The sequence below is a fragment of the Quercus lobata genome, chromosome 10 (assembly GCF_001633185.2).
Source record: "Quercus lobata isolate SW786 chromosome 10, ValleyOak3.0 Primary Assembly, whole genome shotgun sequence".
Lineage (NCBI taxonomy): Eukaryota > Viridiplantae > Streptophyta > Magnoliopsida > Fagales > Fagaceae > Quercus > Quercus lobata.
Window position 1 is genome coordinate 63732932 of NC_044913.1, and position 110976 is coordinate 63843907.

Here is a 110976-nt window from a genome sequence, read left to right on the forward strand (position 1 = left end):
GTAAGATTCCTTCCACATTAATACATGGGAGCCAAAGATTTGGGGTTTGTTCCATCAAAAGTCACCAACTTGAGCATCCTTTTATCTGGAAATTAGACTTCTCTACCTACTTGGCCAGTGTCAAGTAACTGAAGGGGTATTTCTGCCTTTGCCCAAGAGTCACATGAGAACAGTGCAAATTATAAAATAGTAGGTTCCTTATTTTTTGGGTGAATTATATACTAAGTATTCATTTGAAGGTGCGGTTGGGGTTAAATTAAGCGATTTTTTCAGTTTATTTAACTTATGTATGATTTTTTATTCTTCTAAAAAAAAATGTATGATTTTTTAAACTTTACTTTTAATAAACCTAGATTTTATTTTTTTTAATCTTAATAAAATAATAAAAAATAATTAACCTCTTCCATTTATTATTTTTTTTTGAGAAGAAGGTAAGTAAAACTCTCCCAAATAAATTCAAATATCAACCAGCATGAAGTTGCATTTTCCCAGGCCTAGTTGGGCATAGGATAGTTTGGGTTTCAACCCTGCAGCCCAAATCAACGAGCTTTTGAATGTGTGCGGAATCGTTAAAACCCAGTTCACCTAATTATATCTGAAATTAAAGAATGATTTCCAAATAAGTGGGCCTCACAAAATAGCCCAATTTAATGAGCCAATGGAGACTTTTGGCTATATGACGAAAGGGTTTGTCGGTGTGCTTAATTAAGTAATATGAGGCCCAGCTTGGGCCTAGTGCACCTTATTTTTATTTTTTATTATTATTAAATGTTTTCAAGTTTCTTAAGGCCTAAAGGCACAACAAGGTGTTTGGGGGGGAGGGGGGTTGGGAGAGGCTAAAATTTGACTGACAATTACATATTCTCAGCTGTCAAAGAGTAATGTATGGGTTAACTGACAATTTAAAACAACAGGTATGCTATTGATACAATGCAATCTGTCTGCCTTAAGGAAGCTGGGGTAAAGGCATTGGGCTCTTTGGAAGAAGAAACCACTTTAATGGGCCTTACATTTGGAGGCTACCTCCGTTTGAAGGTATTGTATTGTCTTTATGAGAACTAATGCTATTCAAAATGCTAGTTGTCCAACCAATGCACTGTATTTCTGTCTTTTAATTGGAGCATTTTTAACTGTTTTAAATCCATTCTAATTGGCAACCTGTGATAACATTTCTTCTGGGATGTCAGTAAATTTCATCATTTAATTATAGTTCTAACTATTTTCTCCATTCCCAAATCATATGGTAGGCTGATGAGGAGTCTATCTACCAAGCTTTGAGCACAACCGTGGGAGTTTTGGACAGCATTGAAGCAACAATTGCCAAATTCTTTTCAAAGGTTCAATTTTCACTTGTGATTGTAACTACCAAAATATATTAAATACTCTCATTTTCTTCATCTTTTGGGGCTATATGTTCTTGAATAAATTTAACAGCTGAATTCACTGGAATTCAATTTGGTATCTTATCCAAATTGAAAACCTCAATAGTATAAGTTTAATATTGGACAGGTCAACTAATATAAATTTCGGTTATATTTCAGCAGATTGAGACAGTCCTTTTTATTCTTACAGAGCTCAGAAGCATGTTTGAACTAGAAGATGAGTTTCTGGAGGAACTGGAGTTGGCTATAGCCTTGGTTTCTACATTATTGGTAAGCCTAGAATCTTTCACCTTCAATACTTTTTTTTTCTTTTTTCTTTTAAAAGTGTCTTTCTCTATGTGCATTTAAATATGAGTAGTTACATACGAAATGCATTACTTTTGTTATTACAATTTTTTTAATATAGATGCAATTAGATTTGAAATCTATGGTTTTTACTTCAGGATAATTGCTCTTTATTGTCCACAACATTAAAGTCATCAATGAGTGTTCTTTTTGTTTTGTATATATAAAATGACCCAACCATATAGAAATGCTAGACAAACCACCAAACATATCCTAGTAAGAAATGAATAAGAGCTTGGATTAGGCTTTGATATCAAATTTGAGGTTCTGGCCAGTTAAAATCCTCGACAATTGAGGCCCAAATGAGGAAAACAACGTTGCTATAGTGCTAAAATCAGTTCTGTATTGATTTTAATATTTTAAAAGGGCAGGCCCAATTGAAATATTTATAAGCATACAAATGAGGATTAAGGCTCAAATGAGGAAATAATGCACAGCTAGAGTGGCTACAATCCTACAACCACCCTCTGCTTTTGGCATTTGAAATGTGTAACCTAAGGCCATAATCACCAAAAGATAAAGTAATTATAAAAACGTGTGGATTTTAATTCAAATTTTCTACGGAAACAATTTTTTATTTTCTTTTATTTTTTTTCAGTCGGGTTAAGGCTGCGTTTGGTTCAATGTAAATGATTTCAAAGTGTAAAATATTTTCAAGTGAAAATATTTTTCAGAAATGAAAATGATTTAATGTGTTTGGTCACATCACAAAAAATATTTTGGAAAATATTTTAAGGTGTTTGGTTGTGTTTCTGAAAATCCTCTAGAAAACACATTTTCTTTGCTTCCAAACAAATATTATAATAGGAAATCTGAATATATAAACCAAATCAACAATAAAACATAACAAAAAAAATTTCAGTCTTTCTCAAATAAAAGCACCGATCGTGAGAGAGGGAGAGGGAGAGGGAGAGGGAGAGGGAGAGATAGATTGAGAGAAAGAGAAAGGTAAAGGACCACAGATCGGTGAGTGGGTTTGAAGGAGGCGAGATGGGCGGGCGGCTCTGACAGCGGCAAGATTAGCAGGTGGGTCTGATAGCGGTGAGATCGGAGGAAGAAAGATTGACAGATTGAGGGAAAGAGAGATAGATCGGGAAAGAGAGAGATCAGAGTGGATGGAGGACGGCGGCGGCCAAATTGATAGGTTTGGGGGTGGAGTGGAGTGGGTTGGTAATCGTTGGTGGCCAGATCAGCTAGTGCGTTGGAGAGCCTGGTGGAGCACGGCCTACGATCGGTTGTCAAGATTGGAGCTTAACTTGTACTCGTCGGTGCATGGTTGGCGATCGGAGAGGTGGGTCTTAGGTGTTTCTAGATTGGTGATGAGGGAGGGGTGGGCTGAGATCTTCAAGTCTGTGATGTCTGTGAGTGCGTGTGAGGATTGTGTGAGAAGTGTAAAACATTTGAAGGTAAAATAAGAATGAAAATGGTTTTATGGGTGAGAAGGGGTTTTTTACGGTCAAAGTGTAAACGAATTTTAGGTTGACCATATTTTCCTTTGGTACTAAACACACACAAGGGTGTAAAATAATTTCCCGAAATGGTTTTCACTCGAAACAAACGCAGCATAAGTGACAATTTGTAAGCAGTAGACATTACTGACAATATTTTTATTTTCCCAACACTCACAACCTGTTATTTTATTAAGTTAAGAAAAAATTTATGAAATAAGTTATCTAGATTTTTTCTTTTTCTTTTTGGGGGTGAAAAGAAACATGCAGGATTCCACAGTTTAAACTTTAAAGTAAGTCTCTTAGAGTAAACAAATACTTTAAAGTTCAAGCCCCAGCCCTTATTATTCAAGTTATACATATTTTTTGATATTTTAGAATGATGGTAAAGAATATATAACATTAAAAAAGAGACTATAAATTCAAATTTTGTTGTAGTATAATAATATTTTATATAATAATCTAAAAGCAAAAGTGTAGTATTTGTTATTCCTAAACTTCTATTGAGTCGCATCATAATAGCATTTTAGACCATTTTGGTCAATTTCAGTCTACTTCAAACTATCTTCTTTCGTCCAACACCAAAAAAAAAAAAAAAAGTCTACTTCAAAAAAGAATAATGTCAATCAAAAACACCAAAAATAATAAAATGATGTATTTGTAAAAATAGAAAGATAGTAAATACTTTTATAATTTGTTTATTTTTTGGGAAAAACAGGTTATCTACAATAAAAAATAGAGATTAAATTATACATTATATCACATCTTAAAATAATTATATATTCGCACGCAGCCGTGTGGTGTGCGTTGGCCACTAGTAAAAACTAAAAATAAAAGTTAAGTCCTGCTGGGGCCTGGGTCAAATAGACTTGAATGGCCCGGATGAAGGGTTATATAGACACACGAGACCCCAATTTGACTGAGACTTAGCAATTAATCATAAAAGAATATTATCATTACCCCAAGTTCCACTAGTAGTGTATGAGGACCTTGATTAGCGTCTGGGATTGTCTGTAGGCAAATTCTAAAGAGAATGAAATAATAATATAAAGTAAATATATCACATGCATATTTATCTGTTTGAACCTTTTTTGGGGGTAATTATCAGCTTGTTGAAGTATATATATTTTGTCCTTTTAAAAAGTTAGAAAAAGATTAATTGAAGAGGCATTAGCATAGCCCTTGTGCACTTAAAGGCCCAACCCATTTACATTCATAGGGGTAGCAACCATGATATTAATAACGTTTTCAAAACTGTTTCTAGAAAATCCAATAACCATTAAACCATAGTAGTAATGCTGTTTTCAAGAGCCTCACTTTTGTTTTTTGAGTCTCTCTTAACAGGCAAAGGAGGAAAGTGTACAAGTACATCTCATCCAAGCTGCCAAGGAGTCAAGGAGAGGCCAAGATCACTGAAAATAAGCATGTATGATCTATATACATATGTAGCAAAGTGTATTATAGAAATTGGATATTTTGTAGACAGCTTCCATTCCTCATGTTAAATGAGTACTTCGTTAAGAATTGGGTTAATTTTATAACCACTCTGTCTTTTTTATTTCTCTTTTTAATTTTAAATAAAGTTTACCACCAAATTGGACTGGAGGAATTTTTTTTAACTCATTATGTAATAGTTATAAGACCACCCACGTGTTTAGCCAACCCCAGGCTGGCAGTGATATCGGTAGCATAGGTATGCGATGCACTTAATTCTTCATATCAGGGATGATTGTTTCTTTAAGCTTTCAATCTATGCAATATGTTATTAATTATATATAGATTAATGCTTTATCTCTTCAAAATTGATATTACAACTCCTATGATAGTATCAATCTGCATATTCATTATACTTTTGCTGACACAGACCCTCAATTCAGGCCATGGTAACCATTATCATAACTACATACTCATCTATCTTGTTTTTGTCAGTTGCTTTATGAAAGAAACTGTTTTGACTGTTGCATTTGGCATTGTGAGATTCTTATTGACATTATATACGTATTTCAGTTGTAACTGTTACTGATTGGTCTTTTTTTTCACTCTTGTAGCAAACTCACCACCTCATGCAGGCTATACAAATGATAGTGCAGGTGGTTACATGTCAAATATAAATCCTCTTCAATGCTAGTTGAATATAAATTATATATAACTTTTCAGTCATACATTTGGATTATGTGTTCGTCTCCAATTTCAATATTAAGATATCTATTTTGAAATTTTTATTGATTGGCTTTTTATCCTTTTTAGGACAATCTCACTTAACACCTCATAGGGATCATGGCTTGAGGAGAAAAAATTACATGCTGAATCGTCCAGTAGGTCCGATGATCAACAAACACAGCCAGCCTAAGCCACAGCAGCCCATACTAAGTTTCAACCAGTCATATCATTTACTGCAGCCGCAGCAGACAACTAGCCAAGCCCAGCCCTCCCATCCTCAGGCTGACACTGCAGGTATGCTAGATGATAAATCCTTTAACTTGCTATCTGTTTAGTATTTAACACACTAATATTTATGTTGTATTAACTTATTCATTATAGTTTCTTATTTTAGTACTATTTTAGATTTATCTGCTTATCTATCTGTCCAAGGAACAAGTTGATCTATGAAGCATCTAATTAGAATTTTCCAAACAGCATTATAAGTATCTTATTTTCATTTCCACTTGGTTATGTTACTTAAAATGTCTGCTAGTTTATACAACCAGGATTTAAGACAGACTTGAATATATGTAACAATGAGGACCTGGTTCTCATTATATAGGAGTTAATTTTGTAGCTAATATTGACATTTCCCTACTATTTTATGTAGGACAATCACTCACCTACAAACTCTGTCATGGGGTGCAGTAATTATAAGTCAGGTTGTCCATCAGGTCCTGTGATCAACAATCCTGGTCCACAGCAGCAGATTCAGGAGGCCCCAGAATGCCACAACAACCAACCATGCAAGTCAGTGTGCAAAAGAGGTGTCGAGGCCCTTCATGATGCCGCTTCTTGTGGGACTTGTCTGAATCTGATGGTGAGCGAATAGATGTTTCAATCAACAGATTTGGGCAGCCCATTGGCCGTGAGGCTGCCAAGCTCAGCAGTTTCATGGGTACCATAGCACAGAATGGCTACATTGCACCCCTTACTTATGTCAGCTGGAGGGCTGTACCGGATGCAGCCAAAGAGGATATGTGGCAGATCTTCCAGGTAATACTATAAAGTTTTTCTTTTTTAAGTAAATGAAACTTACATATAGTTCCTTAGGTTTTCAGAAGGAAATGTACCTAAGTTTCACCAATAAGCATTAGTCCAAAACCATCTCAAAAAGAGTATCCAACTTATAAGATAGCTCAGGCATATGTAAGTTCATTTTGCTGTGTTATGTAATTGAATGCTTTCCTTTTATGCTATAGTCAAGTTTCAACATTGATCCAAAGGGAAAAAGTTGGGTCATGAAGTCTCTTGCAACAAAATGGAGGAGCTTTAAGTTCCATAGTAAAGGCTAAACATGAGCAACTGAGGGTCCTTCTGCATCAATGGCCAATCCTCATATCCCACTGGAACTCTGAAAGGGAACAGGTATATTCTACATGCTGGCCAAAGGGATTTTTTTTTTGGCGGTCTGAATGCTTGGCCCAAGACTGACATTCACATTTTGAGACATGAGTTAAACATTCAATTAATCTTTTACTCTACTTTCCAGATGAAATTTGGAAATGTGATAATTTATAGATCAAACTTTGTAGGTGTGAACTGCTATAAATAAGGCTTGCCGCGCAAAGATGGAGGATGTGCATACTTTAGGGAGTAAGAGCTATGTGAGGTTACGTGAGGAGGAGGTAACTTATATTTTTGTAAATTTTTGTTGCCTCTGTGTGGTCCATATTTTTTTACATTCATCCATAATGTACTCTTAACTTGTTCTCTATGTGAGGGCAGAGGGAGAAGAGGCCAAATGGGGAGGAGCCAACTAGGGATGAGGTTTATATATTAACCCACACACATAAAGATGGGAAACCTGTTAATGAGGAAGCAGCAGCCAAAATTGTACGTTTTTTTTTTTACTTTTTCAAGTAACTTGCATTTTACCAATCTAAGTTTTGGCATGAGTTTGCCTTTTTCTATCTCTGAGTGTTATTCTGCCTGCTTGTGCTTCATTATGTTTGCCTTCAAGTGGCAAGATTCCCAAAAAAAAAAAAAAAAACAAAGGGCTATAGCCGCGTTTTTCAAACGCGGCTAAAACAAACGCGGCTATAGGCCAAATCATCCTATAGCCACGTTTTTAGGAGCTATAGCCGCATTTTAAAAATTGATAAAAGGATTTGAATTTTTAACCTATCTTTGTTCAACAATCATTTAGGTAATAGACAAATATACAAATAAACTATAATAGAAAACCTAAGTATCTTTATTTCAATTAAAATCCATAAAATATATGGACTAAAACATTATTTGTTTTTCCTCTTTATTGTTGAGATAATTTTTTTGATAATTAGGTCTTCATTGTGATTTTATGAATATCTAATTAATTTTAGTAATCGATTCAAACAACTTTTGACTAAGAATAATATTGTAACTCTACATACATGTATATGAATAATTTTATTTTAATTTTATAAAACTTAATTATCATTAATGGTATCATGAGAATGTTTAAAAGTGGGAATTTATCCTAATTGGAAGTCAAATTACCCAATTTTTTTATGTTTAAGGTTAAAATGACTAAAATGCCCCTGTTGACCAATCTTTAACCAAGTTAACCAACAATCAAACAAAGTCCAACTTTCACCTAAAATGATGAAATTCACTTTTTATTTATTTATTTTATATTAAGATTAATTTTTCAGGGTCAACCCATATTTTCCCTCTTTTTGATCAAAAAAGATATGACATCAAGTGGACATCTTCTAACCTAACTTGATAATCAACTATGGACCTGGCTTTTCTAGCAAAAACATGATCTTAGAATTTAAGGTCATTGATCTATAATACTTCATACTATAAATCCCATTTATCTTATAAAAAAAAAAATCCCATTTAAAGTTAACAACTTTATGTGTTGGGGTCCATATATTTTCCCAAATATATGTTGGGCTCCACTCAATGACCGGAGATTTGAGTCTATACTCTTTTTGTTAGATTTGGACCTTATTCTTAGTAAGTACAATAATACACTGTAAAATCTTTCAGGACCATGAGGGTTTGAGGGCAAAATCTTTCAGTTCCTTAGAATTGCATGTACATGTCTTAACTCCTCTGCTGGTCAAAGGCCAACAATGCTTGAATTACACTGAGACATTGAGGAAATCTGAAATTGCTACGCCAATTACCTTGCATCAAATTGTTGAGGTAGAAATTATTGAATTGAGAAAATTATGTAAGATATTTGCTGCTATCTCTGGACGTTGTTAAAGTACGCTTACTTGCTGGAATATTTTTTTGTTATAAAAAGGGAAATAACAAAGTTGTATTGAATCTATATATAATGGTAAATAAAGTCATATATATATGCATCGAAGCACGGATCACTTTAAAAAAAAAATCATACTTTTTCAATTTGGCATTTACGCATTTAGAATAATTGTTCAAATTTCCCAGAAGACTTACGTGATTCAGCCTTACGGCCTACGTCCACGGAAAAAACCCTTAAGGGCTATATCTTTATTATATAAGAATGTAGTACAAAACTTGTGTTACAATGAACCATAACATGAGTATATATAGCAGACTAAACCCTAAACTAATAGACTTCTAGTACAAGTAGGAGACTTAACTTACACACAAAGTAAAATTAGGCTTGGGCCTATGCTTATGGGCTAATATATCTCTAATAGTTTTTTTTTTTTTTTTTGAAATCAGATGCATCTTCATATTCTAGATCTGTTGGTGGACTACTTGTGTAGCTACTATTTGTAAGAGTATGATCAACTGCTTATGGGCAATACTCAGCCATCGTTTTTAATAATAAAGAGTTACCCTATCAATTTGTTGTTGATCATTGCTGCAGGGAAGGAAAAAAGTTTAAAAATTCTAATTGTTAAACCATACCAAGCTTTGTACCCATGTTGATGATCAGGTCTTATTTGATTAAAAAGTATGCTACTGTACTAATTAATGGAAACTAATTTTCTTGGCTGACTTTTGTCTGGTTGATCTCAACTTAATTGATCAATGGATTAAATTAGCAAATATGATTTTGGGATCATTAAAACCGGATCCCTACAAAATTTTCAAGAGATCTTTTTGTTTTCTTAATTAGAGTTTTTTAATGCATCATTACCATTATTGCAACTTGCAAGGTCAGCCCTAAACTCTCTAAATAAAGGAAAAACATCATCTTTGTTTGAAATGAATCTATTTATGATTTAGATCAAAGCATAGTTGGTGCTCATGCTCTTAAATTCATCTTTGATTACCTAATGTAAATTAATTATTTTAATAATAACAGATATTAAAACTGGCTGAGATTATTTTTCTCATGCATTTCTCATTCTTCACACTCTCAATTTGTCCTTGTGGTTTCTTTTGCAAATGTTAATTGGGTAAAAATTGATAAAAGGATTTGAATTTTTAACCTGTCTTTGTTCAACAATCATTTAGGTAATAGACAAATATACAAATAAACTATAATAGAATACCTAAGTATCTTTATTTCAATTAAAATCCATAAAATATATGGACTAAAACATTATTTGTTTTTCCTCTTTATTGTTGAGATATTTTTTTCGATAATTAGGTCTTCATTGTGATTTTATGAATATCTAAATTAATTTTAGTAACCGATTCAAACAACTTATGACTAAGAATAATATTGTAACTCTACATACACATATATGAATAATTTTATTTTAATTTTATAAAACTTAATTATCATTAATGGTATCATGAGAATGTTTAAAAGTGGGAATTTATCCTAATTGGAAGTCAAATTACCCAATTTTTTATGTTTAAGGTTACAATGACTAAAATGCCCCTGTTGACCAATCTTTAACCAAGTTAACCGACACTAAACTAAGTCAAACTTTCACCTAAAATGATAAAAATCACTTTTTTTTTTTTTAATATTAAGATTAATTTTTCAGGGTCAACCCATATTTTCCCTCTTTTTGATCAAAAAGGATATGACATCAAGTGGACATCTTCTAACCTAACCTGATAATCAACTATGGACTTCGCATTTCTAGCAAAAACATGATCTTAGAATTTGAGGTCATTGATCTATAATACTTCATATTATAAATCCCATTTTATCTTATAAAAAAAAATATCATTTAAAGTTAACAACTTTATGAGTTGGGGTCCATATATTTTCCCAAATATATGTTGGGCTCCACTCAATGACCGGAGATTTGAATCCATACTCTTTTTGTTAGATTTGGGCCTTAATCTCTGTGAGTACAATAATATACAGGTGTAAAATTATGTCACATAATTAAGTGGTGCTCATGTGCAGGTGAGACACGTCTCGTTCACTCGGCACATATAAAAATGACGTTTTATTAACGTGTGCCTTTAGACTATAATTTTTTTTTTTATAGAAAAATGAAAAAGTGATTAACCGTTTTGACAATTTTTTTTCAATTTTTCATAAAATTTTTCTTAAAATAGATGATTAATGTATATCCTAAAGACATAAATTAACCAAACTCACGAAAATTTTTCCATCCAATGAGTACATAGGCTCAAGGTCGAGTTCCGTAGGGGCGTTAAAGATTGTATTAGATAATAAAGAGGTGTTTGGTAGAGGAGTTTGAGTAATGTTATTTAGGTGTTTTTAATATACGTGTGAGTGAAAAAATGTGTAATATTATTTAAAATGCTCAAAAGTATGTTCAAACTAAGTTACCAAACACCTCTAAGAGTAGCAAACTTAGACCTTTCATAGACCATCCTTGGAGGATGATTGAATTGACAGCTTTATTTATTTTTCTATACTCCGGACTCCGGAGTTTCTACCAGAGTTGACGGTGCATGACTTTGAAAACTAGACTCGTAGTCAACGTATTAACCACTTTATTATCACACGGTAATCAGAAAACTATATCATTAATTATCTATTGTTGATAGTATAGACTTGATTCATGCTTGGGCCACGTCTTCTAAATCGGTTTTGTTATATGTTCTTTCTTCAAGAATTTATTGGGAAATGATCTGTTTTCCAACTTGAAATTTCCTGAAGATGATTTTGTTTCTTTCTCTTTTTAACTATTATGATGGAATGACGATGCTACATCCTAGACGAAGATAACATTTAGTACGGAGAAGCATCCTTGACGAAGTCATCAGGACAACGAGAAAACCACATCACTGACGAAGACAGAGAGTCACTCAATGGTCAAATACTTGAGCGGTTACGAAATCAGCCTAGCAGACCGTTGGGAAACTCTAAAAGTCTCATTTATTGGGCCTGGGGCGTTTTCACCCCAACGGCTAGCCCCCAAGGTTGCAAGTATAAAGCTCCCACACAATCAGTAAAAAGGTACGAAATATACACACATAGATATACATCTTGATCGACTATTATTTTTATCATGACTTTGGCATCGGAGACGTTGTGGCAGGCACCACACCGGTGATCATCGTTGAGCATATTCTCTCGCACCACGAAGGATTCCATCCGCTCACTGTTACTGACGATCCTGTGCATCATCAAGTTACATACTCCATGTATGACTTTCTACATCTGAGTTTCTTGATAGACACCCGCAAGCAACTGGCTCGTAGTACCAGACTCGTCATGTAGCTTTACTCCACATAATTGCTTGGTCATTTCTTGACATTATTGAAATAAGCAATAGCTACGAGAGTGATATCAACTGCTTGGTCATCTCTGTTTTATTGATAATATACATTAATTAAGTTTGTCTTTTGGGGGTACGATGAAGAAGTATTTTTTAAATATATATATATATACACACACTATAAAACAATTTAAAAGGTCAATTAAGTACTTAACAATCTAATATGTGTACAACAAAAAATGTATTTATTAAATTTGATAAATTAAGTAAATGTTGAAAAAAAATAAAATAAAAAAATAAAAAAGAGAGAGCACGCAATAATTTATGTAGTTCGGCCTGATGATCTATGACTACAATGTAAAAATCTTTGACTGCTACATATTGATATTAAGAACTTATGTTACACTGAATCCAATGTAGGATTTTTATATTAGATAAGACTTTAACTAATCCTAGATTAACCATAGATGAGTTCAAGAGTACATTGCTCGATCTACAAATACAGTGGAATACTTGTATTTGGGAAAGAGAGCTGTCAAAAAAGGGGGAGGATCCTACACCTAAAGGGGGAAGAATGGTGAGAATGCGATGCTCCTCGGATGCACGCCGAGGAGCTAGTTGGTGGTTGAGCATATGATGTAAGGCTTATCTATACAGGCCAAACCTACCTTCGTATGAACTTCCATGAAAACCAGGACTAAACCACCGTCTAACGACCAAGGTCCAGCCTTTCTATCCCACTCTCTATGAATTATATTGTTCGGGCCTTTTACATACGAGCCCAACGTCATTCTTGGGTCGTTAAAAATTGTGTCCTTACAATATTAATTTTTCTTGATATTTTTTAATTGTTTCTCTTAATTCACACACGCACCAACCATCATCCACTCTTTTCCTTCATTCTTAGAATACGTAAAAAATTCGAAAATTCGAAAATTCTGAATGCAAAATGAGTAGTGCTAGTGTAAATTTACAAGGTTACTATAGCAACTAAGAATTTTAACACAACATTGCATGGCCTGATATCTTTAAATTTTAGATTTGATGGCTAAAATATGATCACTTTTCTATTATAAAAACACTTATACAAATATTCTAGAAATACTAAATATTTGTATTGTATTTCTCAAGAATAAATTGTATAGAGGTACCTTTTATACAGGTGACACATAAGTGTACTACAAGTTAATATAAGAGTGTCTTTACAACTATGGGCAGTACAAGTAAACATAAATAGGGCAAAAGCCCAATGAACCTAACTACACTAACTATAAAATTTTGAGTAAAAATTAGTCTACACACCTTATTATAAGTACACACACAATGTGCATAAATTATTTTTGGGTGTAATGATAAGAAGATTGAGTGGTTAATATGTTATAGTTAATCTCATACCCATTAGGCTTATTAGGTCTTTTCGGTTAAGTGTATCTCTATATGTTATATCAACTACTTAAGCAATATCCTAATGGTGTTTATCTCCCCAACAAATGGTATTAGAGATCATGGTGATGTGCAACAAAGATGATAAGGTTAAGGTTATTGAGGTCCCTTTTGCAAATGGAGTAGAGATGGTATATTGCACAAGGCAAGGCCCATAAACCCTACAAAAACGATCACATAGAGTTGTAGAGACTCATATGTGAAGAGGAGATTATAGGGTGTACACGTGTGAAATGAAATCCCGCATTGAATAATGATGAAAAAAAAAATAGTGTTTAATATAATTAATATAATTAAGCTCATACATATTAGGCTTATGTCTTTTGGGTTTAAGCATGTCTCTAATTCTCTATATGTTATATTAATTAGCGTATAACCCATGCATATGCATGGTACAATTAAAAACAATGATAATTACATATATATATATATATTTATATATATATATATATATAGGTTCAAATTATACCTATTGTAAGAGTTACACATTTTTTAAGCCAGAAATATATGCATGAGTTTTACTTTCTCTTCTTCTTTTTTTGTTTTGTTTTGTTTTGTTTTTTTTTTTTAATATATATACACATGACTTTTCACTTTTTTTATTTTTTTTATTGGGTCTTTGATGGTTTATTTATATTAGAAACTTTTTTTTTTTGGCACAACATTAACTCACCTAGAACTAATTTTTTTATAAAAATAACTTAGATACAAGTATATGACATATGGTGCAAAATTAAACTATTAGAATCTAATTCTGAAAATAATTGAATTTTCTCAACTTTGGCTTTATATATATATATATATAGAGAGAGAGAGAGAGAGAGAGAGAGAGAGAGAGTTGAGTTCAAGTTACTTCTAATATAACTCTAAACAATGTTATACCACCTAATAACTTGTTACTAAATTCGTATTTTGGAAATCTTACCATTAAATTACATGTTTTATATTATCTTAACATGCATGCTAATTTTCATACTAATCGGATGTTGTTTATCATTTCATCCATAAACACATTTTTTTATGCATTATTTTAATTTACAAAAACTTGAATTTAAATAAATGATTGATGACATGACTATTAATATTCCATCATTTTGAAATTTTGCAAGTATAAAGAATATATGAAGATAATGTAATCTAACGTTGGATTTGTTAAAGTTGGCATCCTACTTGAAATGTATGAGTTTGACTTACCTCTAGTACTTCTTTTTAATTAGAGGTCTCTTTTTGTTTTAAATACATAATGGCAAGTGATGGTAGATTTTAATCTCTACTTTTTATTTAGTTATTTAATGATGTGACAGTTTCTCATTAAAAAAAAAAATCTATTTAAAAAAAATACTAGAAGGAAGTTAAACCCAAAATACATAACAAAAACGGTATACTTTAAGACCGTTGAAAAATAGAACCGGACTTTATAAAAAGATGAAGAGTGACGAAAAGAAAAAAAGAAAAAATTGCTGGAGACTTCCTCCACCGAAGTTACATGAGCCCTTTCTCTGTCCTCGATGCGCCCTTGAAATTATTGGACAAGCTTATAGAAGTTTCATTTGTATACATTAATTAATGTTTGATTTGACACCTTTGTTTACTGACTTCGTTTTTCATGCTCTGGCCAGAGTTCTTCAAAGCGCATGACTTGGAAAATTAGACTCATCAACCACTTTATTAGTACACGGTAATCAAAAAAATCATTTTACTTATCTATTCTTGATGGTATAGACTTGGTTCAATGTAGGCCATGTCTTCCTAACAGATTTGTCTTACATGTTCTTTGAAGCTAATATCAAAATGATCTATTTTCCAATTTGAAATTTCCTGAAATTGACTGTGTTTCCATTTTTCCCTTTTTCACTGGGTATATATATGGCTTTACTACCTCTGAGCTTTCTTGATAAACACTCGCAAGCAAATGGCTCATAATACTAGTCTCGTCATAGCTCTACTTCACATATTTGCTTTGTCATTTCTGAACATTGTTGAAATAAGCAATGGTTTCGAACATTATGATATCAGCTGCTTGAGGTCCTTCAAAGAGTCACTAGAAGACCCTTACAACAAATTCAAACATTCATGGAACTTCGGCAACACCACGAGAGGTTTCATCTGTAACTTTGTTGGGGTCACTTGCTGGAATCTTGATGAAAACAGGATTATTGGTATCGACCTCGGGAACATGAGGCTCAAGGGCCAGTTCCCTCGAACCAATAATTACTGCAGTTTGGCACATCTTAACCTCTCAGGGAACGACCTTACAGGCACCATACCATCTGAGATATCCTGGCTCGGGTTTCTGACAGTCCTCGACCTCTCCTCCAACAATTTTTCGGGTGAAATCCCGAAGAGCATAGTGAATTGCACTTATTTGAATGTCCTTCGACTTGAAAACAACCAGCTACATAGGATAAAAAACTTCAGTGTTGCTAACAATCGGTTGTCAGGGCCGGTGCCTATGTTTTACAATATCACCTTTCCTGCAGAAAGCTATGCAAACAATCCGGGACTTTGTGGGCTCCATTGGACACATGCATGGCTGCTCCTGCGAAGTTTCATGTTTTCTTCAAACAATGATTTTTGGTAGGCTGGGTTTTCTCTACGGTGTCGGTAGTGGTGGTTATATTTCTTTATACTCCCTGGGTGCCTTTACTGAATGCGACAACCAAGAACAACAAAAGAATGAAAGAAGCAATTGATGGAAGCCAAGGCTCTGCAACAACCGAAAGAAGCAAGAACCTGAAGGTAATCTCTCAGGCCTCTTTTTTTATTATTATTTTTTATATATTTATTTAATATCGAAGAATCATTTCTTCGTCTCCTTTATCAAAAAACTTTCCTTATATCTTCATTATTCTTATTTCTTAGTTCAGTAGCGGCTATAGGAATCTTTTTTAAGATGGTCGTTAATAAATTTAAATTATATAAGATTTAATAAAGTAATAAATTAAATATTTGCTAAAATTTGAAATTGAGTCGTTGATGAAAGTAAAATTGTTGCATTATAAAGCCAATAAGAATATAATTATCATCATCATAAAAAAAAATGCACAACTATAATATTTTTCTTGGTACCATTTTTTAAGAAAAAAAAAGAAAAAAAATTAGAGATTATTTTTATTAAATAAGTTGAACAAGCTAAAAATTTAAATGATTGGCGATTTTTATCTTTTTTTTTTAATATTATATTTTTTAAAAAACTTGGTCTTGTCTTGTTTTTGTTTGGTTTATGTTTGTTATTATTTGGGCTAATATTTATTGTTGTTATTTAAGATTTTTTTTTTAAATTTAGAGAAAGGGATTAAGGATTATGTTTGAAAGGAAAAATTAATTTTAGAGTAATGCTACATCCACAATATTTCTACAATAACTTTTATGTAAAAAGCTGTTTATTGGTAGGTAAAAAATAATATCAGTATAAGACTCAAATTAGAATCAGAAACAACTTATCACATTGAGTTTTTTTTTTTTTGAAATTATTATGAAACTGTTGTAAATGTAGCATCAATTTTATTTTGGTTGAACCCAAATTTTTGTAATTGTCAAGTTAGGGTGTTTAACATTTTTACTATAGTAGTTACAATAAGTTAGTTTAGCAAATAAGTTTTTTAAAAAGTGTATATATATATATATATATATATTTTTTTTTTTGGCAAGTCAGGTGGTCTTGTGACCCTAGCTTGCATGTGGAGCTGCCACTACTTATGTTTTGACATTAATATATGATAGACATAGTGCACACACATGGATGGCTGCGCAAAATTGATGTCCTTTATCTCATTACCAGTGTTCCATTTTATACTCGATCTCCACTAATCTCAAAAAGCCATGTGTTTGATTCATTTATTTATTTAGATTTTAGGTATTTTATAGGCAAATTATATTGTTGCATGAAATTCATATAAGATTAATTGAGAAATATATAATGAGATTTAAAAATATTTTACAAAAAAATAATATAAATGAAGAAATTTGAAAGAACATTAGGCACAAGCACAGAAGAAAATACTAATTAATTTATGTGTTTTGTTATTAGGCTTACATATAAGCTAGGGGGAGAGAAAGATAAAATTTCACTAAAAATATGGAGATTACAAGGGTAATATAGATGTACTTTCCTAAAACCTTAACGTTCTTTTCATAGAGTTTCAACCTGTGACATAAAAAAAAAAAAAAAAAAGTAATTTTAGTTTGCTTTAGTCTAATTAGGGCACATCATAAATCAAAATATAAAGAAACTTAGGAGCTGTTTGGTATTAGTGTTTAAATAACAGTTTTCAATATTTAAACAACAATAACACTTCTATCATATATTTCTATAACACTTAAACACGAATTTCCACAACACTAAAAATTGAACAACAGTACTAAAAATTTCCAACCAAATAGGCTCCTAGTATATATAAAATTTCAAAGTCGGCATGGTGCCTATCCTTTGTGGGATGAAATATTGTGCTACACACGTAAAATATTAACCCAATTTAAGACACCGTCCGTTTCCTTTTTCCTTTTTTGGGAGAAAGAATTTAAGACAAAGTCAAAAAGAATAAGCATGTGACAATTCACACCACTGACTAAAGAATCTCCACCTTGACCATCGAGTCAAGTCACACAAACGACACTTCTCTATCACCTCCGTCCAAAATCATATTAAGGGCAAACTCAAACGCAAAGACTGGTCAAAAACTTGAATTTGTACAAAGACTGTAGGAATAAACGGTTCATTGTGACGGGATGAATTAAGATTATAGTGAAGAGGAAGTACAAAATAAAGTACACAAAAAATATGAGAATTACGTAGTTCAACTTAACCGCTTACGTCCATAGAGGAAATTTTTATTAAGTGTTATATTTTTATTAAATGAGAGTATAGTACAAATTCTAGACAGCCATATCTTCACTATAATTTCAATTCACTCAATTACAATAAACCCTAAGTAGATTTTATATAGGAAGAGAGAGGTAGGGGGTTTTTTATTTTATTTTATTTTATTTTTATTTTCTTTATACAAGATAGAATTCTACTCTAGCCTAATCTAAGTGTATATGTGTGTGAAGCTCCCTTCTAGAGACTTGAATTCCGACCCTTATCCTACACTATTCACAAGCACTTATACTTGTGGAGTAACTATCACACCAAGGGTGTGCGGCGACATTTTGAGCTTATACACATAAATCTAACACCTGTAATATGAGGGAACTTAGTCATCATGTCTACATAAACCTAACACCTCTAATATGAGGGAACTTAGTCATAATGTCTACTGGATTATCTATAGGCCAAATTTTCTAAAGCAAAATATCTCTCTCATGAATAATTTCATGAACAAAGAGGAAGCAAAAATCAATGTTCTTGATTATTTGTTAGATAAATAGCACTATGGCTTTCACATAATATGCAAATGTTTTCATAATGACTCCACAAGACAAGACTTCTATCAAAACAAGTACCTAGCCAAATATTCTCTCACTTATGTCACTGCCATGTATTTAGTCTCACGTTGACAATTCTATAGTGGATTTTAGCTAGTGTCTATCTCCAACTCAGCAGTGCTTTAGCAAATGTAAAAAGTTGTAATACTAATATAGCCAAATAGCCCTTTCGTTCAACAAATTCTCTACCACTTAAAACAAACAACCGTGTGTTAAATTCTGATTTATTTTCCGTTCAAGACTAACGCAGCATGCAAAAATGATGATTGATTCACAGATTTCTCAATTGGAGGGAATGATTACTAGAATGAGCTTTACAGAACTTAGAGAGGCAACTGGCAACTTCAACACACATAATTTCATTGGGTTGGGAAAGATTGGGATAATGTACAAGGCAGTGCTTCCAAATGGTTGGCCACTTGCAGTTAAGAGGTTCTATGAATCTCCATCTTTTGAAAAGCAATTTGTATCTGAGCTATTTGCTCTTGGTAGATTGAGACACAATAACCTAGTTCCCCTCTTGGGGTACTGCAAAGAAAGGAAGGAAAAGCTTTTGGTGTACAAATATATATTGAATGGTAACCTTTATGATTGGCTACATGTAATGGAGGGCAATGATAAGATCTTGGAGTGGCATTTGAGGATTAAAATTGCAACTGGGATAGCAAGAGGCCTAGCATGGCTTCACCATAAGTGCGATTTTCGTGTAGTCCATCTTAACTTGAGTTCTACATCTATCTTACTAGATAAGAATTTTGAGCCCAAGATATCAAATTTTGGAGGGGCAAAAATATCAAGTTCTGAAGGGGCATTGTTCTTGGATTCTATTGACATTGACTCAAGCAATAGCTCTTTTGTAGACAGTGGAGTTTGGGAGTTGGGTTTTGTTAAAAAGGATGTGTATGACTTTGGAATTTTACTACTTGAGCTAATTATAGGAAAGGAACCCATTGAAATCAATAATTATTCGAAAAGTTCGAATGGGAGTTTGCTTGATTGGATTACTCATCTTTTGACTAGTTCTTCTAATCTCTACAGTGTCATTGATAAATATTTGATTGGCCGAGGGTTTGATGGTGAAATCTTTCAGTTACTTAGAATTGCATGTATGTGCCTGAACCCTTTTCCTGGTCGAAGGCCTACAATGCTTGAATTATACACTAAAATTAGTATTTTGGGGGAGAGACATGGCATCACAAATGACACTAAGATATTGAGTCAATTTGAAATTGCTACTCCAAGTACCTCAAATGAAATTGTTGAGGTAGAAATTACGTAGACCAACTGAAGTATGAGATACAAATTGCAACTATTGTATTGAGAAAAATATGTAACATTTTAATTTGCAGCGGTCCGGATGTTGTTAACTTGGGCTCGTTTGCTTGCTGTAATTTTTTTTTGTTGTAAAAAAAAGCAAATAACTATAAGTTGGATTGAATCTATATATAATGGCAAATAAAGTGATATATATGCATTATCAGAGCACGGATCACTTAAAAAAAAAAAATCATACTTTTTCTATGTGTATCTGTTGTCTTGGTTATTGGCAATTTAGCATTAATATATGCATTTAAAATAATTGTTCAAATTTCCAAAATAGATTTTTTTTTTCTTTGTTGAAATCAGATGCATCTTCGTACTCTGTTGATGGACTACTTGTATAGCTACTATTTGTAAGGGTATGACCAACTGCTAATGGGCAATACTCAGCTATCGTTTCTGATAATAAAGAGTTACCTTATCAGTTTGTATTTCTTCGTTTGCATGGGCCACTGTTTAATCATTTATCATTCTAGATCTATAACTATTGACCATATAATTTGAAAAATTACGTTACCTTGGTCTATGAGGACATAATAACCCTGCTATAGCTGATCATTGCATATTTGAAAATTTTAAAAATTCAAATTTTCAAAAAAAAAAAAAAAAAAAAACCATACCAAGCTAAGCTTTTTACCCACGTTGAGGATCAGGTTCTTTTGCATATTTGATGAAGAAGAATTTTGCTGCAGTAGTTCATGGAAATTAATTTTCTTGGCTGACTTTTTTCTACTTGATCCGAACTAAAATTGATCAATGCATTAAAATGGAAAATATGATTTTGGGATCATTAAAACCGGATGACCCATTGACCCTACAAAATTTTCAAGAGATCTTTTGGTTTTTGCTTTTTATTACTTTATTAGAGTTTTTTTATTGCATCATTACCATTATTGTAAGGTCAGTCCAAAACTCTAAGGTAAAGCGTCATTTCCATTTGAAATAGATCTATTTTATGATTTAGATCAAAGCATAATTGGTACTCATGCTCTTAAATTCCTCTTTGGTACCTAATGTAAATTAATTATTTTAATAATAACAGATATCAAAACTGGCTGAGAATTTTTTTCTCACGCATTTCTCATTCTTAGCACTCTCAACCTGTCCCTATTTTTTCTCTTGCAAATGTTAATTGGGTAAATATTGACAAAAGAGATTGAATTTTTAACCTATCTCTGATAAAATATCATTTGGGTAATAGACAAATACAAAAATGAATTATAATAGAAAAGTTAAGTATCTTTATTTCAATACCACTGTGCACCCTTGGTGTTGTGGTCACTCCACAAGTATAAGTGTTTGTGGGGTGTGAGGGGCAAGGGCTGTGGTTCAAGTTTCCAGGAGAGAGTTTCACGCACATACACACTGAGATTATGTTAGAGTAGAAATTCTATCTTGTATAAAAAAAAAAAAGTGTCTTTATTTCAATTAAAATTCATAAAATGTATGGACTAAAGCATTATTTGTTTTTCCTCTTTATTGTTGAGATAATTTTTTCGATAACTAGGTCTTTATTATGATTTTATGAATATCATTTTAATTTAAGTAACAAATGCAAACAATTATCATGTTTTTATCATTAATGGTATCAGAGTTATGTTATTATCTTTTTTTAATAATTAATAAATTATTCATCATAATGGGTTTTAATAAGCTCAATTGCTAATTTTTTTTTGGTTGAGCAAAAACCCTAGGTTCATCAATTTTAACATCAATGTTGTCATCTACCGCTTTTCTGTCTTAAAAAAAAAAACATCAATGTTGTTACTAAATTCTCTTTATTTAACCTTTCACCTCACCAAACCTTCCATTTATGTTAAACTATTACTAATTAATTTTATGTTTTAATGGAATAGATAAATTCTTATCATGTATTAATTATTTTTGCATAGTAATTTGTAATATATCATACATTATTATATAACGCACTGCGCCAAGTTGTTAATTATATACTCTTTAGGAAAAATTTTTAAATTATAATTAATTAGGGAATTAGGTAAAAAGTTTATTAGCAAAGTTTCAAGAAATTAGAATTCTACTCTCACTATGGCTCAAGTTAAGTAAATATGAGTTAGTCAATTTTTTAAGATATTTAAAATTCTACTCCAACTACAATTCTATTTCAAAAATTTTAGGAATTTCAAAATAAAATTTAAAATTATTTTTAACTACTTTAATCATATGTGATAATTTTTTTTTATTTAAATATAATAAACTTTTACATGTTTTATGTCATCTATATTCCAAGCAGCTCAATATATTTTTGCATATTGATAGTTAAAGATATGTTTGGTAGACTGTAATGGACACTATAATATAATAGTTATTCCTATAATTTAAGTATTTGGTTATTGTGGGTTCCAATTAGCTCAATTGGTAAAGTCTCTGATGGTTGAATAAGAGATCTAGGGTTTAATCTCCCGTCTACACCAAAATCGATTGATGTCTTGATCTGATTATAAAAAGCTATTATCAGAAGCGGATGTCATAGGTTGAAATTCTCTCAAAAGAAAAAAAAGTATTTAGTTGTTTGGTTTTTATTTTTTATTTATTTTTTAATACAAGATAAAAATTCTACTCCAACCGAATTTAAGCATATAAGTAATGATCATCTCACCAATGGTGCTCGGTGGTAATTTGGTTATGTAAAATGTTTCTAAAAAAAAATGACACTCTAATAGGGCTATAATAGTTGTTCCTGAGTACATGTAATAATTTCAAATATTAATTTATTTTCAAATAATAAAACTTTCCTTATGCATATAAAAATTATGCAAATAAAAAATCATAAAAAATAACCAATCTCCCTTTCAAATTTTAAAAATATTATTTTTAAGGAAATATTATTATCTTTGGGTTGGAAATATAATTGTATGAGTAAAATATTTCCTAAAATATATCTTTAATTTGATCCTAATGTTACAACTCACAACTAACCTTATGAACAAATTTAGTTATTTTAATATAACACATTCTATTCTCAATAATAAAGATTATCATTCTTATTGTAATTTTCATTTAGTGTACCAAAGGTGGCCTTAATATAGATCAAACCCTATTAGAATCTTTGTGGACCAATAAAGTTTCGATAATTTTTTTAGAATATATATATATTTCAATATAGAATTTTTAATTAATTCATGGAACACATAAACATTCTACTAGTGTGTGTGTGTCTATATATATATATATATATATATGTATCTGATGGTTGTATAAGAGATCTAGGGTTCAATCCTTGCCTATACCAAAAATTGATTGGTGTCTTAGTTTGATGATAATGAGCTATCATCAGGAGTGGACGCTATAGATTGAAATTCTCTCTAAAAAAAAGTTAAAAAAAAAAAAAAAAACTCATTTGGAAGAGTAAAAGGTTTTTGCCATATAGTTCATTTTTTAGAATTCTTTTCATTTCCATCTCACCAATTTTACATTTATGTCAAAACATTACTAATGAATTCTTTTTTTGGTTTGAATGAGATAAATACGTTTAATATCATGTTTTAAATATTTTAGAATAATTATTAATATAAATAAAATTAGAATAGATTTCTTTTGTGTCCAATTTTTTATACTTCCAAAATTAACTTAGTTATCTTCTCAAAAAATAAAAAATAAAAAACTAAATAGTAGAAAATAATTTAAGAGTAAGACAAATTATGAATGTAAATTTAAACTAAAACATTTAATATTTAAATTCCAATTCTATAAAAACTAGGTAAATAAGAAATTTTATGGATATTAAGTTAAATTTAAAATTTTCAAAGTCAAGTTCAAATTTCATAAAATTAGGAAAAAAATTTTATACTCAAATTAAAATTACTTGTAATCATGACTTAAAAATATTATATTTTAATTTTATAAGATTTATATAAAAAACAACTAATTTAGGATATGATATTTTTACTCAAATTTAGTTGCATTGAAAATAACTATAAACAAAGTCCCACATAAGATAAAAGCAACTATTTTTTTATGAGAAAGCGAAAAGCAACATCATATTTTCTTTATTGATAGAATCTATAGTTCGATATACCAACACAATTGTGATAAATATCTATTACTAATTTTTGTAATTATATATTAATAAAAATATAAAAAATACTTCTTATTAATTATATGAGAAATATCTATTAACTATAATCACTATAATAAATTATATATATATATACACACACTATATAATTAAAATTGAGCCTAGATTAACGATAATAATTATATAAAAATACAGTCATAATATACAGTTAGGTAGTAGATAGATAGATATATAAGGTTTAAGCAAAATAAATAATATAAATTATCATTTTTTTTTTGCAATTTCTTTTATCAAATAATGGTATATAGTAATTAAGGAGAGAGAGAGAGGAAAATTAATATTTTTTTTTTCTAAAAAAAGAAATTAATGATTGTTATTGTGATATTAAGAAAGCATATGTATCATCTTTTATTTTTTTTAGAGAGAGTTTCAACTTATGACATTTACTCTTGATGATTGCTCTTTATCATTAGACCAAGATACTAATCAGTTTTTGGTGTAAGTAGAAATTAAACCCCAGATCTCTTACACAACCATTAGAGACTTTAAAAAAGCATATGTATCTTCTTTTATAATAGATAATATATGGTATATATGTAAACCATTTTAGGAATTTTTTAATGAAAAATTGAAAGGGTGACTAACTTTTATTTATTATTATTATTATTTTTTACATTTTTTGCAATTTCTTATAAAATGTTTTCTAAAATAAATGATTAATGAATGACTTAAAGAACCATTGCATACCCTTGGTGCAATGGTCATTCCGCAAGTATAAGTGCTTGTAAGGAGTGGGGGGCAAGGGTTGGGGTTCAAGTCTCCAAGAGAGATCTTCACACACATATACACTTAAATTATGCTAGAGTAAAATTTCTATTGTGTATATATATATATATATATAATAAAAGGAAAAAAAAGACTTAAAGACATACATTAACCAAACCTATATACTAATTAAGAAGTGGGGAAAAAGAGATTAGGAAAGGAAAAACGTAGTTGGTTAGTTAATTAGTTTAAAAAAAAAATTCTAAACGTTTATTAATGACTACAATAATAATTATCAACATTCAAATTAATATTGCATATACAATCACAACCAAAATAAATGTCTATAAATAACTATCATAATTATCACATTTCATATCTGTATACAAAATAAAAGAGAGAAAATTTTTCAGACCCTCGTAGTTCAATTAACACCTCTTTTATTGTAGCCATTGAATTATAAGAAAAAAAAAATCAATTTTTTTTATATAGATAAAATCATATTTTATTGAACTTTTGCTGACTAACACTCTACAAGGTGAGAAATTAAGGCGCAATGTTATAGACACAAAAAATTTCAAAATATTTTTCACAAAATTTGAGTTGGCAAATTTTTATTAATTCTTATCTAAACCTACCATTGATGTCATTTTTTTTTTACCAATTACTAACAACCTGTCACGTTAGCCAAGTGGAAATTTGTTGTCAAAATTTTAATTTATGTCTATACTTTCTCAAAACCAAATGTGCATTCAAATGCTATAAATACCCTCTCTAGTTTCAACTCCCCCAACCGCTAAACTCCCTAAGGCACTTCTCTCTTTGACACACACAAAGTCACAAACACACGTTAGTTTCACATCCAAACAAAACCAAAATGGCATTCCCTGCCATAAGCTGTCTTGTCCTTACACTTCTCTCTATGTTCATTTCCTTAGTGCTAGCTGCTCCTACGATATACAATGTAGTGAGTTTTGGAGCCAAGCCAGATGGGCAAACAGACTCAGCTCAGGCTTTTCTTAGGGCATGGACAAAAGCTTGTGCCTCTATGCAGCCTGCCAGTATTTATGTACCAGCAGGAAAGTTCGCTCTCGGGCAAGTGATTTTTATTGGACCATGCAGCAACAAAGTTAATGTTATGCTTATTGGGACCCTTGTGGCCCCATCGGTCTATACAGTCCTTGGAAATAAAGCATACTGGGTTTTGTTTCAGCATGTTGATGGGCTTACGGTGTCTGGTAATGGGATTCTTGATGGGCAAGGTGCTAGCTTGTGGGCTTGCAAGGCCTCTGGCAAAAGTTGTCCTTTGGGAGCCACGGTATGTGAAATATTTTGCCACAATAAATAGTGTAAAACCTCAGAATATACGTGTTATAGAACTTTTATTGAGTTTTTTTTTTTTTTTTTTTTTTTTTTTTTGCATGTGAAAAAATATGGATGAACTTGTAACCCGATCTGATTAACCCAGCCCATTTACAACCTATTTAAGATAACATATTTTTGACCTGAACCCAACCTGATCCAACCTGTTTGCCAGGTCTTTATGGTGTTCTTTTAGGTCCTCCATATCTTGATTCACTCCCATTCAGTCTTGAAAATAAATTCCTTCCATTTCTAGGTAACCAACTGGGACTGGTTTGGATTTTCTAGTGGAAAGTAGTGTGCTTTTCCATTTGATTTTTGGTTTAAACTATTCACTGATTTCGGTCTTCCTGGTTTTGGAGGGGATTTTAGTCAAATTGAAATACTTCATTAATGCCACAATAAGCCATTTCTAAGGAAATCGTATATATATAGGATACTTGGAAATAATCCCATGTTCTGGAGTATAATATTTATTCTCGTGTACCAGTAAACATGCTTAAAAATTAATGGGAATGTCAAAGGTCAAACAACAAGCTTAAGCTTTTGTTGCTTGCATTAACTGGCCATGCCATAAGGTCCACATATTTAGTTGAATAGCCCTATATAATCATGTTCATCGTTAATTTAGAGAATACCGTTAGATCCAAATAAACCAAGGATACAAGCTTCTTAAGGTCTTAGTCGGTAAGCTTTGTTTGAAGAGTCTCTTTCAGTTCAGGTCTTAAATCATTTGGCAAAATTTGGGAAGGAGAAAGACTATAGGGCTAAGAGGAGCTTGGCATATAGTTTGATAGGAAGATTAAGCCCACCCCATCCCCTACTGCATTCCCGTTTTGGATTCTAGAGTTGGACTCACCATTCTCCTTCCCATCAGTTATGAAAAGATGATCATTTTTGAGATAAATTCCATATTTTTTGAAGGGAATCCAAGCAGTAAGCAAACGTTGTATTGAAGAATTGTAAGGGAAGAAAAATTGAGATTACATTTGGTTTCCTCTCAGATGAAACTTAAGAGTTATGGACTCTAGTAGGCTTATTTCTTTTCTTCCCAAGAATATTCCCATTATAGTCATTTATTGCACATTTTAATGCATTTTAAGTGTATTTTCTATTTTGACTTCCTCTGTATTTTTGTGTGAAAACTCCTTGCTGTAAATTGATTTGTAATGGGCCTACGATGTTTGCTAACCCTTATTTATGTCTGGCTTGAACTTTTGAATTGAATAGCCCTATATAGTCATGTTCATTTTCAATTTTAATGAAATACTCTACATATACTTTATTTGTAATTTTTAAAAAACGATAATAATTAGAACATTTTCTTTTGTGTATGTAAATAGACATTGGAATTTACCAACTCAAACAACGTTGTGGTTAGTGGATTAACTTCCGTAAACAGCCAGATGTTTCACATTGTTGTCAATGCTTGCAATAATGTGAATATGCAAGGTGTTAGGGTCATCGCCGCCGGAAATAGCCCAAACACCAATGGCATTCATGTTGAATCATCTTCCAGTGTCACAATTCTTAACTCTAATATCCAAACTGGTGATGATTGCATCTCAATTGGCCCTGGTACTACTAATTTATGGATTGAAAATGTAGCATGTGGACCTGGACATGGAATTAGGTAAATAAATTTTATTAATTTTTTTATCTATTAAAATATTATGTGACTATAACAACAATATTATATGGCGATGCCAAATTGGTCATGGGTGTGATTGGTTGGCGCAGCATTGGGAGTTTAGGCCAAAATCAACAAGAGGCTGGTGTCCAGAACGTGACAGTTAAAACAGCAAATTTTACCAATACACAGAATGGGGTGAGGATTAAGTCTTGGGCAAGGCCTAGTAATGGATTTGCTAGGAACGTTATTTTCCAACATGTAGATATGATGAATGTCGAGAATCCCATTATAATTGATCAAAATTACTGCCCCTCTGGAGGTTGCCCTAATCAGGTACGATATTTTGAAGGATATTTATGAAAATGTTGTTTAAATTTTAAACTATAATGTTGTTTAAATTTTAAACCATAATATGTTTAAGTATACTTATGAAAATCCTTAACATATTCAAGAAGATTGCACAATATAAATTCTTTTAAATTTCTGTTTCATTGGCCCCTGACTTAGACCTTAGAAACTACTCATGCACATTATATAGCTAGGCACATTATTATGGCATCCTAAACTTTTAGTCATTAGTTTTGGGCCCAAATTGAACCCCTCTTCTCTGCAAGAAGAAAATCTTTAATTTTTCAGTTTTTTCTTCATAATACATATTTCAAAATTTAAATAAATAAAAAGTTGTGATGTTAGTTTTTTAATTTTATAGGTTAGAGGTTGCATACTACCACTACGAATAAGTAGAAAATTGACGTGTGCATTTTTTTCCCCCATTTTAACAGGCTTCTGGTGTAAAAATTAGTAATGTGACATTCCAAGACATTCATGGAACTTCAACAACAGAGGTTGCTGTGAATTTAAATTGTAGTTCAGGAAACCCATGCTCCATAATAACAGTGGAGAGCATAATGCTCACTTACAAGAATCAAGTAGCCAAATCTTCATGTAACCATGCATCTGTCACATCTTCTGGTAGTGTTCAACCCGTGATCAATTGCTTATAGAGCAAGGGATGTCAATTTTGTATTAAAGACAATTTTGGTTTTGTCAAATAAATGAAATATTTTAGTATTGGTTAATACCAGTGTATTATTCCAAAGTTAGGGATATTTATATACATACATACATACATATTTATATGTTTATATGTATTTATTTAGTTATATGTTTACAAACATATAATTTCAGTCTACAAATTTCATACGACCAAATATTTACCTAAATACATTAATCCAACGTATTAGCTCAAATTACATGTTTGTTATTATTATTATTATTATTATTATTATTATTATTATTATTATTATTATAACATATTTTTTATTGTTCCAACCAAAACATCAATACCTTTGGAAGCATCCAAAAAATCTAGGTACAATTCAATATTTTTTCTAGTAAATTTTAGAGGAGTACCAAAGTCGGTTTAATAGCCAATACGGTATATATTGCCGATATTACTGATATTAGTACGATATCGGCTTGTCATAACGGGGAAAAGGATTCAACCTTCATGAAACTTGCCGACACTATTGATTGCTCAAGCTTGTGATAGTACTAGTCCATTAGGCACTCTTGGAGCCTGCTTGACCTTGCAATCGGGATATAATGCTGAAAATTGAAGCCCTTATTTGGGTGTTTGAATGAAAAATTGTTATAAGAGATATGATTATGTTTAATATCTTCTTCTTCTTCTTCTTTCTTTCTTTCTTTTTATTTTTTTTTTATTTTTATTTTTTTTACATTAAAATTTTTCAAAAAAATGAATTATTTTTCAAAAAGTATTTTCTAGAAAACTATATTAATTTTTTACATTTGGTAGTAACCTTAAAATGAGTTTGAAAGTTATCTCTTAACTTCCCTTATTTAGTTTCATATGAGACAGAGTTATTTTCTTTATTTAGTTTCACACGAAATAAAGTTGTTTTCTAAAATTTTTTAGTGGAGAAAAACTATATATTTTGTTAAGCTAAATAAAGAAAGTTAATAAATAGCTTTTCTTTGACTCATTTTGTCAGATACCACCAAACACAAGAAAATGCAGAAAACTATCTCTTTTCTTTGCTTGGTCACATTTGATGATGTGTGTATATTTATGTCATTAGGGCGATGTGTGTCGGGGTAAGTCTCTTTACTTATTTACTTTTATGGAGTCACTACTAACCATTGGTTTATTCTAGATGTGATTGGTCACCTTTTGTCTAATTTATTTTAATCACGTAGTTAGCTAAAAGTCATTCCTAGGGACTCCTAAGCTAATTAAGGTAATAAAAGTTTCAAACTAAAGATTCTTGGACTCAAAAGTTAGTTTATAAGTGAGGAAGTGTCAGACAACCCACATTGCCTGTTTAAATAATAGTACCTTATTTTAATTTAATCCTAACAATTCTCATTTTCAAATATAATTTAATACTTGAAATTTATTTTTGAAAAGAATTTTTGTACAAGTAATATATATACATAACATGTGAATATTGTATTTACATATAAATAACATATGATATTATTTGCCAGAGCATACAAACAAGCATGTGAAAGTAAATATAAATATCATGTGAAAAGCTACGTTGTAAGAAATAATATACATAGCAAGCATGTGATTAATTACTAAATATCTAACACGTGAATATTACTTTACAACCAATAAAAATGGATGAGAATATAAAAATGTTACCTTTCACCTTTAAAGCAATTTAAAGCAGATTTATTCTATCTCTAGGTATCATTCTCATGCAAAATACACAACAAACCAAAATGGTTAGTTTAGGGGAAGGGCGAAATGTTGAATTGATTGGATGTCATTAATTCAATTGAGGTGAGCTATGGACAAGTCGCTCCCTCTTAAAATTATGTCTTTAAAAAGAATTGTTTGAAAAGAAACTTCTTCCTTTGGAAAATGACTTTTTATTGTTTTTTTTTTTTTTTTTTTAAAAATGAGAATATTCCTTACATCCCTTAAAAAAATGGACATTTCTTTACGTTTAAAAAGATAATAATTTTTTATTTGTTGAAAATCTCATAACTTTTTGGAGAAGGTTATTTTGAAAAGGATCATGATCTCACAAGGTTTTGTGGAAAGAGGTTTTGAAAAAGGTTTTCTCATAACTTTTTATAAAAAAGGGATTTTGTTGGAAAATCCTAAGCCCTCGTTTGAAAGAAGGGAATTGAATAGAATAGAAAGAAATGAAAAAAAAAAAAAAAATTTAGAATATTTTTTTCATTCCCTTATTTAGGAGTTTTAATGGAGAAAATAGAAAGTTCATTCTCTTGTTTGAAAGTTTAAGTGGGAGGGAATGGAATGGGTTGGAGGGAACACTCATTCTTCTCTGTTTCCTTAAAAACTCAAATTTTCATTTTCCTTAAAACTGGGAGGAATTAGAGAGAATAGAATTAGATTTAATAAAATTTTTTTTACTAAAACTCCCAAAATACCTTTATATATCTAGCATTTTATTTTAAAATAAGAGTCTAATAGTAATATTGTCATAAAATGATTTCATTACTTTCATTCTATGTTACTCCTAGAAAAAATTACCTACATTTCATTTATTTCCATTCCTTCATTTTAAAACATCCAAACAAAGAGACTTAATTCCATTCAATTTCATTCTTTTTTATTCATTTCCCTTATTTAAATACATTCCATTTCTTTCCATTTCTTTATGATTATTCATTTCCATTCCATTCTATTTTCTCATGAACTCCCAAATGAAGCCTAAAAGCCAAAAAAAAAAATATATATATATATATATGAAAAATTGTTTCCCATAATAAACTCCAAGCCATTTTGGAAAGGATTTTCTTTTTAAAGAAAACGTGTCCTGTTTTTTTATGAAAAATAATTTGTTAGGGAAAGACCCAAAGTTTTTGAAATTTTGACTCGAAATCGATTCCAACTCAACCTAATGAGATTTATTAATCTCAACCCATTGAGCTAGAATCTCGATCCATTGAGATTCGTGCAACATTGAGCTAGAATCTCGATCTATTTCTTTCAATTGTTGGATCTAGAGGTTTGTGCTTTTCAAGCTATGTATAGAAGAATTTTGGACAGCTTTGTTTTGTATACAAATATTGGAGATCTTCCAATACTCTCCTGAAGAATCTATTGAAGATCCATTTCAAGTTCTAAAAATCCAGTGATCAAAGTGAAGTTTCTATTATCCAGTTACGTCAACGATATTAGAGAGAAAATCATCAACCGGGTAATCGAAGTTGTGAGAGAGGTTCACATTCAACAATGACAAAAAGGAAAGAAAAAAGTGCATGGATTCAAAGTTGCTTGGATTTATGTTATTACGTGTTACATGAGATAATAGTAGATTTAGTCTTAAGTTTATTGTATAAAATTTTATTTTATTCTAGTGGATATTATTCTCCTCAGTGTTGATAAGTTAAGCCCTTCCAGTAGATTCTACTTCTGGAAAATTATTCCATTGGTTTTACCCGAGGCACTCAGTCACCATATTATTGTCCTTGTCAACTGGTGTACAGATTAGTAATGTGGTATATGAAGACATCCATGGAACATCGGTATTTGAGATTGTAGCTCAAGAAACCCATCTTACCAAATAATATTGGAGACCATAATGCTCACTTACAACAACCAAGCAGCCAAAACTTCATGTAACCATGCAGTTGGCAAATCTTATGGTTTTGTCGAGCCCACAAGTTGCTTGTACAGGGGAAGGGGATACAAAATCCATATATATAAAGGATAGAAAAGGTATCTACATTCTTGTACATTCATTCTTAAGGCCAAAAATTATACCACTTTTTAGTTTTTATAGTATAAATGTTTAGTGTGATATTTACCCAAACAAAAAAAAATGTTAGTGTGATAAGTTTTTTTTTTTTTTTTTTTTTTTTTTTTTAGAAACGTTAGTGTGATAAGTCATTGAGTGAGAACTTGATTTCTTCAACATGTGGTGATGCTAGCCCGTTGTGCGTTCTTGGAGCTAACTTACCTTTGCAATTAGAATATAATGTTAAAGAAAGAGATATGACTTTCTTTAATGTATATCTATACTACTATTTAAGGGGGTTTCGGTATTTGTGATCCTCAATTTTGATACCCAAAACACCCTCAAATTTACCAGTTTGTAAAGCTTAAATAATAGGGTTAGATATGTATAATTAGCTAAATCTTAAAAACAGTTTTTTTCTAAACACATAATTCTCATCACACTCTTAAATATTTTGTGATTAAAGAATTTAGTAACCTCAAATTATGATGAAAGCAAATTATTAACCTTTAAAAAAAAGAAGAAGAACTTCTAAGCACGCGCGTGGCTAGTATATTTTACAGATTTGTTGTAATGTCACGCTAGACCTCACTTTTTTTTTTTTGGGATTAATGGATCTTGCTTATTGGATTAAAAGACTTTTTTTTTTTTTTTTTTATCATTTTCATTTTGCAATGACAAATCACATGAAACATATTTAGTTATTTCATAAAAATAATTTAGGGCTTGTTTGGTTAGTTGTAAAAAGTTTTTTTTTTTTTTTTTGGTTTTTTCTTGTTTTAGTTTTTAGTGGGTCCCATCACTAAAAAATTAGTTTGGTTTTAGTATTTGTATTCAGTTTTCATTTTTAGTATCCTAAAAGTTGAATTTGAATATAAAAAATGAATAAAACTTTTCAGCATTTTTGTTTTTTATTAATACGAATATAGTGGCATATTTGTAAATATTATGAAAACAAAAAGTTACCGACTTTATTTATTTATATATATTTTCAAATAATTACAATATGTTGCTAACTTTGCAGTTTGAATCCATCCTCCTCTTAAGACCCCTTAAACACTTTGTACATAGGGAGGTGCCAATTCAGCTACAATACCCTTGGCTCCTAGCTTTACTCGATGAATCTTTTTGTTGGATTTTGCTTTATTTATCTAAAAAGTTGGCTACAATTCTTTTTAATATTTTTTTATTTGACAAATCCAACATTTAGATTACATTTTTTTCTTAAATCTTTCATACTTTGAAAATTTTCTGAAGACCAAAGATTAATAGTTATGTCACAAACAAAATTTTAAAATTTTAAGTTTTTTGTAGTGTAAATTTGAAGTTTTTTTGCAATGTAAAATCTTATGAAGACCAAAGACTAATAGTAAATAACATCTGATTGACAAGAAATTTAAAATACATGTTAAAAAGTAAATAAATTAGACTTAAATTAACAGTAGTGCTTAGTTTGACAACTTTTCTAAAAGTAACCCGTATTAATCTGTGTAAAATTGTATAAATTTACAAGTTTGCTACAATAATCATGTAAATTTACATTGACACTATTTATTTTACGTTTAATTATTTATTCTTTCTTTAAATATCTCAAGGGTAAAAGAATAAAGTGGATGGTAGTTGTTATGTGTGAAGAAAAAGAAACAATTTTAAAAACCAAAAAAATTGATATTTTAATGAAATATAGTGCAAAATAGATAACTGATGTGAGTGTTTTGACAAGTGTGGGTGTAAAATAGAAAAATTATATTCTTATGCTAAAATAGACAAGAAAAATTGCACCAGATGACGTGAAAGCTCTAATCCACACTGTTTTGCACACGTCCTATAACAACAAAAATTGTAACTTTTAGTTATGATTTCAATTTTCAAATCACAATTTTTTATTTTTTTTTATTTTTAAGTGTGTGTGCAAAACTGTGTATATTAGCTTGTGTACAACAACATATACCCTGAATAAAAAGAAGTTAAAATTGTTGCACACAAACTTACATAGTTTTACACACACCAAAACGGAATTGAAATTTCAAGATTTCAACTTGAAGCCATCAATTTCTTCAACACCAATCATCCACGCTTGAAGTTACAATTAGCCAATTTTTCTTTTACGTTCTTTGAGGCTTAAAGAATTAATGAGTATGATCTATTTTCCAATTTGAAATTTCCTGAAAATTATTGTTTCCAAAATTTTAAAGAATTATATGAGTTTTCACATCTTAAATTTAGGAAAAAAAAACATATTAATATTATAAAATTATCCTCCAAACATAAAATTCAATGTCACATTTCTTTTAAGTTTAATTTTATTATTTTCTTAAAAGGTCCATCGTATATGTTTAGGTGAATTCTAAGTTTATTCACTTAATATACTATACTAAAACTACTCTTTCTTTCTAATCAAAATTATCTTTAGAGAAAAAAATAAAAACTAAATTAACTTTGACTTGTTAAACGCGAATCGTATCGTGAATCAATTTTTGATTTTCCTATATTGTGTATCGTAAGATACACAAACAGTTAATAATATTTATAAAAATTATAGATATACATATATAAAAAGTATATTCATTAAAAATATAAAATATATTCAACTAGTGACTAATTTAATGTCACTTATATAAAAATATTTAACAAGCTAACTAAATAAGTCAAATTAACATGTGTCAATAATATACATACTTAAATTGAATAAACTCAAAAATAATAATACATGAAAAATAACCCAACATAATAATTTATTTTCATTATATTCATCATCTTGCCTAATCAACTCTATCTAAGTCAGTGTTATCGTCAAGTTCATCGTTTTGCAAATTTATTATTTTTTCATTAAAATTTTCTTTATCATTATCAATATTTACTATTTTTTTAATAATAACTTTTGTAAATATTTCTTCTTGGCATTCCATCTTCTAGACTTATAACACATCTCATGAAACATAATTTTTAGTGTTTAGTGTGTCAAATGCCAAAAATTTGACATTCGGCAAACTTGATGCCAATGCTTTTATCTTTGACATTTCCTCAATGCCTTTGCCAGCAATTGCAGGACGTTAATCTGTAAAAGATTGTTTTACGCTTCTAATCTGCGCATGTGCATCTAAAGATTAATTGTCATTCATTGTATAAAATGCCTCCCTAATAAGCCACTACCCTCCTCTATGGTGATTGAAAGTTGAAAGTTGAAAGTTGAAACTAATAAACACCAACGAACTCAAACCCACGATCTAAGTTATGCTGGCCCAAGGGCCTTTCAGCTGAAACACCAACCTAGTTAGTGAATATTTGTTATTTCCATTCTTTTCTTTCTTTCTTTTTGGATAGATATTTCCATTCTTTTAACGTATACAAAGGAGAGAAGTCACCTCCTTTTACATTGTGTTTGGTTGGGGTGATTTTAGGGGGGATGGAAAACATAGAGTGGAAAACTGAGTGGAAAATAGTATTTTCCACTGTTTGGGAAAGAGAGGAAAATAGGGAGAGAGGAAAACTTGGGAGAAAATTTTCTCTCTGGGCCCACAAATTTCGTCTCCCCAAATCGGGAGGAAAAGCCTGAGTGGAAAACTGATGAAGAGCACTTTTACACAAATGCCCTCTCGTTCCCAACGGTCATAGTAACTTAGCAAAGAAGAAAAAAGACATTTTTCCAACCACCAACTCAGCACAACCCAACTATCATCACCGCAACCCAAAAATAACTCAAAATCAACCCAAAACAACTTAAAATCAACTCAAAATCAAACCCAAAATCCACAGAAAATCAACTCAAAATCAAACCCTTATGTTTCAATCGTCTTCATCTTCTTCATCATCATCATCTTCTCTCTTCCTTGTAGCTTTCGAACTGTCAAAAAAAAAAAAAAAAAAATGCAGAGACTTGAGGGATGAGAGAGTTGTAGCTTTTGCACTGTCAAAAAAAAAAAAAAAGATGCAGAGACTTGAGGGACGGAGACTTTTTGTGGGTTAGGGGAAAGTGAGAGTTAAGTCACTTTATGGGTTAGGTGGAAAATAATAAAAAAAAGGGAGAAAAAATATTATTTTAATAAAAAAGTGTATATAATAGATAAACTGACGTGTCACAAGCGTAGGTGCTTGTGTGCTACAAAACCAAGAGATTCGGAGTTCGTAGATTCGGAGTTTATACATGGTCGTGTTAGTAAGTTACTACTCGAGGTAGTAATAAATTTAGGGTTAAATTTTTTATAAAAACTCTAATTCTTTATTAGTGAATTTGTTTTACCTTGAGGATAGTTAGGTCAAATTATCCCATAGTTTTTACCTTGAAACTGTTGGTTTCATTGGTTTTCCTAAGTCATCATATCGTAATGTTATTTATTTTCTGCTGTATTGCATGATATGATTTACTGTTGTTTAACCTAGATTTGAATAATTAACCTAAATAACTACTTGACTAATACATTAGGTTAAACAATCTCTTTTAGTGGGTCTAAACAAACAAATAGTAATATTTAGAAAATCAATACAAATCGATTAGTGAACTCAATGTTTAAAAAATGGACCACATTAACCGATTCAACTAGGAACCGGGCACTAGTTTGGTCTGGAAAGATCATTCAAAATAAGTAAAACAACGATGCTGCTCGTAGTAGGTATGGAACTTGGGTTCAAGACTACAAATTGGATCTATTGTCAACTTACCAAAAATCTATTTTATCATAGCAAGGTTCTCAAAAAATATAGCTTTTAGCAACTCAAAAAATTGTTTTATTTATTTGAACAATTCACTTTACAAAACACCCAACATCAAATGTTATATTTTAACTTATAACACATTAAAATAATGTAAAAAATCTAATAACACATTAAAATAGTATAACCAATTTCTACCCATGTACACCCATAATAACATTCAACCACCACAAAAAGCTCACAAATAACCATAGCCACTCCTTCTAAAAAAAAAACCATAGCTGCTGCCAAACACTCAAACCCACAACCATATCCAAACACCCATTTAACAAAACACCCAAAAAAACAAGAAATTCTCAGGCTTCAAGTCCCTATGAATCACCCTATGCCTATGGAAAAGTTGCACAACTGAGTTACACAAGCGACCCACAACAACCACCAACAAGAGACCCACGACAAAATCGCTGCACAAACCCAGCCGCACTGAAAACCCACCACACAATCGCGGTGACAAGCAACCCAAAACAAAACCACCGCACAAACCTAGCCACTCTAAAAACCCTTAAGACAACCATAGTGACAAGCGACCCACGACAATGATCAAACTAGCCACACCGATCGACCCAGCCAACCACAGCTCCCAACGATCCACTGCACTGATTGACCCAGCCACACCCAAACCCACCACATGAGCTACCTATTGCACTGATCGACCTATTCATGGCACCCAAACACAATGAAAATGTCTCTCCAATAAGCCACTACCTTCCTCTACGGTGATTGAAACTAATAAACATCAACAAACTCAAACCCACAATCTAAGTTATGTTGGCCCAAGGGCCTTTTCGCTGAAACACAAACCTAGTTAGTGAATATTTGTTATTTCCATGCTTTTAACGTGTACAAAGGAGAAAAGTCACCTCCTTGTAACGTCGAAAGCAACCTTGGAATCAAAGATAAATGTGATCAGGACTAGCGATGAGTATTCCAAAAATATTAGGATCCATTGGATTAAATAAACCGTTGAGATGAATAGAATTGCACTCCGTGCACGGGATCTAATGATTCTAATCACAAAAAAGGCTCCAAGAGTTTACAAGTTACTCATATAGCGCAACAAAAATTCTAAGAACCTACAAAATACGAGTCTAAATCTTTTATCCTACTTTTCCTGATTCACTCTATACTCCACTAATAAAAACTTGCAATATGTTTACTTGATAAATTAAATACTATTATTAATTAATAATGGTAGTATTTAATTAATCAAGTGAACATGTGATAAGTTTTTAATGGTGGAGTATAGAGTGGAGTAGGAAAAGTGGGACAGAAGATTTGGGCTCATAAAATATTACAAATTTGGCCACAACGGTACACGTGGTAGACTGTGAGCAGGGCGGCTCGGTGCATTTAAGGGTTTTAGGAAAAATTTGATTTGAAGCTTTATATATATATATATATATATATATGACTTTTTGACAAATTGTTTTAATATTACTTAAATTAAATATTATCTTGTTTTAGAAGCAAAATTACTAATTTAACCATGTATATAGAAAATCTATAAGCACAAAAATATTAACTGTTACGAAAAATTTGTCAACTTAATTGTTATGAAAAATATTGTGAAATTCTTTGTGTATTGCTTTCTCTCTCTTTTTTTTTTTTTTTCTTTGGTAAAAAGTGTTATATTCACAATATTTTCTCAAAAAATCTTAAGTATTAAGTTGTTAACAGTTCTAATTTGAACTTCTCATTGAAATTATTTTTTTGCCCACCAATAACAACCAATAACAACATGCTACTTAGGATTTGTTGTGAAAAATGTTGTGAACGTAACATTTTTCTATCTTTTTTTCTTTTTTTTCATTTGATAAAAATTATTTTAGTGATTAGTTAATATTTGGGCTTAATTAATACCATTACAATAAAGAAATTTTTTTTACTCCATTGGTTAAAATTTGGGGCCTTTTTTTACTTGGGGCCTTAGGTGACTGCCTCATTTGCTTTTATAGTAAAGTCGGCCCTAATTGTGAGTGGTAAGGAGAAAAAGTGGTGAGTCTATGCAAAAGTGACTTGCAACTAATTATAGTTTGCCACATAAGATAATTGTAAAGTTTTATGTGATAGTAAAATTACTTGTAAACTTATAAACAATAGATTGGCTCAAAAAACATAACTGTAGGGGTAGCAAAATCTGACACGACCTGTGGACCTGACATGACTAAACTATTTATAAGCAGGTCATGAGATGAGGATAAAAGCGTTTGGGTCATATTTGAGTCGACATGGGTAACCCTTTTAATAAACAGGCCGTATTCATGTTTAACATGCCCGTTTAACCTGTTTGGCTCATAAATTTATTAGCTTTTGTTATTATTGCTTAATTTATGATTGTAATTATATGTTTATTACAATATTTATGGTTGTAATTGTATTTTAATTTTAGATATATAGGAATTAGTAACAAGTTATTTAGGACAAGTATGATCTATTAATCAAATAGGTTATTAAACAGGTCATTGATATTGACCTTTACATAAATTGTTAATTAAATGGGTTAAACGTGTTGTGTCAGGTCGACTTATTTAATAAGCAAGTTGTGTTAGCGTTGAGGATTCTTAATAAATTTACTAAACAAGTCGGGTTTGAGTTAACTCATTCATTACTCGACATATGACACAATTCTGACCCGAACATGAATTTCCACCCTACGAAATTGTTCCGTGGAAAAACATTACGAAGACTTATAGAAACTAGTATGCATAATTTAAGGATTGTGGCCCACATTGACTCTGTAGCAGTCACTGCTTCATCTTTCTTATTTTCCTGGCCGCTGGCCGAAAGAAATGAGGCGTGTCCTTCTTTGAAAAAGCATGGAACCACCCTATTTCTGTAATTGACCCGCATTAACTCTGTAATTGACTATTCGTTAGAAGAAAATGTACGTTGTTAGCGTATGTAAGAGGCTTGTCCTTCTTTGTAGATGCAAGGAATCATGCTCTTTCTTTTAGAGCGAAGAATAAGTGGTTCACATTTGGTCCTACTCCTTTTATTTACCGATATATTGACCAGACTTTCATTCCTGCTATATCAACCAAATGAGTTGTTTTTCTTATGCGGTTTGATGCTTCTACATAAGCAAAAGATTTTACAGTCTAATTTCCTTTTATTATTCCATTTAATTCCTGTCATCTTATTCGTGTCAGTACTCATGCTGCGAAAATCTCAAACCCAAATGCTTCTTAATGCAAGAGCTCTGGTTTTGCTCCACATTCTTGTCTGCTCATTATTGCCAGGTACATTTAGACCTTTCAGGTAATGTAATTTCTAGGGGTTTGCTAAGTCAGGTTGAGTTGGGTTAAAGGATTTTTTAACCCAAATGAGTTTGTCGAGTTGATAAATTCCAACTTAACGCAACCCATTATATTTGTAGAAACCAACCAAATTTAATTCATGTGAATTGAGTTGGACTGAGTCGGTATTTAAATGTTTTATACCTTGTGAAAATTATATTTTTATTAATTATTATTTATATATATAGTAAATTATTACAATTCACATAATATATCTAAATCACATTGCAAATTTTCAGTTTCGCCAAAACTAATTCTTAAAATACCAAAAACATATCAATTTAAAAAAATAAAATAAGTGCCATAAAATAAAATTATATATATTGTGAATTTGTTTGGATCATATTAGTTGAAAACATGATTAACTTGAAATACACCCAACTTGTGTCTCAAAATAAAATTCTAACATAACCCAACCCAACCCACCAAAATAGGAAAACCAACCTAAGGTGTTGGCCATTGGGATGGTTTCATTGAGTTTGTGGGTTAGGTGCACACCCTCAATACTTTTATTGATTAAGTGAATTAGTTTTAAATCTTCTCTTTCAGTTGTTGTAGTTATTCAATTATATATATATATATATAAATATATATATATAAGTAGTCTGTCCTTTTTTCAAAAATTAATCGTGATTCTAGACTTATAAAACAAGGCGAAGAATATAAATTTTAAACTAATGAATGAAAAAGTTCTTAGTCTAATCCAACTCAATTATTACTCAACACAAGTTTGCTAAATAAAGGATAGACTACTTTTCTTATAAAAAAAAAAAGAGAAAAAGAAAAAAAAAGGACATGTAACTTATATATAAAGTAATCGTGTTTGTGTTCAACATGTCTGTTTGACCTGTTTAACTTATAAAGATATTTGCTTTTGTTATTATTATTTTGTTGTTATTGCTTAATTTTATGATTGTAATCATATGTTTATTATTATATTTATGCTTGTAATTATATTTTAATTTTAGATATATAGGAATTGGTAACAAATTATTCAGGTTAAGTATGATCTACGTATTAATCAAACAAGTTATTAAACAGATTATTTGTATTGACTTTTACATAAATTGTAAATTAAATGGGTTAAACTTATTGTGTCGGGTCATCTTAATTAATAAGCAGATCGTGTTAGAGTTGATGATTCTTAACATATTTACTAAATAAGTCGAATTCAAGTCAACCCATATCCCTAAATACTCATTACCCAACATAACACGAATTCGACCCGAACATGGAATTCCAACCTACGTAATTGTCCTGTGGAAAAACATAACGAAGACTTTTTTTTTCTTTTTTAGAGTGGACGAAGACTTATAGAAACTAGTATGCATAATTTAAGGATTGTGGCCCACATTGACTCTGTACTAGACTCACTGCTTCACCTTTCTTATTTTCCTGGCCGAAAGAAATGAGGCGTGTCCTTCTTTGAAAATGCATGGAACCACCCTATTTCTGTATTTGGCCAGCATTAACTCTGTAATTGACTATTCGTTAGAAGAAAACGTAAGTTGTTAGCGTACGTAAGAGGCTTGTCCTTCTTTGAAGATGCAAGGAATCACGCTCTTTCTTTTATAGTGAAGAATAAGTGGTTCACATTTGGTCCTACTCCTTTTGAGTACCGATATATTGAGTAGACTTTTATTCCTGCTATATTATCCAAATGAGTTGTTCTTCTTATGTGGTTTGATGCTTCTACGTAAGCAAAAGATTTTACAGTCTAATTTCCTTTTATTATTCCATCTAAATCCTGTCATCTTGTTCGTGTCAATACTCATGCTGCGAATATCTCAAACCCAAATGCTTCTTAATGCAAGAGCTCTGGTTTTGCTCCACATTCTTGTCTGCTCATTATTGCCAGGTACATTTAGCCTGAGGTCTGGTACCCTGAGTGATATCTCTTGCTTGAAATCAATTACAGATTCCTTTGAGGACCCTCTCAATAGCGTAAAATCTTCTTGGACTTTCAACAAACTTAAAGAAGGTTCTTTCTGTGGGTATGTTGGGGTCACTTGTTGGAACTCATTTAGGGTACGAGGTTTAGATCTAGCTAACAAGGGGCTCAAGGGCGAGTTCCCTAGGGGCCTTGTGAACTGCAGCGAACTATTAATGTTAGACCTTTCAGGTAATGTAATTTCAGGTTCAATCCCACAAGATATCAACCACATATTACCTTCTATAAAAATGCTCAATCTCTCAAACAATCATTTGTCCGGGGAAATCCCGTTGAGCTTCGCTAATTGCTCTAGTCTAGAGTTCCTGAAACTTGACAACAATAGGCTTGAGGGTCGAATCCCTAAGCAACTCGGCCAGCTCAGCTTGCTTATCTTTAATGTTACTAACAATTTGTTGTCAGGGCCAGTGCCAGACTTTGTCAGCAGGGATACAATCACGTCTGAGAGCTATGTAAATAATAGTGGACTTTGTGGAGGGCCTTTGGATTGCTGTAAAAATGATGGTGGATGTTCCTTTGAAGGTTCATTCAAAATTGGATTTAAACTTGGTTTTATACTGTTTTGCTCTCTTGTAATAAATACATATATTTTATGGTGCGATCCGGTGAGAATCGTGACATCATATAAGAAGAATGAAACGATGCCCACAAAGACAACAGTGTTGAACTTGGAGGAGCGTAGGAAGAACAAGGGTAAACAAGTTGATCAAATTACCCCATTGCCAACCAAGGGCCTTCATCAAGAAGAAATCATACCGGTACTTTTTCTCGCTCTCCTAAATATTTGAATAATCTTTTTTTTTTTTTTTTTGGTTATAAGATAAAATTCTACTCTAATATAATCTAAACATATATGTGTGTAAAACTCACTCTTAGAGACTTGAACCTTACCCTTGCCCCCCACACCCCACAAGCACTTATACTTGTGAAGTAACCATCACACTAAGAGTGTGCGGTGGTGAATAATTGTTAAAAAGTCTCGTAGTTGGATGACATAAGAAAGCTATCTTTTATTAAGAAAATTAGGATTTAATTAGAGGATAAATTCTCTTCCACCCTAATAGGGTATGTGTAACAAAACTACCCTTGATCAGTCAAAATTTTTGTAGTTTAGTAGCATAAGTACCCCATCATTTATTAAAAAATTAGGAATTAAATCCCAACGATAAAAAATGAAAAGAAAGAAAAGGTACTGTCATTCTTTATTCAACTGACTTGTGTTGAGTAATAATTGAATCAGAGACAAATCAATAACTCTTTGATTCTGTTGCTTAATAGAATTTTATTGTTCACTTTGTTTCCTAAAAGTCTAGAGTGATAATTTTTTCACAAGAATTTTACAATTGTTGTGGTGATGAGCTATAAATAGTAGAAAATAAAAAAAGATGTTAATGGTGGTTCCAAGAAAATCAATAACACAACTTAATTAATATGCAAGTCAACAATTGTGAAAAGGAGAATTTTCCTTTATAATCTTTTTGCAATATAAACTTATATTGTAGACACATAAAAAGCATGGTTTTTAAACTCGAACTGGATTGGACGGTTCGACTGGATTAACTGGAAATCAGATTAAAGTCCAATTTTTAAGCATGCAGAACCGTAATTGTTAGGTTGTAAAGATTTAGGATTAAATATTTAGAATTTTAACTTGTATGTGTTGGCAAACCGAGAACAAAAACATGTCTAGGATAGGTGTTAGATATTGCTCAAAGTTGTATAGGTCAAAACTCAAGATTCTACAAGCTGCAAGAAGAAGAATTAATTTTCTGTGAAGGTCGACCGATTGAAGGGCAAGGCTTGACCGACCAGGAATTGCAAAAAAATAATTTCTGCGGAATTTTTAAATAGGCTCAAGCCCACGAAAACATTTAGGGTTTCAGTCCAACACTCTTACATATAAAAGGAAAACCCTAACCACATTTTGAAGACTCTTGAAAGACTTGTGAGTTACTCATGTGAGATTTGAAAGGTTCTGTACCTTCTAACTCTACAAGCGTCTACTGAAACAAGATCTACAATCAAGTGCTAGTGGAATCTAGTTAATGCATAGATCAACAAGCCGTGATTTGAAATCTTTGAGTGAGATCTCAAAGTCACAAGCATGGGTGCTTGTGTGTTACAAATTTAAGAGAAAAGGAGTTTGTAGATTCGGAGGTTGCACTTGGTCGTGTTAGTAAGTTACTACTAGAGATAGTAATAGATTTAGGGTTAAATCTTTTACAGAAACTCTAATTCTCTATTAGTGGATTTGTTTTACCTTGAGAATAATTAGGTCAAATATTTCTCAAGTTTTTAACTTGAAACTATTAGTTTTATTGGTTTTTCTAAGTCATCATATTGAGATGTTATTTATTTTTCGCTGTATTGCATGATATGATTTACTGTTGTTTAACCTAGATCTGAATAATTAATCTAAGGAACTACTTGACTAATACATTAGGTTAAACAATATGTTTTAAGGGGTCTAAACAAACAAATAGTAATATTTAGAAAATCAATACAAATCGATTAGTGAACTCAATGTTTAAAAAATGGACATGATTAAAAAATGGACCACACTAGCCGATTCAACTAGGAACGGGGCACCAGTCTGGTCCGAAAAAATCACTCAAAATAAGTAAAACGTCGATATTGCTCACAGTAGGTATGAAACTTGGGTCCAAGACTACAAAGTGGATCAATTGTCAACTTACCAAATATCTATTTTATCACAGCAAGGTTTTCAAAAAATATAATTTTTAGCAACTCAAAAAATTGTTTTATCTTTTTTAAAATAATATAAAAAATCTAATAACACATTAAAATAATATAACCAATTTCTACCCATGTACACCCATAAAAACATTCAACCACCACAAAAAGCTCACAAACAACCATAGCTACTGACAAACACTAAAACCCACAACCATATCCAAACACCCATTTAACAAAACACCCCAAAAAATAAGAAATTCTCAGGCTTCAAATCCCTATGAATCACCCTATGCCTATGGAAAAGTTGCACAACTGAGTTCCACAAGCGACCCACAACAACAACCAACAAGAGACCCACGACAAAACCACTGCACAAACCCAGCCACACAATCGCGGTGACAAGCAACCCATGACAAAATCACCGCACAAACCTAGCCACTCTGAAAACCTACAAGACAACCACAGCGACAAGCGACCCACGACAATGATCAAACTAGCCACACCGATCGACCCAGCCAACCACAGCTCCGGACGACCCACTGCACAGATTGACCCAGCCACACCCAAACCCACCACATGAGCTACCTATTGCACCGATCGACCTATTCATGGCACCCAAACACGATGAAAATCACCGCACAAGCCTGGGCAAAGGGGAGAGAGGGCTGGGTTGGGCAGAGAGAGGTTGGAGGGAGAAAGGGTAGGAGTTGTGGTGGGTTGTCTACGTGTGAGAGTGAGATAGTAGAAACAAGGCACGCGTGTGTGGGAATAAAAAAATTGGTTTTTGCTTTAACATCCAGCTAAAGTGAGCTGCCAGAGATATCAGGTCACTGTAGTTGACACTCAAAAAATTTTAACTTTAGCTTCTTTGATGTAGCATGTGTTTTTAGTGTCTTGGTTACTAAATGACTATTTCATTTTAGCAATTTTGCTGTGAATGCTCTAACAACTATGCTATGGCTGTTGTTGATCCTCCTTGTGGAAATATAATATATAACAAGTAAACTTATAAGTATCCCATACGAATAATGAAAAAAAAAACTTTCATTATTGTTTATTTATATTATACCTAATATTGACAATCTTTTCTTATATCAACCATCTCAAAAGGGGGGAATGTATTAAAAGAATCATAATTAAAATTCTTTCAAATATATTCATAGTCTTATACTTAAAAAAATTAATTATCTTTTAATGTTTCTTATGCATTATTATTTTTATAAACTTTCTTATATAAGTTGTAAAAATTAAAAACATCAATTACAATGCATATATATATATATTTCATTATTTATATTTTAGTTAATTATTAATTAATTATGATGTAATCACGGTCTAATCTCAGTTTGATTTCAAAAAATTTGAACCTCTCCTTTTTATGTTTCTTTGAACTATCCAGATTTTAAAACTATATTAAAAAGTGGCAAATATTGTACATATTTGCAAAAAATAGTTTAAAAAAAAAAAATCAATGATCCATGAATGTTTTGACTTCTATATTCTATTGTAATTTTTGATTAATTATAATTCAAAATGGAAAATTATTTAATCTACAGGTTCCAGAGTTGGAGAGACTGGTTAGTATAATGAACATTATAGAACTTAGTGAGGCAACTGGCAATTTCAGCATAGGCAATGTCATTGGGTTTGGAAAGATCGGAATGATGTACAAGGGAGTGCTTTCAAATGGTCGGCCTTCTGCGATCAAGAGGTTACTTAATTCTCAATGTTTTGAGAAACAGTTTATTTCTGAGCTATTGGCTCTAGGTAGATTGAGACACAATAACATAGTTCCTCTTTTAGGATACTGTATAGAAGGCAAGGAAAAGCTTTTAGTGTACAAATATATATCGAATGGTAACCTTTATGATTGGCTACATGTAGCGAAAGGCAAGCATAAGATCTTGGAATGGCCTTTGAGGATAAAAATTGCTATGGGGATAGTAAGAGGCCTAGTATGGCTTCACCATAAATGCAATTTCCGAGTGGTCCATCTTAACTTGTGTTCAAACTCTATCTTACTTGATCAGAATTTTGAGCCCAAGATATCGAATTTCGGTGAGTCAATAATATCAAATTTTGGTGGGGAAATGTTCAAGAACCCAAGAGGCAATAACATTTTTATAGGCAGTGATGTTTGGGAGTTGGGGTATGTAAAAAAGGATGTCTACGACTTTGGAATTTTGCTTCTTGAGCTAATTATAGGGAAGGAATCCATTGAAATTAATAATTATGCCAACAAATCAAATGAGAATTTGGTTGATTGGATTGCTCATCTTTTGAACTCTTCTGATCTCTACAATGTGATTGATGAATCTTTGATTGGTAGAGGATTTGAAGATGAAATCTTTGAGTTACTTAGAATTGCATATACTTGTCTTCAGCTCTTTCCTAGTAAAAGGCCGACCACGCTTGAACTATACAATACAATACGTATTTTTGGGGAAAGATATTGCCTCACAAATGACTCTGAGATATTGAGACAATCTGAAATTGCCACTGCAAGTACCATTTGTGAAATTGTAGAGGTCGAAATTACATAGGCCAATTATAGCATGGCATCCAAACTCCAAAGTGTAATATTTACGTAGAGAAAATCCGTAATGAATTTGGGTTTATGTTTGTTTTCTATGGTCATCTACTGCAGTTTGTTTGTTTGTTTGTTTTTTGGGTGCTTCGTGACCTTGAAAAAATGGGGAAATAAAGTTATATTGGATCTCTATATTATAGCTAAGACATTAGTTATGTTGGGAGAGTGCAATAATAATGTACTTTCTCTTTTTATATAAAAAAAATAAAAAATAAAAAGTGAGTTTCATCTTAAGAGGGAGGAATACTCTATTATATTATGCACGTTTAATTTATATAAGCAAAAGTGAGTTAGTGAAATTGCTAAATATTTCTTTTGTTGATGCCAACCAATGTGCTGATCCACCCGCTAAGCTCGGTGCCTCTCAATATATCAACTATGTTTCTTTTGCTAACCCACCATGATAGGGAACTTGCTGGCCATCAATAATGCTGAGCTCTTTTCTAACAGTTTGATTATTATCTAATATATCATAATAATGGCTTTGTTATTACCAAAAAAAGAAAAAAAGAAAAAAAAAAAAGAGAATTTGCTACGACATTGCAAGAAAAGCACTACCTTAGTTGTAAGATTAAAAAATCTGGAAACTAGTTATTTTTAATTTGTGAGTGGTCTTCACAAAAGAAACATCCATTGCATTTCTAAAAGCATCTCCAACAAGCTCTCTAAATCCAAAATTTAGAGAGTAAACCCACAAAATGGTGCTCCAATAATCTCTCTAAATTACTGTTCATTAGCAAAAAGATTTTTTGCTAATGAACAGTCACTCTCTTGGTTTGATGACCTACTATTCATGAGCAAAACAATTAACTATAATAAAAAATTCAAACCACTAAATAAAATATTCAATTTTACTCAAGTGCAAACATCTCAACCATTCCAAAATTCTCTCTCTCTCTCTCTCTCTCTCTCTCTCTCTCTCTCTCTCAATCAAAATACAAACTCAAATTTTCCGTCTTAAAACTAATCAAATCAGAACCAAAAAAAAAAACAACAACAACAACAAAGCAAATCTGACCTATCTGAGCTGTGGTGGTGAAGAGGACGAGCAGTGGTGGAGTGGACAAGGCAGCATGTGTGAAAACTGATTTAAGGCTAACTCTCTCTTGCCAATGGTCTCTGAGAGAGAGAGAGAGAGAGAGAGAGAGAGAGAGGTATGTTTGCTGGTAGAAACAAAAAATGAAAATGAAGATAGAGATAAGAAGCATACGTGTGTGGAGGAGAAAAAAGAGGAAAAAAGAAAAAGAAAAAGAAAAGAAAGAAACGTATGGATGAAAAAAAAGTATAGAGATAAGGGAAAAATAAAATAAAGAATAAATAATTAAAATTGAGAAATGCTATCACAATATTTTTACAATACTTTCACAATAAATTTTAAGTGGTAGGATATTATTAGCTAATACTGGTAGAAAAAAAAATTAGAAAGAGAAAAAAATAATTTTGATAGTATGTTCAAATTAAAATCAGTATCAACTTATCACAAATGACTTTTTATGAAAGTATTGTAAAAATATTATGAATGTAGCTTTTAGGAATGAATGAAGGGAAATTGAAAGGAGAATAAAGAGATATTAAAGAAAGAATGAAGAAATAATATTTAAATGGAATAGAGAAATGATAGAAAGTCTGTCAGAAAATGTATTTGAAAAAGTAAAATGTAATGTTCATTCTTTAAATAGTATAAAAATTTCAAAAGCCTGCTTGAGATGCTCTAAGTTTCTAAAAATAAAGAAATAAAAGTTAAAATCTTTATGGCCATTTTTTATAATAATAAATAAATAAAAGTTAACAACTTTATGAGTTGGGCTCGAACATATTTTGTTACATATGTGTTGGGCTCCACGCAATGCCGAGAAATTTGAGTCCATACTGATCTTTTTGTTAGACTCGGGCTTCATTTCTTTGTAACTATAAAAATATATAGTTATTTATTTATCTGTTTTTGTTTGGGCTGATGTCAAATCTATACAAGGCTAACCATCTAATAAGTAGCACAAAAAAATGCTCCAACAGTGAACACAAAAATAGAGGCTTCGCCCTATCAAAAAAAAGAAAAAAGAAAAGAAAAAAAAAGTAGCCATTCAAAGATTGCATCTCACATTCACAAAGAAAAATAAAGATTATGACCCGCATTAACTCTGTAATTGACCCGCAGCTCTGAACAAGGCTGGAACCCAAACAGAAATAAGAAGTTCAGTCTTTTCAAACTTTGCTCCATCAAAGTCCCTTCTAAGTTCTAAATTCTCTTTGCATGGATTCATCCTCAACCTCTCTCTATCTCTGTACATTTACTTAATTGCTACAGATTTTTTCATTTCCAGCAAAAGTCACAGCTAGGGTGGCAATTTTTATCTAAAACCCATGAACCCACCCATATCCACTTAATTTAAGTGAGTCTTGACCCAACCCAATTAAGCATTTGGGTTAAATGGGTAAAGACCCATTTGGGTGTTTAATTAAATGAGTTTTAATGGGTAAACCATTGGAAATCCAATGGTACCCATCTTTTTTAAAAATATATTAAAAAAATTTATTCTGAAATGTCTAATCCCTCTCACCCTTTCTCATATCGAGGCCTCCATGGCCGAAATTTGCTGCTGCTCACCATTGACCAGTTCTCTTCAACCGATTTTGTCTCTTGTGCCAGCAGTTGATATACAAAATTCGATGTTGGTAACCATTTTTTTTTTTTTTAATTCAATTTTATATAATTTGAATTTCAAGTTTGTGTGTGTCTATGTTTTGTTTGGTTGCTTAGAAAAATTGAAGGAAAAGAGAGAAATGAGAGCTAATTTGTTAGTTTGAATTAAAGGTGAAATTTAGTTTTTCCTGTAAATTTAGTTGATTTTCTTTTCTTGATTTATTGGGTTTTTCTTTTTATTGATGGATACTAAACTAGTTGCTCCTAAATTGGTTTTCTGTTCAATGGATTACAGATTATCATTTTTTTCTTTTTGTTTTTGATTTGGTGAGTTGGGTTTTAGTTGGTCTTGATTTTAATTCATGAGATTTTATTTGTTATTTGTTTAAAATTGTTTTATTTGGTATTTTGAGTTAAATGTGTTAGGTGGGTAATGGATATTTAATTTTTATTTAGCTGGATAGAAAATAGTTAATACCCAACTCATTTATGGCCTAACCCAAAACTACTCAACACGCCCAATTGCCGTCACCTAGTCACAACTAATCAATCCTACTAATTTGATTCTCCTCATAGCCACGTTCCTAAACCCATCATTACCTCTGATACCCAAACCCATGCTCACATCCATACCCATACAAATCCCAGACCCAACTCCAATTTTCTTTTATAACCTGATCAGATTGCTTCTCACTTCCTTCTTAATCATCTCCAATTAACTCCACACTCAATGGCACCAATCCTATACTCCGACCTTCTTTCCCATTCCCGTTCTCCTTCTCCGGCCTCAAATTTAAAGTATTCGTGACTTATGAAATCATGTTCGATACCTAGCACAATTCCATACCTAGTAAAGATAGTGTCAACAATGTTAGAGGTTCATTCATTGTTGACGATGTCATTTCAATCAGAGGCACAAAATCCTATTGTCCTTGAGGGAGAACAAGGAAGTTAGAGATTTTAGAATTTTTCCAAACTTGATCTCATGTGTGACCATGTTAATTTTATTATTATTTTTTTTAATTTGATCTGGTGGTACCGTTGGTTGTTGATGTGGCATGCAAAATAATTGTTTGCGGAGGGAAAATAGAAATATTTAGAGAAAATGAGATAGAATTTTGGTTGTTTCTAATGAAACAATTGATACGTAATAAAAACGAAAGATAACAAAGAGATAAAGTTTGGATTTGATAGAGGAAACCTTGACCTCTGTGAACTTTTGGATTTGATTGAGGAAATTCTGATCTCTGGAAACTAATTAGGATCCAATTTGATTAAACTTCTTAGATATCTTTATTCAATAAAACTTGGCTAGTTTTATACCAGTTGTTACAACTTAACAATCGAAAAATAAGGAGGACTCCACAACTTTTACAATCGAAAAACAAGGAATTGCACACAATGTGAGCTACGATGACTCAACTACCCAACCTATTAGGAATCTAACAACTGAAAACGAACTCCTACGTTACAATAAATAAAAGATAATAACAACAATACCAAATAATAACATTAATAAAACAATAGTAAATAAACTAAATTACTAATGAAACCTACTATTTCTCACATCACTTAATTGTTGGCTCCTATTATTTCTCATCATCCCAACTTTTCTAGTGTTGCCAGTATGGACACCAACTACAAAAACACACATTCCCTTTATAGAAAACCACACTCCTACAATTAGTCTAATGGACCCATAATTCCAAATAGTATCATTGTAACTATAATAATATATAGGTATTTATTTATCTGTTTTTGTTTGGGCTGATGTCAAATCTATACAAGGCTAACCATCCAATAATTAAGTAACACAAAAAATGCTCTAACACTTTACACAAAAATAGAGGCTTCGCCCAAGAAACATGACTATTCTATCAGTGGAAAAAGATAACAAATCTAGATGTAGAAACAAGTAGCCATTGAAAGATTGTGGCTCGCATTCATCAAAGAAAAATAAAGATTACGACCCGCATTAACTCTGTAATTGACTATTCGTTAGAAGAAAACGTTGTTAGCGTAAGTAAGACGCTTGTCCTTCTTGGAAGATGCAAGGAAACTGTTGAGGCATTGGAGTAGGCACAATTTGTTGAAATATTGTTTTATTTCTTTGGTGGTGGATGTTGTGCTTTCTTTTATTTTTACCGGATTTTTTATTGCACTTCCAAGTTTTAGGCTGAGGGTTTGATGGGCGAAATCTTTCAAGTTCCTCAGAATTGCATGTACTTGTCTTAACCTCTCTATTGGTCAAATACCAACAATGCTTGAATTATACAATGCAATCAGTATTTTGGGGAAGAGATATGGCGACACAAATTAATTACATTGAGACACTGAGGAAATCTGAAATTGCTACTGCAAGTAACTCAAGTTAAAGTCTCTGGTGATTAAATAAGAGATCTGAAGTTCAATCCTTGTTTAATCCAAAAATTAATTGGTGTCTTGGTCTAATAATAAAAAGCTATTATCAAGGGCAAACACCATAGGTTAAAACTCTAAAAAAAAATAAAAAAAATAAAAAAGTACCTCAAATAACATTGTTGAGGTTGAAATTATTGCATCGAGAAAAAGATTTAACATATTTGCTGCGGTCTGGACGTTGTTAATTTGGGCTACCATTGCTTGCTGTAATCTTTTTTTTTTTTTTTTGGTAAAAAATGAAATAACAAAGTTGTATTGAATCTCTATATACTGGCAAATAGAAGATCATACTTTTTCTAATGTATATCTGTAGTCTTGGTTATTGGCAATTTAACATTAATGCGTTTAATTAGAATAATTTTTCAAATTTCCAAAATAGATTTTTTTTTTTCCTTTGTTGAAATAGATACATATATCTTTATATTCTGTTGATGGACTACCTATATAGCTGCTATTTGTAAGAGTATGACCAACATCTTATGAAGAGTTACCTCTCAATTTGTACTTGTTCGTTTGCATGGGACACTGTTAAACCATTGACCATATGATTTGAAAAATTACATTATTCTGGTCTAGCAAGACATAATAACCTTGCTATAGTTGATCATTGCTGCGGACAAGGAAACAATTCCAAAAATTCAAATTGTTAAATAATCACACCAAGCTTTCTACCATGTTGAGGATGCATATTTAATTAAGAAGCATGGGGGAATCTGGGCAAATGCCCTTTTCACGCAAATTATATAGCCCTCTGCCTCCTTTCCTAAACTAATTAGGGAAATGCCCCTAACTCTATTTTCTCAAAATCGAGTTTCAATGTAAAACTTGATTTGTAGAAAATTGAGTATGGGGTGATCAAACTTAAAAAAAAAAAAAAAAAAAAAAAAAAAAAAAAAAAAAAAAAAGAAGAAGTATGGAACTCTTCATAAAAAACGCCACTATAGGCCTTCATGAAACTTAGCTATAGGTAAAACTTAAGGGGAAAAAAAAATTGCATGGAAGTCGAGTTCCATAAAAAATGCCACTATAGGTATTTAAAATGCCACTATGAGGCTCCCTAATGGAGTGATCAAACTTAAGAAAAAAAACTTACATGATAAAACGTCACTATAGGGCTTTAAAATGCCACTATAGGGCTCCCTATGGAGCGATCAGACTTAAGAAAAAAGAACTTGAATGTTAAAACGCCACCATAGGGTTTTAAAACGCCACTATAAGGCTTCAAAACACAACTATAGGGCTCCCTATGGAGTGATCAAACTTAAGGAAAAAAATTTGCATGTTTTAAAACGCCACTATAGGGCTTTAAAAAATTGCATGGAACTCGAGTTCATGGAGCTTGAGTTCCAACATTTTTTTTAAAAAAAAATAAATTTTCAGTTTGTTATAACTCGATTGTCCAAAAATTGAGTTTGAAGTTGAAACTCGATTTTTAAAAAATCGAGTTACAAAAGAGGGGCATTTTCCTAATTAGTTTGGGAAATGGGGCAAAAGGCTATATAATTTGCGCGAAAAGGGCATTGGCCCATTTTGCCCAAGAAGCATGTTGCTATAGTAGTTAATGAAAACTAATTTTCTTGGCTGACTTTGTCTGGTTAATCTCAACTTAATTGATCAATGGATTATGTGAGGGATTTCACAATTTGCTACAATACCGATGAGCTTGGTCTGCGATCGAATGTTATAAAAGATTTGTGCGCTCTCATCATTCACCAATTGGTCGTTGGATGGATCGGTAAGGCACACGGTCTGACAGATTTAATTAGCAAATACGATTTTGGGATCATTAAAACCGGATGACTCTACAATTTTTTCAAGATATATATTTTTTTCTTTTTCTTTATTAGAGTTTTTTATAGCATCATTACCATTATTGTAAGGTCAGTCCTAAACTTTATAAATAAAGGAAAAGGGTCATTTGGATCTATTTTGTGATCAAAGCATAGTTGGCAATCATGCTCTTAAATTCCTCATTTGATACCTAATGTAAATTATTATTTTAATAGTATTGAATGTCAAAATTGGCCGAGATTTCTTTTTCATGCATTTCTCATTCCTTGCACTTTCAATTGGTAAAGTTTTTAATAGTTGAATAAGAGATCTGAGTTTAATCCCCACCTACACCAAAAACTGATTGATATCTTGGTCTGATGATCAAGAGCTATTATCAGTAGATTAAAACTCTCTTAAAAAAAAAAAATCCCAATGATTTTACTTGCAAATGTTAATTGGGTAAATATTGGAAAAAGGATTTGAATGTTCAACCTAGCTTTGATTGACAATCATTTAGCTAGGTAATAGACAAATACAAAAATAAACTATCGTAGAAATGCTAAATATCTGTATTTCAATTAAAATTCATAAATTATATGGACTAAAACATTATTTGTTATTCCTCTCTATTGTTGAGATAATTTCTTCGATAACCAAGTCTTCATTATGATTTTATAAATATCTGATTAATTTAAGTAATCGATACAAACAACTTATGACTGGTGGGTTCCAGTTAGCTCAACTGGTAAAATTTTTGATAGTTGAATAAGAGATCTGAGATTAAATCCTTGCCTACACCAAAAACCAATTAGTGTCTTGGCCTGATAATAAAGAGTTATCGTCAGGAGCGAACGCCATAGGTTAAAACTCTCTCTCTCAAAAAAAAAAAAAAAAAAAAAAAGAAAGAAAAAAAAAAAACCTAGGTTCATCATCTCCTTCACATCAATGTTGTTCTTAAATTATCTATATTACCTTCCACTCACCAAACCTTACATTTATGTCAAACTGGAGTACTAATTAATTGTTATGTTTAATGGAATAAATACATTATTATCATGAATTAATTATTTTTGTAAAGTAATTTTTAATATATCATGCATTATTATTTAATGTTCTATGCCACATTGTTAATTATATTCTCTTTAGGAAAAATCATTAAATTCTCATTAATTAGTGAATTCGGTAAAAAATTTATCAACTAAGTTTCAAGAATTTAGAATTATACTTTAACTTTTGCTCAAAGTTAAGTAAATCTAAATTAGTTAATTTTTTATTTTTTTATTTTTATTTTTTTATGAAAGTTAAAATTACACTCTATTTCAAAGAATTTCAGGAATTTCAAAATAAAATTTAAAATTAGTTTTAATTAGTTTGATCATCTGTCATAAATTTGTATGTAAATGTAATAAAATTTACGTGATATATATCATCATTATACCAAGTAGCTTAATATATATTTGCATTTTGATAACTTAGGGTATATAATTCACACTATAATTATTTGGTAGTTTAGTTATATCTATATAGTAATTAAAAGCCGAAATGTTTGACTTTTCGTTGACCACTCCTCATTCTGCCATGTGGTTACATAAATTGCTGACACGTTCACTTTAAAACACTAAACAATTGCATCTTTTCAGTGGTTTACTTATTTAGTTTCAGTGGGTAACTACTTATTATTGTTTATATACGTTGTTTACTTTTTGTTTTCTTCTTTCCGTTTTTCCGTTTTCTATTTCTTTTCCTTCTGCAAGAACAAACCCAGCGAAGCTTGTGGACAAAAAACAGAGTACCCTTGACGCTACTGCTATTGGTAATTCTTTTCTTCACAATCATGCTATTGTTTTTTGTTTTTAATTTTTAATTTTTATAATAAAAAACATTTATAACTAAGGCATTGAAATATTTTGTGCACACCATGTGTTTGAGAAAATGCCTTGCTTACTCTTGCATTAGTTTGTAGCCACTCTATGGTTTGTGCATCTTGGTGTTAATTGCTACTGGTTATTGACTACTTTTTGTTATGTATCAATCATAAGTTATGATGATATGAAAAATATTTTGTTAGTACTCAACGACCGGAAAAAAATATGTTTGTCCAAGTCATTTCTGTCTATATTAAACAATGAAGACACTCTTAGATGTCAGTTTTGCTAAATAGCCAATGTACTTAATTAGTAGATTTGATTTCAATTGCCAGATTTTCAATTGATATAGAAATAATGGAAGGATGGTTTGTTGTTCTTTTCAAAAAAATTTTATAATAAAAGCCTTATGGTCATTTGTCAACGTTACTTTCAACTTTCAGGCATTCAAATTTAGATAGGTGCTTGGTAGAACTTTGTTTCTAAGGTATTTAATTCATTGCATTGAACAATCTTTTTTCTTCTTTTCTTTTTTCAAATAATGCAGTAGCCTGGTATTCATACTGATATTTTCAATGCTTCATTCTTTGCTCTCTTTTTATTTTGAAAAAGTTTTTCCCAGGCTGAATGAGTTGTCTACTCTATTAACATTACAACTAAGACATTATATAGCACTTACATCCATTCAAACGCCTACGTAAAGCTTTACATGAATCATTCCTCTTTTTTCCTTGCTTTAGCCTCTTTTTCTATTTGCTAAGATAGAATAAATTTGTGGTTTGGTAACAATACTTGCAGCATACAATGAGAATTACTATAGTTCACAATGAGAATACATAGCTGATCTTACAAAATAGGTGACGAAGGAATAGTTGGTGTTCTTTGTATATTTAAATTCAAATGGTGTTTGCCATAAAGGAGTGTATACTTTACTACTAATACATGTATTGCACTATTTGTCTGATATTATGATTCAGTGCAAATCACAAACCCCATATAGCTATAGGTATTATGACAATGTACAACAATGAAGATGACAATGGGAGAGATATTTTCCAAAGATTATATTGAAATTTTATTGTTTAATAGATTGTGCTGATTTTTTTTCAACCCAATTCTTTTTAAGTAAATAATTATATTAGAGGGTACTTCTATTAGAGGCTACTTGTGTCTGTTTTGTATTCTATATTTGATTGAATTGTAGTTTAGATGAGTCTTTGGATTTGGAACAGCATATGGAGTTCATATATAACCCATTTTGGTCCTTAATTGTATTGTGGAAAAATTTATTGCAGAGAGATAAATTGAGTCAAAATAATTATGCTGCTATTACAATTCTTATCATTCTTTTCAATTAGAGTATGAAATTGAAAATTTGAAATTTTTTTGCCTGTTTGTTGTTGGTGCTTCTAACTACTAGAAAATTTCATTTATTGTTGTTTTTGTTATCAACCTGTTCTATTGCCAAGCTTACAAAAAAAACACTTTAAAGCTATTTTGTATTCTATACTTTAATGTTTCATCTTTATACAAAATAGTTTTCCCGTGCATCGCATGGGTTAGCGACGAGTTTATATTAAAGGGAATAGTAATTTCTTATGAATATCTTTTCTGTAAAATGAGGAATAATTATTCCTCTCTAATAGCCAATAGGGTTATAATAGTTATTCCTTAGTAGGTGTAATAATTTCTAAAATTTAATATATTTCCAAATAAACAAACTTTTCATATGCATATAACAATGATGAAAATAAAAAATCATCAAAAAATAACTAATCTCACTCCCAAATTTTATAAAGATTATTTCTTATCAAATATAATTGTATGAGAAACTTTTTACATAAAATGCATCTTAAGTTTTATTCTAATGTTACAAATACACAATCAAATTTATGAATAAGTTTAGTTTTTTCATTACAACACATTCTATTCCTAGTAATAAAGATTATTATTCTTATCATAATCCTCAGACAGTGTACCAAAAGTGCCCTAAAAGTATATATATATATATATATATATATAGTGTTGGGTTCAAGTAGCAAGTAGCACCTAGTGTAACGCTAAGCAACATTCCACCACCCAATAACTTGTTATAAAATTCATATTTTGAAAATCGACAATTGAATTATATACTTTATATGTTCTTAACATTCATATCAATTTTTATATCAATTACCATCCGATTTATAAACTCATATTTTATGCATTATTTTTGTAAAGTTGTAATTTACAACTATTTTAAGTTGACTTTAGTTCCGTGCCAAATTTGATTGTAATTTCTTCAATCACATTTCCCTGTATGTATATGGATTTTTAATTGTAAGGGATGAGTGTGAGAGAGTGTGAAGACTCAAGCTTAAAAGGATGAACAAGTGGATGTCTCGAGTGTCTTGCGAGAAGCCTACCCGCGAAAGAGCCACATGTATAGCACATGACTGGAAGGTGAAGAGTCATGCTAGCCTGGTGGTTTTCGCAAGTGTCTCGCGGGTAAGACCAACCCGTGAAGTATTCACAAAACATTTTGTTTGGCAAAAAGTTGTGTTTTGCTTTACTAAGTCTTTATCCACACTATATATGCCCTCATTACCCACAAATAGTAAGGAATGTTTTTCAGAGAGAAAACCATAGAAAATACATTTAAGAGTTAGATATTATTATACCCACAATTATCTACACATTTCCTTGTGGTTTTCCTCAACTCCTACCTCTCTATCTCTATATCCTTGAGAAGTTGATAGCCTAAACACTTACCACACTCATTCTGAGTGTCAAGTGAGATTTTGGTACTGTTGGGAAGCATTGGTAGGAACCACTTATTGGCAGATGCAATCGAGCTGAATTGCGGGATCCGGAAATCTAGAGAAGACAAGGTTTCAAGAAGCCAGTTGATAACAAGAGCTTGGAGGGCTCAAGTACATGGGGTAGACTAGACTTGGAGGGTCTTTTGTTATTCATGTACTCCAACTTTATTCTCTAGTGGATGGATTTCGACTTGGAGGGTTGCAGAGATGTTTTTCGTTGAATTCTTCGGTTTCCTCTTCGATAACAAGTCTCGGTGTTATCTTGTGTTTGCATCTCTCTTCCCTACTCTTAAGCTTTCCTTTTATTGTTGATTAATGTATGAATATGGCTTAGGGTAGTGATAACGGTTGTTTGCACTTCTTTACTCTTGTTCCACACTTATTATAAGTTAGAGTAAAAGCTATCTAGCCGTTATTCTAATTTGGGGGTCTAAACAAGCACTTGTGTATTTACACAAATCTGACCTTTCAGTTGGTATCAAAGCGGGTACACTTATTGGATTTCATTATCCTAGTGTGATCCTAGACCCCTTGTCTTGGCCAACATGAAGTGTAATTCATGTGTTTGTGATAATGACTTTATGATCATCTTTGGAGATTGTCCTAGCAATGAGCTTCTAGAGTGATTCAAGTCTAAGAAACATGCTAGAATTTTTGTTCACATGCTTAAATGTTTAGAGCATAGAAATCATGAGCTTCGTAATAGCTTGTGTGAGTCTAATTCCCTAATTACAAAATATAAGAGAAGGAATAGACATTTGTGTGATAAAATTGATGGTTTGAAAAGAAAGATTCACTCAACCATGAATAGTGTAAAGGAAGATGAGACTTGCTTTGATGGTCAAGAATGTTTGTCTCATGCTTATCTTTTTGTTCATACTGCATTGAAAGTGTTTAATTCATGTTTGTGGTATCTTGACAGTGGTTGTTCAAGGCATTTGACCGAAGATAAATCACTCTTTAAAAGTCTTAAGGAGAAGGAGGATGGTTATGTGACTTTTGTAGATGGTAGCCACTCACAAGTCCTCAGAAAGGGAACTATTGATATTCCGGGACTTCCTTTGTTGATTGATGTACTTTATATCAAAGGGCTGAAAGCAAACTAGCTGAGTATCACCCAAATATGTGATGAAGACTTTCTAGTTCAATTTTCAAAGAAAGGATGTCTAATTCTCAGTGAGGAAGGTGTGCAAGTCTTGAAGGGACTTAGGAACACTGACAATTGCTATGGCGTAGTTCCTAAGCCAAATGTATCATGTCAGAGTGCACAAGTAAATCTGTTGGAGTTATGGAACCAACGCTTTGGACATGCAAATTACAAGTAAGTGGCAAAAGTTTCAAAACTTGAAGCCCTGATTGGATTGCTGAAATTTGGAAAGATCGAGAAAAATGTTTGTGGTCCATGTTAATTGGGAAAACAAACCAAAGCATCCCATCCCAAAGTAAATGTTGTTGCTACATCTCGTCCATTGGAGTTGCTCTATGTGGATCTAATGGGTCCAATGAGAACAGAAATCATGGGTGAGAAAAGATACATCATGGTTATGGTTGATGATTTCTTAAGGTACTCTTGGGTGGAGGCATGCAACAAGATGGAAAGATTATGCAAAAAGCTCCAAAATGAAAAGGGAGTTCCCATAGTCAAAATCAGGAGTGATCATGGGAAGGAGCTTGAGAATGCCAAATTTGAAGAATTTTGCAATGAATATGGTATCAAAAAGGAATTCTCAGCCCCAAAGACTCCACAACAAAATGGAATTATTGAAAGGAAGAATCAGGTGATTCAAGAGATGGCGAGAGTGATGCTTCTTAACAAAGATATTCCACAGAAATTTAGGGTTGAAGCGGTGAACACATCATGCCACATTGGGAATTGGATTTTCTTCAGAGCAGGAACAAAGAAAATGTCATATGAGATTTGGAAGGAAAAGAAGCCTAAGGTGAAATACTTCCGAGTATTTGGAAGGAAATGCTTCATTCTCAATGATAGGGAGAACTGTGGGAAGTTTGATGCCAAGAGTGACGAAGGGATCTTCCTAGGATACTCCGTAGATAGCTGGGCATGTCTCCAAGCCTTAAGAAGAATGAGGGTCATGGTAACATGTCTTAAAGTGATGATGGTAAGAGACAATCACAAGAAAAGGAGTCTACTCCTACTGTATCGAGAAGGGAGACTAGATCAACTCAAGGGTCTATAAGTCCACTCACCCTTCTGGAAGTTCAGCTCCCAAGCTCTCGTGATAAGGAACCCTCTACTTCCAAGAAACCTTTATCAAGAGTAACTCTCAATCATCTCAAAAGCAACATAATTAGTAAGTTGGATGAAGGACTCCGTTTGAGAAGAGGACCGAGCTATAATGTGATCATGTGACGTGTCATTGTTACCTTGCTCAATTTAAACCAAAGAAGGTGGAAGAAGTGTTGAAAGATGAAAATTGGGTAGAATCCATGCACCAAGAGTTATATTAATTTGTTAGAAATGATATATGGGAGTTGGTTCAGAGGCCTTAAGACATACATGTAATCAGCACCAAATAGGTCTTTAAGAACAAGACCGATGAAGATGGTGAAGTTGTTTGAAACAAGTCTAGGTTGGTGGCTCAAGGATATACTCAAGTTGAAGGTGTAGACTTTGATGAATCATTTGCTCCAGTAGCAAGACTTAAGTCAATCCGAATTCTTCTCTCCATAGCATGTATTATGAATTTCAAGCTATAACAAATGGATGTGAAGGGTGCCTTTTTGAACGGATGTTTACACGAAGAAGTGTTTGTTGAGCAACCCAAGGGGTTCCAAGATCCACATTTTCCAGACCATGTACTAAGATTGAAGAAAGCGTTATATGGGCTAAAGCAAGCACCAAGAGCATGGTATGATCGTCTCATCTCATATCTTTTAGATCATGGCTTTAAGAGAGGTCAAACCGATCGAACACTCTTTGTCAAAAGAGATGAGAAATCTCTCCTAGTTGCTTAAGTATATGTGGATGACATTGTATTCGGGTCTACAATTGATAACCTTGCTTAAGAATTTTCGGAAGAAATGAAGAAGGAATTGGAAGTGAGCATGGTGGGGGAGCTAAACTACTTCTTAGGCCTTCAAGTGAAACAACGGAAAGATGGGATATTCATATCTCAAGAGAAGTATGCCAAAAATCTTGTAAAGAGACTCAGTTTAGACTCCAAGAAACATGCAACCACTCCAATGAGTTCCTCGGTAAAACTAAGCTTTGATCTAGCCAGTGTGGAAGTAGATCCAACACTCTACAGGAGCATGATTAGCAGTCTCCTTTACCTCACTATGAGTAGGCTAGACATAGCCTTTAGTGTAGGGGTATGAGCACGCTTTCAGGTAGCACCCAAAGAGTCCCATTTGACAACGGTCAAAAGAATCATTCGCTATGTCAATGGAACTTCCGACTATGGGATTTGGTACTTAAGAGATTCGAATGATTGCCTAGCCGGATACTGGGATGTTGATTGGGCTGGGTGTGTTAATGATAGAAAAAACACATCGGGAGGTTGCTTTTACCTCGAAAATAATATAGTGTCGCAGATGAGCAAAAAGCAAAATTTAGTGTTTCTATCTACGGCTGAAGTTGAGTACATTGTAGTGGGGAGTTGTTGTGCTCAACTATTATGGAATCTCTCAAGACACCATGTGTGTGTTTGGTGGCAACACTAGTGCCATAAATCTATTCAAGAACCTTGTTCAACATTCAAAGTCAAAACATATTGAGATTCGATATCATTTCATTTGAGACTTAGTGGAGGAGAAAATTGTTTGGCTGGAGTTTATCAACACCGACAATCAAAAGGCAGACATCTTTACTAAACCCCTTGATGGTCCATGGTTTGAATCACTTTGTAAGACCATTGGTGTTGGTATCATCCCTTGACTCATATCTCTTGCGTGATCTAACTTTGTTTAGTGGTGCATCCTTGTCATATAGGTTTCACATGAATGTTTCTTTTACAAGTTTTTGTTTGTTTGTTTGTTTGTTTTTTTTTTTTTTTTTTTTTTTTTTTTTTTTTTTTTTTTGTTGTTGTTGATCTTACTTTGTTTGTTCTGTTTTGGAGTATGTTGAAAAATTCAAAAACCCATAAAAAGTAAAAAATCTCAAAAAGTTTGATCGATTGTGTTGTGTATATCACATGTGAGTTTGGCCTAGTACCTCCATACTAATGGCATAGTGCATTTATGAGCTTAGCTTGTTATGTATGCAAATTTTCTAAGTGTAAGCGACATTTAGAAATCTACATTTGATTTTTGTAAATAGATCTTCAAGCTTGTCATGAATGATTGGTCAATAGTCTTGCTTGATCTTGATACATAAGTAAACTTGTGCCTATATATCTCCTCACATTTTTTTTTTCTTTTTCAAAAGAGCTCCTCAAATGTCAATCTCCAAAAGGAGAAAGAGCTGAAAAGCCTTACTTCAAAAACTAGTTTGACTAGGAAAATGTGAAGCAAATATGTATTGAAATGTATGGTGCCAAAGCTGAAGACTCAATTGTCAACAATTCATCAAAAAGTTTATGGCATCGCTTCTCAAATTTGAGTTGTATTTGGTCAAAAATATGAAAAATGGAAGCCAAATGAAAAGCTTTCAATCAAATGTAAACACATTGGTGAGGGGTCATATATGTTCATTTCTACGAGTGAGATAGGTCATTTGACTTCGTACTAGTTGTGTATAACTTGATTGAATTGATCATTGAAACTTCATACTAGACTATGGATTAATTCATACTTGATCCACACACACCTCACACAAGTTTAATGTTCAATGAATGCTTATTCCATTTGTGTGATTGTATGTGTTCAAATGTGATGTGCATACTCAATTGCTTGTTGATCAAACCCAATTTTTTTTTTTTTGAGTATTTTATATGTTTTTGAAAGTGTTTTTGTACTTTTATGTGTTTAGAGTTTTGTCCAAAATGTATATTTCATTTTTATCAAAAAAACTCTCTAGAGGCATATTCATGAATAAGTCGCGACTTAACTCTACCCGCGAAAATGAGGCAGGCAAATTTTAGAAAACATTGAAATTCAGATAGAGAGTTTCACGACTAGCTCGCGAGAAATTGCTACCCGCAAAAACTATCAGCATGCTTCAGTGGCTATCTTGTGAGTAATTTCACAAGAAGCTTACCCTAGAAATGCGCGATTCTATAGTTTTTAAAGCCAAATAGTGACAATTTTTTTTTTTCCAAACCTCTTCATTTTGCCTCATCCGTGCCTCTCTTAACCTAAAACGCATTTTCTCTCAAAAACTCACCCAAAACTCAAGATCAATCCCTACTAAGACTCAACTAAGGTATGTTTCAACACTTATTCACTTTTGAATCCTTAGATTAAGCCTTTGATTCTAGGATTTCTAGGGTTGGGTTATTTTTGAAATGGTTGGGAAAAACTTACTTTTCTTGCAATTTTTTTTTCAACTTTTCTTGATTGGGCCGTGCCCCATTTTGTTTGTTTGTATTTGTGTTGGCCCCAGGTGGCATTTTAACATGTATTTAGGCAAGATTTCATCATGTTCATGCATTGTTTTACATGTTAGTGGTTTGTATGCACTCTAAGTGTTTGATGAAATGCCCAAATAGCATTTTGTTGTTGTTTTGAACTCTAATGAGTACCAAATTTTGGGGATTACTATGTTTTTACATTCTTAACATGATTTAAACATTGGTTGTGTGTTTTATACACTTTTTCCCTTGAGTGCTTGATCATGCTTTGCTCATGCATCACATATACACACCACATGCACACTTGATGCACACACTTGAACAATTTGTTAGGACATATGTGTTTCACATATTAAGAACATATGTCATGATTTTATTTAATTGGCTAATCCTTTGACAAAATGCACTTTACTTGTATTTGGGTAGATTTAGGATGTGTTTAAATACTTTAAGAAACCATGTTTCAAGATCAAGTGTTGAAACCTTCAAGTCTGTCCAAGAAAACAAGTTGAAAGTGCAGAATTACTAAAGCTTGACAGCTAGCATGTGTCAAAGTTTAAGGAAGCTATTTAGCCCATGTGCTCGACACCTGCTTGACACCTCTTATCTGTCGAGGTTTAAGAATTTCAGAATTTTCATATGATTTTCTTGGGATCCGTGAATGTGTCTTTGGGCTTTCTTTTCTCCTAACCCTAGACTTATAAAAGGATTGTTTTAAGAGCCATCAAACAATTCAAAATTTGCACAAGCAAATTGTGATCCGAGACGAAGTTCTTGCCTTAGTTCATCTCTTTCTCTTGAAGAAGTTGCGTGTATGTGCACCGTAGGGTTTTGTGACCAAGCATTTTCTTGATCTTCATCGTGTGGATGAACTAAAGAACTTTGCAGACAACAACCTTCTTAGTTGGTGATTGAAGTCGTGTACTGGGATTCACATAATTGGTTAGTCACGTACTTGGGAGCCGTGCATTGAAGGGGAAACTGTCACTACAGAATAAGTCCAATTGGGTATTGGGATAAAGGTTCAACTGTAAGTTGGTAAGGTACTTGGGATTTGTAACCGCTTGTTGTGATAATAGTGGAGTTTCGGGAGTGGTGACCTGAAAATCACCTGGTGGGGTTTTTGCCGTTAGGTTTTTACCATTCATAAACAAATCACCATGTTATTTATTTTCTGTTGCATAATTAGTTTATTGGTGATTTGTTTGTACTACCACGCATTTGCATGTTAATTTGATTAATTAATAAACTTGGCTAATTAATCTTTTAATTCATCACAAGGGGCTAATACGTTTTTGGCTTATCACACTTGACATGTTTTGCACTTCATTCATGCTAGATAAGTATTGTTACATGTTTAGCACTTAAAACATGGTCTTGTGTCTTTAGGTTTTATGTTTTTATGTTCCTTTTAGAAACGTTTTTATGGACTAACTTGTATCTAATCAAGTTTGTTTCCTTATTTGTGTTCATCTTTGTTTCTTTGTGTTTATGTTTGTTTTGCAAATGTCTCCTCTTAAGAAATCAGCCACAAAGAAATCTTCAAAGCATCAACGCACCTCTGCAAATTCATTCTGAAGCGATGATGTAGACATGACCTTTAATGATCTTAGAGAGGACTGTGGACTTAAGAGTCCTTAAAAGGCACTTTCATTTTGGAAGTGTTCAAGGAAAGGATGTGTTCAAAGTTGTTGAACCTGATGGGCAAGGTCTATGAAGAAATAATTTGGGAATTCTATGCCAATGCCATTGTGGAAGGGGATCGCATAAATTGCTGGCTGAAAGGGAGAGAGTTCTATGTCACAAGGGAGACAATTCAACAGATTCTGGTGGTTCGTCCAATGACTCCACATACATCCCTACAATATGATGAGAGAAGGGAGAAACAAGGACCAATTGTGGAGGTCCTTGGTGGAAAAATCAACAAGAAGGCCTTGCACACCATTTCATTCACTCTGTAGATGCCAACTTTGGCCTACGTCATGATTTTCAACCTTTACCCGGTGAGGAACTTGACTAACCTGTCAGCACCAAGGTCCATATTTCTATTTGATCTATTCATACATAAGGAGATCAACATCTATAGTCACATCTACCACCTCTTCACCAAATGCATCACAAAGTGGAATTCAAGGCTGACTCTACCAGCAGTAACAGTAAGAGTCGGAGTCCGCGGAGTTCTAGCCTCTTTGGCCATTTCGGTCAAAAAGGAGGAGATAGTTTTGAGGGGGAGTACTGCTTGAGGGGGAGCACAGTTTAGCACATCTTAGTATACATTGGTTTATTATGGTGGTTTCTTAGTTTAATTTAAAGTTTTTATAACTTTTGGATAGTTTAACCATTGGATATTTACATTGCTTTCATTTAAAGCTTTTAAATACTTTAGTTTAAAACTTAATTATCTTTAGTACTTTTGTGTATCTTGGTTTTTATAGCCACTTTGATGCTTATTGCTTTTTATTGCTTTTAGCTTTAGTTTCCTTAATGCATCATGCTTGTTGGACATGCAATTGATTTCAGCATTGTTGTTAATTGCATTGTGTGTCTGGATGATCATTTACTAGATAAATGTTCATTGTAGTCATTTCTTAATGATTGTTCATGTTTGATCAAGTTATTCTTCTTAGCTTATATTTCTTTTGGTATCTTGATCGCATTTTACTTGTTCCCATATGTACCTTGTGTTCTACTTGTCGTGAGCTTAATGAAAGTTTGTTGTATGTGCAAGTGTTTCAGGATACAAGTGTATACGGTGCAAGTGCTTCACAGCTTCTAGAATAAGATGTGAGTGAGTTTTGCCTATGTTCCCAAACTCATGTTTAAGTCTAGAGTCTGTTTAGGAGTTTTGTCATGGAATAGCCAAAAGGGGGAGATTGTAAAGTTGTAATTTACAACTTTTTTTTGTTGGCTTTAATTCCGTGCCGAATTTGATTGTAATTTATTCAATCATATTTCCCTGTATGTATGTGGGTTTTTGATTGTAAGGGATGAGTGTGAGAGAGTGTGAAGACTCAAGCTTAAAAGGATGAACAAGTGGATGTCGCGAGTGTCTTCCGAGAAGTCTACCCACGGAAGAGCCACGTGTAGAGCACATGACTGGAAGGTGAAGAGTCATGCCAGTCTGGAGGTTTTTGCGAGTATCTCGTGAGTAAGGCCAACCTATGAAGTACTTGTGAAACATTCTGTTTGGAAAAAAATTATGTTTTGCTTTACCAAGTCTTTACCCATACTATATATACTCTCATTACCCACAAATTGTAAGGAGTGCTTTTCAGAGAGAAAATCCTAGAAAATACACTTGCGAGTTTGAGATTGTTATACCCACAATCATCTACATATTTCCTTGTGGTTTTCCTCAACTCCTACCTCTCCATCTCTATATCCTTGAGAGGTTGATATCCCAAACACTTATCACACCTATTCTAAGTGTCAAGTGAGATTTTGGTGCTGTTGGGAAGCATTCGAAGGAGCCATTCATTGGTAGATGCAATTGGGCTGAATTGCAGGATTCGGAAGGCTAGAGAAGACAAGTTTCCGAGAAGCTAGTTGGTAACAGGAGCTTGGAGGGCTCAAGTACATGGGGTAGACTAGGCTTGTAGGGTCTTTTGTTATTCATGTACTCCAACTTTATTCTCTAGTGGATTGATTTCAACTTGGAGGGTTGCGGAGAGGTTTCTTTGCCGAGTTCTTTGGTTTCCTCCTCAATAACACGTCTCGGTGTTATCTTGTGTTTGCATCTCTCTTCCTTACTCTTAAGCTTTCCTTTTATTGTTGGTTAATGTATGAATATGGCTTAGGCTAGTGATAACGGTTGTTTGCGCTTCTTTACTCTTGTTCCGCACTTATTATAAGTTAGAGTAAAAGCTATCTAGCCATTATTTTAATTTAGGGGTCTAAACAAGCTCTTGTGTATTTACACAAATCCGAACTTTCAATTTTAAACTACAAAAACTTGAATTTAAAAAATTACGATAACATGACTAGTTATTAATCATTGATCATCTTGGCATTTTGCAAGCATAAAAAATATATGAAGATAATATAATCTAACGGTGAATTTGTCAAAATTAGCATCCAATTAAAAAATATTGAGTGGTGTAGTATTGCTTAAAGTTACATCAATTGTAACTTGAAACCAACCCAACTTTTTACATTTATGTCAAAATATTTTAAAGGATTTATTTATTTATTTTTTGAGTGAGATAAATACAATTATTATCATGTCTTTATTATCTTAGTATGGAAAATTGAAAAAGTGACTATTTTTTTTCCAGCCATTTCAATTTTCCATAAAACATTTCTTAAATAAATGATTAATAAATGACTTAAAGACATACATTAACGAAACCCATATACGAATTAAGAAGGGGAGAAAGAGAGAAATTAGGAAAGGAAAAACATAAATAGTCAGTTAATTTGAAAAAGAAACATTCTAAACACTTATTAATGACTACAATAATTATCCAATTTCAAATTTAATATTGCATATACAATCACAACCAAAATAAATGTCTATAAATAACTATCATAATTATTACATTTCAAATTTATATACAAAGAGTTTGACTTACTTGCATTGCTTTTTAAACTAAACATCTTCTATTGTTTTAAATATACAATGACAAGTGATAGTGAGTTTTAATATTCTCTTTTCAGTTAGTTAGTGGGTAATGTGACAGTTTTTTATTAAAACAAAAGAATTTCCCAGTTTAAAAAGTACTTGAGGTAAGCCAAACCTATATACAAGGTAAAAGAGTGAGAAATTTTTTATGAGCCGTATAGTTCAATTAGCACCTCCTAGTCTTTCTATCAAAAACATCTAGAATGTACATGCCTCTACCCTCATTGCAACTATCAAATTATAAAAAATAAAAATAAAAGAGTATTTTTTTAATAGATAAAATCTTATTTTGTTGAACTTTTGCTAGCTAACACTCAAAAAAGTGATAAATTAAGAGCAATATTACAGACACAAAAATTTTCACAATATTTATCGCAACAGTTGAGTTGCAATTTTTTATTGGTTCTTATCTAAATCCACCATTGATATATATCACTTTTTTACCAATCACTAACAATTTGTCACATTAGTCAAGTGTGAAATTTGTTATCAAATTTTAAATTTATGTCAATATTTTCTTAAAACTAAGAGTAATGTTATAGTCACAGACTATTTTATAACATTTTTACCAACTATTTATATTCCAAATTCTTACTGGTTTTCATCTTAGCTCATTACTAATATCATTTTTTACTTATCAATAATCACTCACCATATCAGCATACACTTTGTAAAAAAGTTTATAAAATGGTTCGTGCATGGACTTACCATTTTCCCAAAACTAAACGTGCATTCAAATGCTATAAATACCCTCTCAAGTTTCAACTCCCTCAACTACTAAACTCCCTAAGTTGCTTCTTTTCTCTTTGATTCACACAAAGTCACAATCACACATTAGTTTCACATCCAAACAAAACCAAAATGGCATTCCTTGCCATAATTTGTCTTGTCCTTGCACTTCTCTCTATGTTCATTTCCTAAGTGCTAGCTGATCCTACGATATAGTGAGTTATGGAGCCAAACCAGATGGGAAAACAGACTCAGCTCAGGCTTTTCTTAGTGCATGGACAAAAGCTTGTGCCTCTATGCAGCCTGCCACTATTTATGTACCAGCAGGGAAGTTCGCTATATGGCAAGTGACTTTTATCGGACCATGCTACAACAAAGTTAACGTTATGCTTATTGGGACCCTTGTGGCCCCATCGGACTATACCGTATCTGGTAATGGGATTCTTGATGGGAAAGGTACTAGCTTGTGGGCTTGGAAGGCCTCTGGCAAAAGTTGTCCTTTAGGAGCCACGGTATGTGAAATATTTTGCCACAATAGATTGTTTAAACTTAAGAATATATGTGTTATTGAACTTTTATTGAGTATTTTTTTTTTTTTTTTGACATTTGGTAACTTTTTGTTCATTTACTTATATTTTTTGTATGTGAAAAATATGGATTGACCTATAATCTGATTTGATCGACCTGTAATCCAATCTGATCGACCTAACCCATTTGTAAGTTGCAACCCATTTAAGATAACATGTTTTTGACCTGAACGTGACCTTACCCAACCTGTTTGCCAGGTCTTTATGGTTGTCTTTTAGGTCCTCCATATCTTGATTCACTCCCTTTAGTCTTTAGAATATATGTGTTATTGAATTTATTTTTTTTTTTTTTTTTTTTTTTTTTTTTTTTTTTTTTTTTTTTTTTTTTTTTTTTTTTTTTTTTTGGTAACTTTTTGTTCATTTACTTATATTTTTTTATGTGAAAAATATGGATTGACCTATAATCTGATCTGATCGACTTGTAATCCAATCCGATCGACCTAACCCATTTGTAAGTTGCAACCCATTTAAGATAACATGTTTTTGACCTGAACGTGACCTTACCCAACCTGTTTGCTAGGTCTTTATGGTTGTCTTTTAGGTCCTCCATATCTTGATTCACTCCCTTTTAGTCTTTCAAATAAATTCCTTCCATTTTCAGGTAACTAACTAGGACTGGTTTGGATATTCTAGTGGAAAGTAGTGTGCTTTTCCATTTGATTTTTGGTATAAACTATTAAGTGATTTCGGTCTTCCTGGTTTTGGATGGGATTATTGTCAAATTGAAATATTTCATTAATGCCAAAATAAGCCATTTCTAAGGAAATCGTATATAGGATACCTGGAAATAATCCCATGTTCCGGAGTATAATATTTATTTTTGTGTACAAGTAAACATGCTTAAAAATTAATGGGAGTGTCAAAGGGTAAATTGATGTTAATGTGGTTTCTTCTTCACTAAATCACATTGATGCAGAGATTAATTCGGGTAAGGAAAATTCTTGGAGATTTACGGGTTTCTACGGTAATCTCGAGACCCACAAGCACCATGATTCTTGGGCTATTCAAAAAAATCTGAACCAAAACTCTTCTTTGCCTTGGCTTTGTGCGGGTGATTTCAATGAGATTTTAAGGTCTCATGAAAAGAAAGGTGGTAGAGCAAGACCGGAGGTGCAGATGCGGGATTTCCGTGAAATATTAGATGAATGTGGTTTTGCCGACTTGGGTTTTAGTGGTCAAAAATTCACTTGGTGTAAAAGATTGGCAGGTGGTGTTATGGTTTGGGAACGTCTTGATAGGGCCGTGGCTAATCAAGAATGGATTTCTATGTTTCCGGGATACTCAGTAACTCATCTTGACACGATCTTCTCGGACCATAAACCCTTAAGTATTCATATGGAGGGGTTTCAAATCTGAAATCAAAGACCTTGGAGGTTTGAACAAGTTTGGTTGAATGATGAGGCGTGTCGTTCTACGGTGGAAGTTGCTTGGGAGAGCCCTTTTTTCTCTTCCGATCCGATGTCAGTGGTTGAGGCTAACGTGAAAAATTGTCAAAGGCATTTAAAAAAATGGAGTAAGGCATCTTTTGGTAATATATCTCGGGCTCTTGTGGAGAAAAAAAATTAGATCAAAGTGGCGGAAGGGGAGGAGGTGAGAAGTGGAAATGGGGACCAGCTACATGTCCTGAAGGTTGAATTAAGAGAACTTCTTATTAAGGAAGAAAAGCTTTGGCAGCAACGTTCTAAGCTGCATTGGCTTAAAGAAGGGGATCAAAACACACGTTACTTTCATGGCAAAGCTTCCCAGAGGTATAGGAAAAACTGCATCAAACGCCTAAGAAACCAAAATGGGGAGTGGTTTGATGGGGAGGACCAAATTGCTCAATTATTTATTGACTATTATAGTGAGCTTTTCACAACTTCAAACCCGTCTCAATTGGCGGAGGTGTTGGAGAATATTCCTCAGGTTGTCTCAGATTCTATGAATGCAGATTTGGTGAAACCTTTTGTTAAGCAAGAGGTGGATGTGGCTCTTAAACAGATGGCACCTCTGAAAGCGCCGGGCCCAGATGGCATGCCCCTCATCTTCTATCAACACTATTGGGATTCCATTGGTGATGACGTGTCTTGTGTTGTTCTTTCCTGCCTCAATTCAGGTTCTATCCCAGCTAGTCTTAATCATACTCATATCACCCTTATCCCCAAAATAAAAAATCCCGAAAGTGTTTCTGATTTTAGGCCTATATCTTTATGTAACATTTTGTATAAGCTAATTTCTAAGGTGTTGGCTAACCGTTTGAAAACTCTGTTGCCATATGTTGTATCAGAATCCCAGAGTGCCTTTCAATCCGATAAGGCTATCACGGATAATATTTTGGTAGCTTTTGAAACGTTACATCATATGAAGATCAAAAAAATGGGGAAGGAGGGGTTTCTGGCTATTAAATTGGATATGAGTAAGGCTTACAATAGGGTTGAGTGGATTTTTTTGGAGAATTTGATGCGGAAGTTGGGTTTCCATGGGAGATGGGTTGATTTGGTTATGGCTACAATTAAATCTGTGTCTTACTCTTTTTTGATCAATGGGTTCCCTTGCGGTTTCATTAAGCCTACTAGGGGGATTCATCAAGGTGACCCCCTATCCCTTTATCTTTTCTTGTTGTGCTTGGAAGGATTAAATGGGCTGCTCAATAAAGCCGTGGCTAGGGGTGATTTAAGGGGCTTCTCGCTTTGTAAGAATGGTCCACAAATCTCACACCTATTCTTCGCCGATGATAGCTTGATTTTTTGTCGAGCGAAGATGGGTGATGTGCAAGCAATTCAATTGGCGTTAACCCTATATGAGAGAGCATCCGGGCAAAGAATAAATGGTTCAAAAACAAATCTTTTTTTTGGTAAATTTGTCCTTGAGAGCACCAAAATAGATTTGATGAATTACCTAGGTGTTTCGGAGATTAAGGAGTATGAAAAGTACCTAGGGTTGCCGGCTATGGTGGGTAGAAAGAAAAAGGAGAGTTTTATCTATATAAAGGAGAGGATTTGGGGGAAACTTCAAGGGTGGAAGGAGAAACTCTTGTCACAAGCCGGTAGGGAGGTGTTATTGAAAGCTATTGTGCAAGCAATTCCATCTTTTGCCATGAGTTGTTTTCAATTACCAGTGAACCTTTGCCATGAGATTGAGGTTATGATAAAATTTTTTTTTTGGGGTCAACGTGGAGAGAGAAGAAAGATTCATTGGAAAAATTGGGAGTCTTTGTGTATGCCAAAAAATGAAGGTGGAATGGGTTTTGCGGAGCTTAGGAAGTTCAACGAAGCCATGTTAGCTAAACAAGTATGGCGGCTAGTTCATGATAAAAAATCTTTCTTTTATCGGGTTTTTAAGGCTAAGTTTTTCCCTTTGGGTGATATTTTTTCAGCTCATGTCAAAACGGGGTCCTATGCTTGGCGGAGTATTCTCAAGGCTCGATACTTAATTGCTGAAGGTGCTAGATATAGGGTGGGGAATGGCCAAACTGTCCGGATTTATCAAGATTGCTGGCTGCCTGGTGATGGGTCAGGCAAGGTGATCTCTCCCCCCTCTTTGTTACCTGCTGATGCGAGAGTTGCAGATATTATTGACGCTGATTCGGGCCGGTGGAATTTGTATCTGTTGGAAAGAGCTTTTCTGCCATTTGAGGCACAAAAAATAAAATCCATCCCTCTTTGTCTCATCCCACAAGAAGACATTTTGATTTGGCCAAAAACTAAGGATGGCCAGTACTCGGTGAAGCTTGGGTACCAATTGTTGTGTGCCAAGGAGCTCTCTGGTTCAGCGTCAAGATCATCTAATGAGGTGAATCGGAGGATGTGGTCTGGTTTATGGAGACTGAAGGTGCCCAGCAAAGTCAAGACTTTTGCTTGGCGGGCTTGTTCTGAGTCCCTTCCCACGATGGTGAATTTGGCTAGGTGAAGGGTGGTGCTCTCAAACAGCTACACAGGTTGTAACAGAGGGCCTGAGACAGTGATTCATGCTCTATGGGGGTGTGAGAAGGTGAAGGGGGCCTAGGGTACTAACTTTGATGAGTTGTGGAGTGCAACGAATCAAAATTTATTTTTTGTTGATCTTTTCAGGTTGGCGCTGCAGAATCCACGTGGAGCTGAAGGTTTCATCATGATTTGTTGGTCTATCTGGAATCGGCGCAACAAAATTAGAGTCAATGAGGTCGCTGCTCCCCTTGAGAAGATCCCGGAGTTGGCACAGAAGCAGTTAACGGATTTCCAGCAACTTTGTGCGAAACCGGAATCAAAAACGTTGCTGAGGAAAGTCATCTGGAAGCCTCCCGATGCAGCTCTGTTGAAAACTAATTTCGACGGTGCGGTTTTTGACGATCTGGGAGCTGCCAGAATTGGAGTGGTGTTGCGTAATTCTCTGGGTGATGTCTTGGTTGCACTGTCTGAAATTATCCCTCTGCCTTCATCCATTATTGCTCTGGAAACTATTGCAGCAAGGCGGGCTGTCCTGTTTGTCCGTGAGCTTGGTTTCAGTGGCACTATTTTTGAAGGGGATTCGGAAGAGTATATTTCAGCTATTAAGAAGCAAAGTTTTCAGCACCCAGTGGTGGGTCATTTAGTTCAAGACATTATGTCTTTAGTCAGTATGTTCCAATACTATTCTTTCTCTCATACGCATTGGCATGGCAATGTTTTCGCACATGCGTTGGCTAGATGAGCGAGATTGTCTTTTCCTACTTTAGTTTGGATGAATTCCGTTCCAGCGGATTTTTATCGTTTCTTTGTATTTGACATTCCAGTAATAAAATAATTTTTTTCGGCCTGGTCGGGCAGGCCTGATTCTCAAAAAAAAAAAAAAAAAAAAAAAAAAACTTTTGTTGCTTGCATTGACGTTTCATCTTTAATTCTTCTAAAAAAAATGTTAATCGTTAATTTAGAGAAATACTCTCTATATACTTTATATGCAATTTTTCAAACAACAATATTGAGTCTATAGGACTAGGTTGGCAAACTAGGACCATATATAAACAAATTCTGGGAACCTTAATGTGTCTTGAGTATGGTGATAGAAACCTCAATATAGATAATAATTATTGTAATGTTGCGTTTAGTTAGTTAGTTGATTAGTTAGTTACAATTTCATACATGTTAATCACATTTAAGACATATTGGAATTATTAGTGTACATGGGGAATAATAGGACTATTAGGATAAGGCCATGTGGTACTTATTGAAAAATTGTTGTAATCCCTTTAGTTAGTTAGTTAGTTGAAAATATGATAAGTTAGTTAGGATTTGAGAACATGTAACTCATTTAACATGGTTTAATTCATAGAACACATGTTGAATTAGCTAATTAATTATGTTGAACCATGAGGGACAACGAGATTAGAGTTAGTTTCCTACAAATACATAATTGTAATTCAACATTAGAGATCACTAAAAAATAAACTCATTGTGCCCTTAATATAGTTCAAACTCTATTAAAATCTTGATCCGCGGAAAAAATGTGCATTCTATTTATATAGAGAGAGTTGAGTTCAAATTGCACTTAGTATAATTTTAAGCAATGTTACACCATTCAATAACTTGTTATAAAATTCATATTTTGAAAATCTCACAATTGAATTATATGCTCTATATATTTTGAACATTCATGTCAATTTTCATATCAAATGGATATTATTGACCATCCGATTCGTAAAATCATCTTTTATGCATTATTTTAAACCACAAAAACTTGAATTTCAACAATTACGATGACATGACTAGCTATTATTTATTGATCACCTTGAAATTTTACAAGCATGAAGAGTATATGAAGATAATGTAATCTAACGGTGAATTTATCAAAATTAGCATCCAATTAAAAAATATTGAGTGGTGTAACATTGTTTAATATTATACAAAATGTAACTTAAACCAACTCAACTTTTTATATTTATGTCAAAATATTTTTAAGATTTTTTTTTTTTGAGTGAGATAAATGCATCTATTATCATGTCTTAATTATCTTAGTATGGAAAATTGAAAAAGTGGCTAACTTTTTCTCAGCCATTTCAATTTTCCATAAAACATTTTCTAAAATAAATGATTAATATATGACTTAAAGAATACATTAACCAAACCTATTTATGAATTAAGAAGGGGAGAAAGAGAGAGTTTGGTAAAGGAAAAACATAAATGGTCAGTTAATTTTTTTCAAAAAAAATTCTAAACACTTATTAATGACTACAATAATTATCCAATTTCAAATTTAATATTACATGTACAATCACAACCAAAATAAATGTCTATAAATAACTATCATAATTATTACATTTCAAATTTATATATAAGGAGTTTGGCTTACCTCAATTACTTTTTTAACTGGACATCTCCTGTTGTTTTAAATATACAATGGCAAGTGGTAATGAATTTTAATCTCCATTTTTCATTTAGTTAGTGGGTGATGTAGCAGTTTTTCATTAAAACAAAGGGATATTCTAGTTAAAAAAGTACTGGAGGTAAGCCAAACCTATATACAAAATAAAAGAGTGAGAAAATTTTTATAAGCCTTGTAGTTCAATTAGCACCTCCTAGTCTTTCCATCGAAAACATCTAAAATGCACATGCTTTTGCGTAACTATCAAATTAGAAAAAATAAAAATAAAAGAGTATTTTTTTTCTTTGAGATAAAATCATATTTTGTTGAACTTTTGCTGGCTAACACTCTAAAAAGTGATAAATTAAGAGCAATATTACAAACACAAAAATTTTTACAATATTTTTCACAATAGTTGAGTTGCAATAAAAATTGGTTCTTATTTAAACCCACCATTGATATATATATATATATATATATATATATATATATATAAAAACCATTTTTTTACCATTCACTAACAATTTGTCACATCAGCCAAGTGTGAAATTTGTTATCAAATTTTAAATTTATGTCTACACTTTCTTAAAACTAAGAGTAATGTTACCACTACAAACTATTTTATAACATTTTTACCAACTACTGATATGACAAATTCTTATTGATTCTCATTTTGGCTGATTACTATCATCACTTTTTTACTTACCAATAATCATTTACCATATTAACATACACATTGTAAAAAGTTCATAAAATAATTTGTGACCTCACCATTTTCCCAAAACTAAGGGCACGTTTGGTAGACTGTAATAAGCACTGTAATGTAATAGTTATTTCTATGGTTTAGCTATTCAATAGTTTGGTTATGTTTTTATTACAGGGAATAGTCATTCCTTATGAATAAGAATTCTTTAAAATGAGGAATAACTATTCCTCTCTAAAAGGGTTGTAATAGATATTCCTTAGTAGATATAATAATTTCTAACATTAATATATTTCCAAATAAATAAACTTTCCATATCCACCTAACAATTATGGAAATAAAAAATCATAAAAAAATAACTCATCTCTCTAAAATTTAAAACATATTATTTTCTAGGAAATATAATTGTAAGAATGAGATATTTCTTAAAATAGATCATGAGTTTTATTCTAATGTTACAACTCACAACCAAACTAATAAATAGGTTTAGTTATTCCATTACAACACATTTTATTCCTGGTAATAAAGATTACCATTCCTGTTGAAATCCACATTCAGTGTACCAAATGTACCCTAAATGTGCATTCAAATGCTATAAATACCCTCTCAAATTTCAACTCCCTCAACTACTAAACTCCCAAAGTTACTTCTTTCTCTCTTTGACTCGCACAAAGTGACAAACACACATTAGTTTCACATCCTAACAAAACCAAAATGACGTTCCCTGCCATAATCTGTCTAGTCCTTGCACTTCTTTCTATGTTCATTTCCTTGGTGCTAGCTGATCCTACGATATTCAATGTAGTGAGTTATGGAGCCAAACCAGATGGGAAAACAGACTCAGCTCAAGCTTTTGTTAGTGCATGGACAAAAGCTTGTGCCTCCATGCAGCCTGCCACTATTTATGTACCAGCAGGGAAGTTCGCTCTCGGGCAAGTGATTTTTATTGGACCATGCAGCAACAAAGTTAATGTTATGCTTATTGGGACCCTTGTGGCCCCATCGGACTATACAGTTCTTGGAAATAAAGCATACTGGGTTGTGTTTCAGAATATTAATGGGCTTAAAGTATCTGGTAATGGGATTCTTGATGGGCAAGGTACTAGCTTGTGGGCTTGCAAGTCCTCTGGCAAAAGTTGTCCTTTGGGAGCTACGGTATGTGATATATTTAACTAACGCCATAATAAATCGGTAAACTTAAGAATAAATGTATTATTGAACTTTTATTTTTGAGTATTTTGTTATTTTTGACATTTTTATTTATTTATTTATTTATATTTTGTTTGTGAAAAAATACAGATAGACATGTAACCTGATTTGATCGACCCAGTCTGACAACCCATTTAGGATGACATGATTTTGACCTATACCAGACCCGATTCAACCCATTTACCAGGACTTCATAGTGATATTTTAGGTCCTCCATATATTAATTTACTCCATTTTAGTCTTTAAAATAAATTCCCTTCATTTTCTAGGTAACCAACTGGGTCTGGTTAGGATTTTCTAGGGGAAAGTGGTGTGCTTTTCCTTTTGATTTTTGGTTTGAACTAATAACTGATTTCGGTCTTCCTTGTTGGAGGGGACTTTTGTCACAAATATATATATATATATATTTTTTTTCATGAGAATCGGGATTTTTGTCACATTGATATTTTTCACTAATGCCACAATAAGCCATTTTTAAAGAAATCGTATATAGGATACTTGGGAATAATCCCATGTACTTCCATGTCCATTTAGAACCGTTTATTTAATTAAAATTGATTTTTTTTTTGCTGAAAGTGTAAAAAAATTGTTAAAAAATAAACTGGAGAGTACAGTGGAACTCATGAATAGTATCAAAAAGTGCAGTGAGACTCATAAATAGTATCAAACAATGTAGTAGGATCTATGAATAATAGCAAAAATAAACTGAAAGTGGAGATAAGTTGAAAAATTCAACTCATCCCAAATGCTGAAAAAATAATATTTTTTTGTGTACTAGCAAACATGCTGAAAAATTAATGGGAATGTCAAAGGTCAAAACAACATGCTTAGGCTTTTGTTCCTTGCATTGACGGACCATCCATTAAAGGTCCACATATTTAATTGAGTAGCCCTATATAGTCATGCTTATCGTTAATTTAGAGAGAAACTCTAAGATCCCAATAATCCAAAGGATACAATCCTTCTTAAGGTCGAGTCGGTAAGCTTTGTTTGTGGAGTCCCTATCAGTTCTGGTCATGAATCTTTGTTTGTGGAGTCTCTTTCAGTCGGTAATCTTCCTATATGATTAGTTTGATAGGAAGATTATGCCCGCCCCATCTCCTACTGCATTCCCATTTCGGATTCTTGAGTTGGATTCACCATTCCCCTTTCCTTTAGTAATTTGAAGATGATCATTTTTGAGATAAATTCCAAGTTTTTTGAGGGGAATCCAAGTAGTACGCAGAACGTTGTTTGGGAGAATTGTAAAGGAAGACAAATTGAGATTGCTTTCGGTTTCCTCTCAGATGAAACTTAGAGTTATGGACTCTCGTTGGCTTATTTCTTTTCTTCCCTAGATTCCCACTATAATATTGTTTAGTGCACCTCCTAATATTTTTTTAGTGTATTTATTTATTTATTTTTTATTTTATTTTTTGTGTGTGTGAAAGCTCCCTCCTCTTATATTGATTTGTAATGTGCCTCCTATGTTTGCTAACCTTTTCTTGTGTGTATGTAAGTAGACATTGGAAATTACCAACTCGAACAACATCGTGGTTAGTGGATTAACCTCCATAAACAGCCAGATGTTTCATATTGTCGTCAATGCCTGCAACAACGTGAATATGCAAGGTGTCAGGGTCATCGCCGCTGGAAATAGTATAAACACCAATGGCATTCATGTTCAATTATCTTCCAATGTCACAATTCTCAACTCTAATATGCGAACGGGAGATGATTGCATCTCAGTTGGACCTGGTACCATTAATATCTGGATTGAGAATGTAGCATGTGGACCAGGGCATGGAATCAGGTAAATAAATTTTATTTATTTTTTGATCTATTGACTATTATGTAACTATAACAACAATATTATAGTGTGGTGCCAAATTGGTCATGGGTGCAATTTGTTGGTGCAGCATTGGGAGTTTAGGCAAAAACCAGCAAGAGACTGGTGTCCAAAACGTGACAATTACAACAGCAAATTTTACTGGTACTCAGAATGGGGTGAGGATTAAATCTTGGCCAAGGCCTAGCAATGGGTTTGCTAGGAACATTATTTTCCAACATGTCAATATGGTGAATGTCCAGAATCCCATTATAATTGATCAAAATTATTGCCCCTCTAAAGATTGCCCTCATCAGGTATGATATTTTGAAGGATATTTATGCAAATGTTGTTTAAATTTTAAACTATAATCTGTTTACTTATGAAAAATCCTAAACATGTTCAAGAAGATTACACAATCTAGATTCTTATAAATTTTAGTTTCCATGGCCCCTTACTTTAACCATAGAAACTACTCATAAGTAATACCTATTATACAGCTAGGCCCATTCTTATGGCATCCTAAAATTTTAGTCTACATCAGTTTTGGGCCCAAATTAAACCCCTTCTTTGCAACCAGAAAATCTTTAATTTTTTTAGTTTTGCTTAATAATACATCTTTCAAAATCAAAATAATAAAATAAAAAAATAAACTAAAAGCGGTGATGTTAGTTTTTTTTTTTTTTTTAATTTTATAGGTTAGAGTTTGCATACTACTACCATTAATAAGTAAAAAATTGATGTGTGCAAATTTGTTTTCCCATTTTAACAGGCTTCTGGTGTAAAAATTAGTAATGTGACATACCAAGACATTCATGGAAGTTCAGCGACAAGGGTGGCTGTGAATTTTAATTGTAGTCCGGGAAATCCATGCTCCGCAATAACAGTGAAAAACATAATGCTCACTTACAAGAATCAAGGAGCCAAAGCTTCATGTAATTATGCATCTGTCACATCTTCTGGTATTGTCCAGCCTGCAATCAATTGCTTATAGAGCAAGGGAATCAATTTTGTAATAGTTATAAAAGCCGAATAGTTCCCCTCTCCATCACAACTTTCTTCAGATTCTGAGTCAGACGAATCCGAGTCACTCAATGTCGTGGCATACACTTTGCCTTTCGATTTCAAATAATTTGGACATTCCTTCTTAAAGTGTCCATGCCCGTTACATTCGAAGCAAGTGACACCTTGTGTAGGTTGGGATTCTTTTCCATCTTTCTTTTTGAATTCCCTTTTCTCCCTTCCAGAACTTTGGAATTTTCTTTTATCATCAAATTTGCCATTATTTTTGAATTTCAAGAACTTTCTGAAATTTTTGACAAGGTATGCAACATCTTTGTCAACCACATCTTCTCCCGATGAGTCTTGATCTTCCACTTTCTCATTAATGGTCTTAAGAGCAAGAGATTTACTCTTCCGTTGATTGGGCAGCGACATCTCATAAGTCTGCAGAGAACCAACCAGCTCCTGTACTTTGATGTCATCAAGGTTCTTGCTCTCTTCAATCGCTGTCACTTTAGCACGAAAACTTTCCGGCAATGATCGAAGGATCTTCCTTACAATTTTTGAATCCTCCGTTTTCTCCCCCAAGTTGAACTTGCTGAAAACCACCTCATTTAGCTTCCCATAGAAAGAGTCAAAAGACTCATCTTCACTCATTTTGAGCTCCTCAAACCGAGTGGTCAGCATTTGCAACTTGGTGTCTTTCACTTTCTTCGTGCCTTCATAGGTGGTTTCCAAAATCTTCCATGCTTCTTTGGCAACGGTAATGTGAGAAATCCTGTGAAATTCATCTGAAGACACACCACAGAAAATAACATTGAGTGCTTTACTGTTAGCATTAGATGCAACAAGTGCTGCCTTATCCCATGTGGATTTGGCTGCCTCAGGTCTGGTCCAGCCAATCTCAACAACATCCCAAATAGATTCATCAATAGAACATAGAAAAGCTCTCATGCGAACCTTCCAAAAAGCATAATTACTACCATCAAAATATGGAGGTGCATTTAGGGATTAAGACCGATCCATCTCAAAAGGGAGTCAAAGATCACACAATGGTAATGAAACCAATAGCAGTGTACCCGCTCTGATACCAATTGAAAGTTCAAAAACGTGTATAAACACCTTTGAACGTTTAGACCCCCAAATTACTACTTAACCAATTCAAGCAATATATCAAACAACTAGTGTGCGGAAACTTAACATAAGCTATGATATGGAATTGGTAAAAAACTATCTAAGCCGAAACAAAAACACAATCCAAAGCAGATAATAAAAAAGGCAAAGATAGAGAGGAAGGAAGATGCAAACACAAAGACAACACGCGATGTGTTATCGAAGAGGAAACCGAAGCCCTCGGCGTAAAACCTCTCTGCCGCCCTCCAAGCGGTAAACAATCCACTAGAAAATACAGTTGGGATACATGGACAGCAATAGACCCTCCAAGCCTAATCTACCCAGTGCACCTAAGCCCTCCAAGCTTCTTGCTCCAACGAGGTTGCGCCGAACCTTTTTCTTTTCTAGCTTCCCGGATTCCGCTACTAAACCGTAGCATCAACCAATGAAGATTGGTTCCTTCCTAACTGCTTCCCAGAAATCCAAACATCTCTCTCACAATAATGATAATGGTGAGAATCAGGTTTGGTATAATGCCTCTCAAGGATTTGACAATGGAGAGGAAGAGAGTTGAGGAATTTGAAGAGACTCTAATGTATAGATTGTGGGTGAATCAATCTTGTTTTTCTTTAGGGTTTCTCTCTCAAAATTCTCTCTGGAAGCTCTCGTACAATCGTGGGTAAAAGGGGTATTTATACTGGAGTGGGAGAGAAATGTGAAACGTCAGGTTTTACAAAACAGGGGTGGCTCGCGGCTTGACCTCGCGGCTTGACTAAGTCGCGAGATCCAGCCGCGAGATAACCGTATGACCAGTTGTCCTGTTTTGTCCTGTAGTGCTCCAGCTTGCATGATTGTTCACCTTCCAGCATACTTGGCACGTGTGCTGCGTCTGGCGGCTTGCAGCCGCGAGTCTCTGTTTTCTTGCACACTCTTGAGCAATCTTCACTCTAACTCACTCACTACCCTTACATCAAACCCACCTAAATACAGGGTTACTAAATGCTGAATTACAAGCAAATTTGGCACGGAATAAAGCCAATGCATGAGAATATATAATTATTTTGAAATGTGGTGTAATATATAATATATTTTCTAAACATTATTGTAGATTATTTTTCCATTAAAAATTAAACAAATTCTAAAAGTAATTTCCATCTTTCAATTTTTACAAATATGTAATTTTATAACTTTTTGTTCTTTTTGATTGATATCATTTACTTGAATAATTAAAGTACCTACTAAGTCAAAATTGCTCATATTTTCAATCATCAATTTGGAAGTTGGTAGGTCAGTGACACTTTGAAAATTAATCAAATCAAATGCAATAATTTTCTTGGTACAATAAACTTGAACTTAAGAATGAAAATATGAGTAGTTTCGACTTGCTAGATTGTGAAAAATAAATTAATTTTTTAAACCTCCAATACTAACTCAATAATCGAAAATTTTTCAAACCAAGGAATTAAAAGAAGTTTTAGTGTCATAGCATGCTCTCCTTTATTAGAAAAATTAGAGTTTAAATCTTTGGTGGTCGTAACTATCGAACTAAAATAAATAAATAAATATATTAAAAAAAATAAAAAATAAATAAAAAATAAAAAGAAGAAGAAGAAGAAGAAGAAGAGAAAAGAGGTTCCTAATTCTAATGGATTGAGAGAAAGAACGATTTTGCTCCCTTCTTGCAGGAGCCCTTTAGTTGGCAAGTAGTTAACTTGATTAGCTTCTTTATTAGTTCTCCGCCTCTTGGACATTGCCATCTTCTCAATCCTTTTCTTCTTAATCATGAAAGCCATATAATTGGACAGAAAAAAAAGCCATTACTGAACCTACAGAAAACACATAACCAACTAGAAACCCATTTTTGAATGAAAGAATTTCCATATTCGTTTGGACAAGGTTCTCTGAGCCATTGCTTATTTCAAGAATGTCTAGAAATGACAACGCAAATATGTGAAGTAGAGCTATGAGGAGTCTCACATTATGAGCCATTAGCATGTGAGTGTTTGTCATGAAAACTTAGATGTAGAAAGCCATGTAGGTTAAACAAAGAATTCAAAAATGGGAACAAATTCATCTTTAAGGAAATTTTAAATTGGAAAATACTACCTCCATTGAATACTATTTGAAAAATACAATTTTCCAAAGTCTATACTATCTATCAACAATAGGTAAGTAATAATTACCGTGTACAAATAACGTGGTTGACGGGTCTAATTTCCAAGTCATGCACCGTCTGTTCTGGTAGAAACTCCAGAGCATAGGAAACGAAACTTGTATTAGCTTGTCCAATAATTGTATTTGATGGGGTGGAAATTGTCAGTTGTCATCCAGATAGAGCTAAATCCTCGTCACTATCCCTACAAATGTAGCGTAAAAGCTTTCCTTAGGTGGTCATCAGTGTAGTCCCTGCCACAACGCCTCCGATGTCAAAGTCAGTATATAGAAGCTTTCTGGAGAAATAAAAGAGTTTTAGAGTATCAAAATTACCTCTGCTTGTGTGCTTTTAGTGTATATATAGTTTTGTAGCTTCTAGCCGTTGGGGCCTTAATTGTGGCTTTAGTGCCCCTTCCGTAATGCCTTAGGACTTGTTAATGCAGGTTTTGAAGAGCTGTCAACGGTTTGATAGCTAATTGGTAACGGTCTGAGGCATTGAAGCTTCTCATTAATGGCGTGCTCTTCCTCGTCCATGCCGTGGCTGGGTAGACGGAGGTATTTGGTGAGGTCATTTGGGCAAGGGAGCTCGTTGATCCCATCAGCTGCTCCCCCAGGTTCTGTGGTCATCATTGCGTGTTCTGATGACCACCAGAAGTGAAAGGTTGTTTACCCAAATGTGAGTCTCAGGGTTTTATTCCGCGTTTGATGTGGAGTGGTAGTGCATTATTGCGAAGCAGTGGCGTTGTACACGTCGTGGCCACATGGCATGTAATGGTTGGTGGGGTTAATGCTCCACTTTTGTGGCCCTTTGGGTTTCCTGCTAGTTTTTAGTTTTTTTGTGTTTGGTTTTTAAACTTCCCTTCTCTCACTTTCCTTTCTTCACTTTTCCTATTCCTCTGCCATTGTTGCTCTGTGCCTTTCATTCTCCGAGCTGTTCTCTCCTGCGATTTCTTGCGTTCTTCCTTCTTGTGGGTGCCTTTTTTTTGAAGGTACGGTTCCTTTTCACCTCTTTATTCTTCATAGTACAGGTAATTTGTAAAAATTTCTAATTTTCATTTTTGAGTTTTTAGAATTTTGTCCCCCCCCCCCCCCTTTTTTCATTTTCTAGGTTCCATGGTTGGTAGCTTTGACACTAGGACACATTTCCCCTCTATTTCATCTCTTTTTGCACGTTTGGGTGCCTCTCTAAGTGCTTCTTGTACTTTTTGCCCCTCAATTGAAGGTTTTGTGTTTGAAGGTAGTGGTTTGGGTGTAGTGTTAGCTGATTTGGTCCCTTTGCTTCATCAATCCGTTAATTGGCTCGAAAATTTGGTAGGTGAGTGAGAGGGATGTTAGAGGTGAGATCTAGTGAACTTGAGACGGGGTTGTCATCTAGCGATAACCCTGTGGAAGTGGAGGAGGACACTGTGGCTTCTGGCCCAAGGGAGGTCTTTGGGGAAGAGTGTGGCTTAGACGTTGAGACCCTTTCTAGGTTTAGTAATAGGTTCCAGTTTCTAGAAAGGGTTAGGGTTTGTTGTCCTCTTAAAGAGGAATGAGCCTGTCATTTTTCGACCAGGGAGGTGTGCTTCTATGAGGCTGCCTTCTTGAGTGGGCTTAGATTCCCCATCCATCCCTTCATTATGGAGCTTTTAAACCACTTCAAAATTGCTTCTGGGCAACTTATGCCAAACTCATGGAGGATAGTGATCAGTTGTATAAAGATATGGCTGGCTACCACTGAGGGTGACATGATCAGGGTAGACGAGTTCACTTACTTGTATCGTCTAGAGGAATCCAAGGAATACACGTACTACGAGCTAGTACCTTAGTTCAAGGAAGCTAGGATCGTCAGGGGCTTGCCCTCGTCGTTCCGATACTAGAAGTCCCGATTCTTCTTTGTTTCCAGGGATGAGTGGGAGACCCCTTCTAGTGAAGTTTGGGGGGACGTCCTTAGGATGCTCCATCGATGGAGAGCCCTGAGTCTAGGTGCGTCGTTCTCTACCAGTCCTTCGTCTTTCATACTTTTGCACATATTTTGTCATCTTTAACTCTCTTGTTTGTTGTCTCGTGCACAGTTAAGAAGCAGCCGAAGCTCAAGAGCAAATGCAGGCAATGTGTTGAGGCGGCCATTGAGTACGCGAGGACAATCGAAGATTTTGACAATCTGGTCGACCTGCAAACACTAGCTCTTTACTGCCTCTGCCCAAAGCCTTCTGCTTATGTCCTGCACACTATAGAAATCAAGGAGAACAAGAGTAAGTGTTTGCTAAGTTTGTCATTGCTACTTTTCTCCTCTTCTTCCCTTTTTTTTTTTTTTTTTTTTTTTTTTAACAAGTGTTTTTCTTTCGCAGAGAAGACGATGAAATTTAACCAAGGGATGTATGCAAAGATAAGGGTTAAGAAGAATGAGCCCATTTCCGGCCTCAGGAAGAGGGCGGTGCGCATGGTGGTGAAGGGGGTGTCCGTCACTCCTCTTGCCCTGTCATTGAGCCATCGAGGATAGCTTCTCCGACTACCTCAGTGGAAGAAATTATGCCTCTTCGGAAGAAGCAACATGTGGACGACAAAGGGAAAGACAAGGCTGATTCCTGTTCGTCCAACGTTTTTGACGATGCTGGCCTTGCACTGGCGAAAGCATAAGAGACTTTCACTGCTGAGGAGCTGAGGACTTTCTCTAGCATGTCCTTTAACGAGGTTATGGGTCATCACATCCACAAACTCGTCCAGGCAGTGTATTTGTGCAATTTCACTCTTTTCTTTTTCTTCTTTTTGCATCATCCTGAATGTTGGATTTTCTTTTCAGGTATTAGGGGAGAGTCTTCACATTACTTCAGAGTACCTTACTCATGAAGCAAAGGTTGCGTCGGTGGTATCCAGGGTGGAGGCTTTGGAGGTAGAGAATTCTAAATTCAAGAAGGATCTCATTTCTGCCATGGATGAGGCCAATACCATCAAAGAGAAGGTCAAAGGTTTTGGGGGACGACCTCAGAGCTGAGAGGCAGCTGACCTTGGAGAAAGACGAGCAACTCTAGGCCACGAAGGAGAAGGTAAAGATTGTTGCTGCCAAGGCCGTTGAGGCTTTCCAGCAAACTGAGAAGTACAATACGATGCAAAGCGACCTCGACCACTCCGGTGGAAAACTCCTCATGCAAAGCAACCTTGACCACTCTGATCCGAGGCTCCAACGCCATCTTTCTCTCTCACCCAAGTCGAGTTCATTTTTCTTGCGAAATCCATTGTTCTCGTCGTTTTCTCCGCATTAAGAGAGAAGCTTGATCTACTCGCATTGATCTTCTTGCCGTTGGTCTGCTTGTGAGTTTGTGAGCTCTAGCACCTGGTGGAGAAGAAGGCTGAGCATGTGAGCTTAGTGGTAGAGAGTGTAGGGTGAACACAGAGAGAGGGAGTTTGAGATTAGTGGTAGAGAGTGTAGAAGATTTTTTTTTAAGCTGATGAGGTTAACCAAAAACAAAAACAAAAATATTTAGTTGTGTTTGATCCAGATGACAACCCGACCTGACCCGAAATGATGTTGCCTGGTTTTTAATGGGAGATTTTTTAAGGCTTAATCCATGGACGTAGGCAAATTGCTGAACCACGTAAATACTGTCTTATGCATGTGATTATTTTTTCTTTGCCGTGTGTTTTCTTTATTTTTTTTCTCACAAGTTTGAGAATTTTGTGTTATTTCCCTACAATTGGTATCAGAGCCTAGGGTTAGGTTTGAGTGGAGCAATGGCAGAGGAAGCAGGAAAGGCGTTTGGAATAGAAAAGTTTGATGGCATAGAATTTAGATTTTGTAGGATGCAAATTGAGGATTATCTTTATGGAAAGAAGTTGCATCTGGCGGTTCTAGGGGAAAAACCTGCAACTATGAAGGATGAGGAATGAGCTCTTCTTTATAGACAGGTACTGGAGTCATCAGGTTAACTCTATCTAGGTCTGTTGCACACAATGCTGTTAAGGAGAAGACCACAACAAATCTAATGAAAGCTTTGTCTGGCATGTATGAAAAGCCGGTAGCAAACAACAAGGTGCATCTGATGAAGAAATTGTTCAATTTGAAGATGGAAGAGAATGCATCAGTAGCACAGCATCCGAATGAATTTAACACTATCACAAATCAATTGTCATCTGTAGAAATTGAGGATGATAGTAAGCAATTCTACAGGAAAAGAAAAGCTGAAGTACAATGACATATGAGATTTAATTATGGTTAAGGAGATTCGCAAAAGAGATGTAAGTGAAACCTCAGGATCTTGTTCTGCCCTAAACCTTAAGACAAGAGGCAGAGGTAATGACAGAAATTCAAATCAGGACAAATCAAAATCCAAAAATTCTAATCAGCACAGAAGTAAATCTAAATTAGGCCAACAAGTACAATGTTGGAACTGTGGGAAAACAGGTCACTTTAGGAGGCAATGCAAAAGTCCTAAGAAGAAGAATGAAGATAATTCTGCTAATACTGTAATAGAAGAGGTACAAGATGCATTACTTCTTTCAGTAGACAGTCCACTTGATGATTGGGTTTTGGACTCAAGAGCTTCGTTTCATACCACTTCACACCAAGAAATCATACAAAGTTATGTTACAGGTGATTTGGTAAGGTGTATTTGGCTGATGGTACAGCCTTGAATGTTGTGGGTATGGGAGACGATCGGATATTGTTGCCCAATAGGTTTGTTTGGTTACTGGAGAAGGTTTGACATATTCCTGACCTGAGGAGGAATCTAATTTCTGTTGGACAACTTGATGATGAAGGGTATGCAATACTGTTTGTTGGTGGTACTTGGAAGGTTACAAAGGGAGTTAGAGTATTAGCCCATGAAAAAAAGACTAATGCTCTATATATGACCACAAGTCCAAGAGACATAATTGCAGTTGCTAAAGCAAGTACTGATACAAGCCTATGGCATCACAGACTTGGTCACATAAGTGAGAAAGGGATGAAGATGCTACTGTCAAATGGGAAACTACCAGAATTGAAGTTCGTTGATTTTGACATGTATGAAAGCTGCATCTTAGGAAAGCAGAAAAAGTGAGCTTCTTGAAAACTAGCAGGACAACAAAGGCTGAAAAATTGGAGTTAGTACACATTGATTTGTGGGGGCCTTCTCCGGTTGCATCCCTTGGAGGTTCAAGATATTACATCACTTTCATTGATAACTCAAGCAGAAAGGTATGGGTTTATTTTCTGAAAAATAAATCTAATATATTTGAGACTTTTAAGAAGTGGAAGGCTATGGTTGAGACAGAAACAAGTCTAAAAGTAAAATGTTTGAGGTTAGACAATGGAGGAGAGTACATAGATGGAGGGTTTAGTGAGTATTGTGCTGTGCATAGAATCAAGATGCAGAAGACTATTCCTGGGACACCACAGCAAAACAATGTGGCTGAGTGCATGAATAGAACTCTCAATGAGCGTGCTAGGAGTATGAGGTTGCATGCTGGATTACCAAAAACTTTCTGGGCTGATGCTATTAGTACTACAGCTTACCTAATAAACCGAGGACCACCAATTCCCATGGAGTTCAGACTTCCTAAAAAGGTTTGGAGCGGTAAAGAGGTAAATTTTTCCCATTTAAAAGTTTTTAGTTGTGTCTCTTATGTTCATATTAATTCTATTGCTCGTGGTGAACTTGATGCAAAGTCTAAAATATTTTTTTTCATTGACTATGGTGATGAGAAATTTCGCTATCATTTTTGGGATGAACAAAACAGAAAAATTATCAGAAGTAGAAATGTGATATTTAATGAACAAGTTATATATAAGGACAGGTCAACTATAGTGCTAGATGTAATAGAAATAGATCAATAGAAATCTGAGTTTGTCAACTTAGATGAATTGATTGAAAGTACAATCCAGAAAAGGGGTGAAGAAGATAAGGAGAATGTAGATTCACAGGTAGATCAGAGCACACTTGTAGCTGAAGTCTGTAGATCTTCCAGGACCATTAGACCTCCACAGCATTATTCACCCACTCTAAATTATCTCCTATTGACTGATGGTGGTAAGCCAGAGTGTTATGATGAAGCCTTACAGGATAAAAATTCAAGCAAGTGAGAGTTAGCCATGAAGGATGAGATGGATTCCTTGTTGGGGAATCAGACATGGGAATTGACTGAATTGCCAGTAGAAAAGAAGGCTTTGGACAACAAGTGGGTATACAGAATAAAGAATGAGCATAATGGTAGCAAGCGTTACAAGGTCAAATTAGTTGTCAAAGGGTTCCAGCAGAAGAATGGCATTAAGTACTCAGAAATATTTTCTCCAGTTGTGAAGATGTCAACAATCAGATTGGTACTAGGAATGGTGGCTATAGAAAATTTATATCTTGAGTAGTTAGATGTAAAGACGACATTCCTTCATAGTGACTTAGAGGAAGACATTTACATGATTCAACCAGAAGGGTTCATTGTTCAGGGACAAGAGAATCTAGTCTACAAACTAAGAAAGAGCTTGTATGGCCTAAAACAAGCTCCAAGACAGTGGTACAATAAATTTGATAGTTTTATGCATAGAATTGGGTTCAAGAGATATTAAACTTATCATTGTTGCTATGTTAAGTTCTTTGGCAATTCTTACATCATTTTACTATTGTATGTGGATGATATGCTCATTGTAGGGTTTAGCATTGAGGAGATTAATAATCTAAAGAAGCAATTGTCAAAATAGTTTGCAATGAAGGATTTGGGAGTTGCAAAGCAAATCCTTGGTATAAGAATCATTAGAGACAAGGCTAATGGTACATTGAAGCTTTCACAGTCAGAGTATGTGAAGAAAATTCTCAGCAAGTTCAACATGAATGAAGTTAAACCAACGAGCACACCTTTGGGTAGTCATTTCAAACTAAGCAAAGAACAGTCACCGAAGACAAAAGAAGAAAGGGACCATATGAGCAAGGTGCCCTTTGCCTTAGCTATTGGCAGCTTGATGTATGCTATGGTGTGTACAAGGCTAGACATTGCACATGCAATGGGAGTTGTGAGCAGATTCATAAGTAGGGCAGGAAAGCAGCATTGGGAGGCAGTCAAATGGATTCTGAGATATCTGAGGGGTTAATTAGATGCATGTCTTTGCTTCACAGGTGCAGGTTTGAAATTGTAGGGTTATGTAGATGCTGATTTTGTTGGTGATATTGATAGTAGAAAGAGTACTACTGGGTTTGTATTTACTCTAGGAGGTATAGCTATATCCTAGGCTTCAAATCTACAAAAGATTGTTACTTTGTCTACTACAGAAGTTGAGTATGTAGCAGCAACTAGAGTTGGAAAGGAGATGATTTGGCTACATGGCTTCTTAGATGAATTGGGTAAGAAGCAGGAGATGGGCATTCTACATAGTAATAGTCAGAGTGCAAATTTTCTTGCTAAAAATTCGGCTTTTCATTCAAAGTCAAAGCATATACAGACAAAATACCACTTTATCTGTTACCTTGTTGAAGATAAGCTGGTAATACTTGAGAAGATTTGTGGATCTAAGAACTCGACAGACATGTTGACTAAGGGTGTCACTATTGAGAAGATGAAGCTATGTTCAGCTTCAATTGATCTTCTAGCTTGAGGACAGACGGATGAGTTGCAGTGATGAGGGATTTTTTTTGGAGGATCATGGTTGATATTGGTGATTGAACTAGTCTCCAAATGGGAGATTTGTTGGACTTTGTAGAGCCTAGTTGTGTTTGATCCGGATGACGACCCGATCCAACCCGAAATGATGTTGCGAGGTTTTTAATAGGAGATTTTTTTAGGCTCAGTTCATGGAATGGAGGCTTGGGTAGATAGGCCCAAGCTGTAGCACACATGGAAAAATTTTTGCGCCCATTTTGTAGCCCATTATGAATCTTATGCACAGGATATAAAAACCCTTTTTTTTTTGGTGATTAGGGTTACTCGATGCATTTTTGAGGGAGAGAAAAAAGGGTACTGCCACACTCTATATTTTTCCCTGATAATAGTGAAATCCCTACAACTCCATGGATGTAGGCAAATTGCCGAACCACATAAATATTGTCTTGTGCGTGTGATTATTTTTTCTTTGGCATGTGTTTTCTTTATTTTGTTACTCATAGGTTTGGGAATTTTGTGTTATTTCCTTACAAAATCAAGTTACACAAAAGCTGAAAAGCCAATTTAGCCAAAAAGAACTAGAGGAGAGCCTGAGTCAGTAAGTCTAAGGGGGTGTTTGGTACTGTTGTTTAAACAATAGTTTTCAGTGTTTAAACACCACAACACTTAAACAATGTTATTAGAAATATCTTACCAAACGGGCTATAAGCTAGAGCAAAGAAAAAGAGAGATTACAAAAGACAAAAAATAGTCAGTAAATCTAAGTCTAAGTCAATACACTACATTATCAAAAAATAGTCACAAGTCAGACTATGAGATAGAGAAAAAGAGAGAGAGCATCGCTCTCAATTAGAGGCTCAAAGCAGAGATGAGATAGAGAAAAAGATAGTGAATTAAAGTGCCTTGATGTTCTCTGAGGTTCTTATTTCCCGATCTTACCGTTGCTGTCAACTACTTTGGGTGTTGCTATTACAGCGTTGCTGAGTCGCTTTTGCTGAGGACCTGAGGTTCTTATTTCCCTTTAGGTTAGGAATTTTTTTGGTTTAAAATTTGATTGGGTATTTAGTTAATTAGTTTATAGAAATTTAATTATTATTATTTTTTGTTGATTTAATAATCTGCTTGAGTAGAGAGTGAGGTCCGGATTGATCTTGGGCATTTTTCCTTGAGTTCTTTTTGGTCTTGCTATTATTATAATTTTTTTTTTTTTCAGATTTTAGATCAATAAAATTTTTTGGGCTTTTTCTTTTTGCTTGAAAGGCCCCAATCTATTGTTAAGTGAACCAAAGTTTATTTTTATTGCACATAAAAAAAACTGAGGGTGGTCACAAATGTTTTTTTAGGATAGACAAATTTAAAATTATATATATATATATATATATATATAAATTTTCAAGTCAGGGTGGTCTTGTGACCACCTTGGCCTCAACGTGCCGCCGCCCCTGGGGTTAGGGACTAGTTTCATTAATACTTGAATCTTCAAAAAAGTGGTTTGGAAGACCTAGTTGGCTAGTACTAGGTAAAAGCACCGAAGGTAAAAGCTACATGTCATGCTTCAATTGGTCCGTGCAATTTCTTCCTCTACAATTTCATTTGAGCTACTTGCAATACCGATTTCAGATTTTATCAATATCTCAGATATTGAAACAAAATCCTTTCCAGGAAATTTCAAATTGGAAAATAGATCATTTCCATTAATTCTTGGAGCTTCAAAGAATATATAAAAATTGAAGCCAAGTCTAAACTACTAGATAAGCAATGAGGGTTTTTAATTGCCGTGTACAAAAGTAGTTGCTGAGTCTAATTTTCCAAGACATTGCACCGTCAAGAACGCTAGTTGAGACTCCAGAGCATGGAACGAAATTTCTCTGAGCTTGTCCAATAATCTGTTGGTTTCTTGCAATTTGGGTGGAGGATATGTCCCAATCAATTGTTTTCTTTTGTTCCAATTCGTATTTATCCTCGAAGTTTTTAATCAACAGAACTTTGTAGGCAGAGTTTAGTTTATTGAAAAGGGGTTTTATGTCCAAATCATTTATGTGATTTATAATGTTGAAAAAATCTTATTTAATACCAAATGGAAAATTCTATTTTCACCTCAAATAAATAGCGGATTTATTGATATATCACACATATTTATTAGGAGTTCCATACACAAGAAGATAAATTAAAAAATTAAAAAAAAAAAAAATTAAAAAAAAAAAAAAAAAAAAAAAAAAAGGAGTATCCAGTGCACAAAGCAATAAACAATAGCCAAGCACAACATTTTGGCAAATGGAAAACCAATGAAGAATTCCTTCAAAGAAAAACCACTCCAGTATCCAATTGCATAGAAAATTCACTGGGAGAACCAATTACAATAGTGTACTTGAAAAACATTTATACAACTAGTCTCTCTTTGTAACCTCAACAAATGTCCGGTTTCCCCTTCCCACTGCAGTGGCCCCAAAACCTCTAGAATCCTTATTTTTTTTATTCTTAAATCAGGGGATAAAGATAACAAAAAGACAGTGAAGGGCAGAAAAAAGATTACATTACGAAAATGTAACCCAAATAACGTTTGGGATAGCAAATATATTACATATATTTCGAAATGTGAAAGCTACATTTTGTATGTCATGCTTCAATTGGTCTGTGCAATTTCTACCTCAACAATTTCATTTGACCTACTTCCAATAACAATTTTAGATTGCATCAATATCTCATAGTCATTTGTGATGCCGTATCGCTCCCCTAAAGTATTTATTGTATTGATTTCAATTGAGCTACTTGCAATAGCAATTTCAGGTTGCATCAATATCTCAGAGTCATTTGTGATGCCATCTCTCTCCCCAAAAGTACTTATTGTATTGTACAATTCGAGCATTGTTGGCCTTTGACTAGGGAAGGGGTTAAGACAGGTATATGCAATTCTAAGTAACTCAAAGATTTCATCATCAAATCCTCTTCCAATCAGAGAATTATCAATAACACTATAAAGATCAGATGAATTGCTCAAAAGGTAAGTTATCCAATCAAACAAACTCCCATTAAAACCGTATGAAAAATTGTTAATTTCAATGGGTTCCTTTCTTGTAATTAGCTCAAGAAGTAGAATTCCAAAGTCATAGACATCTTTTTTAACAAAACCCAACTCCCATACCCCACTGTCTACAAAAGAGCTATTGCTTGTGTCAATGACATTTGAATTCATGAACATTAACCCTCCAGAACTTGATATTTTTGCCCCACCAAAATTTGATATCTTGGGCTCAAAATTCGTATCTAATAAGATAGAGTTTGAACCTAAGTTAGATGGACCACTCAGAAATCATACTTATGGTGAAGCCATGCTAGGCCTCTTGCCATCCCAATCGCAATTTTAGTCCTCAAAGACCATTCCAAGATCTTGTCTTTGAGTTCTCCTTCTCCTACATGTAGCCAATCATAAAGGTTGCCATGCAATATATATTTGTACACTAAAAGTTTCTTGTTCTGTTCACTGCAGTATCCCAAGAGGGGAGCCAAGTTATCGTGTCTCAATATACCCATAGCTGATAGCTCAAATAGAAATTGTGTTTCATAAGATTGACAATTATTTAACCTCTTAACTACAAGAGGCCAGCAATTTGGAAGCACTGCCTTGTACATCATCCCAATCTTCCCCATTCCAATGACATTGTTTTTGTTGAAATTGCCAGTTGCCTCACTAATTTCTATAAAGCTCATTCTAGTAACCATTCTCTCCATCTGTGACTTAAATCATTTGCCATTTTTGCATTAGTGCTAATCAGAATTTATATAACAAAATTTGACACAGATGTTTCTTTTAAGTGGTTGTACGAACTGTCTACTCATGACAAACTGAGGAGAAAGTATCTCAATGGAGGTCATTTCATGGAGGTGGTATATTGTATAACAATTGCATACAATACACCTCTCACATTCAGATGCGTCCCATTCCTGCAGGGTCTATGCCCATGTGAGAGGAGCATTATTTGCAAGTATTAAACATGTAATAAATCTCATCTCATGAGGCACCCCTCTCATATTTGGTTCTTCCCTAAATATCTATGGCACCCAAATGTGAGAGGGGCTCTCATAACATAATTTTTCAAAGGGCAAGAAGTAGAGAGTAAGGATGATCATTTAATGTTGAATCGAAAGGATCACGAATATGCAAGTAAAGCTTTCTATGTGGCGGTGTAAGAGGGCTTCTTTGATATTTTTAACATTGTTTTGGATTGTAATTAGGAGACAAATATATTTGTCATTTTTTCTTCTAAAAATAGTCTATTGCAATCATGTATTGGACAAAAAGAAACATGAGGATGGAAACAAATAGGCTCTAAGAGATTACCATCATGTTCTTGCCTCTTTCATCAATGGAACACCATCGGGTTCCTACTTTCATTAATTTATTGTTGTTCTTGGTTATTGCCTTCTTCACAAGCAATATTGGTGTATTACAAAACATGACAACTACCACTATGGCTGTTAGGTTCAAAATATTTAGAATCACATTTGTATTGTGTTGGCAAACCGAGAACAAAACATGTCTAGACTAGGTTTTTAGGCAATGCTTAAAAGTGGGCATTTCAAGATTCAAGTCCAACTAAGTGCAGAAAAAGGGAGTGTGATTCTGCCTTACTCAACCAATCAAGAATTAGGCTCGATTGATCAAAAATCGCAGGAACAGTTTTTTTTTTTTCTGCAGATTTTTAAACAGGCCCAAGCCTGCGAAAACGTTTAGGGTTTCATCTAAACTTCTCCACATATAAAAGGGAAACCCTAGCCATATTTTGCAAACTTTTGGAGAAGAATCTTGTGTGTTACTCTTTGTGAGATCTAAGAGGTTTTGTACCCTCTAACCACACAAGAATCTACCAAAGCAAAAACTACAATCAAGCGTTGGTAGAACATAGTTACTGTGCTGCATCAAGATCATTATTGATGGTGATCTGAAACCTTTGAGTAGGTTCTCAAAGTCACAAGCAAGGCGGCTTGGTTGGTGTAAATCCAAGAAAAGAAGGAGTCTATGAATTCAAAGCTTGCATGTGGTCATGTCAGTAAGTTACTACTAGAGGTAGCAATAGATTTAGGGTTAAATCTGATTGTAAAAATTTCAATTCTCTTATAGTGGATTTGGTTTACCTTGAGGATAGCTAGGTTAAATACTTTCCAGGTTTTAAACTTGAAACGGTTCATTTCATTGGATTTTCTGGGTCATTATATCGTGTGTTATGATATATTTGTGTTTAACCTAGATCTGAATAATTAATCTAAGTAATCATGTGGTTAATATATTAGGTTAAAGAATCTAGTTTAAGGGGTCTAAACGAACAAACAATGACCATAGCGACAATCCAGCCTACCACAAATCCTTCTTTGCATAGAACAATAAACTTCTTAGGAGAAGGTTTGCAAGGTTCCAACGGAGCCCCACAAAGTCCCAAATTATTTGCATAGCTCTCTGCAGGAATGGTACAATGTCCCAGAATAATTGCATCGCTCTCTACAAGAATGGTAAGATCGGAAAACACAGGCACCGGCCCTGATAAGAGATTGTTAGCAACACTAAACGTGCAGAGTCTCCGAAGCTGGTTAATTTCTGGAGGGATAGATCCCGTTAGCTGGTTGTTGTCAAGTCGAAGGACACTTAGATAGGTGCAATTCACTATGCTCTTAGGGATTTCACCAGCAAAATTGTTGGATGAGAGATCAAGGGTGTTCACGTACCTGAGCAACATAGATAAGTCAGATGGTATGGTGCCTGTAGGGTCATTACCTGACAAGTCCAGACCCGTCAACGATGTGCAATTCCCGATTTCCGGAGGAAAGTGGCCCTTTAGCCCTATGTTCAACAGCCGGATATTTAGTACCCTGCTTTCATCAGAGTGCCAGCATTTGAGCCCAACAAATTTACAGATGAAACCTTCTATGTTGTTGCTGAAATTCCATGAATACTTGATGTAGTTGCAAGGGTCTTCTAGTGACTCTTTAATCAAATTATTATACAACAATTATACATTGTACGTAACATTTCGATAATGTCAATAATGTCCAGAAATGACCAAGCAAATATGTGAAGTAGAGCTATGACGATTGACGAGTTTGGCACTATGAGCCATTTGCTTGTGTGTGCTTAGTAAGAATAATCAGAGGTAGAAAGATTGTATGTAACTAGTTATATAGAAATATCAAAACAATCATTTTCAAGAAATTTCTAGCTGGAAAATTGATCACACGCGTTAATTCTTTAATTCTCGAAAAAGTGGTTTGGAAGAAATGGCTGAAATTTGAGCATTTTCCTTTTGGAGGATTGAGCCAAGTTTTTTGGAGGAACGTACAAAACGTAATTGCTGAGTAAGGAAAAAAACAAAAAAACAAAAAAAAAATTGCTGCTTCTATTTTACCAAGTCATGCAACCGTAAAGAATGGTAGTCGAAAGAAAGTCCAGAGTATGTAAGTCGAAGTTAATGCCCCTTCAGCTCATTGAAAACGAAATCAATAAACAATTCTCAGTCATATTAGTCATTTAAACTAAACTTCTATGATATTATCCAATAATTGTCCGAGTGCTTAAAAATGACCAAGCAAATATGTGAACGAGACCAGGGCCGGCTCAATAATTTGGGGGTTGTTGACGGCCTGAGGCGAAAATTTTAAGTGAAGCATTTTTTATATTTAAATATTAATTAAATAATATTTATTGAATTTTTTATTTTTCATTTAAAATTTATTTTTCTTATTTTCTAAGATGCAAAATTACTAATTAAGTTTTTGTATTTGAGTTCCTCCAACATTTGTAATTAAAAATTATAATTCAATTTAAAATATAGAATAATAAAACCTTATTATTACAACTTTTTTTTACGCTTTGACCACTTTATATCATATACATCAAATTATCAATAAATTAGTATAACTAATACAAATAAGTTGATATGACATACATCAAATTATTAATTGGTGTGATAACTTATAATAATAATAATAATTAATAAATTAAAAGTAAAAGAGACGGTACAGTTGGTGGGATAGTGTGTGCCTATGCGTGTATAGTGTAACAGTAGCTGACTTAGTGAGTAGTCTTTACAGTGATAGTGTGTGGGGCCTTTGGGCCGGCTGGCTGTGCAGTGCTACAGCAAGTATGCAGTGTGAAGTGTGCAATGCAGTCAGCAGGCCGAATTGAGATTGGTGCAATAGCCCCTTAGTGCAATAGCAATGGATCTTTGAGATTGAAACAAACTTTGCATTACTCATTTTAAAACAAACTCAAGATGAACTACCCATTTCGAAATACCACCCTCACTCAAGAGATCCACTTTACACAAGTATTAGCCCATAACCAAAACAATAATGGAAAATGGGTCCAAGAGATTTCACCTTTAACACCTCCATTTCAGCAATCTATGGGAATACTCGCTGCCTCCGGTAATTGGCGTGGTGTTAGTGTGGTTTATTTTGCTTTGGTGATGACAATAGGTTGTGGTGAGAAAATGGGGCCTTCAATTGGTCGACCAAGGGGTGGAGTAGTGGAGGAAACAAGAAGAGAAGAAGAAGAAAATGAGAAAGAGAGGGAGATGGAGATGGAGAGAAATCAGAATGTGTATTGATCCGTTTGGATTGAGGAGAAGGGAGGGGAAGTATAGTAGAAAGAGAGTAGATTTAGTTCAAAATTAACTTATTTTCAATTAACTCTATTTTACTCTCCTCCACTCACACTCTTTTCCCCCTCAATCCAAATAAGCTCGTAAACTAGGGGGTGTTGGAGTAATAAGGGCCACTTATTAGAAATATCTGGGGAGGGGATTACAAAAATACCCTCACTCAAATTATAATGCCATAGCCTTTTTTTTCTCTAAGGGCTAGGGCGTTACATGACTATAACATATTGTTATGTATTTCTCCTTATCATATTTGGACCAAAATGGACGAATGGACCAACGTGGACCAAGTTGACCAAAATTGACCAAACTTGACTGAAATGGACCAAAGTGGATCAAAATGGACTAAATGGACCAAATAAACCGAAATGTTACATTAATGTAGCTCAACAGGAGCTAGTAGAAATAAATGCAACGCTTTAGTTATTAGATATTACTAAGCATTAACCCACGCAATGTGTAGAAATATATAATTATTTTTAGATATGATATAATGTGTGATTTATTCTCTAAATTTTATTGTAGATAATTTATTCTTCCTATAAATTAAAAAATTTCTAAAAAGAATTTATTTCTTTCTATTTTTACAATTTTAGGTGTTTTTGATTGATATTATTCTTTTTTGAAGGGGTACATATTTTTCTAATTATTGTTAGTTTGCATTATATTTTCCTAATTTCTTTTGGTACAACTAAAATTTTCAAGTTTCAAAATGTTCATGTTTTTAAGGAGATTATCATGATAATTAAAACTTATCATATAGTTACAATTGATATTACTCAAATAATTGATAGTACTCTCAACCTAACTTTTCTTTTCCTATTCTTAGAACATTCATATTAGCTCATGCAAAAGTTCTCGTCTATTTTATCATAGAAACCTACTTTTTTCTATTTTATGTATTTACTTTTCAAAACACCCCACATCAGATTATTTAATTTACATTACATTTCATTAAAATATCAATTTTTTTTTTTTTTGTTTCTCTTTCTTCACACACAATAACCACAATTCTCTCTCTTCTTTCATCATTGAGATACATAAAGAAATAATAGACAACAAAATACAGAATAAATAATTTTAATTAGTGTAAATTTACATGGTTACTATAGCAAACTTGTAAATTTACACAATTATATATATGTACTGATGTGAGTAATTTTTAAGCAAAACTATGTAAATTCTACACTTTTTTCTATTATACATAGATTGATGTGAATGCTCTTAAGTAGGTACATCGAAGTGGACTAAATTAGACAGAAGTGTATCGAATGGAGCGAAGTGGACTGGAATGGACCTTCTTTTTTCTTTTTCTTTTTGATACAGACTGGAATGGACTGAAATTGATAGAATTGGATCAAATTAAACTGAAATGGACCAAACCGAACCAAATGCCAAACCGTAATTTTTTTTTTTTTTTTTTGATGCGAAAGATAGATATACTTTTATTGCGACTACGAAAAGGAGTTTACATCATGGATAAGAGCTTGCATAATACAGCAAGGGTCCTCTTCAATCCACGCAACATAATCATTTATGCTAGATGCATTTTTTGCTAAAATATGGGCCGGTATGTTTCCTTGTCTCCGCACGTGAGAAAACTCAACACTTCTAAACTCTTTGCTGATGTCCTGAATCCCGTGAGTCACAGCAGCTATTTAAGATGGGGCTCGGGAATAGTTACATAAAGCATTATAAACAATTGTTGAATCACCTTCCAGGACGACATCCCAAACACCAACGTCCTTTGCAAAGAGCAGGCCTACCTCGAACGCTTTGGCTTCTACCTTTGCTGTGCCTAATGGTAACAGAATCTTCTTGCTTAGAGCTGCTTCAAGCCTACCCTCACTGTCATGGATTACTACCCCAACACCCACTACTTTCTGCTTCAAGAAAACTGCTCCGTCAACGTTGATCTTGAAGAGACCATCCCGTGGAGGAATCCACCTAACACTCTGCTGAGGCGCCGAAACAACTGGCCGGTCATGAAGAATCGCCGCTCTGTACTCCCTAAGATACTCCGACGCCCAACTGAAGATCTGCCTCCCCGTCTTACTTGCTCTGCCGCACCTGACCTCATTACGGTTATGCCATAATGCCCATGCCGTCGTGGCAACCTGAGCCACGTGCTCCTCACCCACATCCTCCTGCATTAACAGCTTCCACATTACGTCTAAGAAAGACAAGGATGAACCACTCGATGCTGGAAACACCATCTTGGAGCACTCCCTTGCCTCCTTCGCTTTTCGACATTCCCAAAGGACATGGTACATCGACTCCGTTGCCTCCTTGCAATCTTCACATACTTCATCCTGGACTATTTTACGGCGCAACAGGTTGTCCTTTGTCGGCAAGGCATTACGACATGCACGCCACATAAAATGGCGAATTTTGTGAGGTACAGGGATGCTTCATATCCTTCTCCAGAAACTCCTCAATTTGCTAGCATTCGATGAGGAGCCTTTATTAGGTGATGAGAGCAGGTTCATAGCCAGCTTGTACGCACTCCTCACCGTAAATAAACCATTCGGTGTTTCGGACCAAATAAGTTTATCAGATGGTAGTCGGGCACTAATGGGGATGCTTTTGATAATATCAGCCTCGTGTGGTAGGAACACAGTGTCAATAACCTCAGTCCGCCACTCCCCTTTTTCACTATCTAACAGCTCTGCCACCCTAGTGTCTGCATGTAGGAAAAGCCTTGGAGTAATAATTTTATGTGATGAAGGAATAGGCATCCATTTGTCCTCCCATACTCGAATGCTCGCCCCATTTCCAACCCTCCACTTCAGGCCTTCTTTAACTAATGATTGGGCTGCCATAATACTTCACCACGAGTATGATGGATTATTGCCAAGTGATGCATGGATAAACTCACACCTTGGGAAGTATTTCGCCTTCAACACTCTATAAACTAGAGAATCATGGCCTACTTGGAGTCTCCACCCTTGTTTCGCCAACAAAGCCAAATTAAAAAGTTTAAGGTTATTAAAACCCATACCTCCATTTGACTTTGATTCACACATTTTGTCCCAACTCAACCAAGGGATTCTATTGTCGTCCTTCACTTGACCCCACCAGAACTTCCTTATCATAGCTGTCAACTCATCACAAAGATTATCTGGCAGTTTAAAACAGCTCATAGTGTAGGTTGGTATAGCTAACGCCACTGCTTTAATCAATATTTCTTTTCCGGCTTTGGATAACATCTTCTCCTTCCATCCAGACAATTTCTTACCAAGCTTTTCCTTTATATCATTAAAAGTACTGCGTTTGTTTTTGCCCACAAGGGACGGCAAGCCAAGATATTTTTCATGCTGCTTAATTACTTGAGCACCAAATCTTCTTTTGATCTCTTCCTAGATCTCCTTCGGGGTGTTACTGCTGAAAAATAGGGAAGTTTTTGCTCTATTCAACTGTTGACCCAAAGCATGCTTATAAACCCCTAAAACTCTTTGCAAGGCGTCACATTCTGCAATAGTTGCTTTACAAAAGATGAGGCTATCATCAGCAAAAAATAGATGGGAGAGCTTAGGACCCCCAAGACAAATTGCAATCCCCTTCATATTGCCGTTACACACTGAAGCTTTAATCAAAGCTGATAACCCTTCTGCACATAATAGAAATAAGTAAGGTGATAGGGGGTCTCCTTGTCGGATACCCCTGGAAGGAATAATGCGACCTCTAGGGCGACCATTGATCTTGATAGCATAAGATACAGTAGTAATACATTGCATGATCAAACTCCTTAATTTAATATCAAACCCCAATTTCTCCATAATTTTCTCCACAAAAACCCACTCCACCCTATCATAAGCCTTACTCATATCAAGTTTAATGGCCATCTCACCCACTTTACCCCCTTTTTTCGGGCTAATATGATGCATAGTCTCAAAGGCTACCAGAACATTATCCGTGATTAACTTTCCGTGCACAAAGGCACTTTGGGTATCACTAATAATGGATGGGAGAAATTTTTTCAGTCTGTTTGCTATTGCTTTAGAAGCTATCTTATAAGCTACATTACAAAGGCTGATCGGCCTATAATCAAAAACATGTTTCGGTTCATTTATTTTTGGAATAAGCACAATATGAGTCTCATTAAAATTTGGAGGAGACATACCATGATTGAGGAAATCTAACACTGTGCTTGTTACAACTTCACCGCAAGTATTCCAGAAATGTTGGAAAAAAAGAGGGGGCATACCATCGGGGCCAGGGGCTGAGTCTTCAGATTAGTTGAATCTGCTTGTACAAGACCTTGGAGAACATAGTGATGATGAATCACTGGGAATTGTTGAAGAATCAGATGCTGAAGAAGATGAAAGCACAGTAAATCTTCAAGAGAATTATAACTCACTCTTGAAGAAGTCGGGTGAGTACACAAGGGTGGCCAAGGCTGCTGTGAGAAAAATGAAGAAGGCAGAGGAGGACTACAAAAGTCTCCTAATCCGATATAAGGAGGCCAAATGTGAGATAGAAATACTGAATGGTGAGTTGTCCGAAACTTACACAAAAGTGAGATTTCTTGAGAATGAGGTTGTGCAAGTAAATGCTAAAATAAAGAGGGTCAACACCAAGAAGCTAGATGATGTTATCTCATCTCAAAAGAGCTTTTCAGACAAATCTGGATTGGGATATACCGGAGGAAGTAGTTCATCTGGAAATGTCACTAAAGAAGTGAAGTTTGTAAAGGCCAAAGATCTAGTTGTAGCTGACCTTACTGATGAGAAGCTCAAGATAGAGGAGAAGAAGAATGTGGTGAACCAACGGATGCTGAATCCCCGTAATCAATCTGTGGGCAGGTCTGAATCTCGTGCCAAGTCACGTCCACGACCACAAAGAGGTCCTAGAGCAACTTATGTGTGTCGTTATTGCGGACTTCAAGGGCATACTCGACTAAATTGCCAAAAGCTGAGAGCAAAGAATAGTGCAACTCCTCAAAGGTCAGGAGGACCTAGAAATGATAGAAGAAATTGGGCAAGTGATCAATCTAGAGATCAGAATGGTGATCCCGGAATGATGAACGTGATGAAGATGATTGGTGCATTTACCAACTGCTTGGAAAACTTCTCACGAAGGTTTGAAAGCCCTAACTCCCATACCCAATCCTATAAGGAAATCACCCCAAACGCAAGTGACGTGTGGGTGAAAAAGGGTACTCATGCATAAGCATTACAACATGTCCATGCATTAATACTTCCTATGTTTTGTGACAATGTTTGTTTGTTTGCTTGCTGTTTTTGCTGTTGGTTGTCTGCTTGTCTATTTGTGCATATTTTTAATTTTGTTTTATCAATCTTTTTGTTTCTAGTGTCAAAAATCCAAAAATCACATAAAAATTAGAAAATCAAAAAGCTTGATTGACTTTGTTGAGCTTTTGTCTCAAAACTTGTTTTGCATTGTACCTTTATGCTAATGGCTTTGTGCATTTTCGAGCATTGCTTGTTTTCATGCACTCATATCACTGTGGGAAAAATCTTGAAATCTATGTGATTGTTGTAAATAGATCTTCAAACTTGTCATGAATGATTAGTGAATGGTTATGTTGATCTTGAGACATGCATAGACTTGTGTCTATATATCTTCCCACTCTTTATTTTTGTTTTGCTAAAAAGAGCTCACCAAATGTAAATCTCCAAATGAAAAGAGATATTGAGCTGCAAAAGCCTGTCGCACATTCTAGTATTCGACTAGGAAAAAGGGTAAGCGACCTTATATTAAAGTGAATGTTTATTCAAAAAGCCAAAGGCTTGTTCTTTAAAGTGAAATGTCATATATCACTCTCACAATGAGAGATGATTGTCTCAAAAGATCAAAATGATCAAATGTTATGTTTGAAAGTGGAGTCAAATGTAAAGCTCCATGATATGTTATCAAGTTGTGTGGGAGGTCATATATACATATTTCTATAATTGAGATGGGTCACATGATCTAGTGCTAATTGTGTATGCCTTGGTTGAATTGATCATTGAAGCTTCACATTAGACTAAGGACTATCTCATTGTTGATATCCACACACAACACACAAGTTTATGTTCAATAAATGCCATATTCATTTGTGTGATTGTACTTGATGAAATGTGTTTTCACATGCTCAATCTTTGTTAATTCAAGCACAAAAAGATTTTTGAGTGTTTTAGGTGTTTTTGGAAAGTATTTTGTTTGAAAAATCTGAAAATTTCAAAAATCCAATTTTGCCCTGTTTTGGCGGCTCAGTCACGAGTATGTCAAGTCGCGAGCCTCAGTCGCGTCTTCGCGGGTCATTTTCGGCGACTTGTTCGCGAGTGGAAGGTCCAGTCGCGAGGGTTACTCAGAGATTTTCGCGGCTCAGCTCGCGACTCACTCGCGGGTAGACCTTCCAGTCGCGAAAAACACTTAGAATTTTTTTTTCAAATTTTTGTCCTTGAGTGTTTTGGCGGCTTGATCTGGCGACTTTTTGGCGACTCATTTCAGTCGCGAAAAACGCGTGTTTTGGAAATATAGGGGCAGTTTTTAAACTTTTTTGTTTTCCCTCGATCTTTTTGTGACTGTTCATTATCTCTCTCATCTGCTCTTACATATTCACACCGTGCCTCCATTTTCGATCTCCATTTTTGCCTCTTTTCAGCTCAAAATCCTCGAGTAACAGGTATGGTTTTTCTGTCTTGAACTCTATTCTACTTGTTGTTGTGGTTTTCCCTCTGGATTATTCGCATTTGATTGTGATTTTGAGATGGGTTTTTAGCTCAGCTATTACTCTTTGTCCATGCTTAGCTTATGGAAGATAATGTTTCTGTTTTGAGCTATTTTAAATTGTTGGTTTTGTTCTTCGTCATGTGCTTAGCTAGGTTTTGCTATTTGTTGGTTTCTCATCTTGTCTGATCTGCTGTTGATGTGTTGTTTCAAAATGATCCTATGTTGAATGTGGGTTCTTTTTCAGCTGATTGTGTGGTTTTATTTTGACCCTTTCTACTGTGTAGTTCAATTTGGGCCATTTGTGTCCCTCATTGCTATTTTCTGGTCATTTTCATCCAGCTATTAGAGTTTCTTCATTATCCCTAAATTACCACTAACCCACTGCTAATAAAATCTATTGGATTGTGTTCTGTCATTTCCTTTGCTCATAATATAGACTAGACATGTCACCATTCAAGAAAGCCGCTGTGAAAGGAGGTAGTTCCAAAGGGAAGGAACCCGTAATTGATGTTGATGATTATCCACCTCAAACAAAAGAGACTCACTCTTCATCAAAGAGATTCGATCCCAACAAGTTCAGATCCTATGCAGCCTATCAGTCTCATGAGAATTATTTTCAAAATGCCACACCATTACTAGAAAGAACTGTGGATTAGTCCTCACTTCATGACACTGACATTCCGAAATGGTTTGCTCACAAGGACTGGAATTACCTTCTCTCTGATCTGGATGACACGTATGAAGATTTGGTAAAAGAATTTTATGCCAACGCAATTGTGGAAGAAGATGAACTTAAGTGCTGGGTTCGGAAAAAGAGCTTTTCTGTCTCTCCTGCATATCTAGCAGAAATCCTTCACATCAACAGACCAATTTTTCGACATTCACCGATTTATGATGATCTCTGTCCTGATGAGGAGCTTCTCAAAGAAAGTCTTGGTCAAGACTTGGAGTTCTCACCCAATGGAAAATCTATCAGTGTTTCCTTTCTTTCTCCAAAACTAAGAGTGCTTACAATTGTGATGTTTCACAATTTGTACCCTTTATCAAGCACTGGGTATATGAACCTCGGTCTTGCTTTTTTTCTTCATAATCTAATCTCTGATGTGGAAATAGACATCTGTGCTCATATCTTTCATGTTCTGTGCAAAACTGTTCTTCGAACTGAGTCTCGGACATGCATTCCTTTCTGCTGTCTCATTTCACGGATCTTGAAGCTCAAGGGAATTTATCCAACGGCAGATAAATCTCCTCTCTCAAAACCAAGTCCAATCAACATGCGTACATTCAATGCAAGCATTGGACATAGTCGGAAGAGAGCCAAACCAGAAACTTCTGCATCTCACAGTGGCTCTCATTTCAACACTCTCTCCCTTGATGAGAAACTTGATCGCATTGTATCCTCTGTCCACGAGTTGAATACAAAGATGTCTGGACTTGCAGCTACTCTACACCATCATAGCACTTGATGGGATATGAAGTTTACCTCTCTTCAAACTCAATTGGATCAAATTCAGAGAAAGCTGGAAGAGGATGAATAGTCTATTCCATGACAAAAAGGGGGAGTGATAGGCCTGATCAGAGGGGGAGGATATTACCTAAGGGGGAGTGTCTTTACATTCTTCTTCAGTTTAAGTTTTCAATTTAAGTTGATATATTGTGTTTTGTAAACTGTTATATGATGGTTTGTACCCATGTGCTTTTGTAAGCTTTTAGGGTTAATGTTTTATGCATAGTTTGTAGGCTTTATGGTATGTACCTTGCTTAATGCAGCCTTTATGCTATGTTGAAATCAGTACTTTAATTTAAATGTCTTACATTTTGATTTATGTACTGTCACTCTTGTGCCCTTGTAGGATTGTTCCTAGATGCATATACCTTGTGTATTATGCATTGGTTGAGTGTTGAGCATGCAAGTATCTTGCCTTGTGCTTGTTAACTTGTATGTCCTTGTGGTCATTCCAAGTGTGAATGAGCACTGTGATCACTACCTTGTGGTGTTCACTTGGTTGATCAAGCCATGGTTTGTTTCTTAACTCCATCTTTGCTTGATCACATATTGCCTGTTTCATATGTATTTTATGATTTTCTGCTTACGATGATCATGGTGTATTGTTGTGTTTCAGGAGTATTATCTTCATATGATCCAAGTGCTTCACAGCTTCTAGAGTTAGGTGTGAGTGAGTTTTGTTCAACTGTTCCCAACTCACATGTTAAGTCTAGAGTCTGTTTTAGGGTTTTGTCACGGAATAGCCAAAGGGGGAGATTGTAAGGTTGAATTTATTCAACCATCTAATTGGCTTTATTCCGTGCCAAATTTGCTTGTAATTCAGCATTTAGTAACCCTGTATTTAGGTGGGTTTGATGTAAGGGTAGTGAGTGAGTTAGAGTGAAGATTGCTCAAGAGTGTGCAAGAAAACAGAGACTCGCGACTTGGCCTCGCGGGTGACTCGCGGCTGCAAGCCGCCAGACGCAGTACACGTGCCAAGCATGCTGGAAGGTGAACAATCATGCAAGCTAGAGCACTACAGGACAAAACAGGACAACTGGTCATACGGTTATCTCGCGACTGGATCTCGCGACTTAGTCAAGCCGCGAGCCACCCCTGTTTTGTAAAACCTGACGTTTCATATTCCTTTCCCACTCCAGTATAAATACCCCTTTTACCCACGATTGTAAGAGATCTTCCAGAGAGAATTTTGAGAGAGAAATCCTAAAGAAAAACAAGATTGATTCACCCACAATCTATACATTAGAGTCTCTTCAAATTCCTCAACTCTCTTCCTCTCCATTGTCAAATCCTTGAGAGGCATTATACCAAACCTGATTCTCACCATTATCATTACTGTGAGAGAGATGTTTGGATTTCTGGGAAGCAGTTAGGAAGGAACCAATCTTCATTGGTTGATGCTACGGTCTAGTAGCGGAATCCGGGAAGCTAGAAAAGAAAAAGGTTCGGCGCAACCTCGTTGGAGCAAGAAGCTTGGAGGGCTTAGGTGCACTGGGTAGATTAGGCTTGGAGGGTCTATTGCTGTCCATGTATCCCAACTGTATTTTCTAGTGGATTGTTTACCGCTTGGAGGGCGGCGGAGAGGTTTTACGCCGAGGGCTTCGGTTTCCTCTTCGATAACACATCGCGTGTTGTCTTTGTGTTTGCATCTTCCTTCCTCTCTATCTTTGCCTTTTTTATTATCTGCTGTGGATTGTGTTTTTGTTTCGGCTTAGATAGTTTTTTACCAATTCCATATCATAGCTTATGTTAAGTTTCCGCACACTAGTTGTTTGACATATTGCTTGAATTGGTTAAGTAGTAATTTGGGGGTCTAAACGTTCAAAGGTGTTTATACACATTTTTGAACTTTTAACCCCTTATACCCACAAAAGAAAGAGAGCTTCAAGAGAGAATTTTGAGAGAGAAACACTAGAGTAAAACAAGATTAATTCATCCACAATCTTTACATAAGAGACTCTTCAAATTCCTCAACTCTCTTCCTCTCCATTATTAAATCCCTGAGAGACATTTTACCAAAACCTTTTCTCACCATATCCATTACTGTGAGAGGGCTGTTTGGTGTTCTGGGAAGCAGTTAGGAAGGAACCAATTTACATTGGTTGATGCTATGGTCAAGTAGCGGAATCCGGGAAGCTAGAAAAGAAATAGGTTCGGCGCAACCTCGTTGGAGCAAGAAGCTTGGAGGGCTTAGGTACACTAGGTAGATTAGGCTTGGAGGGTCTATTGCTATTCATGTATCCCAACTACATTTTCTAGTGGATTGTTTACCGCTTGGAGGGTGGCGGAGAGGTTTTACGTCAAGAGCTTCGGTTTCCTCTTCGATAACACATCATGTGTTGTCCTTGTGTTTGCATCTCTCCTCTCTTTATCTTTGCCATTTAATTTCTGCTGTGGATGTGATATTATTTGGTTTAGATAGTTCATCGATTCTGTGTTAAGCTTATATTCATATTCCGCACATAAATTGTTTGATATTAAGCTTGAATTGGTAATTTGTAAATTGAGGGTCTAAACGTTGAAGGGT

The 110976-nt window shown here is 34.0% G+C and overlaps 7 protein-coding genes and 1 pseudogene across 10 annotated transcripts in view; 7 read left to right on the forward strand and 1 right to left on the reverse strand.

Moving 5' to 3' along the window:
* LOC115965898 overlaps nucleotides 1–5456 on the forward strand; it is an 8621-nt gene extending 3165 nt beyond the window's left edge. For 3 of the 4 annotated variants that reach the window (XM_031085196.1, XM_031085195.1, XM_031085194.1), the window contains 6 exons: nucleotides 915–1035; nucleotides 1248–1337; nucleotides 1542–1652; nucleotides 4520–4601; nucleotides 5224–5265; nucleotides 5423–5456. In XM_031085196.1, the coding sequence (XP_030941056.1) occupies nucleotides 915–1035; nucleotides 1248–1337; nucleotides 1542–1652; nucleotides 4520–4591 (394 nt within the window). In that variant the 3' untranslated portion in view covers nucleotides 4592–4601; nucleotides 5224–5265; nucleotides 5423–5456. The remainder of the gene's footprint in view (nucleotides 1–914; nucleotides 1036–1247; nucleotides 1338–1541; nucleotides 1653–4519; nucleotides 4602–5223; nucleotides 5266–5422) is intronic. The other variant, XM_031085197.1, reaches the window with a different exon arrangement.
* A 9806-nt stretch (nucleotides 5457–15262) lies between these two features.
* LOC115965208 lies at nucleotides 15263–15921 on the forward strand (annotated as a pseudogene).
* Nucleotides 15922–19036: 3115 nt separating this feature from the next.
* LOC115965209 (probably inactive leucine-rich repeat receptor-like protein kinase At5g48380) lies at nucleotides 19037–20056 on the forward strand. Its single transcript, XM_031084385.1, has one exon. It carries the CDS (start codon nucleotides 19037–19039, stop codon nucleotides 20054–20056), a length of 1020 nt encoding a protein of 339 aa, XP_030940245.1.
* Nucleotides 20057–25775: 5719 nt separating this feature from the next.
* On the forward strand, nucleotides 25776–28897 carry LOC115963134 (polygalacturonase-like). The gene is made up of 4 exons (XM_031082028.1): nucleotides 25776–26216; nucleotides 27604–27893; nucleotides 28001–28226; nucleotides 28676–28897. Exons 1-4 carry the CDS (start codon nucleotides 25776–25778, stop codon nucleotides 28895–28897), a joined length of 1179 nt encoding a protein of 392 aa, XP_030937888.1.
* A 13452-nt stretch (nucleotides 28898–42349) lies between these two features.
* Nucleotides 42350–47952, forward strand: LOC115965210 (probably inactive leucine-rich repeat receptor-like protein kinase At5g48380). The gene is made up of 3 exons (XM_031084386.1): nucleotides 42350–42763; nucleotides 43001–43350; nucleotides 46846–47952. Exons 1-3 carry the CDS (start codon nucleotides 42415–42417, stop codon nucleotides 47830–47832), a joined length of 1686 nt encoding a protein of 561 aa, XP_030940246.1. The 5' UTR covers nucleotides 42350–42414; the 3' UTR covers nucleotides 47833–47952.
* Nucleotides 47953–62422: 14470 nt separating this feature from the next.
* On the forward strand, nucleotides 62423–75435 carry LOC115965211. Its single transcript, XM_031084387.1, has 8 exons — nucleotides 62423–62629; nucleotides 62732–62900; nucleotides 70418–70657; nucleotides 71705–72072; nucleotides 72355–73908; nucleotides 74003–74045; nucleotides 74144–74672; nucleotides 74838–75435. The coding sequence occupies exons 1-8, from the start codon at nucleotides 62423–62425 to the stop codon at nucleotides 75433–75435; spliced, it is 3708 nt and encodes a 1235-aa protein (XP_030940247.1).
* A 3064-nt stretch (nucleotides 75436–78499) lies between these two features.
* LOC115965212 (polygalacturonase-like) lies at nucleotides 78500–81795 on the forward strand. The gene is made up of 4 exons (XM_031084388.1): nucleotides 78500–78940; nucleotides 80497–80786; nucleotides 80893–81118; nucleotides 81574–81795. The coding sequence occupies exons 1-4, from the start codon at nucleotides 78500–78502 to the stop codon at nucleotides 81793–81795; spliced, it is 1179 nt and encodes a 392-aa protein (XP_030940248.1).
* A 14123-nt stretch (nucleotides 81796–95918) lies between these two features.
* Nucleotides 95919–102537, reverse strand: LOC115965213 (probably inactive leucine-rich repeat receptor-like protein kinase At5g48380). Its single transcript, XM_031084389.1, has 3 exons — nucleotides 101979–102537; nucleotides 97943–98592; nucleotides 95919–96350 (listed from the first exon to the last, which is right to left on the reverse strand). Exons 1-3 carry the CDS (start codon nucleotides 102535–102537, stop codon nucleotides 95919–95921), a joined length of 1641 nt encoding a protein of 546 aa, XP_030940249.1.
* Nucleotides 102538–110976: the final 8439 nt, after the last annotated feature.

What these genes read in the sequence shown, in the direction of transcription:
- LOC115965209 (XM_031084385.1), top strand. Translation starts at nt 19,037, where the DNA reads ATGATGATTGATTCACAGATTTCTCAATTGGAGGGAATGATTACTAGA.
- LOC115963134 (XM_031082028.1), top strand. Translation starts at nt 25,776, where the DNA reads ATGGCATTCCCTGCCATAAGCTGTCTTGTCCTTACACTTCTCTCTATG. An exon ending in GTTGTCCTTTGGGAGCCACG is followed by an intron (nt 26,217 to 27,603) that starts GTATGTGAAATA and finishes GTATGTAAATAG; the next exon opens with ACATTGGAATTTACCAACTC. An exon ending in CTGGAGGTTGCCCTAATCAG is followed by an intron (nt 28,227 to 28,675) that starts GTACGATATTTT and finishes CCATTTTAACAG; the next exon opens with GCTTCTGGTGTAAAAATTAG.
- LOC115965210 (XM_031084386.1), top strand. Translation starts at nt 42,415, where the DNA reads ATGCTGCGAATATCTCAAACCCAAATGCTTCTTAATGCAAGAGCTCTG. An exon ending in ATTAATGTTAGACCTTTCAG is followed by an intron (nt 42,764 to 43,000) that starts GTAATGTAATTT and finishes TGTCAGGGCCAG; the next exon opens with TGCCAGACTTTGTCAGCAGG. An exon ending in ATCAAGAAGAAATCATACCG is followed by an intron (nt 43,351 to 46,845) that starts GTACTTTTTCTC and finishes TTTAATCTACAG; the next exon opens with GTTCCAGAGTTGGAGAGACT.
- LOC115965211 (XM_031084387.1), top strand. Translation starts at nt 62,423, where the DNA reads ATGAAGAAGGAATTGGAAGTGAGCATGGTGGGGGAGCTAAACTACTTC. An exon ending in TAGAAAAAACACATCGGGAG is followed by an intron (nt 62,901 to 70,417) that starts GTTGCTTTTACC and finishes CCTACGATATAG; the next exon opens with TGAGTTATGGAGCCAAACCA. An exon ending in AGGAAGTTCAACGAAGCCAT is followed by an intron (nt 74,046 to 74,143) that starts GTTAGCTAAACA and finishes ATATTTTTTCAG; the next exon opens with CTCATGTCAAAACGGGGTCC.
- LOC115965212 (XM_031084388.1), top strand. Translation starts at nt 78,500, where the DNA reads ATGACGTTCCCTGCCATAATCTGTCTAGTCCTTGCACTTCTTTCTATG. An exon ending in GTTGTCCTTTGGGAGCTACG is followed by an intron (nt 78,941 to 80,496) that starts GTATGTGATATA and finishes GTATGTAAGTAG; the next exon opens with ACATTGGAAATTACCAACTC. An exon ending in GGACCAGGGCATGGAATCAG is followed by an intron (nt 80,787 to 80,892) that starts GTAAATAAATTT and finishes TTGTTGGTGCAG; the next exon opens with CATTGGGAGTTTAGGCAAAA.
- LOC115965213 (XM_031084389.1), bottom strand. Translation starts at nt 102,537, where the DNA reads ATGTACCATGTCCTTTGGGAATGTCGAAAAGCGAAGGAGGCAAGGGAG. An exon ending in TTGGGATGTCGTCCTGGAAG is followed by an intron (nt 98,593 to 101,978) that starts GTGATTCAACAA and finishes ATTTGATTAAAG; the next exon opens with AGTCACTAGAAGACCCTTGC. An exon ending in GGATTGTCGCTATGGTCATT is followed by an intron (nt 96,351 to 97,942) that starts GTTTGTTCGTTT and finishes AAATGATTTAAG; the next exon opens with TCACAGATGGAGAGAATGGT.